Source organism: Halichoerus grypus, chromosome 14 (assembly GCF_964656455.1).
Source record: "Halichoerus grypus chromosome 14, mHalGry1.hap1.1, whole genome shotgun sequence".
NCBI classification, from domain to species: domain Eukaryota; kingdom Metazoa; phylum Chordata; class Mammalia; order Carnivora; family Phocidae; genus Halichoerus; species Halichoerus grypus.
The window spans coordinates 32,891,561-33,035,739 of NC_135725.1; the positions used below are offsets into that span (position 1 = coordinate 32,891,561).

The following is a 144,179-nucleotide window of genomic DNA, read 5'->3' on the forward strand; positions in this document are numbered from 1 at the left end:
TAGTTGGGTGATAGAGTGTATAAGCTCCTTTCTGGGAAGTCCCATCAACCTCTAGCAAGGCCAAGAGAGTGTGCAAGGATGGTATATCCCTGCTTATATTCCCCTTGAAACACTCCTTACTCTCTAGATGTGTGGGGTACTTTAAGCCTGTCCCTCAGGCTGAAGCTCCAAGCTAAATAAATAGGCCTTTTTCATAGGAAGACTGGAGTTGTGTTTTAGTCTCCTGTCTGTGCAATGCCTTGGGGTTGATAGCCTGCCAAAAACTGTCTTTCCAATTGTTACAGTCTTGGCCACCAGAGCCAGGCAATCAAGGAATGTCCCTTGTGTGGATTGTGCATACCCACTGGTTTGGGCAAGGAAGATTATATGGGTGGGCCACACTCACCAGCTTCAGAAATGCAGTGAGCAAATGTCTTCACTGCATGCCCCCACAGCCTTCAGTAATGCAGTGTGAGAGTACCTTGTCTGTGCACACACACCAGCTTTGAGCTGAAAGCTGGAATGTGGTAACTACTTGCTCTTGCCCACCCCAGCCAGAAAGTGGGGGAGCACTACTACTGCCCATGATCTCTGACCTCAGCACATGCTGTACCTGCTTTCTTGCTCCCCACCCCATCACAGCAAGGTGGTGAGAGGGTGCTGCATCTGAACTCATCTGCCTGTTCTTGTAGACTGTGTGTAGAGTGGAACAATTGTGTCCACCAGCATCTCCCTCTCCAGAAAGCACCTCAATCGTCCCATGCCCCTCCAGCCAATGCTTCCAGATCAGCAAATGAATGCCCCTCATATAGTATAGGTGCTTTTCAAACTGCTGTTTTTTCACTGGGTCTTGGGGCAAGTAAGACTATATGTGAGCTCTCCAAGAAGAGAATCTCAGTTTCTTATTGCATTCTGGGACCCCTACACATCAGATGCATTGGTTTTCCAAGCCAGATTTCTGGGAGCTTGTCTTTCCAGTGCAGATCTCACAGGCTGTGGCACCCAATATGGGATACTAACCCTCACTCCTCTGGGAAAAGCACCCATCTGGTGACATCCTTCCCTTTGTCTGTTGCCATGCCAGGGGTTGGATTTTTTGTGAGATTGTGTCTCTGCCTCTCCTACCCCATCTTGATGTGGTTCTTTTATCTTTGTTGTATCCTTTTGTTGTGGAGAGCAGTTCATCTAATTTTCAGATCTTTTTCAGAGGGAATTGGTTCTTATGTAGCTGTAGATTTGGAGTGTTCACGGGAGAAGGTAAATTCAGGAACTTCTCACTATTGCCTTAAAACTCCCTCCAAGAATTTCCATATGAACAGTGCTGAAGGTGAAGTTCAACTCTGAAGACAGCCAGGTTGTAATGTGTTGGGGCAGGGGCAGAGGAGGATTGTGAGTTGGAGATGGGAGTGGGGGTTGCATATAAGATAATTCTAATGTGAGTTGGAAATAAAAAAAACCATAAATCTATAATTGTTGAATTAAATTTTAAGATGGAGATGGGGAGAAGACAGAAAGTAGGAATCTTGAATGTTGACAGGATTTTAATTCTATTGGCTCTTTTCACGCAATTAAAATCCTGCCAAAATCTCACCCTCTCAGATTTCCTTCTTACGGCGATTTGGTTCTCTGCCAAACTTTGGGTAATAAATAGAATCTACAAGCTCTCTGAACACAGAGCTGCAGCTTTTCAGAGAAGAAATCAAAACAAGATTACACGGTAAGAATAAAACTAATATTCTTGTACATTTTTTGTCAGGTTTGGTAAAATAAGATCTTGGGAACCATGGAGAACTGGCTTTTATTTCTATAAAATAAAGGATTAGACTGATTTGTTATTTATTGTCAATACCAGTAAAAGTTGATAATAGCAGTTGCTACTAACTTATAATTCCACTTTGATTTCCTTTGGGTGATTTGGAAAACTATTAATAAATTTCTAAAATTGATTATAATAGTCTTTATAGTAAGTTTCCATCCCCCACCACAAAACTTTATAAAACAAGTTGATAATTCTACTCCATACTGCTAATGCTTATCCAAGACAGACCTACTCACAATTGTTTACCAGTGGCTTCAAAAAAGGGGGACAAATAAAAGAACTGAGAGGGGCCATCCTTTCAAAATCATCTGCTCAAAAAATAAACCATTTATGAAAAAATAAGGAATTGTCATCCTAAATGAGTAAGTTCAAAAGCTCATTAATTTTGCTACTATTCTTCATTTCGACACTTTCTTTAAAAGATTGTTTTATTCACTTTCTTTCTCGCCGTCTGCCTTGTGGCAATTTTTCCTCCTTGTTCTTTTCTCTGCCTTATCTTTCCACACATAAATACATGCCTCCAGACTATTTTAACAAAGAAAATGGTAAAAATCCAAACATATCATGGCTGCACAAAGTTGATTCCAGGTCTTTGGAAACTTGAGAGTTGAGGAGCAGGTGTGGTTGGATCTTCCTGACTCTCACTCCCTCCTCAGCAGAAGCTTGAATCATCCCTGTATGCCACTGTGGTCCAGTGCTGTTCCCAATATCCTTACCTATTGCTTGTCACATCTGTCTTTAGAATACTTTTTGCTCCTCTTTTAATTTTGTCCCCCAAAAGGCACAGTTCTGTGTTCAGAAAACTTCAGAATCCTCTATTTCCAAAGTTTGGAGTGCTTGAGAAGAATCATAGAGTTGAGTAGTATCCTTAAATAGTTAAGAACTCTCTGTACAAGCATCACTCCCTGCAGCTCAAATTTCACATTTTTTCTATTTTTCTCTGAAAGGATCCTAGATTTCCTACCAGTCCTTCACTGGCAGCAGCATAATTCATTTTCTTAACAATGATCTAGATATTTTTCTATTTCCCATCACTGTTTAGCTTACAATATCTACAGCCAGAATGTACCTCTTTCTCTTTCCCATTTATAGAGAAGGAAGAATTCTCAGAACTTTTATTTAGGGTTTGAAACAGGGCTGAAAGTAAGGCAGGAGACTGAGAAATGGGAGCTGCCTCTCCTGGTTAGGTTCAGCAGAGGGTTAAAGAAATAGAGCTTACAACTAACTTCTGGGAATGTGTTTGAGATTCAATTATAAAAAGTTCATCCATGGGGGAATTAAATCATTACAGGGAAATGCTGTGGGGTGTGTATAAGTGTGTGTAGCACTGAAGGGAGGAAAAAAAATAAACACCAAGGAATATTTATGCCAGTAAATATGATAGCACAAGGCCTTTTTTGGAGATATGCATGCAGAATTAACTCTTTACAGAGAAATTCTGCAGAGGGGACCGCATTGAGGGAAGAAAAAATATACCCTAGGGAATTTTTATGCCAGTAAATCTGACAGCATGAGGTCATTTTTGGAGATGTGAGTGTGACTGCCAAAATCAATGTATCTTTTACTCAACAAATTGAAATTCTGGCAAACACGGTGGAAATCAAAAGTGTCAGTCAGAATTTTTCTTCTTTATATCACAGCTTGTAGCAGGGACATTTGAAACATTAAGACCAAAAATAATTTCCTTGAATAGCAGAAAGAAAACTTAATTCCTTTAAACAAAATGATGGTTGGTTCAAGGATTTCAGGAAATCCTGGTAGAACCTCTAATCTTTTTTCAGTTTCCCTCAGGGTTCTCTGGTGCTGACATTTGCATGCAAAAGTAAGCTTTAAGAGAACACAGCCTTACAGGGCAGCCAAAGTTCATTGTTGCAGGATGGTAATGGGGAAGTAAGGAGTTTGGGCCACTTCCTCCCTATAACAGACTCCTGGCACATACTCACATGCTGGCCTTGTTATTGTCAGTAGATCATGCTATATTCTGTAAAAATGTTTGGTTTTGTTTTTGCTTTATGTGAAGAGTGCAATATAGCATAATAGTAAAAACACACAGATTTTTTTTATTCAGACAGGCCTTAAATCCATCATCTATCACTGACTACCTGTGTGATTTTGGATCTTACTTAATTTTCCTGACCCTGAATTTTTTTCCTCTGGTGCAAAATATAAAACAAACAAAACAGTAACAATAACACAACATCCTACCTTAGGTGTTCTGATACCTATGAAGATAAAGCAAGTCGGAAGCAGTCATTAAAGGTAACTATTATTAATCACTGATCACGTACTAAATATGAGATATTTTCCTCACATTATCCCATTTAATCCTCAGAGCATCTCTGTGAGATAACATTCTCCATTTATAAAGTTAAGCAAGAAAAATTTGTAAAGATTGTACTAACCCAAGGTAACTCAATCAGTAAATTTCAAATTAGAGGTTAAAACCCAGAGTTACGTCCCATGAAGGAAAAGAACCAAGAAGATGGATTCCAAACACTTCATTTAGTGAGACTTTAATCTTGTAAAGCCATTTACTATGCAAAGTGTCCATAATTTTCAAACGTAAAAATATTAGTGAGATGACATAAAACCTTCCACCTATTTTTTTAGGGTTACATTCATTGACATCTGAGGGAAAGTTTCCCTGCCAGCCACCATTTTCTTACATAACTTTCTTTCCCATTGGTACTGCCAGAACCAAGAGGGGTCCACCCACAAACTTGGCTTGGTGCTTTCACTTTTAATTAGCACAACAGTCTACATCTAATTCCTCTTCACTTTGAACATCTTATTAATTAGATGATTGCCACAATTTTCCCCAGCAACACTAGTGCATCCGAGACTTTTTGCAATCATAATAATGTTTTGCTCATTACTTCTCTTGAATTTCCTAGCAAAGATTCAATATTTTTTTAAAAGACTTTGACAGAACTTCATAGTTTTGCATGTCTGCTGTGTTCAAATATCAACCACTCTCACTTCTTAGCCTGTTGGCTCTATCAGTGGCAGTTGTTTCAGAAATGTTATTTAAGCAGTTAACATTTTTTTCCTTAGGAGATTGTGTGCTTTTTCTCTTGTGTTCTTTGGGGGCTTATTATATACAAACATGAATATTCCCTTAGCCTGAATTTATTAGTTCCAAAATTTTTCCTTCCTGAGGTTATATTTTTCCATTATCTTTTAGGTATTAATATATGTACATATATGTATTACTTGCCCACATTCTTTAGCAATCCTGTTTGAACAAAACTTCATCAATAATCAGCATGACCGCTTCATATTGGTAAATTAGTAGTAGCTGTAGTATTCAGCTTATTTGAGTAATTTTTCTTTCCAATCTTTTTAAAAAGTTTCAGCCTCAGGGGTGCCTAGGTATCTCAGTTGGTTAAGCGTCCAACTCTTGATCTCAGCTCAGGTCTTGATCTCAGGGTTGTGAGTTTGGGGCCCTCATTGAGCTCCACGTGGGTGTGGAGTCTGCTTAAAAAGAAAGTTTCAGCCACAGACATAGGTGCCAATATTCATTCTAATGTAATTTGGTGGATATATTCAGCTTCCTTTTTTTTTTTCTTCACTATGACCTATATAAGATCCATATTACCTGAATGTATATACAGCACTACTTTATCAAAGATGGTGCATATTTCATCTTCACTGACTTACTCAAGAATCATATTGTTTCTGACCATAATCATAATTGTCACAGTGTGGTGGTTAATAGAATAAATTGGATATTATTAACTCAAAGGAGTATAAGCTGTTTTACTAAGAAAGTTTGGAGGCTCCTATGCTTAAGACATGACATGTAATGCTTACATCTGGTTGTCTAATTATTATTACCTTTCATTATGTCAAGTAGAATGATTTCTCCTTGTTACTATGAGGTCCATGAGATCAGACTCAGCATTTAGAAGCATTAAAACAATTTGCATTGTGATGTGCCAGTTGGAAAAAAAACTGTTGTTTATAAATCCTTGTATTTCTAAATTCATAAAAGTATAAAAATTAGATAGAAGTCCATTTTTTAGCAGCATCCAATTTTTTTTCTGGTTATTTATGATATATGCTCCTAAATGAGCATCTGGGTTTATTTAGACTACTCTCTTGGCAGACCAATGCAATGACTCCTAACCTCTAGGGTTGTTGTTCACTGTTAGGTCCAGATAACTTCTGTACCTATTATATGCGAGTCCTCTTCTTGGCAAAGGAAGGAACACCAGTTATATTCTTTCACTCTGCATCATCGGGGTATACTCAGGAAGAGGTCATTATCTGTCCAGAGGAGAAGAACAATTAAGTCTTATCTTGAAGAAAAGAGGTGGTTAACACAGTCTTTCCATGTTAGTAGCTTTCACCACAAACCCAGCTACCAAGTAACCAAGGTTGAACCTACTTAGAATCCCACATAATGATGATGAAGTCAACAGTTTGGGGAATAGCTGGAGCAGCCCATGAAGTAGGCAAAGTGGGAGACAAAGGCTTGTCATACCATCACGGACAAGTTTCCAGCCCTCTGAGTTCTATCTTCTGATTGTTGCATGAGGAAGCTCTGTTTAAACTTGTACAGGAATTAAATATCCAGGGGGTGGATTGTAACTTAAGTTTTTTCAGGTCAACCGCCAGGAACCTCCACACCTGTGAATGGAAAGCTTCCATACTCTTGACATGGGTTGGGAAGCTGCCAGTAGCTTCTTCCTGCTGCATGGCCTGTGCATGGTGTGGGGCAGCACCCCCTAGTTGGTGGGCATGGGGGCTGTGCTGGCCATGGGCCTGCTCTGGGCTTCTGCCCTCAGTTGCTACATGGGTCAGCTGGAGCTGGATGTGAAATTGGTGCCCTAGGAAGATGGGACAGCCTCTGCTGAAAGCCCTGATGAAGCGAGCCAGCCACCACCAGCATGAGCAGCTAGGCCATGAGGAATGGCTGGGTGCTGGACAGCCCAGTGTCCAAGGACTGGGACATTAAAATGTGACCATTCCCTCACTCCAGAAAGAAAGAAGAAAAAGAAAGAAAGAAAGAAAGAAAGAAAGAAAGAAAGAAAGAAAGAAAGAAAGAAAGAAAGAAAGAAGAAAGAAAAGAAAGGAGGGCAGGCACTTCCATACTCTTAATTTTTAAATTTCTTCTAATAATCAAATTTAATATCATCTAATACATGACACAGTGTATTACTAGGTGGCTATTTGGTTGTGAAAAAATATCTCATGGTTTATCCAGGGGTGATATTCAACAGCTGGTATGGCATGAGCAGAGATAAATAGGAAAAGAACCAGCCACATGGAGAATGCCAGCTGAATACCAGCATTGGGAGGGACTCTCTTTCTGGCTTTGTACTATACCAACTAATCTGGGATAATGTAGCAGTAAGGGTAGGGTGGAATATCTAAAGTTTTACAGAACTTTTAACAACTTGACCAGTATTTCTGTTACTATTTGATAAGCATATCCCAAAATAAGGTGAAAATTCCTACAGAAGTTATGCAAGATGTAACTTCAGTCTTTGTACAAGGGAAAACTTTCACTTATTATGAAAGTATATTTACAATTAACTTCTGAATAAAGGTAAAATGAAATAATATTTTTAACAGAAAACAGTTTTTATTTTTAGTGTTTTTCTTCTTTGAGCATCATTATGGACTCATGATTTTTGTTGACATGGTTGTAACTAAATCGTTTTCAAACTTAACTTGTTTTGATTAGCTATATTTTTTATTGTTTTGACTCAAATGGTCAAATTTGGCACATAGAAGCCCTTTTATGCTGGCCCATTTGCTCTTTTATTAATCACCTCAGAACTTTGAAAAACGCATCACTGTTTTCAGGCAACAAGTTATTTTGGCTTATCTTTCATTTCTTCCACCCATAACATAAAACAAACTATTCTCCAAAGAACTCTGATTTCTTCAGTGGAGAACATTATTAGATTACAAACTATGGGCCCTGGGATATATACTGGATTATTTCATCTTAATACTGACATTAAATCAGTTCAGTTACAGAGATAGGAGAAGAAACATATATACATAAAATCATGAGTTCATATTGGCAATTTTATTTTGTTATAAATATATAAAGATTTTGTGTGTGTGTGATAAACACTGGGTGTTGCATGCAAGTGATAAATCACTAAATTCTACACCTGAAAAAATAAAATAAAATACAAATACTTTATTTTTTAAAAAAAGATTTTTTTATTACCCAATTGTTTGTTGCTTTCATCTTTGAAAATAATGCTTTATTAATTGAAAGTTGTTTTTTTCCCTTTATTAGCTACATTAGTTACTGGAGGATATGCAAACCTGTTTAACAGTTCACTTTATAAATGGAATGTTAACTGAGGTTTGATATTCAAAAATCTTTACAAGTCATTGCATTTTGTCACTATTTGTCCAACCAGTGACCCACTGAATATGTATCATATGTATATGATTTTCATAATCAACTTTATTTTATTTTATTCATAATCAATTTTACACAAAAATTTATACACATAAAAATTTTTGGGAAACAAATCCAATTGATGTTTTGCAAAAATAAAATAGTAATAATACTACTATATTGGTAATCTGTAAAATTAATAACATATAATCTATATATTATATATATAATAACAATAATCTGTAAAAATATTAATAATAGTACTGCTATTGGCCATCTGAATTTATTTATTTTTTAAAGATTTTATTTATTTATTTGAAAGAGACAGCAAGAGAGAGCAGAAGAAGGGGGAGGGGCATAGGGAGAAGGAGAAGCAGACTCCCCACTGAGCAGGAAGCCCAAAGCGGGGCTCAATCCCAGGGACCGAGCCCCAGGCCCCGGGATCATGACCTGAGAGAAAGACAGATATTTAACCAACTGAGCCACCCAGGCATGCCTGGCTATCTGAATTTATTTTTTTTCCTTTTTTTAAATTATTATTATGTTATATTAATCATCACACATTACATCATTAGTTTTAGATGTAGTGTTCCATGATTCATTGTTTGCGTATCACACCCAGTGCTCCATGTAGAACGTGCCCTCTTTTTTATTTTTTTTGGCTGACACCATGCGTTTATTTATTTATTTATTTTTGAAGATTTTTTTTTGTTATGTTAATCCCCATACATTACATCATTAGTTTTAGATGTAGTGTTCCATGATTCATTGTTTGTGCATAACACCCAGTGCTCCATGCAGAACGTGCCCTCCTCAATACCCATCACCAGGCTAACCCATCCTCCCACCCCCCTCCCCTCTAGAACCTTCAGTTTGTTTCTCAGAGTCCATAGTCTCTCATGGTTCGTCTCACCCTCCGATTCCCCCCCTTCATTCTTCCCCTCCTGCTATCCTCTTCTTTTTTTTTTAAACATATAATGTATTATTTGTTTCAGGGTACGGATCTGTGATTCAACAGTCTTACACAATTCACAGCGCTCACCATAGCACATACCCTCCCCAATGTCGATCACCCAGCCACCCCATTCTTCCCACCCCCCACCACTCCAGCAACCCTCAGTTTGTTTCCTGAGATTAAGAATTCCTCATATCAGTAAGGTCATATGATACATGTCTTTCTCTGATTGACTTATGTCACTCAGCATAATACCCTCCAGTTCCATCCACGTCATTGCAAATGGTAAGATCTCATTCCTTTTGATGGCTGCATAATATTTCATTGTATATATATATACACTTCTTTTTTACCCATTCATCTGTCGATGGACATCTTGGCTCTTTCCACAGTTTGGCTATTGTGGACATTGCTGCTATAAACATCGGGGTGCACATACCCTTTTGGATCCCTACATTTGTATCTTTGGGGTAAATACCCAGTAGTGCAATTGCTGGGTCATAGGGTAGCTCTATTTTCAACTTTTTGAGGAACCTCCATACTGTTTTCCAGAGTAGCTATACCAGCTTGCATTCCCACCAACAGTGTAGGAGGGCTCCCCTTTCTCCGCATCCCTGCCAACATCTGTCGTTTCCCGACGTTAATTTTAGCCATTCTGACTGGTGTGAAGTGATATCTCATTGAGGTTTCGATTTGGATTTCCCTGATGCCAAGCAATGTTGAGCACTTTTTCATGTGTCTCTTGGCCATTTGGATGTCTTCTTTGGAAAAATGTTCATGTCTTCTGCCCATATCTTGACTGGATCATTTGTTCCTTGGGTGTTGAGTTTAAGAAGTTCTTTATAGATTTTGGATACTAGCCCTTTATCAGATATGTCATTTGCAAATACCTTCTCCCATTCTGTTGGTTGTCTTTTTTTGGTTGACTGTTTTTTTTTTTTTGCTCTGCAAAAGCTTTATATCTTGATGAGGTCCCAATAGTTCATTTTTGCCCTTGCTTCCCTTGCCTTTGGCGATGTTTCTAGGAAGAAGTTGCTGTGGCTGAGGTCGAAGAGGTGGCTGCCTGTGTTTCCTTTAGGATGTTGATGGGCTCCTGTCTCACATTTAGGTCTTTCAACCATTTAAAGTTTTTTGTGTGTGTGCTGTAAGGAAATGGTCCAGTTTCATTCTTCTGCATGTGGCTGTCCAATTTTCCCAACACCATTTGTTGAAGAGACTGTCTTTTTTCCATTGGACATTCTTTCCTGCTTTGTCAAAGATTAGTTGACCATAGAGTTGAGGATCCATTTCTGGGCTCTCTATTCTGTTCCATTGATCTATGTGTCTGTTTTTGTGCCAGTACCATACTGTCTTGATGATGACAGCTTTGTAATAGAGCTTGAAGTCCGGAATTGTGATGCTGCCAGCTTTGCTTTTCTTTTTCAACACTCCTCTGGCTATTCGGGGTCTTTCCTGGTTCCATACCAATTTTAGGATTATTTGTTCCATTTCTTTGAAAAAAGTGGATGGTATTTTGATGGGGATTGCATTGAATGTGTAGATTGCTCTAGGTAGCATTGACATCTTCACAATATTTGTTCTTCCAACCCATGAGCATGGAATGTTTTTCCATTTCTTTGTGTCTTCCTCAATTTCTTTCATGAGTATTTTATAGTTTTCTGAGTAGACTCTTTGCCTCTTTGGTTAGATTTATTCCTAAGCATCTTATGGTTTTGGGTGCAATTGTAAATGGGATCAACTCCTTAATATCTCTTTCTTCTCTCTTGTTGTCGGTGTATAGGAATGCCACTGATTTCTATGCATTGATTTTATATCCTGCCACTTTACTGAATTCCTGTATGAGTTCTAGCAGTTTTGGGGTGGAGTCTTTTGGGTTTTCCACATAAAGTATCATATCATCTGCAAACAGTGAGAGTTTGACTTCTTTGCCGATTTGGATGCCTTCCATTTCTTTTTGTTGTCTGATTGCTGTGGCTAAGACTTCTAGTACTATGTTGAATAGCAGTGGTGATAGTGGACATCCCTTCCATGTTCCTGACCTTAGTGGGAAAACTCTCAGTTTTTCCCCATTGAGAATGATATTTGCTATGGGTTTTTCATAGATGGCTTTTATGATATTGAGGTATGGACCCTCTATCCCTATATTCTGAAAAGTTTTGATCAAGAAAGGATGCTCTACTTTGTCAAATGCTTTTTCTGCATCTATTGACAGGATCATATGGTTCTTGTTCTTTCTATGATTAATGTATTGTATCACATTGATTGATTTGGGGATGTTGAACCAAGCTCGCAGCCCAGGGATAAATCCCGCTTGGTCATGGTGGATCCTATTGGCTAGTATTTTGGTGAGAATTTTTGCATCCATGTTTACCAAGATATTGGTCTGTAATTCTCCTTTTTGATGGGGTCTTTGGTTTTGGGATCAAGGTAATGCTGGCCTCATAAAATGAGTTTGGAAGTTTTCCTTCCATTTCTTTTTTTTGGAACAGTTTCAGAAGAATAGGTATTAATTCTTCTTGAAATGTTTGGTAGAATTCCCCTGGGAAGCCATCTGGCCCTGGACTCTTGTTTGTTGGGAGATTTTTGATGATTGCTTCAATTTCCTTAGTGGTTATAGGTCTGTTCAGGTTTTGTATTTCTTCCTGGTTCAGTTTTGGTAGTTGATACGTCTCTAGGAATGCATCCATTTCTTCCAGATTATCTGATTTGCTGGCATATAGTTGATCATAATATGTTCTTATAATTGTTTGTATTTCCTTGGTGTTGGTTGCGATCTCTCCTCTTTCATTCATGATTTTGTTGATTTGGGTCATTTCTCTTTTCTTTTTGAGAAGTCTGCCCAGGGGTTTATAAATCTTGTTAATTCTTTCAAAGAATCAGCTCCTAGTTTTGTTGATCTGTTCTACTGTTCTTTTAGTTTCTATTTCATTGTTTTCTGCTCTGATCTTCATTATTTCTCTTCTCCTGCTGGGTTTAGGTTTTATTTGCTGTTCTTTCTCCAGCTCCTTTAAGTGTAGGGTTAGGTTGTCTATTTGAGACCTTTCTTATTACTTGAGAAAGGCTTGTATTGCTATATACTTTCCTCTTAGGACTGCCTTTGCTGCATCCCAAAGATTTTGAACAGTTGTGTTTTCTTTTTCATTGGTTTCCATGAATTCTTTTTAACTCTTCTTTAATTTCCTGGTTGACCCATTCACTCTTTAGTAGCATGCTCTTTAGCCTCCATGTATTTGAGTTCTTTCCGACTTTCCTCTTGTGATTGAGTTCTAGTTTCAAAGCATTTTGTGTCTGAATTTAATTTTAAAAGAGCATATCAAATGGTTACTTACAAGTTTTTAAAATCTTGTCCTGATACAAAAAAAATTTCAGTTTATCCTTCCTATTTCTGACATATCACGCTTTTTCTTTCATATATATTTTTATTGGTTTTAATGTATCATTTATATATTCATATTATTATGCTATAATTTTGTTTAAAATATAAAATTATTTAAATATTAAAGTGTTTAAACTAGCTGATATGGAAAAGAGTATGACAATTCCTCAAAAAATTAAAAATAGAACTACTATCTTGCAATCCACTTTTGAGTATATATCCAAAAGAATTAAAAGCAGGATCTTGAAGACATATTTGTACACCCATGTTTATTGCAGTATTATTCAAAATAGCCAAGAGGTAAAATCAACCCAAATGTCCATTCACTGATAAATGGATAAAGAAAATGTGGTATATACATACAATAGAATATTATTCTGTCTTTGAAAAGAAAGAAATCTTGTCACATGCTACAACATGGATGAACCTTGGGAACATTACGCTAAGTGAAGTAAGCCAGACACAAATACTCTATACTATATTATCTCACTTATATGAGGTGTCTACAGTAGTCAAACATATAGAAACAGAGAGTAGAACAGTGTCATCAGGAGTCTGGGAAAGGGAGAAACAGGGAGTTGTGCAATGAATATAGTTTCAGTTTTGCAAGATGAAAAAGTTCTAGATATCTGCTGCAGAACAGATCTAGTTAACACTACTGAATTTAATAAAATTTGATAAATTTAATTAAAAATTTAATTAAGGGGTCGCTTAAATGGCTCAGTTGGTTAAGTGTCTGCCTTCAGCTCAGGTCATGATCTTAGGGTCCTGGGATTGGCCTGCCTGAATAGTTGTAGGGCTCCCTACTCAGCAGGGAATCTGCTTCTCCCCCTCCCACTGCCCCTCCTTCCTCTCATGTTCTCTCTCTCTCTCAAATAAATCAATAAAATCTTTTTTAAAAATAAAAGAAAAAATAAAAATTAAATTAAAAGAAAAAAAAGAAGAGCTTTGAGCATGAGGGGCAGGGGAAATGTTTAAATAAACCAGCCGTATTTAAAGATATTATTAAATCAATGTCCAGAATACATTAGTTGTTTGCCATTTCATTTTAGGATTTAGAAAAAGCCAATGTGATGACATTTAGACAAAAAACAAAGAGAATTTGTATCACTTGATATGATTTAGCTGCAAAAATAGAATAATGAATTAAACATGGCTTAAAATATAAGACACTTGTTGCTCACTTAACAAGAAGTTCTAAAGTGGTCAGTCCCACAATTGATGCAAAGAATCAAGGACATCACCAAAGACCCAAGCTCTTCTCACCCTTCTGCTCTGCGGTCCTCAGACTGTCTATGATCTCTCCCTTTATGGGAGATGGTCGGTCCAGCTTTGAGCATCACATCCTCACAGAGGCCAAGTGAGTGCAAGTCAAAAAGTGCTTATTCTTAAGGAAAAAATTTTCCCAGAAGTCCCAGACACACCTCCCTTTTGTCTCATTGACAAGATCTGAGTCACATGCCTACTCCTAGATGCATTATTGGCAGACAGACAGGATTGCCACGAATGGCTTATGTTTCTGCATACCTAAATTTATTCTTTGGGGAAAGAAAAGAGATTTGTCCACTAAGAAACAGCATTCAACCCAGGTAATTCTCAACATCTTTTAATTCCCACAGAACTTCAGCCATTTTTGGTTTTTAAGAACTTATGGAAAAAAAAAAAACACCTTCTGAGAAGGGCAGCCAAACTCTTTTCAAAGTTACCATGAGGATTTCAAAATGCCTTATTTCAAAAACACCTAAAAAATCTCTTTTAATCTGAGCAACTTTCAATTCCTTCAGATCAGAAAACTAAGTCTTTAATCAGGCATATCAGAACCACTTGTTTTGTACTAAGGGAAGAAGAGAATGTGTGCATTTCCCATCTGACCATTTTCCTGACAGATCAATGCATTCTTAAACACAGATGCTGACACTTCTTTAATTTTTTCAACCATGATATAGAGTGCTTACTTAATTCTGTCAATGAGTCTCTTTGACCACCACACTTAAGAATGGGGAATCTGGGGGCACCTGGGTGGCTCAGTCTGTTAAGCGTCTGCCTTCCGCTCAGGTCGTGATCTCAGGTTGTGATCCCAGGGTCCTGGGATCAAGCCCCACATTGGGCTCCCTGCTCAGTGGGGAGTCTGCTTCTCCCTCTGCCTCTCCCCTTGTTTGTGCTCTCTCTCTCTCTCTGTCAAATAAATAAAATCTTTTTTAAAAATATGGAATCTGTATATTTTAGAATTCACTGACAGTCTTTCTTTTACTTAAAAAATTTTCATTCACATATAACACACACACACACACAACTGCATAAATCATAACTGTATAGCTTAATGAATTGTCACAAAGTGAACAAACGTAAGTAACCATTTAAAGAAATAGACGAGTATAGAACTCTAAGAACCTTCTAGTCACTACTCTGTACCTCAAGAATAGCGTTATGTTTTCTAATATAATACGTTCAATTTGTCTGTGGGGTTTTTGAACTATTTATAAACTAATTCATACAGTATATACCCCTTTGCATCTATCCTTTCACTCAACATTGTGTTTGTGAGATCCATCCCTGTAGCTGCACATAGATGTAGCTTGTTTATCTCATTACTGGTTAGAATTCCTCTAAATAAATGTGCAACAATTTATCTATTATAATGTAGATGGACATTTTCAATATTTCCAACTTAGCATTGTATGACTAAGACTGCTATGAACATTCCCTTATTATGTCTTTTGGCATTTTTATGCCTTTCATATATACCTTCAAGTAGAATTTTTGGGCCAAAAGTATGCTTTTGAATACTACCAAGTTTTTTCCCAAAGTCGGTGTAGCAATTTATACTCTAATCAGCCATGTAAAATAATTCCATTTGTCCCAAATCCTTGCAAATACTGATATTTTCTATCTTCCTCATTTTAGCCATTCTGATAGGTGGGCATTGTGGTTCTCCTTTAATGCATGTATTTTCTTTATCTTCCTTAGAAATACACTATTTCAGTCTGGGGCAGCTAGTAATTTTTCCCCAGACTTGAGTTAGCTAGGCAAACACAATTTAGAAAAAAACATGTCTTCCCTAAGATTGTAATTTTGGAGTTGAGGCATTTGTCTATTGTTTCCAAGTTACAAAGCAACATTAATTAGGGAACAAAACAAGTCATCATATTGTATTTGGGTTTCAGGAAAAAAAAGTCAGGAATCACTTTTTTTTAAAGTGTAATACCATAGTAGAAAAAAAAGGCGGGGATTATTCTCTTAACCCCATGGTCACAAATTTAATTTTTGTAGACTTTTTTTTTAAACAAATCTATACCTTTATTTATATACTTTTCAGTAAGTTTAAATCCTTGAGGGGTACAGCATCACATGGATTCTGTGGCTTTAGCAGGAAGGTTGCTTCAGAATTTGACATGAACCATGTCACTGTTTCCATGAGCACAAATTACTCTCCCCCAGATTACTCTGGTTTTGCTCAGTTTGCTACCAGGAGTTACTGTGTTGTTCTTTGCTGTGTACACATAAGCATATCTCTTGCCTAGATAGAATTCAATTTCATCTCGACCATAAACCTCTTCTATTTTAAGAGGAGTTGTGTGCTCCCTCCAGTTCCAGAGACCCCACTTATAGTCAGCAAAAATGGCCTTGGACCACAGACTTCGTTGTTTTAGGAGTCCTGTTCCCAGCCGGCTCCAAGATGGCAGAAAGAGCTAGTTTTTATATACTTTGAATACAACATCTTAAAAAAATTTAGTCGAGGTACTGTTGAATCATTATGAGTTAATAATAATCCACCCTGATTAATTTTCTTGATTAAAACATTGTTCAAATGACATATAATTTAACAAAGTATCCACTTTGTGTAATTTATCACAAGCATTTGGGGTTTTTTGGGTTTTGTTTTGTTTTTTTTTAGATTTTATTTATTTGAGAGAGAGAGAGAGTGAGCATGAGCAAGGGGGAGGGACAGAAGAAGAAGCAGACTCCTTGCTGAGCAGGGAGCCTGATGTGGGGCTCGATCCCAGGACCATGACCCAAGCTGAAGGCAGACACTTAACCAACTGAGCCACCCAGGCACCCCTATCACAACCATTGATAAAACAGATCATATCAAGGTTTTACATGTGACATCAAAATAAAGGCTGACTGGCTGACTGGTTTGTGTTTTTAGCACAAGGACAATTCTTACCTTCCGGTTGGGTGTCAGAAGCCTGAAACTTACCTTTTGAAACTTATCTTTTTATATCTATTTTTGAAATTTATCTTTAGTCTTCATAATATAATTAGCAAGCACTTGACTAACCAGTAGTTGATCTCCACTCTTAAAAACTTTTTTTTATAAGGTTTTTATTTTTAAAGGAGGTCTGCTACATTTATCTTCCACCAATACAAAGTTTTACCTCAGCTGCTGCTTCAGGCTGTCTTCTCTTGCTTCTAAATTTTAGAGACTAGAGCTCCTCTTTCCCCATTTCCATAAATATCTGACTCATCCTTTTAGAAATTCGTCTTGTTATTCCTTAGTTTTCCAAAGCCTACTAGCTCCCAGGATCAATTCTTGAAGTATCTAAGTGGCATCCTTGTGCACTGGAAATTGAAGTTAGGTATACTTTCACTGGCTTTAAATATATATTGGTGGTATCTGGAATAAATTTCTCCTCTTCAATGTTTTATGTGGTTGAAATATGTACCATACCCAAGCCTGCCTTTTTACAAGTGAGCCAATTTAAAGATATATATTACATTCTACTCTGAAGATGAGCTTCAAAATTTAAATCTTTGCTTGTCTAAAAATCTCATGTTTCTCTTAAAAAACAAACAGCAAGTTACCTGATAAAATTTAGGATACCTCCCAAAGAATTGTATCCTTTTTAGGATTTCAAATTATACAAATATTAAAGTACTTCAGGCTTTGGAGTCTGGGCACTATCCCCAGAGTCAAAACTAACAGTAATGTGCAAGTTTTCATTCTTGGTTAAGCAATCTATTTTGCTTGTATTGTTGCTAATTCCAGATGTTCTTACACATGTTGGTATATATTTGTAGAGAATTAGGCAAGACTCAGAAATAATTCTTGCATACATACATATACATAAATGCAATTATTATCTTTTCATGAACAGAGATGATAGATTTTGATATATATACAAATGATTTGTCTTGAGACAAAACCCTTGCAGATTGTCTTCCTTTGTGGATCTCAGTATAAATAAACTTTTTAGAAAGTAAAACAATCCAGGTCTAAGGCAGTGAACTGAAGCAAAACAGATTGTATTTCATCTCCAGTTTTGAGTACTGATTTATGACTTAGTGACTCAGGTATATAGTGGCTTGATACCTGCTTTCTCTATGTGTATTTCTCAGTAAAGCCTTTCTCCAGATTGAGATTTTGCATCTATCTCCCCTTGTTCTTCTGCCACCTTATACAGAATGCTGTGCCAGAACTATTTTCTGTGACTCTGCTTTAATTACATCTTCTAAAACCTTTCTCATTCTACCCTCACATTATTTTATAAGCTTAAAGGAAACAAGGCTATGTCTCCTTACCTCCACCTGGAAAACTGAGCAGCTTCATTGGTTCCTAGAGATGGGACACTGTACTGTGTAAGAATGTATTAAAATAGTTATTAAATTCCATATATGATACATAAGGACAGTGCCGAAAACTTCCCTGATAAACTGAAACTTGCCTGTGCTTTCTTCACACTTTGTTATTCTTTGCTATTGTTTAATATCTTAAAGAAACAGCAGCAGGGTAGAGAGGAAAGAGCAGTGACAGCTACCACTTTGTGAGTTGGGAGACCAGAGTTCTGGTCCTGACTCCACCATGTACCCACTCCCTATGTGACTTTGAGTGAAGATCTGCCCTTAATGGTTCCAAAGATACCTAATGTTAATTTCACAGGTTTGTGAAATTGGGGACTACTCTAAGACTAACAACCATCCATCCATAAACCCAATCAAAATTTTCTTTTTCCTTATCTCAATAGCTTCATTTTCCTCACCTTCTCTCTTTTTTCAATGTTCTGCAGTTTCATAATTAATATATCAAAATATGGATTTCTCTCATTTTTTTAACTTGCTTGGGATTCTTAGATCTGAAAATTGGAATCTTTGAATGATTTTGGAAGTTCTCGGTCTTTATACCTTCAAATATTTTCCCTTCCGTATTTTATCATTCCCTTCTAAAATTCCAAATAGATACACATTATCTGTCCTCCAAGTTTCTCACCCTCTTTTCCATATTTTCCATCTCTATGTATCTTTGAATTGTATTCCAAAGAATATCTTCAGATATATTTTCTAGTTCACTGACTCTTCATCTAGTTCACTATATATGATCTGCTATTTAATTTGCTGTTTAATGAAGTTTTAATTTCAATATTACATTTTTTATTTCTAGAGATTCTATTTGGATCTTCTCCAAATTTAATTTTTCCTTGTTCCTGTTTTCAATATTTTTAGAACTCTACCTAAAGATATTAAAATCAGGTGTTTTATATGTCATTCTTGATTATTCTAATACATACACCAACTCTGCAGGTTGGTTTCTGCTGTCTGTTCCTTCTGTGGTTCTCACCATGGTACCTAGTATTCCTGTTTGTTTTATAAATTTTGACGGCAAACTACTCATTTGCCCTGGAAATTTTTCTGTGTAAATGAATACTCTGTGGCTTGGGCTGCAGCTGAGTTCAAGATAAGACTTGTGTTTGCCTTTCCCATTTTTCTTGAGACATTACCAACCTAAAACCATTTTATATTTAATTCTCTATTTCAGACTTTTGGAAACACACAGGTAGTGTGATTTCAGACTGCAAACCCATACGAGGTCTGACTTTTCATGAGGAGAGAAATCCTCAGAAGAATGGTTTTCTTTCTATCCAGTGCCAGAGTTGAGTCAAACAAACTTCCTAGTGGTGCCCTTCTGCAAGTGAGGTTTATTTATCTCAATCACCCTTATTACACTGCAAGTGCAGCCCTTTGGGTGTTCAGGTTTAAGCCATGCATTATTAGAATCCCCATGTTAGGCATATCCTGGGCTTTATCTCCTGGGCCCTGTATTTCACGTAGTTGTCTACCCTGTCTCTAGCATTTGGCAGACAACTTTAGGAAAAAGCCAAGATTTCTTGCCTCCCAGTATTTTGAACACTAACTTTCCCTCTAGTTCAACAATGAGTTTTGAAAAGATTTCTTTCAAGATTTTAGTTCTTTTTGTCAGAAGGACTTGTCATGGTAACTAATCCACCATTATGCTGAAAACAAAGTCTCTGATTAATTAACTTTATAATGAGCAAATATTAAAATTTAAACAAAACCATATTTGTATTAATAAATTAATAAATTACTGATTTTTAAAAATCTCTTGGGGTTCTTTGCAATATTTCTTTCTCAGACAAGGTTTCTACTCCTGACAAAGTTTTGAAAATTCCCTCTTCCAACCTTAAACTGCAATGATTTCTTCTTATGATGCTGCTAAATCTACTCATCAACTAGATGACCAATGATGGCATATGAACTGGGCTTTAGTTTCACTTTCCCTTTACAGGGTTAAATAATCCAAATGGCAGGGATTTAGGCCATATTCTCAAAACTTTAATTTGTTTTCTTACAGCAAAACTTTTTTGACCAAGTAAACTTTAAGCAGAAACCAAGTATGGACAAGGAGTTTCTGCTCTGGATGTGGGGGATAGGCAGGAAGATCTGAAACCCAAGAGGTTTAGATTCCTCCACCTCTTTCTAGAGCACCTCATGAATTCTGAAAATATTTGCTTCAGGTTTTAGCCATGGATCCCTGGGCAAGTTACTTGATCTTTCTGTGCCCCAGTTTTCTCATATAAAATAGGGAAAATAATAGTACCTCCCTGACGAAATTGTTGTGATGATTGAAGGAGTTAAATATATAAAGCACTTAGTACAATACTTGGCACATGGTAAATACTATATAAAGGTAAATTTTTAAAAACACAGAAGAACTTTTATTTTAACTCTGCATAGTCCTACTGAATTTTTTATGCTCCACTGAATTTTTCCTTAATCCATAGTTTGTATATTACTTGTCCAGTTTTACTTAAAAAAAAATGTAAGTAAAAGAAAAAAATTATCTCAACTTTAAACTTCAGAATTAAACTAAAACCAAAGACCTGTTTGTTCCATGTTGTTTCTTTCCCATATATTGCTTTCCTCTAACACTTAAAAGTTTCCCAAATCCATATATATATATATATATACATATATATATATATATATATATATACTACAAACTCTATAGACTTTCTTTTTCTTTGTCATTTTGCCCTAAGACAGAATGTAGCCAAGTCCAGGGCTTACCTGGATTTCAGATCTGCCTTTGCCTAAGACATGACTCCAGGTTACTTAATTCCCCCCTTGTCAAACCTTGTCATCCTATCTGCTGTGAGGTAGTGAAAGGAGAGGAGGGGGCACAGGGCTGAGGCAGAGCTTGTGCATTTTTCTGAGAATGACATCTTTTGTGGGGCAAGGCTGGTGCAGCTGCTGGTATTGAAGTAGCAGGCCCAGGGAAAGGGGAAGGAAGGGGCTGAAGTGGGAGCCTGTATAGGAGCACAAGAAAGAGTCAAAGGGATAGGAAGACCCTGGCTTTCATGCAACCTCTTCATTTTTGAGATGAGGAAACTAAGACCTCAAGAGCTGAAGAGCTCTGCAGGGAGGAAGCAAACCCTGAGTCTAAGCTTGGGAATGGAGCTCATTCTACCTCTGCTTCTTCAAAAATCATTAAAAATTTGGTTCAACACATAGCTAGATCTCCAAAGTATGTGAGGCATGGGGAAGCGCACTGGAGGGGAATAAAACAACACACTGAACTGAACAGTTCGAGATGTTTGGTCACACTAAAACCATAGGGCCATAGGCCAAACAGAAAGTCAGCTTCTTTAAATGATTTAGAAAGAACATTGACCCAGGAACAAGAAGACCTGAGTTCTATTAGCTAAGTCATATAAAACTGTCATTTTGTAGTTATGCCAATTCCACAGTGCTCAATCCACAGTTTTAGCTTTACCACTCAGTAGGGGATTTGGACAGGGCCTCCACATCTGTTCAGTGGGTAATATCTGCCTTACCTAGTATGTAGGGATTTTGCAAGGACAGATCCAAAGTACACAATATTTACTGGGTGCCTGCTATCAATGATTGCTTGGGAAACAAAGATGACTAAGATACAACCCTTGTTCCCAAGGAGCTAGCAGTCCAGCAGAGGAGAGAGGAAATTGAGTATACTTGGATGTGATAAGCAAGTAAGAAAAGAAGCAATAAATTCTGCTTGATTGTGGGTAGTTAGGGAAACGAAGGCATTCAAATTGGGCTCTAAGGGTTAAATAGAAGTTTTCCAGACAAAGAGGAAAAGGCATCTCTAGTAAGAGGAAAAGCTTGAGCAAAAGCATGGAGGTGTGCAAGTGTGTGGTGAATTGAGTAACAGTAAGCAGTCCAGTGGGTACAAAATGAACAGTGGGGGGAGGCGGTGTTGTGTGACATTAGAAAGGTTGAAGGGGCAGGTAGTGCCAGTGAATAAAAATGATTGGGTAAGAATGAGTCCAGGAAAACTGTGGGAAAGCATAGATGTACTTTATAAATATTAAGTGAAGAACAAAAAAAAAGTTTTCCTAAAAACTCATAACATCCCTACCCTCCTCTCAGAGGGGTTTGGCTTGAGTCACACATTGATTTGCCAAATTTCTTTGCAGTGCTTCCTCTCTCTGGGAGAAATGTTCTCCCTGGGTCCAGGTAAGGCGCGTGTAGAAACTTTCAGAGTGTCAGAGACTCAGGGACAGGAAGTGATTCAGTTTGAGTAAGGACAATGCTATCTCATTGTTCCCCAAACTTCAACCTCCTTTTCTTCCACATCACTTTTTCTGATCTCCCCCAAGAAAGAAGTGAAACCAGTATACCCAAGGGAACAGAAGGTAATGTGATCACTCTCCCATCTCAGCCTCTCTGTTCTGCTCCCCTATAAAATCTCCCAGAATGAAGTCATATAGTGTTGCCGAGCTTAGTCATACTCCCCATTTCCTCTCCCTCCTACAGGCCAGGACAAGTTTGGGGACACTCTCTCCTTCCAGTAATTTTCTAGGACCCAACAATGGGTTTGTATAATTGCACCATACCTTCATAGATCCTCTGCCCATGCAAGAGCATGTAAGCTTGACAAGGTGAGGAATGGACCCTCAAGTCCAGGATTTTAATTACACCTCATTCTAACAATGGTTCCCATGGAATAAGAGAAAGAACCAGATGGATTTGAGTGCAGATCCTAGCTTTGCTACTTACTAAGACATTTATTTAATCTCTCAATCTCTATTTCCTTATTTCTAAAATGAAGGCAATCATACTCAAATACCATGGTCATGGTGACAGAGATAGTATATATAAAGCATCCGGCCCACAGAAGATTGGGCTCTAAGGGTTAAATAGAAGTTTTCCAGACAAAGAGGAAAAGGCATCTCTAGTAAGAGGAAAAGCTTGAGCAAAAGCATGCCAAGACACTGTAACTGCCATCACCGTTATCATCATCATCACCATCACCATTATTAAGAGCTTGAACTAATGCAGACTCCTTGATGATTTCATTCCTTCCCTCTTACTGCCCTCTATCTGTTCCTCATATGGCAGCCAGAGCACTCTTTTAAAAACAAAACTCAAATCACATCCCATATTATTTAAAACCTTTCCTTGGCTTCCCACTGCATTTTGAATAAAATCTAAGCTCTTTCCTCTGGCTTCCACGGCCCAGCCCTACCTGGCTTCTGTCCCCTTCCATCACCAACCCATTACATTATACTCTCCTCATTGCCCACTGTGTTCCAGCCACACTAGCCTGCTCAACTCCCTAAATACTACAAGTTCTGTCAGGGCCCTTGCCCTTAGGGTTTTCTCTGTCCAGAAGGCACCCTCTGTCCCCTCTCTTCCATAGATTCTTCACACCCTTGGTGTACAGCATAAATGCCATCTTCTGTGACCACACTACTTTAGTACTACTCTTTATCTTCTTTACCAGCCTAGTTCCTATTTATCATTGTTTCTAAATGAATTATTTGTGTGATTATTTGCTCAATATCTACCTCCCCAAAGAAAGTAAACTCCAGGAGGGCAGGAGAAAGTTTGTTTTGTTCACTACTATACCCCCCACACCTAGCCCAGCACTAGAGAAGTGTTAGTTATTACTGTTACCATTACTAGGCAGCACTCTGCTGTAGTACAGATAGGTGCAAATCCAGCATCATTTGGGACCTTGGGATCTTAGGAGGGCAGAATTTCCTTACAATGATTACTAGGTATTTTTCTTTTCAAAGCATTTAATTACTTTCTAGGGCATCAAATATTTTATATTCCAAGTTTTCCATAATTAACATGTATTTTAATAAAAATTTATTATAACCTCTGCATGTTAACAGCAAGCCTCCTCACAGGAAATCAATCTAATTAAGTGAATTTATTTTAAAAGTAAAATTCACAATAAGGAAAAAAAGACCAACAGGCTTAACATGATAAAGGGTATCAGTATTTTAAAAGAGGGAAATTGCTAATCAAAGGGCATTGCCTGACATATGAAAGGTGGTTAGTGATTCAATAGATGATTTTCCAGTTGATCAGATGTAGATAATAAGACAAAGTGAAATGAAAATTTTCATGCAGTGTCCCATGAACACTTTGATGCCCTAGAAAGTAATTAATGCTGTTGGAATACATTGTCCCTGACAAGTTATGGACACTTGATATTTGTTGAATATAAGTTTCTGGAAGCCTCCTCGGGGCAGAGAAAAACACACACATTGCAACTTTGGAAATGACTACGCTTCATACATTTTTTGTTGTTGTTGCTCAGATGTGAATCACCAACTAATGAATTTCTATGTAAGAAATTATTTCTTGATAGATTAAAATCTTCTTTCAAGTTGTTTGGTTTTTTTTGTTTTTTGTAATTTAAATGTGTAACATTTCATCTGGAATGTCCTCTCCCTCCTTTTTTCTTAAAAAGCTTCTTCTATTTCCTTTTATCATCTAAAATGTGGCTTTCCCCTGGTGACACCACTATTCTCAAAATCCACCCCTTTTCCTTGTGTGCCCATTTCCCAGGGCCAACAGAGAAGTGGCACATTTCTCATTTCTACATATGTTAATTTCTTTCCATTCAGGTTGACAGGGACCCTGATGTCCTTTTCTGGTTGATGTTGCCACTGCTGATGTCACCCTTGGTGACTCCAGTCCCTGTTTTCATGACTCTTTAATACTCTCCCACAGTTCACCCACAAAACCTCATCCTGACAACCATTATTATCAGAACTTTTCTACCTCCAAGATAGAGAACATTGGAATTTCTCGGTTTACAAACAACCTCATCTTTCTACTTCTCCTACTCCCATTTTTTTATCCTTTTTAAAATCATTTTTTAAATTGTGGTAAGATTTATCATTTTAACCATTTTATGTATGTAGTGCAGTGGTATGGAGTACATTCATATTATTGAGTAACCATTACCACAACCTATGTCCAAACATTTCTCATCTTCTAAAACTGAAACTCGATATCCACGAACAGTAGTTCCCCATCTCTTATAAATTCTTTTTTACATTCTCCAAGGAACTACTTATCCTCAAAAATTAAAACTCATACTTATTTCTCTTAATTTCTATAACTCTTCTCACAACCTACTTTATGAAGATTCAGGCCATTTTTACAAGACTATCAAGTTCATGTCCCTTAAAACTTCACGTCTCACCCATTCTCTTGCTCTTCCTCCTCTTCTAAAGAAGTATGCGTCCTCCTTTTCAAAGCCAACCCCTCCACTAGTATTCTTTTCCCTCTCTCTGTCTCCTCTGGGACTTTATTATATCAGTTTTCTCCATTTCATTTCTCTCTTTTCATTCTCCTTTTCTCTCTACATTGAAACAAGCCCAAGACTACCATATACCAATAAAAAAAAATCAATAATAATAATAAAAACATGTATTAAGTTCCCACTATGTGCCAGCTACTGTGCCAACGGTTTAAAATATACCTTCTCATATAATTCTTGCCATGAGCCACTGAGTTCAAATTATTATAAAGAAAATTATTATGAGGGAACTGAGAGCTTAGAAATATCAAGTAACTTGCCCAAGATTGTCTAACTGGTAAGCAGCATCTTTCCTTCTCCGTGGTACTGTCAAGATAGAATTTTCTCTTTGTTTCCCTTTCATTAATGTATTTCTTGAAAAAGTCTCAGTTCCTCCTCCACATTGTGCAATCCACTGCAGTTTCTTGGAGATTCCCATGCTTACTAGACTCTCTCCAAGTTCTTTAATCTCCAGCTGGGTCTACTAGTGCTCATCAACCAAATGTTCCTTTTTGAGATGGTTTTCTCTCTTGGACTTCATAATATATGAACTCTTCTTTTTTCTGGTTCTCTTTCTGGTCTTCTTTGCTAACTCCTTATCTTCTCCTACCCCTTAAATGTAAGATTCCCTATAGTTCCATTTAGACATAGCCTGTCTTCCTGTTCTACACTCAGCTGAGACAATCTCATTTGTTCCTACATCATCAATTCTCATGCTGAAATCTACATGTAGCAAATCCAGATTGCTAACTCTGGCCTCCCCCACCCACCCACAACCTAATTCCAGCTCAGTGCTGAAAGTTCCATATTTGCTCCTCATTTATCTCAAACTCCATCTGCCCCACATCAGACCATTATCTGTACCTGAAAATGGACTCTTCACCTGAGTTTCCTACCCTGAACACCTGACAGCCCCCTCAGTTCCCTTCACCTCCTCACTTCCCCAGTCCAGAGCTGATACAAACACATCCAAAAAGAGCTGTGGAGGCTCTGTGATGGACACAACCCTGAACCAAGAGTCAAACTTGGGTTCTAATCCTGATTCAGCCACTAAGGAGCTAAGTGACTTAGCGGAGCTGGAATAGGGATCTCTGGGGCCCTTTCTCACGCTAATATTCAAGGACTTTCTGAAATGCTTGCAGCACTCACCACCTTCATCCCCTCCTTACTGGCCTCACTAACATTGCCCTAGTCCCTGCCCTCACTGCTTTTTCCTGGACTATTTTAATTAGCCTCCTGACTGGGCTTTGTTTCCTATCTTTCTCTTCCTTCATTCCTTCAGATGTTCTTTCACACAACCATAAAATTACATTCACAAAACACATTTTTTATAATACTTCTCACTTGCTTAAAAAACTTTTAAAAGATTCCTGTTGGTTACAGGATAAAATTCCAACTCCTTGTTGCTGCATTCACAGCCCTTTGCATGCTAGTCCCAACATAACATGAAACTTCACTTTGTCTAAATTGGATTACATGTGTGGTTGAGATAAGCACTGGAGCGGAAAAAAATCCTATTCTTTATATACTAAATGTAATAGTGGATCAAAGATTTAGGTTTTAAGTAGTATACAATTTTAGAAAATGGTGTGATAAATTTATTTATAATTTTAGAGGAGGGGAGGTGTTTTGAAGCAGGACACAAAATCCAGAAATTCTAAAACAATAATTAAGTCTGACCACATGAGATTTGAAAATTTATGTATGGCCAAAAAAAATGCCATTAATAGTCTAAAGATAAATGGTACTGGGGAAAATTTTTCAACACATGTCACAGATAACACATGTTTCATTTCTTACTTTACAAAGAATTCATATAAATCAATAATTTATAGAAATTGACAACAAATACATTGTTTAAAAGATGCTTAATTTCACTAAATAAATAAAATTCAAAACCATGAGATATTTTCCACTCTTTAGAAAGGCAATTTTTAAAAAATTTTTATTTATTTAAAGTTCAGTTAGTTAACATACAGTATAATATTAGTTTCAGGTGTACAACACAGTGGTTCAACACTTCCATACATCACTCTGTTCTTATCATGACAAATGGCATCCTTAATCCCCATCATTTATTTCACCCATCCCCCCACCCACCTCCCCTCTGGTAGGTAACCATAGTTTGTTCTCTACAGTTAAGAGTATGTTTCTTGGTTTGCCCCTCTCTTTTTTTTCCTTTTGCTCATTTGTTTTGTTTCTTAAATTCCACTAGAAAGGCAAACGTTTTTGTTGTTTTTTTTTTAATTTTTTATTGTTATGTTAATCCCCATACATTACATCATTAGTTTTAGATATAGTGTTCCATGATTCATTGTTTGTGCATAACACCCAGTGCTCCATGCAGAACGTGCCCTCCTCAATACCCATCACCAGGCTAACCCATCCTCCCACCCCCTCCCCTCTAGAACCCTCAGTTTGTTTTTCAGAGTCCATCGTCTCTCATGGTTCTTCTCCCCCTCCGATTTCCCTCCCTTCATTCTTCCCCTCCTGCTACATTCTTCTTCTTTTTTTCTTTCTTAACATATATTGCATTATTTGTTTCAGAGGTACAGATCTGAGATTCAACAGTCTTGCACAATTCACAGCACTTACCAGAGCACATACCCTCCCCAGTGTCCATCACCCAGTCACCCCATCCCTCCCACCCCACCCCCCACTCCAGCAACCCTCAGTTTGTTTCCTGAGATTAAGAATTCCTCATATCAGTGAGGTCATATGATACATGTCTTTCTCTGAAGATGTGGTATATGTATACAATGGAATATTATGCAGCCATCAAAAGGAATGAGATCTTGCCATTTGCAACGACGTGGATGGAACTGGAGGGTATTATGCTGAGAGAAAGGCAAATGTTTTAAAGGTGATGACACCCATTGCTGCTAAGGCAATGGTGAAAAGAGCATTCACCTGGATCATTGAAAAAACTATAAACCAATACAAACTTTTAGAAATTCAATAGGGTAATATCTTATCAACATGTAAGATGCACAAACCCTTTGATTCAGCAATCTTGCTACTAGGAATTTGTGCTACCAATGAACATACAAAAGTTAACCAAGAATTACAATACACACACACACTCACATGTCAACTGCAACACTGGGGATATTAGAAAAGAAGAAAAGAAAGAAAAAAAACAGAAACAGCCAAAGTGTTAATCAATAAAAGATTTGTTATGGTATACTTACATGATTGAAAGTTATTTATAATGCTTCCTGTAAAAGAATATTTCTGACATTAACTGGAAAATCAAAAAAGTGGCTTACAAAATAATACTTGCAGTAGATTCTATTTTTTATGAAAAAATATATATGCATAGTATTTCTGTATTGGAAAAAGAATGTCAGGAAATATAGCTTATATATGCTTTCCTACCACTTATCCATTTTCTGAGTGCACATACATCATTTTTATAATCAGAAAAGAATTACCTAAAATTTTCAACTTCCCAATAGAAAAGAGAAAGGCAATGAAAGTCTGTGCCCTTGTATGCTCTACATTGAGCAATAAACAATACCTAGAGTCCATGTCATAGAGGTTTCATAAAAATTAATGATTAACTGAGTATAACTCATTGAAAGTGCTGCAGTTAAAATAATCTAAAAGCTCTGTTTAGGATTTGGCTGTGGGATAGTATATACTCCCACTCATTCTAACCCATTCAGCTAGTGCTATTTGCATTGCCTCATTCATCAAATGCTGCCACCCAATGTTGCTTAATCCAAGTGCATATATATAAGTAGAGTTGGACTATAGCATCAACCACTACCAAATGCTGACGACAAGAAACTTCATTATTTGAGACCAGCCCTTAACGTTTATAAGGTAAGGTATCATAACCAGTGTGCAAGAATATTTGCCTATATTATTGGGAAAAGCAGCATGAAAGAACCAGTGATTTTTATATTGCTATATATTCTGAAATATTTCTGACTTAAAAATATGAGAATAAAGAGTAAATTTTAATACTGAAAAGAGTGATTGTATTTTTTAAAGCAAAAGATTTGTAGACTGTTTAAAGAAAATGCTTTGTTTTTTAGAATAGGATTTAAAAATATTTCCTGACTATGCTTTTTTTCTATGTTTTTTTCTCTTTTTTTTCCTGACTATGCTTATCATTTGATTCTTAAAAAGCAGCTGACTTTCTCTGTGTCAATCACTCCATTGTAAATGTGGTATTTCAGTTTCTTATCATGTTGTTTAAATCAGAAAGCTAATTTTGGTTTAGAGCAGAGTTCCTCCAAGTGTGTTATCTCAGATTAGTCCATGATAATAGATGGTCCTTGTTAATAGGGGTATTAATAGAGGTAGTGGGGGAAGTTATAAGATCAAATAATTACCAAAAATAATTAAACAAAAGTACCCATGAATTTTCAATGAAGGACTGTCAACATCTTTACTATGCTAATGTGGTTCTGACTTCACAAGAGGTAGACTATAGATAGTAATATTTCCCAGATTTATTTGAAAAATGCAACAGTTTGTTGCGGGGCGGTGGGGGGGGTGGGGTAAATGTCCATCCAGGAGAACATTTTTTCTGGGACATAAGGATCTTTGGATAAAAAAGAAAACAAACAAACAAAAAACAATCCAGCATTACAATTTTCATATTATCAGTAAAGTGTTACCTGCATACCTACTGTGTGCAGGGTATTATTTGAACGATTTCCTGAAAATTTAAAATTTAATTACAGTAAGATTACCTAACTGCACATGTTATGATTACATATTAACCACCATATTTAGAAATTTATTATTTCTAAAGAAGTTGGACAACTGGCCAAATTCCCAGTTCTGATTATTTTCTTCCTACAACCGAGGAAGGAGAGAGGAGACACGGTGCAGAAGCTCTGTCATAAAGATGGAAATCAGGAGACTAGATTCTGGTCCCAGTTTTGCTTTTGTGATCCTGGGCAAGGCACTTTCTTTCAGTCTTAGCTTACTCATCCATAGATTTAGAAGTTCAGGAAAATGATATCTAAGGTTCTCTGCTTCTAAGTGTTCTTCTACCATTGAAGATTTTTGCTCATGAAGCCAGTTGTAAATAGGATGGCTGTTTGTAAGATTCTAGTTCTATCTAAACAAGAAAATTTGGAATTTCAGTCTATTCAAGGTTGTTCAGAAACAAAAAAAAGTTGCATGAAGTTTATCTTTCACGGAGTCCTCTAATGTAGTAACTCAATGCTCATCCCTTACCCTGCTAAAAGGGCTGATTCATATAAAGTTTGTAAGAGATTTAAATAGTAACCACCCCTGGGATACACTGAATTTTTTTTTAATCTAGGAAAAAGAGGGCAAGGCTTAATACAAGTAGAAGTAACTATTAGTAGAATTTCAAACAATGTAAGGGGAGAATTTAAGGCTGGAGAAGTCTTGCTCCCTCCACAGATCAAAGCACCACTACCTTACCTTGATGATGAAGCCAGGCTATGGTACCCTACTAAATGAATATGGGGCTTTCTGCAATTTATAAGAGAAAATGCATATTCTTTCAGTAAACTACTCTGACCCATCTTGACACTCAAGGCATAGCATCCATTGATGATCCTTGCTTGAATCAAGTATTACACTGGGGGCTACAAGATTGTTATTTTTCTAATTCTACCATTCCTTCTGTAATGAATAAATCTCTTGTTTATTCATTCTTGAGGAATGCTATGGACTGGTGGGTTTCTTTTTGCATGAAATGTTTTATAGTGAATTACCATCATTATTCTTTCTGATGCTCAAATTGTGCCAAATTTGGCCAGTGAGAAACCCTTTAAGGGGGACTCCTATGTCCTTTTGACACAAACTCACAAGTTTTTGAATGACTGCTTTCTGGCATAACTGAATATTTCATATTCACTTCTACATTCTCAGCCCAGACCTAGAGAGTCCTGGTTCTTTTTAGAGGAAAAAGTATTTAGAACCTAAGATATGGGCACACTGATACTGCTGACTCAGATTTAACATTACAGAGATTTTTCCCTTGGCTTCTTATATTTTATATTTGTATCTCCTTTCCACTGCAATAAAAATCCTATAATATCAATATATCTACTTATTCGCTCTATCCTATAATATAGTAAAAACATTTTAGAATCCTAATATCAATAATACTACCAACAATAAACCCACTAAGTAAAGTTTAAGACTTCCTTGTAGTTCTTTTGTCCTCTGACTATATTTCAATATGGATATATTTTCAGAAAACTATATTCAAATTTTACTGAAATAATTATTTTCTTTAGGTGGCTATGTTATTAATGCTATTTTGAGTTAGCCACAGTTATTTCTGTTTATTTTCAAGTTGAAACAATTGAACTAATATTACATTTTAATCCACAGAAGCCTGAAAAATGAAGACTAAAATGAAGTATTCAACCACCAAAATCTCCCCAGCAAAGATGAACAGTTCAGCAAGCAAGGCTTTGGTAAAATCTCCCAAGCTGAGAAGTAAGGACTTAAGAAATTCTGATTGTTTTGCACACTATTTTTATCTGTTATCAAATTCTTATTATTCTGATGTTCATACATGCTATCTTGCCAAAAGCTACTAAGACTATAAGAGCTGAAATTAAAAGGGATAGCTCAAAAGTTTGTAATAGAGCAGTGTTTGGTTTTAAACAGACTATATATAGCCAACTTTTGCTTATTTGATACCTCCCAGGACAAGAATGGCTTGAATAATTTAAACCTGCTAATAGTGATAAACATACATAGTCCTTCATATCAATCCCTTCTCCCTATCCACACCTCTTTCCAACTAATCCCACAATCTTTTTCCTAGACTAACAAAATTTTAATCTGATCTTCTTTCATTCAATATTTATTGCATATATAATATACACCTTTGATGTATCAAGCTGTGGTCTTGACTTGCAACTTCTGATAAAGGAAAGAATAATAAGTGAAGATATTTGAATAATCCATGCCCCAAGTAAAATAAAATTGATCAAATGATGTTCAAGTCTGTCCAGTTGCAAATTCAAAGAATCTGGCATAAATTGAAGGGTAAATAAAGTCAGGCAGTAGCCATAGCTCTAAGATGAAAGGGCTATATCTTTGATCCTGAAAATTATCCTAGGGGACACCTGGGTGGTTCATTCGGTTAAGTGTCTGACTCTTGGTTTCCACTCAGGTCATGATCTTAGGGTTGTGAGATTGAGCCCCACAACAGTCTCCATGCTCAGCAGGGAGTCTGCTTGAGATTCTCTCCCTCTGCCCCTTCTCCCACTGGAGAGCATGTATGTGCCCCTGTGCTCTCTTTCTCTCTCTTGTAAATAAATACATCTTTAAAAAAATTATCCTAGGAAAAAAATTATGCAAATTTATACTCACATTTTTTCCATACAAAAGAGGTAACACAGAAGAAAGTTAATAGAACCCTGGCCAGAATGGAGAGAAAATAGAAGATGAGGAATGATGGTAGGGACAGGTGTACCTTTGTCCTTTGTTCTCCTCTTTGTTTCCCTGAACATCTTTAAGGCTAGAAGATAAAGCAGTGTTAAAGAATATCATTTTCTCTCTTCCCTGGGGCTGTGGCCCACCCATGCTGGTTTTAGTAACCAGGGAAAACATTAATTTGACTGTGGTTTCTGAATGGCCAGAAAATCACTGTTAAGTTAGTCCTTTTATTTGTGTCTGAGTCAAAATACTCTGTGTAGAAACAATGACTCCTTGGAACTGACTCTGTGTCTTCAAATTCCCTCCTAATAAATTCCCTCTGCCCCTGCCCACCCCAGCTTGTGCATACCCACTCTCTCTCTTAAAAAAAAAAAAGACTGTGTTTTCTTTGTACCCCAGGAGTTGTGGCCCCTTCATAGTTACTGGAGTGAGGGAGCAGGCTGGAGTTTATGCCAGAATTGCTAGCATTGATGCAAAAATTAAAATGTAACCCCTCCTTTAAGGGTGCAGTGGCCCTAACAGCTCATTTATACCATTTAAAGAAACAGTGATAAAGATAATCCCCAAACCATTTATATGGCTTTGGAATATAGCACATTATTTTTATTGTCTCTTAGCAGCTCTTCTTTTCCAATGATATTGGCTCAGTTTAACATTAAGATTGTCATTATTTATACACTCTTGGCCAAAATTTCAACAGATACCTATAAAGTGTGTGGCAGGTATTTCTCAAAATTCAAGGTGCAAGCAAAGTCCTTTTTCTAAATAAACTGTTCTGAGCCACGAAGCAACAAAGCAAGAAAGTTTGTTTTAGTTCCTTCTCCTCCTTTGGGCTAGCAAGATCTGACACAGTCACAAAGCCACAAAACTCAATATCCACCCACTAGAGATATACATACAGTGAGGTTCCATATGAGTCACCACCAGAGTATTTCACCTCTAGCACGGACAAGATATAGGACTTAATGAGCTAGAGAAAAGCCCCTCCCCAAACTCATTCCCTTCCCAGTTTCCAGGAAGCTACTCCCAGAGTCAGGCCATTTTCCTCTGCTACTTCTTCTCCCCTACATCCATCAACCCTTTTCCTGCCCTGACAATCTAGTTTCCTTATGCATCTAGCCAGAAGTCACAATATGGGAGCCTTGGGGCAGATCCATGCAGCAGAAGCATTTTATTTGGCCTGAACCATATTATTGTGTTTTTTAATTGAGGAAACATTTAAAAATTAGAAGATTGTGTATAAAAATTTGAATCTCTTGAAATACCTGAAAATCTAGCAACATTGGGCATATATCCCCACATGGCAATAATTGGGCATGGAAATGAGGAGATATCACACCCCTTAATTTGAGTCTGTCCATGGAATATCTTCTAAAGTTAAAGTGAAGGAGCTTCAAGTTTATCCTATGAGCAGTAAGAAACCATTGAAAGCATTCAATTGGGGAATAACAAGATATTTTTATTTTAGAGAAATCACACTGATGGTGGTGTAAAGATAGAGTGAGGGAGCAAGAATAGAAAAAAAAAACTGGCTAGAGGTCTACTGCATTCATCTAGGGGACTGAGGATGAGGGGCCTGACCTAATACAACAGAATGGAAAGGAAGGACTAAATGTCAGATACATTCAGAAAGTGAAACCAATGAGATTTAATTACAGACCAAATAAATGGAGGGATGGACAGAGAGGGAAAAATAGATGATCTCAGCTTTCAAGGTGATTTAGGATTTGGGCAGACAATGGTAGAAAGTGGTACTGTTTTTCAAGATAGGAATTCAGAAGGAATATACTGTGGGTAGAGAAAGATAAAGATTTTTTTTTATTATGAGTATATTTGAATTTGGGGTAAGTAGAGGTCATCCAGGTAGAGATGTCCAGAATTCTGGAGGCTCTCCATAGATAGATACAGAGATGCTTTAAGCTAACTGAAGTCAAAATACCCCGTGAAGAAAGAGCAACCGACACAAAGCTCAGGAGAGAGACCAGAGTTACAATCTGAGGAGTCATCAGCATACAAAAAGATGATTGAAGTCATTGGAGCAGGCAAGATTGTCCAGAAAGAAAGTCTAGAGTGAGAGGAAAAGGCAAAGGACAAATCCTGCAGAACACCAACATTTTAGGAGCAGACAAGGAAAAACTAACAGAGAAACAGAGATGGATGATCAGAGAAAAAAAAAGAACCTAAGGAGACTGGTGACATGACAATAAGGGAAGAAGGGTTTTAGAGAAGGATGTGGTTCCCAAAGTCAAATGCCACAGATCAATCAAGGGTAATAAGCAGTGAGAAGAAAGCTTGGAGAAATAGGTGTTTAGGAAAGAAATGAAAGATGAGTGATTCACTTATGTAGTTCCCCTTAGGCTCAGCCATAGTCTGGCTCTCTCAGTGGCAGAACTACAGGAAGATTTCCAGGCCCCTTCCCATTTACCCACCAGAAATGCGTGAGGGGTTTCATCATGCTGTTGCTATGATGAAATTACTTATGAGAATTTCCTCACAAGCCATGCTAAGACACTGCTTTCAGACATCAGGCAAGATAGAGACATAGGAAGTGACAACAGTCCTTACATAAGCTTGAGATGGCCCTTTGACCCCAGTGAGCGCTCACTCCCACAGAGTCCCCAAGGCCATGACAGCTTTGTGTTTCCCATCCGAGAGCACAACCATTACACTATACTTTCAGCTGCCCCAAACACCAAAGTATACCTTCTTCCAAATTCTCCCAATGTGAAGTATCTTCAATACTTCAAATGTAGTCACCCCTTTATATATTATACCCAGTGTTTGTCCCACTAGATGCTAACACCTACATCACTGTCTTAAGCTCCTCTCTTCTTCTACATCCATAATCCTTCCTCAATATCATGACCCTTACTTCTAACTACACCCAAGACCCACATCCTGCTCCCCAGAGAGTCCACTCTCTGTATTAGACATGCCTGTCAGTCATGTCCCATGGGATTCTGAATACAACATAAAGATAAGCATGTAAGGAATGAGCATCCTTATAATATCATCTTATGCCCTTTAGGTCTGGAGAGACAATGTGATATAGTTAATAAAGTATTGTCTTAGATTACTTATTAGGAGACCAAGTTCAATGCTGGCTCTGGCATAGCTTTATAAATTTCTTTGCAATTGTAAAAGCGCTACATAAATATGCGATACTATAGCTCATATTTATAAGCTGTGATGCAATTTTGGGAAGTTCCAGGGTAGATGTGAATATAATTAAGTGGTCTTGCCCTGTTCAGACAGTTGAAGAGACTTAAAGGAAGATGTCCATCTGAATTGGAGGCAAGATATAGATAATTCAAAATGGTGGCTAACAAAACTTACTTAACTTTGAAAAACATATGAGGAAGGCAAATCTTTTAGAAAATTAAAAAAAAAAAAATCATAGAATGGATCCCAAAGTCACAAGTAACTATTTTCACTTTCTGAATTACTGTGAGTGAAAAATTGAAATTTGGCTGTATTATAGAAATTGCTTAATAATTCATTTACTGTAATGTTAAAAGTTGAGATGCCATGACTCAAGTGTCACAACTTTCTTTTCTGTTTGACCTGAAGGGCCTTTTATGAATTTCCAAGTAGCAAATTTAATTTTTTACTTGAGACCTTTTCTTTGACTAAATGAATAAAAATTACTAAATAGGTGATTAAATATTTTACTTTAACTGATTTAATTTGTATTTGTATTATGTTAGTTCCTAAAATTGCAGATAGCACACTAACATTTGATGAGGGAGCCAAGAATACTCAAAGAAGAAACAATAGTCTCTTCAATAAATGGTGCTAGGAAAACTGGATATTCACATGTAAAAGAACTCACAAAAACTAACCTGAAATGGATTAAAGACTTAAATGTAAGACCTGAAACCATGACACTCCTAAAAGAAAATATAGGGAAAAAAGCTCCTTAACATGAGTCAGTTATTTTTAGTATCAATAAACTCTAGAGACTATAGCTGTCCCTCTAAAATTATTAAAAGTACATTCTAGATAAGTAAAAAAGATTATAGACTTCATATGACCATAAAAGTTCCCCCTCAGGCAAAGACTGATATATGTTGGGTGTAGATCCACACTCCCTTATATAGAATTCTGAAAACCAAAATTTTTCTAAAGACCTAAAATTTTTCATAACTCATTTGGTAATAAAATATGATCTGAACTTACATGACAGTTAAATCCTGACCTGAACCAACATGAGGTGTTTATTTCACTTTATGTAAATTTTCCTATATTTCACTATAAAATAATGAATTAATTTTTGATTATGTGAGTACTGCCCTAGTCCCTGCTGGGAGTACTATATATATGTGTATATACTCTACATGACAATTCTAAAATCTAAAAAACTGTGAATTTTGAAACACACTGGCCCCAAGGTTTCTGATGAGGTACTATAGACCATTTTTTTTAGCAAATAGATGTATTTTTTTAAAAGATTTTATTTATTTACTTGTCAGAGAGAGCGCGCGCAAGCAGGGGCAGCAGCAGGCAGAGGGAGAGGGAGAAGCAGGCTCCCTGCTGAGCAGGGGGCCCAATGTGGGGCTCAATCCCAGGACCCTGAGATCATGACCTCAGCTGAAAGCAACCACTTAACTGACTGAGCCAACCAGGGGCCCCAATACTGTAGACCTTTAGTTGCTTTCTTAGTCTGCTACACTCAGGGTTTGTAAAAGGATAAAAATGGATGGAATGAAACAGTATCAAAATTTTTCAACTGTTTAGAATCCCAACAGAAAGCTGAAGAAGTTTGCCAGATGTATTTTATGCAGCTGCGCTCTGGCCTTATCATAGAAAAGACAGCCTGTTATTTTAGGAAAGAAATCACCAAAAAGCATTCACCAAGAACAGGTAAGGGGAAACTACATTTCCTGGTAATTCTTCATTATAGTAATGGGCTTCTATTTGCCTTTATTTACCACATCTTGGATATGTAATTTTTTCCCTTGAGCAAATTTTCCTTCTGAAAAAAAGTAAGGATGCTGAACTATTTTCTAGCCATTTTCAAAAGGACATATAAAGAGTTTTTATAGCATGGGAGAAATGGTTATGTTATAATATTAAGTGAAAATAGAGGATATAAAATTACAAATATATTTACAGTATTTTTAAGTGGTTTTTTTTTTTTCATTTAAAGGAATTAAACTAAAATGTTAATAGCAGTTGTTTTTGGGTGTTGAGACCATGGGTAACTAGTTTTCTTCCACCTGGGCTCCAATGGGTATGCCCTACTGGGGTATAAGTGTGCCAGGAGGTATTGATCCCTTCAGGCTATGGGGTGGCTAAAGCCCTGGGGTCAGTCCCAGCAAGAAGCTTTGACTGGGAATCCTCCAATGGGGGTAAAGAGGTTTGGGCAGAGTGGGTACTGACAGTCCACTCCTACTCTCTCCTTGTCCTACAGCTGAAAAGTACAAAGAGCAACATGTGGTATTCACTGCTTGTCATCAGCAGCTAAAGAAAGACTTTGCCTGTGAGGTACCTATGGTCCCCAAGTGTATTGGAGCAACTAATATTCCAAGTATCCAAGGTATGACTGGTGATGAGGGTGGTGTGGGTGTGAGGAGGGAGGTAAGACACAGGACCAATGCCACTCTAGTAAGAAGCTCAAAGTCTATGCCTTCTTGTATAAAAGAAACTTCCGTCCATTTGCTGTCCACATACCCATTCAGTGGTATTCAAACTAGGTACAGAGTAGCTACTCTAACAATGAATGTACATTTTATAGTTAGCCCTCCATCATTTTGAAATGCTTGTTATGGATTAGAATCCCATATACATTATTCCTGGGGAAAATATGTTATCCTTTGGGGGAAAAAAACCCCACATGTCCCCCCCATATTTCAACATTTTGACAATGAAAGAAAATTAAGAACTATTATATTTTTAAAATATAATTTCAACTCTTAAACATTTTAAATGGTTGTTCAAATGGCTTTAAGTTGCATTGCATCAGCTACTCATGCAAATAAAGTCCAAACTGATGGAGACCATCAAGAAGTGAAGAGATCATTAAGAAAATTTGAACAGGAATTGCATGCTGCCATTTCAAGCATAATCCTGATATAAATGTCTTAAGTTCCCAGAAGCAAACTGAAGTTTCTCATTAGGTATTTTTAAATCATTTTACTTTAGAAGTTCCACATACAGACTCAATATTTAACATTCTTCTGTTTTGTATGTTATTTTTCTTAGCACAATTCTATAAAATAAAGAAAACATAATCATTTTTTTCTTAAGGACCAACATAGGTAGTCCCTAATTCTACACCAGTTTACCCCAGCACGCGGTAGAAATATTCTCCTTTTCTATGTGTGCTGGAACATTTTTTTAAAAGTTGGGAATACTGCTCTAAGTGTCTCTGTTATTTAGCCAGAGGACAGAATGGTACTCACACTTACACTCTCCAGGATTGTTGGAAGTCTCTGAATAACTCCACACCTTACAGATGGGTATTCATTTAACCATGTCTATCAAAATACAGTCTCCTTATCCACAGTCCCCCTGACCATAAGAAGCAAGGAAACAGAGGTTTCCTCAGGCAAAGTCCGTCAGTTTTCCAGCTTCTTTCTCTCCACCAAATCCTCCCATAAACACACTAACGTGACCTCCTATGGTTTTCAAGCAAGAGACTAGCATCTCTCATCCCATTCAAATGGCACACCTTATCCTTTGAGCTACATTAAGCTTGCACCAAAGGCTTTTATCTATCCAACAGTGGTGGGCAAAGTGCAACTCAAATTGGAAAGAAAAAAACCAAAAACATTTAAGGAAGCATTTATTTTTAATTGCTGAAAGATTGTTCATGGGAACAAGTGTTTTTGATTTTTTAATGACAAGCTTTTCACTTGTTACAGAATATTCTGCTTCCCTGAGCACATACAATGATCAATCTATTACTTTCGTTTTTGAGGATGGAAGTTATGAGATCTATGTAGAAGACTTGGGAAAAGACCAAGAGAAAGGTAGAATATTTCCTTTTGTTTATAATGATATAATGATGACTAGTAAAGTAAAAAACAAATTTACCAAGGGCCGCCTGGGTGGCTCAGTCAGTTAAGTGTCCAACCCTTGATTTCTGCTCGGGTCATTGATCTCAGGCCTTGAGATCAAGCCCCATATCAGGCTCTTGCTGCGCGTGAAGCCTACTTAAGATTCTCTCTCCCCGTCTCCCTCTGCTCCTGCTCCTCTAGCTCCACCTCCCCCCTCTCTTAATAATAATAATAATAAATTTACCAAACCATAAACGGTAGATTACTTCAGACATGGCAAATAAATTTCATGCTGTGTGCTAACTCCAATGCATTGGCAGCAGATGCCTAAATACCACTAAGCTGAGGAGAATTCAAAAGCTTATTTAGGGTTTATCAGGGAAGAATGCTGATATTGAGAAGTGGTATCTGTTGTGAAAGATGGAAAGAGAGACCACACATAGTTTCTATTGTTAATTACCCACTACATCTTTCCAGCCTTATCAATATCACCAAAGTAAAACTTCAAGTAAAAGAATATACCAGTGCTATGAACAATATGTTAAATATTTTAATAGTGACTCAGAGAATTCATCAGAGCATATTCATACATTTTTGAGACATTTCTTAAAATCACAAAAGTTTTGCTTTTATTGATATATAATAAGAGGATATTTTCTGCTATTATGTATATGTTGAAATTGAAAACTTTTGATAAAATTGTAACTCACCAAAGGGATTTTATGCATTCTCTTTCAGATAAGGTGTTATTCCGTTATTATGATTCTCAATCCCCCTCTCATGAAACAGGTATTTTGGAGGGCTGGGCAGCTATAGTGCTTGAATTCTTGAATTTGGGGTAAGGACAAATCCAAAAATTCTCCATGAAAAAGGAAGGCAGTCTCAGAAGGTTCTCTCCAGCCCACACTGATGGTAAAATCTTAGATTCTTAGAGGATTTATTCCACCCATCCTTTGTACAGCTTAATAATTAGGATAAAGGTTTACATTTAAAAGAGATTCAGAATAATAGTGGCTTAAGCTACACAAAACTTTATTTTTATCTTAGCTAGGACTGGAATAGCAGTTCTGCTCAACAGGGTGTACAAGGACCCAGCTCCTTCTCTGTGACTCTGCCAACATCTACATGGTTCAAGATTACTTGCTACCATGACAATGCCCAATCAGCAGGACAAAGGAAAACAAACGCATGAATTCTTTTTCCCCGTAAGGACAAAACCTTGAAGTTGCACCTGACACTTCCATTCACCTAATATTGGTCAAAACTTAGTCACATTGCTACACTTAATTACAAGAAAACAGACTGGGAAATGTTCTATTACACAAGAAGGGGTAGTTGGATATTGGGAGACAACTATCAGTGGCTTTGCATGCAGACAGGGAAGCTGACACCCAGAGAAACACCCAATAGAGTCACAATTCTACAATTAGAAACCATATAAGAAAACTAAGGAGCTTAAAATTACCCCCAAATTGTCCAATGATTCATTTCATTTGGGTACAAATACTTCTAAAAGACATGTGGGTTAATGAAGCAATTATTTTACATCATATCTTGGACTCTTTTCCTAGGTGTTAAATTCATTTAAATTAAAATGAGTTAAATTCTTAACTTTATAATTTACATTTTTGAATTATTTATTTATTTTTTATTTACATTTTTTTAATCGCAAGGTGATGGTGTTGATGGCCAAACATTATTGGTAAACCTGAGTCCCACAAAAGACAAAGATTTTTTGCTGCATGCCAACAACAAGGAACACTCTGTGGAGGTAATAGAAATATGCACTTAACTGTCTTAACTGACTCCACTCATTTGTGCAGATTTGGGTGTCTGGCATATTTCAAAGAAGAATTTTTGTTTGTGCTATTGTACCTAAAACACAATCAGCTACTACTAACTTGCTTCTGGAGTAGGAAAGGGAGGGAAACAGCATGCATAGCCTTGCTACTGAAAGTCTGATCTCTGCCAGCAGTGCACCTGGGAGTTTGTTAGACATGCAGAATTTCAGGCTTCCTCACAATTGAATCAGAATCATAATTTTAATAAATCTCCAGGAGATTCATAAGCACATTAAAGTTTGAGAAGCACTGCTATATAGAATGATCTCAAATCCTTTCTACTCAACTTTAGGAACTACTTTGTTCTTCCAAGAAGTGTTTCTTGATAAAATATAGTTTTCTTAGGCAAATGCAAAAATGACTTTACACTCTGACCCTGCTGAAGGGAAAGTCATAAACATTTCCATATGCCAAGATTCACAATGTTACAGTGATGTTACAAAAAAATGTAAATGGCAGTATAATATTGGTCATGATGAAAATTTATAAACATCTTCAGGAACAAACAAGCTAAAGACAGAGACCAGGAAGAAAACATAAGAGAATAATATAGATGACAGATGACATAAATACAAAATTATAAATCTAACTAATACAGCCATGTAATGTATTAACATAAACACTGGATGGTAACCAGCATCTTTCTTAACAAACATTCCTAAATGTATATAACAGTGTTGGATATATATAACTACTCAGTAATATGAGCTGACCCCATACAGAGCTCTATTACATGCCAAATACTGTGCTAAATGTTTTACAAGCAGTCTCCTTTAATTCTTGCAGTAATGCCATAATAGAGTTGTTGTACTGGTCAAATATTACTGTAATACAAACCATCCCCCACACTTACTGGTCTAAAATAATAATCACTTATATAATTCACATACGTGCTGATAAGTTGCAGGTTGACTGATCTAGAAAGCTGATTAGACTAAAAAATTGAGGTTTGAGAAGTAAAGCAATGTGCACACGTCTCAGAGATAGTACATGGCAAAAGTTGGGCACAAATCCTGAGCTGCTGCCTCCAAATCCACTCACTCTAAGCTATAATGTCTCTCAACTGACTATCAATGAGTCAAATCAAATCACCCCCACACACACTTCAGTCCTCTACCCATTTCTTCCTACTCTGCCACTCCCATCCCCTACTTAGTAAGCAGTCTTGCTAGAAATATTAAGTTATACTTATTCCCTTTTAGTTTCTAATGCAGGAGGTAAGGTTGACTTTGGACTTCCCACTTACATGCTGGTTGTTTTCTTTCTTGTTTCCTCAGCTACAAAAATGTGAAAATCAGTTGCCAGACCAGGCCTTTTTCCGCCTCCATAGGAAGTCTTCTAAATGTGTTTCATTTGAATGTAAGAACAATCCTGGAGTGTTTATAGGAGTAAAGGATAATCACCTTGCTCTAATTAAAGTAGGGGACCAAACTGAGGATTCGAGTATAGAGAATACCATATTTAAGCTCTCTTAAACTTAATGTGATGAAAGCTGTGGGGCCTGGGCTGGGTAGCCCAAATAGCTACTGCTGGAGAAAGGAAGGATGAGAGATAAAGAAAGACAACATTTAAGGGAAATGGAGGGTACTTAGTATGCTCTAGAATATTTTCCTTATTATTTGTATAATATATTTTTATAATCCTTCAGTTCTGTTTTTTATTACCCTTTGTCTCCCTACATATTCAAAAGTGTGTTGTTAAAGAGCCCTCAGAAAATATACAACCTGACTTTTACTTTTTTCTACTTTCAGTCCAGAAAGCTTCATATTTAGAGCTGAGACCTCTGGGGGAAAGCAAGGGCCTTAATCCAAGTTTCATTTTAGACAGGGATCAATTTTAAAAAGCTACATAGAGACATAATTTTCCCTGGTTCAAAACAAGTTCAAACACTAGAGCTGTTGGTGAAAAGACAATCAGATTTACTTAGACTGACCATTTCACAAATGGAATAAAACACCAAATTTGTTTGAAGATGCCCAAAACTGGGACAACTGGGTGCCTTTGGCTCAGGTCATGATCCCAGGATCCTGGGATCAAGTTCCACACTGGGCTCCCTGCTCAGCCAGGAGCCTGCTTCTCCCTCTGCCTGCCACTCCCCCTGCTTCTGCACCCTCTCTCTCTCTCTCTCTCTCTCTCTCCCCCTCTCTGACAAATAAATAAATAAAATATTAAAAAAAAAAAGAAGATACCCAAAACTTAAGATACCTACAAAGGTAGGCAGATAATATGAGAAAAGACAAAGATAGTTGAAAAATTAAGAAAAATAAATCCAGTATTTGTAAAGTAAGTAATTTTACATCTAATTGTTTCATTTTTAAAATGCTGATTTTCACAGACTGAGTTAAATTTAGCAAGGCATTCCTACATTAAGAAGTGAAATAAATTTTAGTTCAGACATATAATTGAAATCTTTGGGAATATCTAACAAACTTAATACCATGGTGAAGCCACAAGTCCTCTAATCTACTAGAGCCTAGATGGGACACAGAATTAACGTTACAATATGAATAACTGGCTATCCCTTATGTTTGTGGTATACCATGTCCTTCTGACACTATGCTCCAGGGATCTATGACTTGATATACATGTCACCCTGGACAAAATTTCTTCTAATCCTTTCTTCCCAGGTGTACAAGTGTTTTCTTTGTCCAGTTTCCTGATTAGCCTGCTTACTATGGAATATTTATTTGACTTTTCTTCCTTCCTCATTTCTTTTGACCAGCTGTGCTCTTGATATACATTTTGTGTCCCCTGAGCTTCATTCCATATCACCTACCTCTAGATGCCAACATCTTTTTCTACTTTGTCTACCTGATGCAGAATTTCACATAAACCTACTGATGGCAATATTTTTTATTAAACATCTTTGTGTTTTACATTACTAAGGTAGTAAAATTTATACTCAACCATATAATAAAATGTTTCAACTACTAAAGGAATAATTTTTGCTTATTTTAAGGCCTTAAATTCTACTATAATTTTTTCATAGGTTTAATACTGACAATAAATGATAAAACTAATAACAGTACTTATGAAGTACAACTTTTTCTGAAAGTGTAGGCTTTTTAATTTCTAATTTGTTGAGATCTATTGGATATAATGCTGGTGGAACATAAGATTAAAAAGGCTAAGAATTACTGTGTGAGGGTAAACAACTGTAAAGAACAATATATCTTTCATTACATTGTCAATTTTATTAATGGAGACAAAAATAAAAGCAAAATATACATCATCTTTTCTGAAAAACACTAAATGTTGACCATATGCATCTGTATGTTATACTTAAAATGATTGTTTTAAAGTAACCAAATATATCGATTACATTGTTTAAGTTCTTGAATAAATTGCATTTTTTAAAAGTATGTGAGGTATTAATGATTTTATGATAAAATGACTGTTCTGAAATTTTTAAGTCAAAGTAAGCATATCTTAATCCACTGATGTTGATATCTGGAGTAGATCATTTGTCTGGTAATTCAAAACTAAGTAAGAGAAGGGATTGTGTCTTTTTCACTTTTGTACTCCCAGTGCCCATTATAGTGGCCAGCACAAAGGACCAATTCAGCGACTTTTACCTGAGATCAAACAGCCAACATACACCTACCAAAGGAACTTTAACCTGACTTCTGACTCAATTACGTATCTTTCAACCTGATTATCTTATTTCTGATGTTCAATTTTCCTTTTTAAAAACACTTTCCACCATCACTATGGTGAGTATTGTTTGATTAAAATATACAAATGTGTGGTGGCCTTTTGCTACTTATTTTCATGTGTTTTGATGGTCCATAACACACACATTACTGGAAAGAATGTGTTCATTTCATTGTATTAGAAATAACAATTATGTCAAAACTTGCTTTTTCCTCATTTTATTTATATTTGTTAGATTTTTATGTATTTATTGGATACCTTGAAATACTGTTAAGAAAATTTTATTTGAATGAGTAATGTGGCTTAGAATTGGAAAAGAAAAGTAAGAGTTGAGATTCAGGGGATTTGGAAAGAAAATCGCTAATTAGAATGCAACAGCTTAATTAAAGTCTAAAAAGATTGACTTATAACCCCCACATCAGCAAAACAAGTCAAAAAACAAAAACAATTTCAACTTTTGTGCCTCATACCAAAAAACTGCATGATAGATAGAGAAATCTTAAGCTAGAATACTCACATGGGGATTGAACCAGGCTTGTCCCAAAATTCCTTTCCCCCATCCATCATACAATGACCTGTACAGCCCAGAAATCTTGTCCTCTAGCATTTGCTCCTTAAACACATGCCATGTATATTGGACTTTGCTAAGTACCATGAAGGCACCAAACAAAACAAAACAAAAACCTAAACTATGCTCCTTGTCCACATGGAACTTAAAACATGTACAATTTATGTATTAAAACTCCAACTCTGCAGTACACAGTTACACAAAGGTAAGAGACATCAATGTGAGTTTTTCATTAAAGAAAGAAATAGGACTGAAGACTCTATCCCCATACCCTAGTACCCACCCACCCTGATTGATTCATATATCCATTCTCAAGGTCATGTTAAATAGGTTCCCTCTGCAGATCCCAGGCAAAAGGAGGTCAATTCAGTTGCTCCAAATTCCTTAATAGTTAGGGTTGGGATTAGGGGGCTTAGGTATCTGAGAAACAGATGCAAGAGATAGAAGTTAAAGTCAATTGGTAGAGTTAGAATCAATGAACTCCTTCCTGTTGAGATATCAAGATGATGAGATATTTGTCCAATTATAGTCCCTAGCCCATAGGATACTCCCATAAGAGAATACATGAATCACTACATGAATACATGAATCACTACCCAGCATATTAAAAACATAGGTTTGCCTCTTGCACTGTTAGTGGGAATGCAGACTGGTATAGCCACTCTGGAGAACAGTATGGAAGTTCGTCAAAAAGCAAAAAATAGAACTACCCTATGATCCAGCAATTGCACTACTAGGTATTTACCCAAACAATACAAAAATACAGATTCAAAGGGGTACATGCACCCCAATGTTTATAGCAGCATTATCAACAATAGCCAAACTATAGAGATAGCCTAAATGTCCATCAACTGATGAATGGATAAAGAAGGGTATATATATATATAGACACACACAATGGAATATTACTCACCCAGCAAGAAAATGAAATCTTACAATTTGCAATGATGTGGATGGAACTGAAGTGTATTATGCCAAGTGAAATAAGTCAGAAAGACAAATACCATATGATCTCACTCATATGTGGAATTTAAAGAAGAGAACAGATGAATATATGGGGGGGGGGAAAGAAAAAAAAAGAGAGAGGGGAAAAAACCATAAGAGACTCTTAAAAATAGAGAACAAACTGAGAGTTGATGGAGGGAGATGTATGTGGGATGGGCTAGATGGGTGATGGCTATTAAAGAGGGCACTCGGTGTTATATGTAAATGATGAACCACTGAATTCTACCCTTGAAACCAATATTGCACTGTATGTTAACTAACTAAAATTTAAATAAAAATTAAAAATAAATAAAGACATTATCTTGGCTTATCAGAGTGGAGTGAATGTAATCACAAAGATCCTTTAAATGTGGGAATAGAAGGCAGAAGAGTCAGTCACATTATGGTGTGAGAAAGACTTGAGTAGCCATTACTGGCTTGGAAGATGGAAAGGCACCATGAGACCGAAACTGGGGACAACCTCTAGCAGTTGGAAAAAGCAAAAAATGAAAAAGAAAAAAGTCTTCTCTAGAAAAATATTAAAATATCTGGAACATATTCAATTATGTTTTAAAATCTCTGTAATGTGGTACTGATGAAGGAATGGACAGATAGATGAATAGAAAAACATTTTGTGGTCTCAAATGCATGTGCAAATTTAATATATGATAAAGGTGACATCTCAGTTAAGTATGGAAAGAGAAATCTTTGTAATGGAGGTATTGGGTTAATTGGATATCCATAAGGGCAAAAATAAATTGTATTCATGAATCATACTGATACTAAGAGAAATCCCAAATGGGTTAGAGATCTAAATATAAAAAGTGAAATGATGGAAGGAATCATGGTAAAATCTTCTAACATCTGTTAGTAGTAGAAGTCCTTTGCTAACTATGACTCAAATTCCAGACGCAGTTAATCAAAGTATTGTTAAATTGACTATATGTTTTTTAACTCAAGAGGAGTAAAATGTTATATGAGAAAAATAATTGCAGTTATACCATGAATAGTTAATATGTTTAACATATAGTTTCTAAAAATAGAGAAACAGTCAATAACCCTATAGAAAAAAATAGGACAAGATATAGGCAAGTCACAGAAAAAAAGTGCAAATGGCCTTTACTCCAATCCTACTTCTAGAAATCACTTGTAAAGACACAATTTTATGTGTATACTACCCAAAGCAATCAACACATTTAATGCAATTCCTATTAAAATACCAATAGCATTTTTCACAAACTAGAACAAAAATCCTAAAATTTGTATGGAGCCATGAAAGACCCCAAATTGTCAAAGCAATCTTGAAAAAGAAAAGCAAAGCTGGAGGCATCACAATTCCAGACTTCAGGTTATATTACAAAACTGTCGTAATCAAAACAGTATGGTAATGATACAAAAATAGGTAGATCAACAGAACAGAAAAGAAAATCCAGAAATAAGAAGGGCGGAGCAAGATGGCGGAGGAGTAGGAGACCTGGATTTCGTCTAGACTCAGGAATTCAGCTGGATAGGGATCAAACCATTCTGAACACCTACAAACTCAACAAGAGATCGAAGAAAAGAACAGCAACAACTCTCTGAACAGAAAAGCGACGACTTTCTGGAAGGTAGGACGTGCAGAGAAGTGAATCCAAGGCAATATTCGGGAGGATAGACGGCGGGGGAGGGGCCTCCATCGGCCGCTTCTGGCAAGTGATAGAGCCGCAGAGCACAAAATCAGAACTTTTAGAAGTCTGCTCCGCTGAGGGACGTTGCTCTGGTGGCTAAGTGGGGGGTAGAACCCTCGTGGGACAGTGTGCTCTCAGGACCCTCGGGGTCACAGAAAGACCGGGGGTCCCTGAGTGCAGCAGAGCTCCCAGGTATCGGAGCAGGGAAGCCGGCTGCAGAGACGGAGCCGAGGTGCAGGCTCTCAGCTCGGGGTTGCCATAAACCATGATACGGGGCACAGTCAGGTCTCTGCTCCTCCAGCAGGGACCCAACAAGTGGCAGATCCAGGGAGACTCCCCTTCCTCCCCCGGGAGGAGCGGCGCGGGAGCGCACCACAGGGATCTGCTGGGTTTGGAGACTCCACACGGGGTCGGGTGCCAGAGATAGAAATGCTCGGTCACAGGCCGGGTGAGCACGGAGTGCGGCCAGAGACCGGGGAGACAGGAGTGACAACCTGCTTTTTCCTGGGGGCGCACTGAGAGGCGGGGCCCCGAGTTCTCGGCTCCTCCAGCGCGGAGATTGGGAGGCCACCACTTTCACTCTCGGCCTCCAAAGCTGTACAGAAAGCTTGCAGGGAACAAAAGCTCCCGAGAGCAAACCTGAGAAGATTACTTAGCCCAAACCGGGCAAGGGCGGGGCAATTCTGCCTCTGGCAAAGACATTTGGGAACCATGACAACAGGCGCCTCCTCCAGAAGATCAGCAAGAACAGCCAGCCAAGACCAAGTTTACCCATCAATGAGAACGGCAGAACTCCAGCGCTAGGGGAATACTGCACATAGAATGCATGGCTTTTTTACCATGATTCTTTAGTCTTTCAAAGTTAATTTTTTTTAACTGTCTTTTTTTTTTTAATTTTTCTTTTTCCCTTTTTCAACCAACATCTTATCAATCCCTTTTTTAAAAAAAAATTTTTATTTTTCATTTTTAGAGTCATATTCTATCCCTTCATAGTAGTTACCCGTATTTTTGGCATATATATATAAGTTGTTCTCTCTTTAAAATTTTGAGATAGTTTCTTCTAACAGATCAAAATATACCCTAAATCTATAGTGTATGGTTTTTTTCTACTCCCCTGCCTGATCACATTCTCTCCCTTTTTTTTTCTTTTTTTTTAATTCTCTTCTTTCTATTTTCAAACAACTTCTTATCAATTCCTTTTATAAAATTTTTTATAATTTTCATCTTTACAGTCATATTCCATCCCTTCATCATATCAACCCTTATTTTTGTACATATATAGATTTTTCTTTCTTTAAAATTTTGGGAGGCACTTTCTTCTAACAGACCAAAATACACCCAAAATCTAGTGTGTGGCACTGATCTATGCACAAGCCTGATCATATTTGATCATATTATGGTTTTTTTTTTTGTTTTGTTCTGTTTTTGTTCGTTTTTATCTTTATCTTTATCTTTTTATTTTTATTTTCTTTTTCTTTTTTCTCTCTTTCCCTTTCTTTTCCCCCTACTTCAGGTCTTTTCTGATTTGTTTAGAGTATATTTTCTGGGAACGTTGTTACCCTGTTAGCATTTTGTTCTCTCATTCATCTATTCTCCTCTGCACAAAATGACAAGATGGAAAAAATCACCTCAACAAAAAGAACAAGAGGCAGTACCGACTGCCAGGGACCTACTCAATACGCACATTAGTACGATGTCGGATCTAGAGTTCAGAAACATCACTTTGAAGATACTAGCTGGGTTTGAAAAAAGAATGGAAGTTATTAGAGAAACCCTTTCTGGAGAAATAAAAGAACTAAAATCTAACCAAGTTGAAATCAAAAAGGCTATTAATGAGGTGCAATAAAAAATGGGGGCGCTAACTGCTAGGATAAATGAGGCAGAGGAGAGAATCAGTGATATAGAAGACCAAATGATGGAAAATAAAGAAGCTGAGAAAAAGAGAGAGAAACAACTACTGGATCATGAGGGCAGAATTCGAGAGATAAGCGATACCATAAGACGAAACAATATTAGAATAATTGGGATCCCAGAAGAAGAAGAAAAAGAGACAGGGGCAGAAGGTATATTGGAGCAAATTATAGCAGAGAACTTCCCTAATTTGGGGAAGGAAACAGGCATCAAAATCCAGGAAGCACAGAGAACCGCTCTCAAAATCAATAAAAATAGGTCAACACCCCGACATCTAATAGTAAAACTTACGAGTCTCAGAGACAAAGAGAAAATCCTGAAAGCAGCTCGGGAGAAGAGATATGTAACCTACAAAGGTAGAAATATTAGATTGGCAGCAGACTTATCCACAGAGACCTGGCAGGCCAGAAAGGACTGGCAGGATATATTCAGAGCACTAAATGAGAAAAATATGCAGCCAAGAATACTATATCCAGGTAGGCTGTCATTGAAAATAGAAGGAGAGATAAAAAGCTTCCAGGACAAACAAAAACTAAAGGAATTTGCAAACACAAAACCAGCCTTACAAGAAATCTTGAAAGGGTCCTCTAAGCCAAGAGAGAGCCTAAAAGCAACATAGACCAGAAAGGAACACAGACAATATACAGTAACAGTCACCTTACAGGCAAGACAATGGCACTAAATTCCTATCTTTCAATAGTTACCCTGAATGTAAATGGGCTAAATACCCCAATCAAAAGACACAGGCTATCAGATTGGATTAAAAAAGAAGACCCATCAAAATGCTGTCGGCAAGAGACTCATTTTAGACCCAAAGACACCCCCAGATTGAAAGTGAGGGGGTGGAAAACCATTTAGCATGCTAATGGACACCAAAAGAAAGCTGGGGTGGCAATCCTTATATAAAATTAGATTTTAACCCAAAGACTGTAATAAAAGATGAGGAAGGACACTATATCCTACTTGAAGGGTCTATCCAAAAGAAGATCTAACAATTGTAAATATCTATGCCCCTAACATGGAAGCAGCCAATTATATAAGGCAATTAATAACAAAAGCAAAGAAACACAATGACAACAATACAATAATAGTGGGGGACTTTAACACCTCCCTCACTGAAATGGAAAGATCATCTAAGCAAAAGATCAACAAGGAAATAAAGACTTTAAATGACACACTGGACCAAATGGACTTCACAGATATATTCAGAACATTCCATCCCAAAGCAACGGAATACACATTCTTCTCTAGTGCCCATGGAACATTCTCCAGAATCGATCACATCCTAGGTCATAAATCAGGTCTCAACCATTACCAAATGATTGGGATCATTCCCTGCCTATTGTCAGACCACAATGCTTTGAAACTAGAACTCAATCACAAGACGAAAGTCGGAAAGAACTCAAATACATGGAGGCTAAAGAGCATCCTACTAAAGAATGAATGGGTCAACCAGGAAATTAAAGAAGAATTTAAAAAATTCATGGAAACAAATGAAAATGAAAACACAACTATTCAAAATCTTTGGGATGCAGCAAAGGCAGTCCTAAGAGGAAAGTATATAGCAATACAAGCCTTTCTCAAGAAACAAGAAAGGTCTCAAGTACACAACCTAACCCTACACTTAAAGGAGCTGGAGAAAGAACAGCAAATAAAACCTAAACCCAGCAGGAGAAGAGAAATAATAAAGATCAGAGCAGAAAGCAATGAAATAGAAACTAAAAGAACAGTAGAACAGATCAACAAAACTAGGAGCTGGTTCTTTGAAAGAATTAACAAGATTGATAAACCCCTGGGCAGACTTCTCAAAAAGAAAAGAGAAATGACCCAAATCAACAAAATCATGAATGAAAGAGGAGAGATCACAACCAACACCAAAGAAATACAAACAATGATAAGAACATATTATGAGCAACTCTATGCCAGCAAATTAGATAACTTGGAAGAAATGGATGCATTCCTAGAGATGTATCAACTACCAAACTGAACCAGGAAGAAATACAAAACCTGAACAGACCTATAACCACTAAGGAAATTGAAGCAGTCATCAAAAATCTCCCAACAAACAAGAGCCCAGGGCCAGATGACTTCCCAGGGGAATTCTACCAAACATTTCAAGAAGAATTAATACCTATTCTTCTGAAACTGTTCCAAAAAATAGAAATGGAAGGAAAACTTCCAAACTCGTTTCATGAGGGCACCATTTCCTTAATCCCAAAACCAAAGACCCCATCAAAAAGGAGAATTACAGACCAATGTCCTTGATGAACATGGATGCAAAAATTCTCCCCAAAATACTAGCCAATAGGATCCAACAATACATTAAAAGGATTATTCACCATGACCAAGTGGGATTTATCCCTGGGCTGCAAGGTTGGTTCAACATCCGCAAATCAATCAACGTGATACAATACATTAACAAAAGAAAGAACAAGAATCATATGATCCTCTCAATAGATGCAGAAAAAGCATTTGACAAAGTACAGCATCCTTTCTTGATCAAAACTCTTCAGAGTATAGGGATAGAGGGTACATACCTCAATATCATAAAACCCATCTATGAAAAACCTACAACGAATATCATTCTCAATGGGGAAAAACTGAGAGCTTTCCCCCTAAGGTCAGGAACACGGCAGGGATGTCCAATATCACCACTGCTATTCAACATAGTATTAGAAGTCCTAGCCACAGCAATCAGACAACAAAAAGAAATAAAAGGCATCCAAATTGGCAAAGAAGAAGTCAAACTCTCACTATTTGCAGATGGTATGATACTTTATGTGGAAAACCCAAAAGACTCCACCCCAAAACTGCTAGAACTCATACAGGAATTCAGTTAAGTGGCAGGATATAAAATCAATGCACAGAAATCAGTGGCATTCCTATACACCAACAACAAGACAGAAGAAAGAGAAATAAAGGAGTCGATCCCATTTACAATTGCACCCAAAATCATAAGATACCTAGGAATAAATCTAAACAAGAGGCAAAGGATCTGTACTCAGAAAACTATAAAATACTCATGAAAGAAATTGGGGAAGACACAAAGAAATGGAAAAATGTTCCATGCTCATGGATTGGAAGAACAAATATTGTGAAGATGTCAATGCTACCTAGAGCAATCTACACATTCAATGCAATCCCCATCAAAATACCATCCACTTTTTTCAAAGAAATGGAACAAATAATCCTAAAATTTGTATGGAACCAGAAAAGACCCCAAAGAGCCAGAGGAATGTTGAAAAAGAAAAGCAAAGCTGGCGGCATCACAATTCCGGACTTCCAGCTCTATTACAAAGCTGTCATCATCAAGACAGTATGGTACTGGCACAAAAACAGACACATAGATCCATGGAAGAGAATAGAGAGCCCAGAAATGGACCCTCAACTCTATGGTCAACTAATCTTCAACAGAGCAGGAAAGAATGTCCAATGGAAAAAAGACAGTCTCGGGGCGCCTGGGTGGCTCAGTCGTTAAGCGTCTGCCTTCGGCTCAGGTCATGATCCCAGGGTCCTGGGATCGAGCCCCGCATCGGGCTCCCTGCTCCGCGGGAAGCCTGCTTCTCCCTCCCCCACTCCCCCTGCTTGTGTTCCCTCTCTCGCTGTGTCTTTCTCTGTCAAATAAATAAATAAAATCTTAAAAAAAAAAAAAAAGGAAAAAAGACAGTCTCTTCAACAAATGGTGTTGGGAAAATTGGACAGCCACATGCAGAAGAATGAAACTGGACCATTTCCTTACACCACACACAAAAATAGACTCCAAATGTTTGAAAGACCTCAATGTGAGACAGGAGTCCATCAAAATCCTAAACAGAACACAGGCAGCAACCTCTTCGACCTCAGCCGCAGCAACTTCTTCCTAGAAACATCGCCAAAGGCAAGGGAAGCAAGGGCAAAAATGAATTATTGGGACTTCATCAAGATGAAAAGCTTTTGCACAGCAAAAGAAACAGTCAACAAAACCAAAAGACAACCAACAGAATGGGAGAAGATATTTGCAAATGACATATCAGATAAAGGGCAAGTATCCAAAATCTATAAAGAACTTACCAAACTCAACACCCAAAGAACAAATGATCCAATCAAGAAATGGGCAGAAGACATGAACAGACATTTTTCCAAAGAAGACATCCAAATGGCCAAGTGACACATGAAAAAGTGCTCAACATTGCTTGGCATCAGGGAAATCCAAATCAAATCCTCAATGAGATACCACCTCACACCAGTCAGAATGGCTAAAATTAACAAGTCAGGAAATGACAGATGTTGGTGGGGATGCGGAGAAAGGGGAACCCTCCTACGCTGTTGGTGGGAATGCAAGCTGGTGCAGCCACTCTGGAAAACAGTATGGACGTTCCTCAAAAAGTTGAAAATAGAGCTACTATTCGATCCAGCAATTGCACTACTGGGTATTTACCCCAAAGATACAAATGTAAGGATCTGAAGGGGTACGTGCACCCTGAGGTTTCTAGCAGCAATGTTCACAATAGCCAAATTGTGGAAAGAGCCAAGATGTCCATCGACAAATGAGTGGATAAAGAAGATGTCATAAACATATACAATGGAATATTATGCAGCCATCAAAAGGAATGAGATCTTGCCATTTGCAATGAAGTGGATGAAACTGGCGGGTGTTATGCTGAGCGAAATAAGTCAATCAGAGAAAGACATGTATCATATGACTTCACTGATATGAGGAATTCTTAATCTCAGGAAACAAACAGGGTTGCTGGAGTGGGGGGTGGGGTGGGAGGGATGGGGTGGCTGGGGGATAGACATTGGGGAGGGTATCTGCTATGGTGAATGCTGTGAATTGTGCAAGAGTGTTGAATCACAGATCTGTACCTCTGAAACAAATCATGCAAAATATGTGAAGAAAAAAAAAAAGAAGATAGCAGGAGGGGAAGAATGAAGGGGGGGAATCAGAGGGGGAGGTGAACCATGAGAGACGGTGGACTCTGAAAAACAAACTGAGGGTTCTAGAGGGGAGGGAGGTGGGAGGATGGGTTAGCCTGGTGATGGGTATTAAAGAGGGCACGTTCTGCATGGAGCACTGGGTGTTATGCACAAACAATGAATCATGGAACACTACATCAAAAACTAATGATGTAATGTATGGTGATTAACATAACAATAAAAAATTTAAAAAAAAACACAAGGAGGAGGGGCAAAGATGGCAGAGTAGTAGGGGACTCTATTTCAACCAGTCCCCTGAATTGAGCTGGATATCTACCAGACCACTCTGAACACTCAGAAAATCAGCCTGAGATGTAAAAAGATATATGTGGATCTCTACCAACAGAGTATCTCCAGTGGTTGATTTCAAGGTATGAAGCGGGGAGACATGTTTCCATGGGCAGATATCAGAAGATAAACAGAAGGGGTTGGGAGCCTCCAGGATTCTGCACTGATGGAGCTCGAAAGACTCCTGTGCTGGGGACCAGGCACAGACTCGCAGACCAGTAGCGGCAGGAAAAGGACTTTAGGGCAGCCCCCTGAAATCAAACCTGGAGGTGCAGGGGTGCACATGCAAACTGGGGTTGGCTGGTGGTTTTAGAAGCACAAAGGGCAGAGACATGCCTTGACCTCAGAACGAGGGCTGGGAGTGTTGCTGTGGGATGAACAACCCAGGACACTGTGGTTTTAGCAGCACAGACAGAAACAGAGACAGTGTGGCCTGGAGAGCGAACTGAAGAACAGACTGCAACCTCTCTTGTGCCTTGAAAATATGTGTATTTTGCTGTTGTTTGGTAAAATGAGGCAGATGGTTGGAAATTGTCTCTTCTGCTCTGACTCTTGGAAGAGATGTGGAAAGTCACCAGGGAAAGCCAACAGAGAAGAAAAGTCTCCCAAAACCGGTTTTCACTGAACCCAACCCCCAACACAGAGGACAGGGCAACTCTGTACAAACAGGGTTGCCAGAGGAACAGCATGGCAGGCCCTTCCCCCAGAAGACAGGCTGATAGAACAAGAGGCTGACAATCCTAAGGTCCCTATAAAACAGGTGCATCTTGCTTGGATTGTGATCAATAATTTGGACTCTGTACATTCCCTCAACCACCCCTCAACAGAATGACTAAGAGGAGGAACCCCCCAAACAGGAAAGACTCAAAGAATGTCACTTCTGCCACAGATTTACAAATGGACATAGATATAAGCAAAATGTCGGAAATAGACTTCAGGGTAACAGTTATGAAGACGATAGCTAGAATGGAGAAATGATTAATGGCAACATAGAGTCTTTAAGGGCAGAAATGAGAGCTGAATTGGCAGAACTTAAAAATGCTATCAATGAGATACAATCTAATGTAGATATTCTAACAGCTAGGGTAAACAAGGCAGAAGAACGAATTAGTGACCTAGAAGACAAACTGATAGAAAAGAAGGAAACCAAGGCGGCCTGGGAAAAACAACTTAAAATCCATGAAATCAGAAACAGAGAAATAAGTGACACCATGAAACTTTCCAATGTCAGAATTATTGGGATCCCTGAGGGGGTGGAGAGAGAGGACTAGAAGATATATATGAGCAAACTGTAGCTGAGAAGTTCCCTAATCTGGCGAATGAAACAAGCATTCCTGTTCTAGAGGCAGAAAAGACCCCTCCCAAGATCAAGGAAAGCAGGCCAACACCCCAGCATGTAATAGTAAAACTTACAAATCTTACAACCAAGGAAACCATCTTAAGGGCAGTTAGGGAGAAGAGGTTCCTTATGTACAGAAGGAGGAACATCAGAATAAAGTCAGACCTATCCAGAGAGACCTGGCAAGCCAGAAAGGCCTGGCAAGACATATTCAGGGTACTAATTGAGAAGAACATGCAGCCAGGAATACTTTATCTGGCAAGGCTGTCATTTAGAATGGATGGAGAGATACAGAGCTTCCAACACTGGCAGAAACTGAAAGAATATGTGACCACAAAGCCAGCCCTGCAAGAAATATTAAGGGGGGGTTCTATAACTTCAGAGAAGTGTCTTTTCATATCTTCTGCCCACTTTTTGACTTGATTATTTGTTTTTTGGGTGTTGAGTTTGAGAAGTTCTTTATAGATCTTGGATACCAGCCCTTTATCTGTAGTGTCATTTGCAAATATCTTCTCCCATTCTGTGGGTTGCCTCTTTGTTTTGTTGACTGTTTCCTTTGCTGTGCAGAAGCTTGATGATCTTGATGAAGTCCCCAAAGTTCATTTTCACTTTTGTTTCTCTTGTCTTTGGAAAAGTGTCTTGAAAGAAGTTGCTGTGGGTGGTGTCAAAGAGGTTACTGCCTATGTTCTCTAGGATTTTGATGGACTCCTGTCTCACATTGAGGTCTTTCATCCACTTTGAGTTTATCTTTGTGAATGGTGTTAGAGAATGGTCGAGTTTCATTCTTCTGCATGTGGCTGTCCAATTTTCCCAGCACCATTTATTAAAGAGACTGTCTTTTTTCCATTGCATACCTTTTCCTGCTTTGTCAAAGATTATTTGACCACAGCGTTGAGGGTCCATATCTGGGTTCTCTATTCTGTTCCATTGGTCTATATGTCTGTTTTTGTGCCAGTACCATGCTGTCTTGGTGATCACAGCTTTGGAATATAGCTTGAAATCGGGCAACGTGATGCCCCCAGCTTTGTTTTTCTTTTTCAACATTTCCTTGGCCATTTGGGGTCTTTTCTGATTCCATACAAATTTTAGGATTGTTTGTTCCAGCACTTTGAAAAATATCATTGGAATTTTGATTGGGATGGCATTGAAGGTATAGATTGCTCTGGGTAGCATAGACATTTTAACAATGTTTATTCTTCCAATTCATGAGCATGGAATATTTTTCCATCTTTTTGTGTCTTCTTCAATTTCTTTCATGAGTGTTTTGTAGTTCCTAGAGTATAGATCCTTTACCTCTTTGGTTAGGTTTATTCCGAGGTATCTTATGGTTTTTGGTGCTATTATAAATGGAATCGTTTCTCTAATTTCTTTTTCTACAGTTGCATTGTTAGTGTATAAGAAAGCAACTGATTTCTGTGCATTGATTTTGTATCCTGCCACATTACTGAATTGCTGTATGAGTTCTAATAATTTGGGGGTGGAGTCTTTTGGGTTTTCCACATAAAGTATCACATCATCTGCAAAAAGAGAGAGGTTGACTTCTTCTTTGCCAATTTGAATACCTGTTATTTCTTTTTGTTGTCTGATTAGTGTTGCTAGGACTTCTAGTACTATGTTGAACACTAGTGGCGAGAGTGGGCATCCTTGACGTGTTCCTGATCTTAAGGGAAAGGCTCTCAGCTTTTCCCATTGAGGATGATATTCGCTGTGGGGTTTTCATAGATGGATTTTATGAACTTGAGGAATGTTCCCTATAGTCTGAAGATTTTAATCAGGAAAGGATGTTGTATTTTGTCGAATGCTTTTTCTGCATCAATTGAGAGGACCATATGGTTCTTCTTCCTCCTCTTATTAATGTGTTTTATCACATTGATTGATTTGCGAATGTTGAACCACCCTTGCATCCCGGGGATAAATCCCACTTGGTCGTGGTGGATGATCCTTTTAATGTATTGTTGGATCCTATTAGCTAGGATTTTGTTGAGGATTTTGGAATCCATATTCATCAGGGATATGGGTCTGAAATTCTCCTTTTTGATGGGGTCTTTGCCTGGTTTGGGGATTAAGGTAATGCTGGCCTCATAGAATGAGTTTGGAAGTTTTCCTTCTGTTTCAATTTTTTGAAACAGCTTCAGCAGAATAGGTATTAGTTCTTCTTTGAATGTTTGGTAGAATTTCTCAGGGAATCCATCAGGCCCTGGACTCTTGTTTTTTGGGAGGTTTTTGATAACTGCTTCAATCTCGTTACTGGTTATTGTCCTCTGCAGGTTGTCAATTTCTTCCTGTTTCAGTCTTGGCAGGTCTCCAGGAAGGACTCCATTTCATCTAGATTGCTCAGTTTATTGGCATATAGTTGTTGATAATAATTTCTTTTGTTTTTTTTATACTGGTATCAAGAGCAGAGGTGTTTATTAGCAAATTTCTCTCTGCTCTCTGTCCCCTGAAGTCTCACCTTTAAGATTGTTCATAGAAGCCTGTGCTTTATATTTATGGAATTTATCACAGTTTGGAATGTTCTATTTCTTTTTTTTTTTATTTTTTTTATTGTTATGTTAATCCCCATACATTACATCATTAGTTTTAGATATAGTGTTCCATGATTCATTGTTTGTGCATAACACCCAGTGTTCCATGCAGAATGTGCCCTCCTCAATACCCATCACCAGGCTAACCCATCCTCCCACCCCCCTCCTCTCTAGAACCCTCAGTTTGTTTTTCAGAGTCCATCGTCTCTCATGGTTCTTCTCCCCCTCCGATTTCCCCCCCTTCATTCTTCCGCTCCTGATACATTCTTCTTCTTCTTTTTTTTTTTCTTAACATGTATTGCATTATTTGTTTCAGAGGTACAGATCTGAGATTCAACAGTCTTGCACAATTCACAGTGCTTACCAGAGCACACACCCTCCCCAGTGTCCATCACCCAGTCACCCCATCCCTCCCACCCCACCCCTCACTCCAGCAACCCTCAGTTTGTTTCCTGCGATTAAGAATTCCTCATATCATTGAGGTCATATGATACATGTCTTTCTCTGTTTGACTTATTTCGCTCAGCATAATACCCTCCAGTTCCATCCACGTCGTTGCAAATGGCAAGATCTCATTCCTTTTGATGGCTGCATAATATTCCATTGTATATATATACCACATCTTCTTTACCAATTCATCTGTCGATAGACATCTTGGCTCTTTCCACAATTTGGCTATTGTGGACATTGCTGCTATAAACATTGGGGTGCACGTACCCTTTCGAGTCCCTACTTTTGTATCTTTGGGGTAAATACCCAGTAGTGCAATTGCTGGATCATATGGTAGCTCTATTTTCAACTTTTTGAGAAACCTCCATAGTGTTTTCCAGAGTGGCTGCACCAGCTTGCATTCCCAGCAACAGTGTAGGAGGGTTCCCCTTTTTCCACATCCCCGCCAACATCTGTCATTTCCTGACTTGTTAATTTTAGCCATTCTGACTGGTGTGAGGTGGTATCTCATTGAGGTTTTGATTTGGATTTCCCTGATGCCGAGCGATGTTGAGCACTTTTTCATGTGTCTGTTGGCCATTTGGATATCTTCTTTGGAAAAATGTCTGTTCATGTCTTCTGCCCATTTCTTGATTGGATTCTTTGTTCTTTTGGTGTTGAGTTTGATGAGTTCTTTATAGATTTTAGATACTAGCCCTTTATCTGATATGTCATTTGCAAATATCTTCTCCCATTCTGTCAGTTGTCTTTTGGTTTTGTTGACTGTTTCCTTTGCTTTGCAAAAGCTTTTTATCTTGATGAAGTCCCAATAGTTCATTTTTCCCCTTGCTTCCCTTGCCTTTGGCGATGTTTCTAAGAAAAAGTTGCTGCGGCTGAGGTCGAAGAGGTTGCTGCCTGTGTTCTCCTTTAGGATTTTGATGGACTCCTGTCTCACATTGAGGTCTTTCAAACATTTGGAGTCTATTTTTGTGTGTGGTGTAAGGAAATGGTCCAGTTTCATTCTTCTGCATGTGGCTGTCCAATTTTCCCAACACCATTTGTTGAAGAGACGGTCTTTTTTCCATTGGACATTCTTTCCTGCTTTGTCAAAGATTAGTTGACCATACAGTTAAGGGTCCATTTCTGGGCTCTCTATTCTGTTCCATTGATCTATGTGTCTGTTTTTGTGCCAGTACCATACTGTCTTGATGATGACAGCTTTGTAGTAGAGCTGGAAGTCCGGAATTGTGATGCCGCCAGCTTTGCTTTTCTTTTTCAACATTCCTCTGGGTATTTGGGGTCTTTTCTGGTTCCATACAAATTTTAGGATTATTTGTTCCATTTCTTTGAAAAAAGTGGATAGTATTTTGATGGGGATTGCATTGAATGTGTAGATTGCTCTAGGTAGCATTGACATCTTCACAATATTTGTTCTTCCAATCCATGAGCATGGAACGTTTTTCCATTTCTTTGTGTCTTCCTCACTTTCTTTCATGAGTATTTTATAGTTCTCTGAGTACAGATCCTTTGCCTCTTTGGTTTGATTTATTCCTAGGTATCTTATGGTTTTGGGTGCAATTGTAAATGGGATCAACTCCTTAATTTCCCTTTCTTCTGACTTGTTGTTGGTGTATAGGAATGCCACTGATTTCTGTGCATTGATTTTATATCCTGCCACTTGACTGAATTCCTGTATGAGTTCTAGCAGTTTTGGGGTGGAGTTTTTGGGATTTTACACATAAAGTATCATATCATCTGCAAAGAGTGAGAGTTTGACTTCTTCTTTGCCGATTTGGATGCCTTTTATTTCTTTTTGTTGTCTGATTGCTGTGGCTAGGACTTCTAATACTATGTTGAATAGCAGTGGTGATAGTGGACATCCCTGCCGCGTTCCTGACCTTAGGGGGAAAGCTCTCAGTTTTTCCCCATTGAGAATGATATTCGCTGTAGGTTTTTCATAGATGGCTTTTATGATATTGAGGTATGTACCCTCTATCCCTATACTCTGAAGAGTTTTGATCAAGAAAGGATGCTGCACTTTGTCAGATGCTTTTTCTGCATCTATTGAGAGGATCATATGATTCTTTTTCTTTCTTTTGTTAATGTATTGTATCACGTTGATTGATTTGCGGATGTTGAACCAACCTTGCAGCCCAGGGATAAATCCGACTTGGTCGTGGTGAATAATCCTTTTAATGTACTGTTGGATCCTATTGGCTAGTATTTTGGGGAGAATTTTTGCATCCATATTCATCAGGGATATTGGTCTGTAATTCTCCTTTTTGATGGGGTCTTTCTCTGGTTTGGGATCAAGGTAATGCTGCCCTCATAAAATGAGTTTGGAAGTTTTCCTTCCATTTCTATTTTTTGGAACAGTTTCAGAAGGATAGGTATTAATTCTTCTTGAAATGTTTGGTAGAATTCCCCTGGGAAGCCAACTGGCCCTGGGCTTTTGTGTTTTGGGAGATTTTTGATGACTGCTTCTATTTCCTTAGTGGTTATAGGTCTGTTCAGGTTTTCTATTTCTTCCTGGTTCAGTTTTGGTAGTTGATACATCTCTACGAATGCATCCATTTCTTCCAGGTTATCTAATTTGCTGGCATAGAGTTGCTCATAATATGTTCTTATAATTGTTTGTATTTCTTTGGTGTTGGTTGTGATTTCTCCTCTTTCATTCATGATTTTGTTGATTTGGGTCATTTCTCTTTTCTTTTTGAGAAGTCTGGCCAGAGGCTTATCAATCTTGTTAATTCTTTCAAAGAACCAGCTCCTAGTTTAGTTGATCTGTTCTACTGCTCTTTTGGTTTCTATTTCATTGATTTCTGCTCTGATCTTTATTATTTCTCTTCTCCTGCTGGGTTTAGGTTTTATTTGCTGTTCTTTCTCCAGCTCCTTTAGGTGTAGGGTTAGGTTGTGTACTTGAGACCTTTCTTGTTTCTTGAGAAAGGCCTGTATTGCTATATACTTTCCTCTTAGGACTGCCTTTGCTGTATCCCAAAGATTTTGAATAGTTGTGTTTTCATTTTCATTGGTTTCCATGAATTTTTTTTAATTCTTCTTTAATTTCCTGGTTGACCCATTCATTCTTCAGTAGGATGCTCTTTAGCCTCCATGTATTTGAGTTCATTCTGACTTTCCTCTTGTGATTGAGTTCTAGTTTCAAAGCATTGTGGTCTGAAAATATGCAGGGAATGATCCCTATCTTTTGGTACCGGTTGAGACCTGGTTTATCACCTAGGATGTGATCTATTCTGGAGAATGTTCCATGGGCACTGGAGAAGAATGTGTATTCCGTTGCTTTGGGATGGAATGTTCTGAATATGTCTGTGAAGTCCATTTGGTCCAGTGTGTCATTTAAAGTCTTTATTTCCTTGTTGATCTTTTGCTAAGACGATCTGTCCATTTCAGTGAGGGGGGTGTTAAAGTCCCCCACTATTATTGTATTGTTCTCAATGTGTTTCTTTGCTTTTGTTATTAATTGCCTTATATAATTGGCTGCTCCAATTAGGGGCATAGATATTTACAATTGTTAGATCTTCTTGTTGGAGAGACCCTTTAAGTAGGATATAGTGTCCTTCCTCATCTCTTATTACAGTCTTTGGTTTAAAATCTAATTTGTCTGATATAAGGATTGCCACCCCAGCTTTCTTCTGGTGTCCATTAGCATGGTAAATGGTTTTCCACCCCCTCACTTTCAATCTGGGGGTGTCTTTGGGTCTAAAATGAGTCTCTTGCAGAGAGCATTTTGATGGGTCTTGTTTTTTAATCCAATCTGATAGCCTGTGTCTTTTGATTGGGGCATTTAGCCCATTTACATTCAGGGTAACTTGAAAGATAGGAATTTAGTGGCATTGTATTGCCTGTAAAGTGACTGTTACTCTATATTGTTTGTGTTTCTTTCTGGTCTATGTTGCTTTTAGGCTCTCTCTTTGCTTAGAGGACCCCTTTCAAGATTTCTTGGAGGGCTGGTTTCGTGTTTGCAAATTCCTTTAGTTTTTGTTTGTCCTGGAAGCTTTTTATCTCTCCTTCTATTTTCAATGACAGCCTAGCTGGATATAGTATTCTTGGCTGCATATTTTTCTCATTTAGTGCTCTGAATATGTCCTGCCAGTCCTTTTTGGCCTGCCAGGTCTCTGTGGATAAGTCTGTTGCCAATCTAATGTTTCAACCATTGTAGGTTACATATCTCTTCTCCTGAGCCGCTTTCAGGATTTTCTCTTTGTCTCTGAGACTCGTAAGTTTTACTATTACATGTTGGGGTGTTGACCTATTTTTATTGATTTTGAGAGGGGTTCTCTGTGCTTCCTGGATTTTGATGCCTGTTTCCTTCCCCAAACTAGGGAAGTTCTCTGTTATAATTTGCTCCATTATACCTTCCGCCCCTCTCTCTCTTTCTTCTTCTTCTGGGATCCCAATTATTCTAATGTTGTTTCGTCTTATGGTATCGTTTATCTCTCGAATTCTGCCCTCGTGATCCAGTAGTTGTTTCTCTCTCTTTTTCTCAGCTTCTTTATTTTCCATCATTTGGTCTTCTATATCACTGATTCTCTCCTCTGCCTCATTTATCCTAGCAGTTAGTGCCCCCATATTTGATTGCACCTCATTAATAGCCTTTTTGATTTCTACTTGGTTAGATTTTAGTTCTTTTACTTCTCCAGAAAGGGTTTCTCTAATAACTTCCATGCTTTTTTCAAGCTCAGCTAGTATCTTTAAAGTGATGATTCTGAACTCTAGATCTGACATCGTACTAATGTCCGTATTGAGTAGGTCCCTGGCAGTCGGTACTACCTCTTGTTCTTTTTGTTGAGGTGATTTTTTCCGTCTTGTCATTTTGTCCAGAGGAGAATAGATTAATGAGAGAACAAAATGCTAGCAGGGTAACAACGTCCCCAGAAAATATACTCTAAACAAATCAGTAAAGACCTGAAGCAGTGGGAAAAGAAAGGGAAGGAGAGAAAAGAAAAAGAAAGAAAAAAAGAAAAAAGAAAAAGTTAAAAGATAAAAACAAACAAAAACAGAACAAAACAAAACAAGACAAAAACAGAATGTGATCAAATATGATCAGGCTGGTATATAGATCAGTGCCACACACTAGATTTTGGGTGTATTTTGGTCTGTTAAAAAAAAGTGCCTTCCAAAATTTTAAAGAAAGAAAAACTTATATATGTACAAAAATAACGGTTGATATGATGAAGGGATGGAATATGACTGTAAAGATGGAAATTATAAAAAATTTTATAAAAGGAATTGATAAGTTGTTTGAAAAAAGAAAGAAGAGGATTTAAAAAAAAAAAAAGAAAAAAGGGAGAGAATATGATCAGGCAGGGGAGTAGAAAAAAACCATACACTAGAGATTTAGAGTATAGTTTGATCTGTTAGAAGAAACTATCTCAAAATTTTAAAGAGAGAACAACTTATATATATATGCCAAAAATACGGGTAACTACTATGAAGGGATAGAATATGACTCTAAAAATGAAAAATAAAAATTTTTTTTAAAAAAAGGATTGATAAGATGTTGGTTGAAAAAGGGAAAAACAAAAATTCAAAAAAAAGAAAAAAAAAGAAAAAAGAAAAAAAGACAGTTAAAAAAAATAATTTACTTTGAAAGACTACAGAATCATGGTAAAAAAGCCATGAATTCTATGTGCAGTATTCCCCTAGCGCTGGAGTTCTGCCGTTCTCATTGATCGGTAAACTTGGTCTTGGCTGGTTGTTCTCGCTGATCTTCTGGGGGAGGGGCCTGTTGTCGTGGTTCCCAAATGTCTTTGCCGGAGGCGGAATTGCCCCGCCCTTGCCCAGTCCGGGCTAAGTAATCCGCTCAGGTTTGCTCTCGGGAGCTTGTGTTCCCTGCAAGCTTTCCGTACAACTTTGGAGGCAGAGAGTGAAAATGGCGGCCTCCCAGTCTCCGCCCCAGAGGAGCCGAAAACTCAGGGTCCCGCTCCTCAGTGAGCCCCCAGAGAAAAGCAGTCAGTCACTCCCGTCTCCCCGGTCTCCGGCCGCAATCCGTGCTCACCCGACCTGTGACCACGCGTTTCTTTCTCTGGCACCCGACCCCGGGTGGAGTCTCCAAACCCAGCAGATCCCCGCGGTGCGCTCCCACACCTCTCCTCCCGGGGGAGGAAGGGGAGTCTCCCCAGATCTGCCGCTTGTTGGGTCCCTGCTGGAGGAGCAGTGGCCCGACTGTGTCGCAGATCACGGTTTATGGCAACCCCGAGCTGAGAGCCCGTGCCTGGGCTCCGTCTCTGCAGCCGGCTTCCCTGCTCCAATACCTGGGAGCTCTGCCGCACTCAGGCACCCCCGGTCTTTCTGTGACCCCGAGGGTCCTGAGACCACACTGTCCCGCGAGGGTTCCACCCCCCACTTAGCCACCAGAGTGACGTCCCTCAGCGGAGCTGACTTATAAAAGTTCCGATTTTGTGCTCCGTGGCTCTATCACTTGCCAGAAGCGGCCGATGGAGGCCCCTCCCCCGCCATCTATCCTCCCGAATATCACCTCGGATTCACTTCTCCGCACGTCCTACCTTCCAGAAAGTGGTCGCTTTTCTGTTCAGAGAGTTGTTGCTATTCTTTTCTTCGATCTCCTGTTGCGTTTGTAGGTGTTCAGAATGGTTTGATCCCTATCCAGTTGAATTCCTGAGAGGAGACCTGTTGATAATAATTTCTAATAATTGTTTCTATTTCCTTGGTGTTAGTCATGATGTCTCCCCTTTCATTCATAATTTTATTAATTTGGGTCCTTTCTCTTTTCTTTTGGAAAAGTCTGGTTTATCAATCTTATTAATTCTTTCAAAGAACCAACTTCTAGTTTCATTGATCTGATCTACTGTGTTTCTGGTTTCTAATTCATTGATTTTTGCTCTAATTTTAATTATTTCTCTTCTAATGCGTGGCTTAGGCATCGTTTGTTGCTTTTTCTCTAGTTCTTTAAGGTGTAGAGTTAGTTGGTAAATTCGGGATTTTTCTATCTTTTTGAGTGAGGCTTGGGTGGCTATGTATTTCCCCTTTAGGACCGCCTTTGCCGGATCCTGTAGGTGTTGGACCGATGTGTTTTCATTCTCATTGATTTCCATGAGTTATTTAAGTTCTTCTTTGATTTCCTGGTTTACCCAAACATTCTTGAGCAGAGTGGTCTTTAGCTTCCAAGTGTTTGAATTTCTGTCAGATTTTCTTCTTGTGATTGAGTTCCAGTTTTAGAGCATTGTGGTCTGAGAATATGCAGAGAATAATCTCAATCTTTTGGTATCCATTGAGACCTGATTTGTGACCCAGTATATGGTCTATTCTGGAGAAATTTCCATGAGCGCTTGAGAAGAATGACTATTCTGTTGTTTTAGGTGGAATGTTCTGTAAATATCTATGAGGTCCATCTGGTCCAATGTATCATTCAAAGCTCTTGTTTCCTTGTTGATTTTCTGCTTAGGTGATCTGTCCATTGCTGAGAGTGGAGTATTGAGGTCTCCTACAATTAACGTATTGTTATCAATATGACTCTTTATTTTGGTTAACAGTTGGCTTATGTAGATGGCTGCTCCCATGTTGGGGGCATAGATATTTACAATTGTTAGATCTTCTTGTTGGATAGACCCTTTAAGAATGATATAGTGTCCTTCTGTGTCTCTTATTACAGACTTTAGTTTAAAATCTAATTTATCTGATATAAGAATTGCTGCCCCAGCTTTCTTTGGAGGTCCGCTGGCATGGAAGATGGATCTCCATCCCTTCACTTTCAGTCTGGATGTATCTTTAGGTTCAAAATGAGTCTCTTGTAGACAGCATATGGATGGGTCCTGTCTTTTTATCCAATCTGCAACCCTGTGCTGTTTTATGGGAGTGTTTAGGCCATTCACGTTGAGAGTGATTATTGAAAGATATGAATTAATTATCATCACGTTGCCTGTGAAGACATTGTTTTTATAGATTGTCCCTGTAAATTTGTGTTGTATATCACTGTTGGGGTCTTTCTCCTTTTATAGAACCCCCATTGATATTTCTTGCAGGGCCGGCTTAGTGGTCACATATTCTTTCAGTTTCTGCCAGTCGTGGAAGCTCTGCATCTCTCCATCCATTCTAAATGAAAGCCTTACTAGATAAAGTATTCTTGGCTGCATGTTCTTCTCATTTAGTACCCTGAATATGTCTTGCCAGCCCTTTCTGGCTTGCCAGGTCTCTGTGGATAGGTCTGACTTTATTCTGATGATCCTCCCTCTGTACATAAGGAATCTCTTCCCCCTAACTGCCCTTAAGATGGTTTCCTTGGTTCTAAGATTTGCAAGTTTTACTATCACATGCTGGGGTGTTGGCCTGTTTTCCTTGATCTTAGGAGGGGTCCTCTCTGCTTCTAAGATTCGAATGTTTGTTGCATTCCCCAAATTAGGGAAGTTCTCAGCTACGATTTGCTCAAATACATCTTCTAGTCCTCTCTCTTTCTCCACTCACTCCGGGATTCCAATTATTCTGACATTGGAATGCTTCATGGTGTTACTTATTTCTCTAATTCTATTTTCATGTATTCTGAGTTGTTTTTTCCTGGCCTCCTCTTTTCCCTTTTTATCTATGATATTGTCTTCCAGGTCGCTTATTCGCTCTTCTGCCTCAGTTACCCTAGCTGTTAAATTATCAAGATTGGATTAGATCTCATTGATAGCATTTTTAAGTTCTGCTAATTCAGCTTTCATTTCTGCCCTTAGAGACTCTATGTTGCCATTAATTGATTTCTCCATTCTAGCCATTGTCTTCACAATTGCTAGCCTGAATTCCATCTCTAACATCTTGGTTATATCTGCATCCATTTGTAAATCTGCAGCATAAGTCATAATCTCTGAGTCTTTTCTATTTTGGGGGTTCCTCCTCCTAGTCATTCTGTTAATGGGTGTTTGAGGGAATGTATAGAGTCCAAATTATTGACCAGAACCCAAGCAAGATGCACCTGTTTTCTTGGGACCTTAGGGTTGTTGGCCTCTTGTTTTCCCAGCCTGTCTTCTGTGGAAGAGGCCTACCACACTGTTACTCAGACAACCCTATTTGGGCAGTGTTGCCCTGCTCCCCTGTGGCGCGGGATGGGCTCAGCGGGAATCAGTCTTTGGGGCTTTTGTTCTCTGGCAGCTTTCCCTGGCGGTTTTCCGCGTCTCTTCTGCGAGTCAGAGCAGAAGACCATTTCCAACCCTCTCCCTCAGAGCAGAGAGACCACAGTCTGTTCTTCAGTGAGCTCTCCAGGCCACACCGTCTCCGTTTCTGTCCGTGCTGCTATAAACTGCAGTGTCCTGGGTTGTGTGCCCTTCCACAGTGCTCCCAGTCCTGCCTCCAGGTCAGGGCACATCTCTGCCCTTTGTGCTTCTAAAACTGCCAGCCGCTCCCAGTTTGTGCATGTGTAACCCCTCAGCTCTGGGTTTCTGTCCCAGGGGCTGCAGTTTGCAGGCACGACCCCGCCACTCCGGGTTTCCGCCCCAGGGGCTGCCCTAAAGTCCTTTCCCCACCGCTACCGGTCTGCGAGTCTGTCCCCCCGTCCGCAGCACGCGAGGCTGTTGCTCACCGGTGGTGTAGGATCCCCTCAGGCAGGCACCCTCCCGCTGCCATTTATCCTCTGATATCTGCCCGCGGAATCACGGCTCCCCGCTCTGTACCTCAAAACCAACCGCCTGTGATATTCTGTTTGTAGAGATCCAGATCTTCTTACATCTCCGGCTTGTTTCGTGGGTGCTCATAGTGGTCTGGTAGATATCCAGCTCTATTCCGGGGACCAGTTGAAATAGGTCCCCTACTCCTCTGCCATCTTTCCAAGGGGGGTTCTATAAAAGGAGAAAGGCCCCAAGAGTGATATACAACAGAAATTTACAGGGACAATCTAGAAAAACATGGTCTTTACAGGCAACATGATGACAATAAATTCATATCGTTCAGTAATCACTCTCAACGTGAACGGCCTAAATACTCCCATAAAATGGCACAGGGTTGTAGATTGGATAAAAAGATAAGACCCATCCATATGCTGTCTACAAGAGACTCATTTTGAACCTAAAGATACATCCAGACTGAAAGTGAAGGAATGGAGATCCATCTTCCATGCCAATGGACCTCAGAAGAAAGCTGGAGTGGCAATTCTTATATTAGACAAATTAGATTTTAAGCTAAAGACTGTAGTTAGAGACACAGAAGGACACTATATCATTCTTAAAGGGTCTAGCCAACAAGAACTAACAATTGTAAATATCTATGCCCCCAACATGGGAGCAGCCAACTACATAAGCAAAATGTTAACCAATATAAAGAGTCATGTTGATTATAATACATTAATTGTAGGAGTGCTCAACACTCCACTTTCAGCAATAGATCATCTAAGCAGAAAATCAACAAAGAAACAAGAGCTTTGAATGACACATTGGACCAAATGAACCTCATAGATATATACAGAGCATTCCACCCTAAAACAACAGAATACTCATTGTTCTTGAGCGCACATGGAACTTTCTCCAGAATAGACCATATACTGCGTCACAAATCAGGTCTCAACCGATACCAAAAGATTGAGATTATTCCCTGCATCTTCTCATACCATAATGTTTAAAACTGGAACTCAATCACAAGAAAAAATTTGGAAGAAATTCAAACACTTGGAAGCTAAAGACCACTCTGCTAAAGAATGTTTGTGTCAACAAGGGAATCAAAGAAGAACTTAAACAATTCATGGAAATCAACGAGAATGAAAACACATTAGTCCAACACCTACAGGATACTGCAAAGGCTGTCCTAAGGGGGAAATACATAGCCATCCAAACCTCACTCAAAAAAAAGAAAAAAAAGAAAGAAAGAAAGAAAGAAAGAAAGAAAGAAAAGAAAAGAAAAGAAAAGAAAAATCCCTAATTCACCAATCAGCTTTACACCTTACAGAACTGGAGAAAAAACAACAAATGATGCCTAAGCCACTCATTAGAAGAGAAATAATTAAGATTAAGCAGAGATCAATGAAATAGAAACCAGTCCAGTAGAGCAGATCAATGAAGCTAGAAGCTGATTCTTTGAAAGAAATAATAAGATCGATAAACCACTGGCCAGACTTATCCAAAACAAAAGAGAAAGGACCCAAATTAATAAAATTATGAATGAAAGGGGAGAGATCACGACTAACTCCAAGGAAATAGAAACAAGTATCAGAAATTATTATCAACAACTATATGCCAATAAATTAAGCAACCTGGAAGAAATGGATGCCTTCCTGGAAACCTGTAAACTCCCAAAACTGAGACAGGAAGAAATTCACAACCTGAATACGTCAATAACCAGTAAAGAGATTGAAGCAGTAATCAAAAACCTCCCAAAAAACAAGAGTCCAGGGCTTGATGGATTCCCTGGCGAATTCTACCAAGCATTCAAAGAAGAAATAATACCTATTCTACTGAAGCTGTTTCAAAAAATAGAAACAGAAGGAAAACTTCCAAACTCATTCTATGAGGCCAGCATTACTTTAATCCCCAAACCAGGCAAGGACCCCATCAAAAAGGATAATTTCAGACCGATATACCTGATGAATATGAATTCCAAAATTCTCAACAAAATCCTACCTAATGGGATTCAACAGTACATTAAAAGGATCATCCACCACGATCAAGTGGGATTTATCCCCAGGATGCAAGGGTGGTTCAACATTCCCAAATCAATCAATGTGATAGAACACATTAATAAGAGGAGAGTGAAGAACCATATGGTCCTCTCAATTGATGCAGAAAAAGCATTTGACAAAATAAAGCATCACTTCCTGATTAAAACTCTTCAGAGTTAAGGATAGAGGGAACATTCCTCAATTTCATAAAATCCATCTATGAAAAACACACAGCAAATATCATTCTCAATGGGGAGAAGCTGAGAGCATTTCCCTTAAGATCAGGAACGCGTCAAGGATGCCCACTCTCACCACTAGTGTTCAACATAGTACTAGAAGTCCTAGCAACAGCAATCAGACAACAAAAAGAAAGAAAAGGTATTCAAATTGGCAAAGAAGTCAAACATTCTCTTTTCGCAGATGACATGATACTTTATGTGGAAAACCCAAAAGACTCCACCCCCAAATTATTAGAACTCATACAGCAATTCAGTAATGTGGCAGGATACAAAATCAATGCACAGAAATCAGTTGCTTTCTTATACACTAACAATGTAACTGTAGAAAGAGTAATTTCTCTTTCTAATTTGAGAATCTCTTTCTAATTTCTCTCTAATTTGAGAATCGATTCCATTTACAATAGCACCAAAAACCATAAGATACCTTGGAATAAACCTAACCAAAGAGGTAAAGGATCTATACTCTAGGAACTACAGAACACTCATGAAGGAAATTGATGAAGACATAAAAAGATGGAAAACATTCCATGCTCACGGATCGGAAGAATAAATATTGTTAAATGTCTGTGCTGCCCAGAGCAATCTATACCTTCAACAACATCCGTATCAAAATACCACTGGCATTTTTTTAAAGTGCTGGAACAAACAATCCTAAAATTTTTATGGAACCAGAAAAGACCCCAAATCGCTAAGGTAATATTGAAAAAGAAAAAGCGCGGGGCATCATGTTGCCTGATTTCATACTATATTACAGAGCTGTGATCACCAAGACAGCATGGTATTGGCACAAAAATAGACACAAGACCAGTGGAACAGAATAGAGAGCCCAGAAATGGACCCTCAACTCTATGGTCAACTTATCTTCAACAAATCAGGAAGACATATCCAATGGAAAAAAGACAGTCCCTTCAATAAGTGGTGCTGAGAAAATTGGACAGCTACATACAGAAGAATGAAACTAGACCATTCTTTTACACCATACACAAAGATAAACTCAAAGTGGATGAAAGACCTCAATGTGAGACAGTAATCCTTCAAAATCCTAGAGGAGAACATAGGCAGTAACCTCTTCAACATCGGCCAAAGTAGGTTCTTTCAAAATACATCTCCAAATGAAAGTGAACCAAAAACAAAAATGAACTTTGGGGACTTCATCAAGATAAAAAGGTTTTGCACAGCAAAGGAAACAGTCAACAAAACTAAGAGGCAACCCACAGAATGGGAGAAGATATTTGCAAATGACACTACAGACAAAGCACTGATATCCAAGATCTATAAAGAACTTCTCAACCTCAACACACAAAAAACAAATAATCAAGCCAAAAAATGGGCAGAAGACATGAACAGACACTTCTCCAAAGAAGACATACAAATGGCTAACAGACACATGAAAAAATGTTCATCATCATTAGCCACCAGGGAAATTCAAATCAAAACCACATTGAGATACCACCTTACACCAGTTAGAATGGCAAAAACGGACAGGGAAAGAAACAACAAATGTTGGAGAGGTTATGGAAAAAGGGGAACCCTCTTACACTGTTGGTGGGAACACAAGTTTGTACAGCCACTTTGGAAAACAGTGTGGAGCTTCCTCAAAAAATTAAAAATAAAGCTACCCTATCATCCAGCATTGTGTAACTGGGTATTTACCCCAAAGACACAGATGTAGTGAAAAGAAGGTCCATATGCACCCCAATGTTCATGGCAGCAATGTCTGCAATAGCCAAACTGTGGAAAGAGCCAAGATGCCCTTCAACAGATGAATGGATAAAGAAGATGTGGTCCATATATACAATGGAATATTAGCCATCAGAAATGATGAATACCCAACTTTTGCATCAACATGGATGAGACTGGAGGAGATTATGCTAAGTGAAATAAGTCAAATAGAGAAAGTCAATTATCATATGGTTTCACTTATTTGTGGAACATAAGGAATAGCATGGAGGACATTAGGAGAAGGAAGGGAAAAATGAAGGGGGGGGAATCGGAGGGGGAGATGAACCATGAGAGACTATGGACTCTGGAAACAAACTGAGCGTTTTAGAGGGGAGGTGGGTGGGGTGATGGGTTATCCCAGTGGTGGGTATTAAGGAGCGCACATATTGCATGGAGCACTGGGTGTTATACGCAAACAATGAATCATGGAACACTACATCAAAAACTAATGATGTACTATATAGTGACTAACATAACATAATAGAATAAAAGAAAAGAAAACCACTATATATAAAAATTAATGGGACATGGGCAAAGCAGTTCTTAGAGGGAAATTCGCAATATAAAATATTTATATAATATATTCATATAAAAGTCTCAAATCAATGCTCTAAACCTCCACCTTAAAAATCAACAAAACAAGAGAAAGTTAACCCAAAGCCAGCAGAAGAAAAAATAAAAGGGGAGAAATCAGTGAAATAAAAAACAGAGAGAGAGAGAAAGAGAGAGGGAAAAATCAATGATACTAAAAAATGTTTCCTTGAATAGCTCAGTTAAACTGAAAAACCTGTCACCAGACTGATCAAACAAAAAAAGAAAATACAAATTATCAATATTGGAAATGAAAGAAGGGACATCATTATAGATTCTGTAAAATAACAGAATATTTTGAACATCTTATTGCCGATACATTTGATAAGTTAAATAAAAAGGACATGTTTCTTGAAATAATTACCAAAGATAACATGAATATTTATTCAAGAATTATATTCATAGTCAAAAATATTGTCACAAAAAAATCTCCAGGCCTAGATGTCTTCACTTGCGAATTCTACCATGCAATTAAGGAAAAAATAATACCAATTTTACACAAAACCTTCCAGGAAATAGAAGATAACACTTACTCACTTTATGATGACAGCACTATTCCCAGTAACAAAACCAAATAAAGATATTTCAAGAAAAGAAAATATACTAACCAATATGCCTCCTGAACCTAACTCAAAATTCTTTAATATAGCATTGGTAAATTAAAATCAATAATATATAAAATTATAATACATCATAATACATACTTCATAATACATCATGAAGTGGGTATACAATGTTAGTTCCACATTTGAAAATCAAACATTGTAACTTAGCATATGAACAGGATAAAAAAGGAAATCATATCATAATCTCAATATATACAGAAAAGCATTTGCAAAATTCAATATCCATTCAAGATTAAGAACTTTCAGCAAACTAGAAATAGAAGGAAACATCCTCAACCTGATAAAAACTATCTACACAAAACACAGATTTAATCTCATCTTTAATTCTAAAACACTTAACGCTTCCCCTCTAAGATCAGGAATAATATGCAAGGATGACTATTCTCACTACTTCTATTTAACATTGTATTGGTATACTAACCTGCACAATAAGGCAAGAAAAAGAAATAAAAGGCATAAAGATTGGAAAACAAGAAGTAAAACTATCTTTGTTTAAAGATGACATGAGAATCTATCAAAAAAGCTATTAGAACTTATAAATAAATTTAGTAAGGTCACAAGATACAGGGCCAATATACAAAAAGTTGTCTTATTTCTAGTAAAAAAATAATTATAAATTGAAATGTGAAAAACAATGGCATATACTATAGAATCAAAACGTAAAATACTCAAGAATACATTTAACAATATATGTCAAGGCCTATACACCAAAAACTATAGAATATTGCTCTGAGAACCGTTTTAAAAAGATCTACATAAAGGAAGAGATATGCCCTGTTTATGCACAGGGAGAATCAATATTGTTAAGAAGTCAGTTCTTGCCAAATATAGCTATTTCTAGACTTTCTACTCTGTTCCATTGACCTATATGTCTATCTTTTAACCAATACCAACTTGTCTTGATGACTATAGCTTTATAGTTAATCTTAAAATCAGGTGGTGTGAGACTTCCAATGCTCTTTTGAACTTTTTTTGGCTCCTCTAGGCCTTTGGAATTTCTTTACACATTTTAGGACCATCTTGTCAATTTTAGAACCAGCTTCTCAAAACTGGTTATAGTTGTAGTAGAGATTTTAATAAAACTATAGATAACCTATATATAATAACTTAGATCAACTGCCTTCAACAAAGATGTAAATCAACAGAAAAAAGGTTGCTTTTTCAATTGATGGTGCTTGAACAATTGAATGTCCATATGTGGAAGGAAGGAAGGAAGGAAGGAAGGAAGGAAGGAAGGAAGGAAGGAAGGAAGGAAGGAAGGAAGGAAAGAAGAAAGGAAGAATAAACCTCTGCCCTATCTCACACCATACACAAAAATTAATTTGTGAAGATCACAGACCTAAATGTAAGAGCTAAAAATACAAAACTCTAAGAAATCGCAGGAAAAAAAATCTTTATGATCTTGAGTCAACCAAAGATTGCTTATATAGAACACAAAAAGCATAAACCATAAAGAAAAACTGTTATTGAATGTCATAAATATGAAAAACCTCCGCTCCTCAAAAGACACCAAGAAAATGAAAAGATAAGCCTTAGGCTGGAGAATATAGTTCCAAAACATTTATCTGATAAAGGACTTGTATTTGGAATAAAATATAAAGAATTCTTACAACACAACAAATAGCCCATTAAAAATGGACAAAAGATTTGGACAGACACTGAAGAAGGTATATGGATGGCAAATAAGCACATGAAAAAATGCCCAATATCATTAATCACCAGGGAAATACAAATTAAAACCACAATGACATAGCAACTACTACTATTCAACTACTATAATAGATAAAAACTAAAAGACTAACAATATCAAGTGCTATCAAGAATGAAGAATAACTAGAACACTATCATATTGCCAGAAGAAATGCAAAATTGTTCAGCCATTTTGGAAAACAATTTGTCAGTTTCTTATAAAATGAATACACACTTACACAGCCCAGAAACTCTACTCCTAAGTATTTACCTAAGAGAAAAGAAAACATATTCCCACATAAAGACCTGTATGTAAATGCTTATAGTAGTAGCTTTATTCATAATAGCCAAAAACTGGAAACAACCAAAAAGACTTACCTCCTCCTCCAGGAGGAACACTGAGGGTCCGTGCCACAGGAATCCATAAAATGTGGAGTTTTGAAACTCAGGCATATGCCTGAAATAAAAATGCTCAGCCACAAGCCAGGTGAACAGAGTTCTAAAGGAAACCCAGGAGACAACAGTGATTGATTGCTTTTCTGTGAGGGCTCACTGAAGAGTGGGGGTGCAAACTTTCAGCTCCACAGCTAGAGAATGGGGCCCAGCCATATTCATCCTGCCCATGGTTGTTGAAAGCCTTCAGAGAGCAAAACAGCACCACATAATGGAATCCAGAGCCACTTACACTGAGCCCTACCTCTGCCAAGGGAGGCACATTTGCAATAGGGCAAGTCCACCTGAGAATCAGCACATCAGGCCCCTACCCCAGAAGACCAGCACAAACAACTCCATCTCACCGTTTACTGATCATACAAGGCTGCAAATCTTCAGCTCTTGGGGAAACAGTATACAGCATTCTTTGTATTTTTATCCTTTAGTCTTTTAGTATTATTTTTTTCAGTTATTTTCTTTTTTTATTCTTTTTTAACTTTTAATTTTATATATACATTATATATATTTTTGTTTCCTTTCATTGTATTTTATCTTATTTTACACATATATAAAAGTTTACATATATATATGTTTTCTTTCTTTCTTTCTTTCTTATTTTGGGATCTAGTTTCTTTTAACAAGAAGACCAAAAAACACCCAGAATTGTGTTTTTTGCTTTGGTTTGGTTTGGTTTCCTTTGTTTTTGTTTATGTATTGTTCAGTTTCTGTTATTATTATTGCTGTTTTTTTTTTTTCTCTTTCTTCTTTTCTTTTCTGGACAAAATGACCAGATGGAGAAATTCACCCCAAAAGAAACAACAGAAGGTAGTAGTCACTAACAGGGATTTAATCAATTTAGAGAAAATAAGATGTCTGAACTAGAATTTAAAACAATGAATATAAAGATACTAACTAGGCTTGAAAAAAGTATAGAAGACAATAGGAAACCCCTTACTGTAGAAATAAAAGAACTAAACTCTAGTCAGGCCAAAATTAAAAATGTTATTATTAAGATGTGCTCCCAAGTGGAGGCCATAAAATAGAGAATGAATGAATCAGAAGAGTGAAAAAGTGATATAGAAGATAAAATGATGGAAAATAAGGAAGCTGAAAAGAAGGGAAAAATTATTAGATCACAAATTTAGACATAGGAAACTCTGTGATTCCATAAAGTGAAATAATACCCATATTCTAGGAGTCCCAGAAGATAAGGAGCAGGAAAAAGAGGCAGAAGGTTTGTTTGAACAAATTATAGCTGAGAACTTCCCTAATCTGGGGAAGGAAACAGGCATTTAAGTCCAGGAGGCACAGAGAACCCTACTCAAAATCAACAAAAATAAGTCAACATTTCAACATATTATAGTGAAGCTTGCAAATTTCAAAATTAAGAGAAAATCCTGAAAGCAGCTCGGGACAAGAGGTCCTTAACCTAAAAGGGTAGTCACATAAGGCTGGCAGTAGACCTGTCCACAGAGAGAAGGCAGGCCAGAAAGGACTGGCATGATATATTCAATGTGCTAAATAGGAAAAATATGCAGTCAAGAATACTTTATCCAGCAAGACTGTCATTCAGCATAGAAGGAGAGATAAAGAAGATTCCAGGACAAACAAAACTGAAGGAATTTGTAAACACTATACCAGCACTGCAAGAAATATTAAAGGGGATCCTTTGAGTGGAGAGAGAGACCAAAAGTAACAAAGACCAGAAAGGAACAGAGACAATCTACAGAAACAGGGACTTTACAGGTAATACATGGATATTAAATTCGTGTCTTTCAATAGTTACTCTGAATGTAATTGGACTAAATGCTACAATCAAACAACACAGGCTATCAGATTGGATTTAAAAGAAAGACTCATGGATATGCTGCTTACAAGAGACTCATTTTAGACACAAAGACACCTCAGATTCAAAGTGAGAGGGTGGAGAATGATTTGTCATGTTAATGGACATAAAAAGAAAGATGGGGTAGCCATCCTTATATAAGATAAATTAGATTTTAAACCAAAGACTGTAGTAAGGGATGAAGCAGGACACTATATATTACTTAAGGGGTCTTACTCAAAAAGATCTAACAATTATATTTATGCTCCTAACCAGGGAGCAGTCAATTACATAAACCAATTAATAAAAAATTTAAAGAAACACAGTGATAATAATACAATCATAGTAGGGGACTTTAACACCCCACTCACAGCAATGGATAGATCATTTAAGCAGATCAACAAGGAGACAAGGACTTTGACTAACACATGGGACCAGATGGACTTCACAGATAATATACAACATTCCAACCTAAAGCAACAGAATACACATTCTTCTGAGTGCACATCAAACATTCTCCAGAATAGATCACATACTGGGTCACAAACCAGGTCTCAACTGGTACCAAAAGACTGGAATTATTCTTTGCATATTTTCAGACCACAATGTCTTGAAACTTGAACTCAATCACAAGAGGAAATTTGGAAGAACTCAAACACTTGGCGGTTAAAGAGCACCCTACTAAAGAATGAATGGGTCAACCAGAAAATTAAAGAAGAATTTTAAAAAATTCATGGAAACAACTGGAAATGAAAACACAACTGTGCAAAACTTTGGGATACAGCAAAGGCCATCCTAAGAGGGAAGTACAAAGCAATACAAGCCTTTCTCAAGAAACAAGAAAGGTCTCGAAGCAGGGCTTTTTCCCGACGTGCCTCTCTCCTGGTTTCCTGGAGTTTCCTCACAGCATGGCCCCCAAATGCCAGTCTTCACTCCCGCCTCAAATGAAGAAACAAAGACTACCTCCTGCCCCCAAGCCACAGGAGATGTCGATATCTCAGCACTTGCCTAAGGGAGAGAAAGAACAGCAAGAAACAATTGAACATATTGGTGAAGTACAAAATGAAATAGACAGACTTAATGAACAAGCCAGTGAGGAGATTTTGAAAGTAGAACAGAAATATAACAAACTCCGCCAACCATTTTTTCAGAAAAGGTCAGAATTGATCGCCAAAATCCCCAATTTTTGGGTAACAACATTTGTCAACCATCCACAAGTGTCTGCACTGCTTGGGGAGGAGGATGAAGAGGTGCTGCATTATTTGACAAGAGTTGAAGTGACAGAATTTGAAGATATTAAATCAGGTTACAGAATAGATTTTTATTTTGATGAAAACCCTTACTTCGAAAATAAAGTTCTCTCCAAAGAATTTCATCTGAATGAGAGTGGTGATCCATCTTCAAAGTCCACCAAAATCAAATGGAAATCTGGAAAGGATTTGATGAAACATTCAAGTCAAACACAGAATAAAGCCAGCAGGAAGAGACAACATGAGGAACGAGAGAGCTTCTTCACCTGGTTTACTGACCATTCTAATGCAGGTGCAGATGAGTTAGGAGAGGTCATCAAAGATGATATTTGGCCAAATCCATTATAGTACTACTTGGTTCCCGATATGGATGATGAAGAAGGGGAAGGACAAGAAGATGATGATGATGAAGAAGAAGAAGGATTGGAAGATATCGAAGAAGAAGGAGATGAGGATGAAGGTGAAGAAGATGAAGATGATGATGAGGGGGAGGAAGAAGAGGAGGATGAAGGAGAAGATGCTAATGGAACACTGATGGATTCCAACCTTCCTTTTTTAATTTTCTTCTGTCCCTGGGAGCAAGTTACAGTCTTTTTTTTTTTTTTTTCCTCCTCTTGTGCTCATTCGCCCTGTTTTTTGAAGTCTCTTTTCTCTCCCTTTATACCATGGTTCTCAACTTATTCTGGGGGGAAACACCTTGAGCAGAATACAGTGGGAAAAGAATCTCTATCCCTTTCTGTTCGAAATTCATTTTTATCCCTTCCTGTCTCAACAAAAACTTTATGGAATCAACACCACCGTGCTCTGTGGGAAAAAAGAAAAACCTTCTGCTCCCTTAGCCCTGCTGGAAGCTGGAGGGTGCTAGGCCCCTGTGTAGTAATGCATAGAATTCTAGCTTTTTTCCTCCTTTCTCTGTATATTGGGCTCAGAGATTACACTGTGTCTCTATGTGAATATGGACAGTTAGCATTTACCAACATGTACCTGTCTACTTTCTCTTGTTTAAAAAAAAAAAAAAAACTTTAAAAAATGGGGTTATAGAAGGTCAGCAAAGGGTGGGTTTGAGATGTTTGGGTGGGTTAAGTGGGCATTTTGACAACATGACTTCTCCTTTGACATGTTTAATTGTGATGTTTAATGGACATCCTTGCAGTTTAAGATGACACTTTTAAAATAAAACTCTCTCCTAATGATGACTTGAGCCCTGCCACTCAATGGGAGAATCAGCACAACCTATAGGATCTTATTTGGAATTGACATTCTCTATTGTAATTCTGTTCCTGTTTATTTTTCAATTTTCTTTTTGTTTCACTGGAAAGGAAAGATGATGCTCAGTTTTAAACGTTAAAAGTGTACAAGTTGCTTTGTTACAATAAAACTAAATGTGTACACACACACACACACACAAAGAAACAAGAAAGGTCTCAAATACGCAACATAACCCTACACCTAAAGGAGCTGGAGAAAGAACAGCAAATAAAGCCTAAACCAAGCAGGAGAAGAGAAATAATAAAGATTAGAGCAGAAATCAATGAAATAGAAACCAAAAGAACAGTAGAACAGATCAATGAAACTAGAAGCTGGTTCTATGAAAAAATTAATAAGCCAATAAACCCCTAGCCAGACTTATCAAAAGAAAAGAGAAAGGACGCAAATTAATAAAATCATGAATGAAAGAGGAGAGATCATGACCAACACCAAGGAAATACAAACAATTTAAGGACATATTATGTGTAACTATATGTCAGCAAATTAGCTGGAAGAAATGGATGCATTCCCAGAAATTTATAAACTACCAAAACTGAAACAAGAAGAAATAAAAAACCTGAACAGACCATAACCAGCAAGGAAATTGAAACAGTAATCAAAAATCTCCCAACAAACAAGAGTCCAGGGCCAGATGGCTTCCCAGGAGAATTCCACCAAACATTTAAGAAGAACTAATACCTACTCTTCTGAAACTGTTTCAAAAAATAGAAAGGGAAGGACAAATTCCAAACTTGTTCTATGATGCCAGCATTACTTTGATTCCAAAACCAGACAAAGACCCCATCAAAAAGGAGAACTACAGACCAATTGCCCTGATGAACATGGATACTAAAATACTCACCAAGATTCTAGCCAATAGGATCCAACAGTACATTAAGAGGATTATTCACCACAACCAAGTGGGATTTAGTCCTGGACTGCAAGGGTGGTTCAACATCTGCCAATCAATCAAGAAGACACATCACATTAATAAAAGAAAGAACAAGAACCACATGATCCTCTCAAAAGATGCAGAAAAAACATTTGACAAAGTACAGCATCCTTTCTTGATTAAAACTCTTCATGGTATAGGAACAAAGGGTACATACTTCAGTATCATAAAAGCCATATACAAAAAGCCCACAGCAAATATCATTCTCAATGGGGAAAAACTGAGAACCTTCTCCCAAAGGTCAGGAACACAACAGGGATGTCCACTCTTACCACTGTTGTTAAACATAGTACTAGAAGTCCTAGCCTCAGCAATCAGGCCACAAAAAGAAATAAAAGGCATCTGAATCGGCAAAGAAGAAGTCAAACTCTCACTCTTTGCAGATGATATGATACTTTATATGGAAAACCCAAAAGACTGCACCCCAAAAGTGCTAGAACTGATACAGGATTCAGCAAGGTGGCAGGATATAAAATCAATGCATAGAAACCAGTTGCATTTCTATACACTAACAAAGAGACAGAAGTAAGAGAAATAAAGGAGTTGATCCCATTTACAATTGCACCCAAAACGGTAAGATACCTAGGAATAAACCTAACCAGAGAGGCAAAGGAACTATACTCTGAAAACTATAGAACATTCATGAAAGAAATTGAGGAAGACACAAAGAAATGGAAAAATGTTCCATGCTCATGGATTGGAAGAATAAATACTGTTAAAATGTCTATGCTACCTAGAGCAATTTATACATTCAGTGCAATCCCTATTAAAATACCATCGACATTTTTCAATGAGCTGGAACAAACAATCCTAAAATTTGTATGGAACCAGAAAAGACCCTGAATAGCCAGAGGAATGTTGAAAAAGAAAACCAGGGACTCCTGGGTGGCTCAGTTGGTTAAGTGTCTACCTTCGGCTCAGGTCATGCTCCCAGGGTCCTGGGATTGAGCCCCATATAGAGCCCCACATCAGGCTCCTTGCTCAGTGGAGAGCCTTCTTCTCCCTCTCTGCCTGCTGCTCCTCCTCTTTGTGCTCTCTCTGTGTCAAATGAATAAATAAAATCTTTTAAAAAATTAAAAATTAAAAAAAAGAAAATTTAAAAAAAGAAAAAAAAAACCAAAGCTAGTGGCATCACAATGTTGGACTCAAGCTATATTACAAAGCTGTATCATCAACACAATATGGTATTGGCAAAAAAAAAAAAAAAATAGACACATAGATCAATGGAACAGAAATGGACCCTCAACTCTGTGGTCAACTAATCTTCCACAAAGCAGGAAATAATATCCAGTGGAAAAAGGACAGTGTCTTCAACAAATGGTGCTCGGAAAATGTGACAGCCACATGTAGAAGAATGAAACTGGACCATTTCCTTACATCATACACAAAAATAGACTCAAAATGGATGTAAGGCCTAAATGTGAGACAGGTATCCTTCAAAATCCTAGAGGAGATCGCAGGTAGCAACCTCTCCAACCTTGGCCACAGCAACTTTTTGCTAAACACGTCTCCAAAGGCAAGGGAAACAAAAGCAAAAATGAACTATTGGGACTTCATCAAGATAAAAACTTCTGTACAGCAAAGGAAAGAGTCAACATAATTAAAAGGCAACCTATGGAATGGGAGAAGATATTTGCAAATGACATATCAGAAAGGATAGTATCCAAGATCTATAAAGAATGTAGCCCAGTGATCTGTATTAAGGAGGGCATGTACTGCATGGAACACTGGGTGTTATACGAAAACAATGGATCGTGGATCACCACATTAAAAGCTAATGATATATTGTATGGTGACTAACATAACATAATAAAATTAAATTTAAAAAAACCTAAAACATATCAAACTCAACACCCAAAAAACAAATAACCCACTCAAGAAATGGGCAGAAGACATGAACAGACATTTCTGCAAAGAAGACATCCAAATGGCCAACAGACACACGAAAAAAATGCTTCACATCACTTGTCATCAGGAAATACAAATCAAAACCACAATGAGATACCTCCTCACACCAGTCAGAATGGCTACAATTAACAAGTCAGGCAACAACAGATGTTGGTGAGGATGCAGAGAAAGGGGAACCCTCTTACACTGTTGGTGGGAATGCAAGCTGGTATAGCCACTCTGGAAAACAGGATGGAAGTTCCTCAAGAAGTTAAATATAGAGCTACCCTAGGACCCAGCAATTGCACTAGTAGGTATTTACCCCAAGGGTACAAATGTAGTGATCTGAAGGGTCACTTGCACCCCAATGTTTATAGTAGCAATGTCCACAATAGCCAAACTATGGAAAGAACTGAGATGTCCATGGACAGATGAATGGATAAAGAAGATGTGGTATATATTTAGAATGGAATATTACTCAGCCATCAGAAACGATGAATACTTATCATTTACATCAACATGGATGGAACTGGAGGGAATTATGCTAAGCAAAATAAGTCAATCAGAGAAAGGTAATTATCATATGGTTTCACTCATATGTGGAATATAAGAAACAGCACAGAGGATCATAGTGGAAGGGAGGGAAAACTGAATGGAAAGAAATCAGCGAGGGAGACAAACCATGAGAGACTCTTACATATAGGAAACAAACTTCAGGTTGCTGGAGGGGAGATAGGGGGGATGGGATAATTGGGTGATGGGCATTAAGGAGAGCATATGATGTGATGAACACTGGGTGTTATATGCAACTGATGAATTATTGAACTCTACTTCTAATGAATTATTGAACTCTGAAACTAATGATGTACTATATGTTCGCTAATTGAATTTAATTTTAAAAAACAAAGGAGAGATAATGCCTATTCTTCTCAAACTATTCACAAAAACAGAAGAGGAAGGAAAATTTCCAAATTCATTCTATGAGGACAGCATTACTTTGATACCAAAACCAAATAATGACACCACAAAAAAAAGAGAACTACAGGCCAATATCTCTGATGAACATAAATGCAAAAATCCTCAGCAGAATACTAGCAAACAGACACCAACAATACATTTAAAAAAAATTCACCACGATAAAGTGGGATTTATTCCTGGGATTCAAAGGTGGTTCAATATTCACAAATCCATCAATGTGATACATCACATCAATAAGAGAAAAAATAAAAATCATATAATCATTTCAGTAGAACAGAAAAAGCATTTGACAAAGTACAACATCCATTCATGATACTCAGCCATCAGAAATGATGAATACCCAACTTTTACATCAACATGGATGAGACTGGAGGAGATTATGCTAAGTGAAATAAGTCAAGCAGAGAAAGTCAATTATCATATGGTTTCACTTATTTGTGGAACATAAGGAATATCATGGAGGACATTAAGAGAAGGAAGGGAAAAATGAAGGGAGGGAAATCGGAGGGAGCGATGAACCATGAGAGACTATGGACTCTGAGAAACAAACAGTGTTTTAGAGGGGAGGGGGGAGGGGGGATTGGTTAGCCCATGATGGATATTAAGGAGGAGGTTAGCCCAGTGATGGATATTAAAGTGCATGGGGCACTGGGTGTTATATGAAAACAACGGATCGTGGATCACCACATCAAAAACTAATGATGTATTGTATGGTGACTAACATAACATAATAAAATTTTAAAAAAAAGATTTCTAATTAAATATTTTTTTAAAAGCCCTCAAAAAGTAGGTTTAGAGATAACATATCTCAACATTATAAAGGCCATCTATGAAAAACCCACACCTAACACCATACTAAATGGGTAAAAACCGAGAACTTTACCTCTAAGGTCAGGAACAAGACAAGGATGTCCACTCTTACCACTGTTATTTAACTTAGTACTGGAAGTCCTAGTCACAGCACTTGGAGAGAAAAAAGAAATGAAAGGCATCCAAATCAGCAAAAAAGAAGTCAAACTTTCACTATTTACAGACAATATGATACAAAGCCCAAAAGACTCTACCAAAAACTTGCTAGAACTGATACATGAATTCAGTAGAGTTGCAAGATATAAAATCAATGTGCAGAAATCTGTTGTATTTCTATACACTAATAATGAAGCAGCAGAAAGAAAAATTAAGGAATAAATTCCATATACAATTGCACCAAAAAACAAGATACCTAGGAATAAACCTAACCAAAGAGATCTGTACTCTGAAAACTATAGAACACTGATGAAAGAAATTGAAGATGACACAAAGAAATGGAAAAATTGTCCATGCTCATTGATTGGAAGAATATTGTTAAAATGTCTATACTACCTAAAGCAACTTACACATTTAATGCAATCCTTATAAAAATACAAAGAGTATTTTTCACAGAACTAGAACAAAAAATCCTAACATTTGTATGGAACCACAAAAGACCCCAAATAGCAAAAGCAATTTTTAAAAAGAAAAACAAAGCTGGAGGTATCACAATTCCAGACTTCAAGTTATATTACAAAGCTGTAGTGATCAAAAGAGTATGATACTAACACAAAAATGGACACATAGGTCAATGGAACAGAACAGAAAAGCCAGAAATGAACCCACATCTATATGGTCAATTAATCTTCCACAAAGCAGGAAAGAACATGCAATGGGAAAAAGTCTCTTCAACAAATGCTGTTGGGAAAAGTGGACAGCAACCTGCCAAAGAATGAAACTGGACCACTTTCTTACACCATAAACAAAAATAAATTTGAAATGGATTAAAGACCTAAATGTGAGACTTAAAACCATAAATATCCTAGAGGAGAACACAGGCAATAACCTCTTTGACATCAGTCACAGCAACTTCTTTCTAGACACATCGCCAGAGGCAAGGAAACAAAAACAAGAATAAACTATTGGTACTTCATCAAGATAAAAAGCTTCTGCACAGCAAAGGAAATAGTCAACAAAACTAAAAGGCAGCTGATGGAATGAAAGAAGACATTTGCAAATGACATATCAGATAAAGAGATAGTATCCAAAATCTATAAAGAACTTATCAAACTCAACACTCAAAAAATGAATAATCCAGTTAAGAAATGGGCAGAAGACATGAATAGACATGTCTCTAGAGAAGACATCTGGATGGCATAAAAAGATGTTCAACATCACTGATAATCAGGGAAATACAAATCAGAACTACAATAAGGTATCACCTCACACCTGTCAGAATAGCTAAAATCAACAACACAAGAAACAACAGGTGATGGAGAGGTTGTGGAGAAAAAGGAAGCCTAGTGCATTGTTGTTGGGAAGGCAAACTGGTGCAGCCACTCTGGAAAACAGTATGGAGGTTCCCCAAAAAGTAAAAATAGAACTACCCCATTTTCCAGCAATTGCACAACTAGTTATTTACCAAAGAATATGAAAATACTAATTTAAAGGGATGTATGCACTCCTATGTTTATTGCAGCATTATTTACAATAGCCAAACCACGGAAGCAGTCTAAGTGTCCATTGACAGATGAATGAATAAAGATATATATATATATATATATATATATATATATATATATATATATCACACACAGTGGAATATTATTCAGCTATAAAAGAAATGAAATCTTGCCATTTTCAACAGCATGGATGGAACTAAAGAGTATAATGCTAAGTGAAATAAACCAGTCAGAGAAAGACAAATACCACGTGATTTCACTCATATGTGTATTTTAAGAAACAAAACAGTGACTAAGGAGAAAAAAAAGACACAAATCAAAAAACAGACTCTTGACTCTAAAGAACAAACAGATGGTTACCAGAGGGGAGGTGGGTGGCTGGATGCGTGAAATAGGTGATGGGGACTAAGAGTACACTCACCTTGATGAGCACTGAGTAATATATGGAACTGCTGAATCATTATACTGTACACCTGAAACTAATATAATACTCTATGTTAACTACACTGGAATTAAAATAAATAAAAATAATTTTAAATAAATAATTTAAAAATAAGTCATGTCAACATCATAAATCCCTTTTATGATGCAATAAGAAGGGGACAATAGCCCTTCTGTAACATTCTTGCCAAAACACAAAACTTCTATATAATTATGAGAATATATCAAGCAATCTCAAATCAAGGGACATTATACAAAATAACAAACCAATACTATTAAAATTGTTAAGGTCAGGAAAGACAAGGAAAGACCTAGGAACTGTCACAGATTGTTGGAGACTAAGGAAACATGGTAACTAAATGCAACACTGGATTGGATGCCAGACCAGGAAAAGGACATTAATGGAAAAGTTGGTAACTAATCTGTAGATTAGTTAATAGCATTGTATTAATGTTAATTTTTTTGGTTTCAATTATTTACCTGGTTATGTAAGATGTTAACACTAAAGTAAAGTGGCTGAAAAATATACAGGTATTCTTATACTCTCTTTGCAACTTCTATGTGAGTCTAAAATGTTTACAAAATAAAGAGTTAAAAAAAAGAAACTGTGTTAACACAAAGAAATATGTGTCTATTATTACTAGAGTTCCAGAAAAACTTACCCTGAGTTTTAATCTTTTATTGTAAACTAAGCTGCTTTTCCAATTGTTGGAAACCAACCCAGCCTTAATTTGCTCCCTTCCTTAATGAGGACATTTCCTAAGGCCTCCCATTTCCTATGAGGTGGGCATACAGATCTAGGAAGGAAGTTTGGCCTTCAGGAAGCTTTCAATATTTACCAAGAAATAATGGATAATAGACCCAGCCCTTAAGACAAGGTTTTTTTATTAGCATATCAGTGGTTCTGCAGAATCTATAATCTGTTACTCAAATCACCCTCTACTTCCTTTACTTCTGGAGAAAATAACCAAGAAATCTTACCCAAACCACAAATAGTAAAACCCAATTTTGAGAAACAGATTAGTCACTGATATTTTTTTGAAGTGTGTGTGTGTGTGTGTGTGTGTGTGGCATCTCTTCTTTAAGGAGAGTTCCTAAAAAAGGCCAAATATTCTGACCATCTTCACCACTCTCTAGTTTAGATACTACTCTCATGCACTGCCATGGCACTATTCTTCCTTCACTCTTATTAGATGGTATCATAATTGTCTATTTCTCTGTGTGAGCAGGCATCACGCCAATCTTGTTTATCATTTTATCCCTAAGCACATAGCAGAATGCAAGAATATAACACATGTTCAACCAAGTATTTGTTGGCAGCCACATGGGGTTCAGGGGAGCGCCAAAACCAAAGTGAAGAAGCTGAGGCCCAGAAAGGTGCTAGCAGCAATAGTGAATGACAGGAAGGCATCCACTTCAGTCTGTGATTGAGCATCTATAGCTGTGTGAGGAATACGACTGTCTGAAGAAAATGAAAACATTCTCCAGCATGTGGTGATGTGTAAGTATAACTACATGTCTAGGTGGATGACTGCCAAAATATCTCATAACATACCCAAAAAGTGACATGGAGATTGACATCATCAACATGGCCAAATAAGACGTCCTTTACTCATATTCCACGCTAACAACAATAATTTAGCATCTATTGATGGACAAAAGTGCCTTTGTGGGAGCTTTGGGATTCAAGTAGGAAACTGTGACTCCGCAGTTCAGTCCAGACTGAGAAGAAAAATTTTGAGAAGACAGGTCCATACACAGGCAGCTAACTCACCAGCTGTCATCCTGGCTACAGACCTGGAAACAGCTCTGTACCCATGAGAACCTGTCCAAAGCACCATTTGTCTTTGGTTCTGCCACCAGTACCATTTGCCAAGACTCTGGAAGGACATGCACACTCACTTGTGCAGAGTCAGTTCTGCAAACCTCAGTTTTGGCTGTGGAACCTGAAACAGCCCTGGGGCTCAGTTCCAGCCCCTCTCAGCCACAGTCCAGAGTGAGTTTTACCTATCCAGGGACCCATCTAATGACACCTGTCTACACTCTTGGTAATTGGCTCACTGTCTGAGGACCCAACTGTGGACCCTGAAGCAGACCCTCCTCCAGCACCACTCTACTGGAGGCAATCCCATACACCCATGGCCTAGACAGGATGCACACCCACTCAAGCCCCTGGTAACAAGCCCACCAACCACAGTCACCACTCTAGACCTAGTAACAGCCTCATCATCAGCTCCAACCCAGTACAACTGTAATTCCAGAGAATCCCATCAGCCTGGGGAACTGACAAGAGAAGGTCTTTTTACCTGCTAAAGCCAGTTGTTTTTTACAGAAACAGAAAAGGCAATGTGTGTGAAACTACATATAGCTAAAGCAATCTTGAGGACAAAGCTGGATGCTTCATACTTCTTGATTTCAAACTATATAGTCACCAAAGCAATATACTATTGGCACAAAAACAGACACATAGATCAATGGAATAAAAATGACAGCCCAAAAATAAACCCATATATATGGTTAATGAATATTTGACACAGGAGCCAAGAATACTCAGTGGGAAAAGGATAATCTTTTCAATAAATATTGCTGGGAAAACTGAACATTCACATGCAAAAGAATGAAATTGGATCTCTGTCTTATACCACTCACAAAAATTAACTCTAAATGGATTAAGAACTTAATATCTAAAACCAAGTAACTCCTGGAAAAAAAACATAAGGGAAAAGCTCCTTGACATTGGTCTTGACAAGGCTTTTTGGATATGACATCAAAAGCATAAACCACAAAAGCAAAAATAGACAAATGGGACTACATCAAACTAAAAAGTTTCTGCACAGCAATAGAAACAACAACAAATGAAGGACAACTTATGGAATGGGAGAAAATATTTGTAAACTATATATGTTAAAGAAGTGATTAATATCCAAAATATATAAGGAATTCATACAACTCAATAGCATACATACACATAATCCAATTAAACATGGGCAGAGGAACTGGAATAAACATTTCTCCCATGAAAACTTACCAAAAACCCACAGATACTGCCACAGATGAAAAGGTGCTCAGTATCAGTAATCAGTGAAATGCAAATCAAAAACACAATGGGATATTACCTCACACTTGTTAGAATGGCTATCTTAAAAAAGACAAGAGATAAGTATTACATGGATATGGAGAAAGAGTACCCTTGTGCACTATTAGTGGTAATGTAAATTGGTTCAGCCACTATGGAAAACAGTATGGAGGTCCCTCAAAATATTAAAAATAGAACTACAGTATGATTCAGCAATCCTACTTCTGGGTATATATCTGAAGGAAACAAAATCACTGTCTTGAAAAGACATTTGCACTCCCATATCCACTGCAGCATTGTTCACTAGAGCCAAGACTTGGAAACAACTTAACTGTCCACCAACAGACGAATGGATGAAAAAGATATTGGTCAAAGGGTACAAACTTCCAGTTGTAAGATGAATAAGTTCTGGGGATCTAATATGCATGATAGTAAATAGTTAACAATAATATATCCTTGAAAGTTGCTAAAGAGATCTTAAACGTTCTCACCACAAAAAGGAAAAAAAAGGTATAATTACATGAGGTGAAGGATGTGTTAACTAATCTTATTGTGGTAATCATTTAACAAATCAAATCATCACAGTGTATACCTTAAATTTACATGTTATATGTCAATTATATCTCAATAGCCTGGGGAGAACATTTGTTGACTGAATATAATAATATATGAAGAAATATATCTATTCTCACTATAGCTGGTGACTAAATAGCAACAATTCCTAAATCATTCTTTTCTGTAAGAATCAGATTTAAGTCTGTGTTCAAAAAACATATCCAAGTGGCACCTGGGTGGCTCAGTCAGTTAAGCATCTGCCTTCAGCTCAGGTCATTATCCCAGAGTCCTGGGATTGAGTCCCGCATCAGGCTCCTTGCTCAGTGGGGAGCCTGCTTCTCCCTATGCCTGCCGCTCCCCCTGCTTGTGCTCTCTCTCTCTCTCTCTGTCTCTCTGACAAATAAATAAAATCTTTAAAAAAAAAAGCATATCCAAGTTTCAATTAGAAAAGTTTCCCCCAAAATTAGATTGTCCCCAGAGTATACAGCCTATTTTCTAGTAGCCTGAGGGATAAACTATACTTTTATTACTTTGCAAAGTATATGAGTAAAGCATTAACAATTTGGTTGAATTTCATCTGTGAGAATGCTCCAGCTCTGACCCAAGCAATAAAGCATATCAGAACCTTAGTTTGACATTCAGATCACTATTGACATTTTCTTTCTTTACCTTTAGGGTTTCTGAGTCCTACAAACCCTGAAGAGGGACCTTTGTACCATAACTATAGTTGGAACATTCTTTTGAGTGTCTCAGCAGGCTTCTCTCCTGGAGAGGAATCCATTTGAGACACCTTAAAGGAAGCCTCCCACTCAGGTTGAGAGCAGAGATATGCACATGTGCCCAAGGTAGACAACTAATACTTGTGGATGATCCCTAGGTTAGTCTCTAGCCCATCTCATCTTCCTAAGAGTCCTTGTGCATTTTCTTCTATCCTTTCCTTCTATGAGTAGTGTCCCTGTAATTAATATCCTAATCAGTCCTCTGAGGCACCAGCTCACGTATTGTTAGCATGTTAGGCTAATAAGTAAAGTGTCTGAGTATAACTATTTTTCAATATTTTCATTAAAAGAAAGCAGTGCTCCGTAACAAACTCAACTGAAAGAAGATAAATGCTTAGTTCATCTTTTGGACTCTCTTTTTTCAGCATATGACACTTTAACATCCCAGATCACTTCATGATTTTCTATAATTGTTAAGGTCTCTTTATCTTGCAGGGAGACTGTCAGACAGCTCTATGGGCACTAATGAGGCCAAGGTCCAGGTGCAAAGCCCAGGCACACCACATAACCTCTCTACCCCATGGGCACAAACTGCACCTGAACTGTTCTAAGACTTATGACACCAAATGTGTGGGTTTTTTCAAACACTAACCAATTCTCCAACTCTCCAGACACCCATATCCAGAGTTAGTCTCAGACTCCACAGGTTTAAGGGTTCAGTCATATAAGACTGTCCCCACTTCAGATGCTAGCCACAAGTCCAGGTTGTTACTGTCCCCACTTCAGATGCTAGTCACAAGTCAAAAGTCCAGTTTCTGAATGACTGGCCATAAATTTGGAAGTTCCCACAACCCCCTCCTCAGATCCGATAATTCATGAAAACAACTCACAGAACTCAGGAAAATACTTTACTTGCTATTGCCAGTTTATTATTAAGAATACCACTCAGGAAGAGCCAAATAGAAGAGATGCATAGGGCAAGGCATGGGGGAAGGGGCAAGAAGCTTTCATGTCTCCAGTTTCACTACCATCCCAGCACCTCAATTTATTCACCAACCCAGAAACTCTCCAAACCCCATCATTTAGCAATTTTTATGGAAGTTTCATTACATAGGCATAATTGGGCAAATCATTGGCCACTGGTAATTAACTCAATCTCCAATCCCTCTCCACTCCACGGAGGTGGGGGATGAGGGATGAGGCTGAAAATTCTAACCCTCTAATAATGCCTTTCATAGTGTTTCTGGCTATCTGAAGCTATTTAGGGGCACCAGCTATGTCATCTCATTGGCCTGCAAAGGACACTCTTATTGTTCCAGAGATTCCAAGGGTTTTAGGAGCTATGTACCAGGAACTGGAAATAAGGACCAAAGATTTATTTTTTATTATATGATAGTGCCTTAATTCTTACCTCAGTTACGCCATCCATGCAAACTCTTGGCCTCAGGTACTGATCTAACAATATAGAGTGGATTAAATTTTAGAAATTCATCATTAAAATTTGAAAAAACATATAAAGGCATGTTACTGAAAGGTTCAGCAGCAGCATCTTTATTTACAAAAAGTACTGTAACAGTATAAAAGCAGTCGTAGGATCTGAAAAATAGGGTTCACTACTGGACCTACTAAGTCCCAGGAGCAAATCACTCTGAGCTTTGTTTTTCTTACCTGGTTTGTAAAATGAGAGATAATCCATTTTACCTTATACATTTTCTTTATGTCCCAAATTAGATAATATATATATTGTGCTTGGATAACTGAATAAAGTGTTTTTTGAAAATATTCTGCAATGGATAGGATTTCATATTTGGTTTCCAGAAAATTGTTCAATTTGACCAAACAACTAACTCTATTAGCAAGAAACTCTTCTATTATATTTCCTGCTATTTATACCACTCTGATATTGCCATTTTGAAATTTAACCGTTAGCCTATTTATTCCACTTCAGTTTTGAAAATAGAGTCACTAGTTAGTTCTACCTAGCTATAAATGTTTTCTGGAAACCACTGTGCTTTGAAGTGCTGAGCAGCAGATTCATGTTATTAAAATTTTATAAACATGATTTTATTTCAGAATGGTATTTTATATATTTATTTGTATAAATATGTATATAAATATAAATTTATATAAACAAGTAACAGGAGATTTGGCTGACCTTTGTCCCTGGTTCCTGAAAGTTACCCTCCAAATCCTTGGAATTTCCTCAGTGATAGGAGTGTCTCTGTTTTTCAAGGTAGGTCCTTCAAACCAAACTTGATAGTTTATACTGATGAGGTAACTTATGGTGGGCCCCTAGATAGTTTATGATAATGAGATGATTCAGAATCGGGGCTGGCCACAACGGAGAGACCAGTCATGTGATTAGATGACTGGGGCTTTGAGCCACATGACACTAGCATGAATTCCAGGAAAGGTAGTAAACTAGAGATTAAGTTCAATCTCTTGGCCAATGATTCAATCAATCATGCCTATGTAATGAAACCCCAATAAATTTTTGACACCAAAGTTCAAGTAAATTTCCCTAATTAACAGTACTCAGTGCAAACTGTTACACATCAATGAGCTGGGAGGGCAATGTGTCCTGACTCTGCCAAGAAAGTACATGAAAGCTTTTTATTTTAAACCCTCCCAGACTTCTCCCTACATGCTTCTTCTTTTGGGTTTCCTGATTTGTGTCTCATTTTTTTGTTTGGTTTTTGCTATAATAAAACTTTTATAAAAAATATAGCACTTTCCTGAGTTTTGTGAGTTGTTCTAGTGAATTACTGAAACTGAGGAAGTAGTGGAAATCCCCAAATTTGCAGCCAGTTGGTCAGAAGTGTGGATGTCCTGGGAACCCTCACTTCCTCACTGTTCTTCTAACTAAAACATTGATTACTATCAGTCAATTTTTTAACATACTTGAAATATCCTTTTGCTTCTTTTCCATCAATGTCATTCCTGTGTTTCCTTCAAAGTTCAGCTATCTCTATTATTTTTTCAAGGCTAATTTTGGTTACAATGCTGATGGCATTCTGTCTAGCACTGTAGGCATACATGATTTATCTCCCATATAGAGTATACAAACCATGAAGGCATGTGTTCTACTTGGTTTTTTATCTTCCTGCTGGGACACACAATAATCTAGAACTAGGACAAATTAACTTTAATTTGTTATTTGTAGCTTCATTCCATGATTATGACAAAATTTTGTCAAAATACATCTTTCAGAGAATATGCTAAACTTCAATTCTTGGTCTTGTTATTCTACCCTCCAACAGCTATTAATGACTTCATACACATATATGTGTATGTATGTGTACAGAGGGAAAGAAAGAAAGAGGGGGAAATTTATTTTAAGGAATTGTACATGATTGTGTAGGCTTGGAAAGTCCAAAATACAATGGGTAGGCCAGCATGCTGGAGACTTAGGGAAGAGTTGCAGATTGAGCTTAAAGACAGACTACTGGCAAAATTTCTTCTTACTTGGGGAAGGGTTGGGGAGAGGGATCAGTCTTTGTTCTGTTAAGGCTTTCAACTAATTAGATGAGGCATGCCCACTCATATTATAGAGGGCAATCTGCTTTACTCAAAATCTACCAATTTAAATGTTAATCTCATCCAAAATTTAAATGTTAATCTCAAAAAACATCCAGAATAAGGTTTGACCAAATATCTGTGCACCATGGCCCAACCAAATTGACATATAAAGTTAACTATCACATTTCTTATCTTTCTTTTCTTTGCTACATCCTTGAATTCATTTTTTTAAGGAGAACTGAGTAGGAGGAAGAAAAGAGGGATAAAAGAAATGTGCCCACAGGCAGAGTTAAAATATCAGAGTAGTAGGGTGACCTGAGTTTGCCTTGTCCCTTGAACACAGCTAGATCAACATCCAACTATTTTGAACAACTAGGAATATGATCTGAGGATTAAGAAAACAATCTGCATAGTTGGAGAGAGAGAGTGTGGCAGATGCAAGGTTTGGAGCCATGAATGGGGGGAGGAGAAAACTGCTGGGCCACGAAGGGGAGGGAACCCTTTTTGCGGAGCAAAGTCAGGGAGAGGGAGAGAGTGGGAGAGAACGCAGTGCGTAAGAATCACACAATAACCAGCACTGAGGAGATCCTTGGGTCACAATGAGAGAGATCGCTCCCCTTCCCGGAGTACATTAGGAAGAGTGTATTTTGCCTCCCTAAGGACAAAAGGTCAGCTAGGAGCCATTGAGTGGTGCTCAACAGCAGGGACAGAGGTGTGAGCCACAATAGGGTTAAACCTCTGTGTTTGCCCCAAGTGGCTGCTTTTCTGGGAAGAACTGAGCAAAGAGCAAAGACACAGGCAGACTGAAGAGAACCTGGCCACTGCTTTTTGCTGTCTGCCACAATAGAGTCAAGCCTCTGAGCAACTGCTTTTCTGGGACAGAACAGAATAGGGGACTGAGTCATGTGCAGACAGCCAATAAATTGGTTCCAGCTTTTCACTGAGCCTTACAATAAACTCCAGCCTCCAAGCAAAACTATGCAACTGCTTTTCTGGGACAGGACAGTGCTGAGCATGCTGCGAGGCTCTCCTCTGGGGGAGGGGAGTGGGTCTTTACCTTGCCAGGCGCTTTAAAACTTCAAGTTTTGAATCCTAGCCACCAGCCAGAGATAAAATAAAGGAGATCTGTGGCGCCAGGTGCGGGGATGGCCCAGGAACAGACAGGTTAAGGGCAGGGAACTTAAGAAAGCCTGGGACACAAGAGATTGTTTACTTTTCTGTGAGGACCTCCTGAGCAGCTATGGCCAAGAGCTCTCCTCCCGGGGACAAGAGGGCAAGGTGATGCCACATTCTTCCTCCTCCACCATCTCTCCCATCCCCACCACTCCCACCCCCCACCACAGCCCACCAGGACAGTCAGACTTCAGAGAGAAAGGCAATATGTCCAGTGGAGGCTGCAGTCCCCTACACTAAACCCCGCCCCCTGCACCTGGGGAAGTCAGGTTGTGAGCCAGCCCAGCAGGCCTCTCCCTCAGAAGACCAACACAGGTCCCCAAATTGTATCAAGTCTACTGATTAAAGAGTGCTCCAAAACATCAGCTTCTGTTGGATATAGGACCAGGCTTCCTTCTATTTTTTTTCTTTTCTTAATTTTTAAAAATTTTTGACTTTTATTTTTCTATTTCTTATTTTTAGTTTTTGTCTTGTATATATTTTTTCTTTTTTTCTTTTCTCTTTCTCTTTTTTTCTTGTTATCAGGCTTATAATTTTTTGTTCATTTGTTGGTTTGTTTGTTCCTTCTATTATTTTTCATATTAGGCTCCTTTTTTTTCTCTTTTCTTCTTTGCTTGCTCTTTTCCCTTTTTTTTCCCTTTTTCTTTGAAATGACACTTAAAGTTTTTTGTTTGTTGGCATTTTTTTCCTTTTCCTTTTCTCTTGTCTTGGATCAGGCATTTTTTTTCTTTTCTTTGTTTTTTTTTTTTTTTCTTTTCCAAGCTTATCTGAACAAACAAATCAAAGCACACCTAGTTAAAGTTCCAAACACCACCCCCTACAAACAAGAAGGAACTCTGTAGAGGATGGACCAGTGGGAAAGAGCAACCAAAACCAACAGCAAAGTGTATAAAGCACACAAGAGAAATATTTCCTGAAGTTTTTGTTGTTGTTGGTGGTGGTGGTGTGGTGGTGGTGGTGGGTTTTTCCTTTTTCTTTCTTCCTTACTTTTTGATCAAAATGACATGATGGAGAAATTCACCACAAAAGAAAGAATAGGAGGTAGTACTCACTGCCAGGGATTTCATCAGTACGGATATAAGTAAGATGTCTGAACAAGAATTTAAAACAATGATTACAAAGATACTAGCTGGGCTTGAAAAAAAAACGTAAAAGACATTAGAGAATCCTTTACTGTAGAAATAAAAGAACTAAAATCTAGTCAGGCCAAAATTAAAAATGGTATTACTGAGATGCACTCCTAAGTAGAGGCCATAAAAATGAGAATGAACAAAGCAGAAGAGCAAATAAGTGATGTAGAAGATAAAATGATGGAAAATAAGGAAGCTGAAAAGAAGAGGGAAAGAAACCTTTTAGATCATAAAGGGAGACTTAAAGAACTCAGTGATTCCATAAAGCAAAATAATATCCATATTATAGGAGTCCCAGAAGATGAGGAGCAGGAAAAATGGCAGAAGGTTTAACTGAACAAATAGCTGAGAACTTCCCTAATCTGGGGAAGGAAACAGACATTCAAGTCCAGGAGACACAGAGAACACCCCTCAAAATAAACAAAAATAGATCAACACCCCAACATATTATACTGATGCTTGCAAATTACAATGATAAAGAGAAAATCCTGAAAACAGCTCCAGACAAGAGTTCCTTAATCTAAAAGGGTAGACACATAAGGCTAGCAGCAGACCTGTCCACAGAGACCTAGCAGGTCAGAAAGGGCTGGCATGATATATTCAATAAGCTAAGGGGGAAAAATATGCAGCCAAGAATACTTTATCCAGCAAGGCTGTCATTCAGAATGGAAGGAGAGATAAAGAGTTTCCAGGACAAACAAAAACTAAAGGAATTTGTGGACACTATACCAAAACCAGCAAGAAATATTAAAGGGGATCTTTTGAGCAAAGAAAGATGGTCTTCAGCAGATTTCTACTAAACATTTAATGAATTAATACCTATTTGGGAAGGGAGGTAAGATGGAAGAAGATCAGGTGACCTCCTTTCATCTGGTCCCTTGAATTTAGCTAGATAACTCTCAAATCATTCTGAACACTTATGAATTCAATCTGAAATGTAAGAAAAGAATTGCTGGAATTCTACAAATAGAAAAGTAAGAATTTTATGCAAGGTATGAGATGCAGAGAAGTGAATCTGAGGGGAAATATCAGAAGATCAACCGTGGAGGGAGGGAAGCTCTGTAAGCTAGCCACTGGAAAGTTATATAGCCCCGGAGTGCAAAATTGGAATTTTTAAAAGTCTACTCCAATGAAAGACATCCCTGACTGAAAGGTGCTCAAATGGTGAAGTGGGACAGAATCCTAGGTGTCACAGTGTGACCTCAGGATCCCCAGGGTCACAGAAAGAATAGAGGTGCCTGAGCCAGGAGAGCTGCCAAGCATTGGAGTGGGGAAACTGGCTATGGTCAGCAAGCGTAGGAGGGGGCTCTCAGCTGGGTTTGCCATAAACCATGAACCCTCGCACAACTGGGCAACTGTTTTCCATGCAGGGCCCTGCAAAGCGCAGAACTGCAGTGACCCTCTGCTTTCCCCCAGGAGAATTGGTGCAGGCACATTCGGCAGGAGTCTGCAGATTTTCTGCACACAAGAGTGCAGACTGCTTTTACCTGAGAGTTTACTGAAGAGAAGGGGTTGCAATCTTTCACCTCCAGGGCTGGAGATCAGAGTGTGGCCATTTTTATTTTCACCCTCTAAAGCAGTGTGGAAAGCCTTCAGGGAACAAAAGCCACATAGAGCAACCAGAAGGAGCTTACAATGACCCCAGCCCCCTGGCAAGGGATGGTACAGCCCTGCCCAGGCAAAGACACCTGAGTATCAGTGCAGCAGGCCCAACCCCGAGAAGACCAGCTGGAACGGCAGGCAAATACCAAGTTTACCAAGCACACAGACCTGCAAAACTCCAGCAGTACGGGAAAATTGCATATAGAATTTGAGGTGTTTTTCTCAGGATTCTTTCATCTGTCAGTATAAAGTTTTTCCTTTTCTTCTTTACTTTTTTCCCATTTCAACTAGTTTCTTATTTTATCAACTCTTTTTAAGTCTTTTTTGAACATTCATTTTTTTACATGTACATTTTATAGATATATTCTTCATTTTTGGCTTCCTTTCACTGTATTCAAATTTATTTTTGTATATATATAAGTTTTGCTTTCTTTACAACTTCGGGATTTAATGTCTTCTAACAAACAGACCAAAATACACCCAGGAACAAGTGGATCACTCTCCACCTGTGAGATTATATTCTCTCTTTTTCCCCTTTTCTTTTTTTTTTTCTTTTCTTTTTTTGTTTTGTTATCTTTTCTTTTGTTTTTGATGTAGTGTTACATGATTCATTATTTGGGTATAACACCCAGTGCTCATTACAACATGGGCCCTCCTTAATACCCATCACCGGGCTAACCCATCCTCTCATCCCTCTCCCCTGTAAAACCCTCAGATTGTTTCCCGGAGTCCATAGTCTCTCATGGTTCATCTCGCCCTCTGATTCACCTCCCTTCAGTTTTCCCTTCCCTTTCCCTAACAACTTCCGTGTATTCCTTATGTTCCACATATGAGTGAAACCATATGATAATTGTCTTTCTCTGTTTGACTTATTTCACTTAACATAATCCCCTCCAGTTCCATCCATGTTGATGCAAATTGTGGGTATTCATCCCTTCTGATGGCTGAGTAATATTCCATTGTATATATGGACCACATCTTCTTTATCCATTCATCTGTTGAAGGGCATCTCAGCTCTTTCCACAGCTGGGCTATTGTGGACATTGCTGCTATGAACATCAGGATGCATATGACCCTTTTTTCACTACATCTGTGTCTTTGGGGTAAATACCCAGTAGTGCAATTGCTGGGTCATAGGGTAGCTCTATTTTTATTTTTTTGAGGCACCTCCATACTGTTTTCCAAAGTGGATGTACCAACTTACATTCCCACCAACAGTGTAAGAGGGTTCCCTTTCTTCACATCATCTCCAACATTTATTCTTTCCTGCCTTGTTAATTTTTGCCATTCTAACTGGTGTAAGGTGGTATCTCAGTGTGGCTTTGATTTGAATTTACCTGATGGCTAATGATGATAAACATTTTTTCATGTGTCTGTTAACCATTTGTATGTCTTCTTTTTGTGTTTGTTTGTTGTGTTTTTTAAATTTTATTTTATTTTATTATGTTATGTTAGTCACCATACAGTACATCATTAGTTTTTTTTAATTTTTTTATTATTATTTATTATGTTATGTTAATCACCATACATTACATCATTAGTTTTTGATATAGTGTTCCATGATTCATTGTTTGCATGTAACACCCAGTGCTCCATGCAGAACATGCCCTCTTTAATACCCATCACCAGGCTAACCCATCACCCTACCACCCTCCCCTCTAGAACCCTCAGTTTGTTTTTCAGAGTCCATCGTCTCTCATGGTTTATCTCCCCCTCCGATTTCCCTCCTTTCATTCTTCCCCTCCTGCTATCCTCTTCTTCTTCTTCTTTTTTTAACATATAATGTATTATTTGTTTCAGAGGTGCATACCTGTGATTCAACAGTTTTACACAATTCACAGAGCTCACCAAAGCACATACACTCCCCAATGTCTATCACCCAGCCACCCCATCCCTCCCACCCCCCCACCACTCCAGCAACCCTCAGTTTGTTTCCTGAGATTAAGAATTCTTCATATCAGTGAGGTCATGTGATACATGTCTTTCACTGATTGACTTATTTCGCTCAGCGTAACACCCTCCAGTTCCATCCATGTCATTGCAAATGGCAAGATTTCATTCCTTTTGATGGCTGCATAATATTCCATTGTATATATATACCACTTTGCCTTTAACATTCATCTGTTGATGGACATCTTGGCTCTTGCCACTGTCTGGCTATTGTGGACATTGCTGCTATAAACATCAGGGTGCATGTACCCTTTCGGGTCCCTACTTTTGTATCTTTGGGGTAAATACCCAGTAGTGCAATTCCTGGATCGTATGGTAGCTCTATTTTCAACTTTTTGAGTAACCTCCATAGTGTTTTCCAGAGTGGCTATACCAGCTTGCATTCCCACCAACAGTGTAGGAGGGTTCCCCTTTCTCCACATCCCCGCCAACATCTGTCCTTTCCTGACTTGTTAATTTTAGCCATTCTGACGGTGTGAGGTGGTATCTCATTGAGGTTTTGATTTGGATTTCCCTGATGCCAAGCGATGTTGAGCATGTTGTCATGTGTCTGTTGGCCATTTGGATGTCTTCTTTGGAAAAATGTCTGTTCATGTCTTCTGCCCATTTCTTGATTAGATCATTTGTTCTTTGGAATGTTGAGTTTGATAAGTTCTTTACAGATTTTGGATACTAGCCCTTTATCTGATATGTCATTTGCAAATATCTTCTCCATTTTGTCGGTTGTCTTTTGGTTTTGTTGACTGTTTCCTTTGCTGTGCAAAAGCTTTTCATCTTGATGAAGTCCCAATAGTTCATTTTTGCCCTTATTCCCTTGCCTTTGGCGATGTTTCTAGGAAGAAGTTGCTGCGGCTGAGGTCGAAGAGGTTGCTGCCTGTGTTCTCCTTTAGGATGTTGATGGACTCCTGTCTCACATTTAGGTCTTTCAACAATTCGGAGTCTATTTTTGTGTGTGGTGTAAGAAAATGGTCCAGTTTCATTCTTCTGCATGTGGCTGTCCAATTTTCCCAACACCATTTGTTGAAGAGACTGTCTTTTTTCCATTGGACATTCTTTCCTGCTTTGTCAAAGATTAGTTGACCATAGAGTTGAGGGTCCATTTCTGGGCTCTCTGTTCTGTTCCATTGATCGTTGTGTCTGTTTTTGTGCCAGTACCATACGGTCTTGATGATGACAGCTTTGTAATAGAACTTGAAATCCAGAATTGTGATGCCAAGAGCTTTGCTTTTCTTTTTCAACGATCTTCTGGCTATTTGGGGTCTTTTCTGGTTCCATACACATTTTAGGATTATTTGTCCATTTCTTTGAAAAAAGTTGATGGTATTTTGATGGGGATTGCATTGAATGTGTAGATTGCTCTAGGTAGCATTGATATCTTCACAATATTTTTTCTTCCAATCCATGAGCATGGAACGTTTTTCCATTTCTTTGTGTCTTCCTCATTTCTTCCATGAGTATTTTATAGTTTTCTGAGTACAGATTCTTTGCCTCTTTGGTTAGATTTATTTCTAGGTATCTTATGGTTTTGGGTGCAAGTGTAAAAAGGATCGACTCCTTAATTTCTCTTTCTTCTGTCTTGTTGTTGGTGTATAGGAATGCCACTGATTTCTGTGCATTGATTTTATATCCTGCCACTTTACTGAATTCCTGTATGAGTTCTAGCAGTTTTGGGGTGGAGTCTTTTGGGTTTTCCACATACAGTATCATATCATCTGCAAATAGTGAGAGTTTGACTTCTTCTTTGCTGATTTGGATGCCTTTGATTTCTTTTTTTTGTCTGATTGCTGTGGCTATGGCTTCTAATACTATGTTGAATAGCAGTGGTGATAGTGGACATCTCTGCTGTGTTCCTGACATTTGGGGAAAGCTCTCAGTTTTTCCCCATTGAGAATGATATTCGCTGTAGGTTTTTCATAGACGGCTTTTATGATATTGAGGTATGTACCCTCTATCCCTATACTCTAAAGAGTTTTGATCAAGAAAGGATGCTGTACTTTGTCAAATGCTTTTTCTGCATCTATTGAGAGGATTATATGGTTCTTGTTCTTTCTTTGATTAATGTATTGTATCACATTGATTGATTTGCAGATGTTGAACCAACCTTGCAGCCCAGGGATAAATCCCACTTGGTTGTGGTGAATAATCCTTTTAATGTACTGGTGGATCATATTGACTAGTATTTTGGTGAGAATTTTTGCATCCATGTTCATCAAGGATATTGGTCTGTAGTTCTCCTTTTTGATGGGGTTTTTGCCTGGTTTGGGGATCAAGGTAATGCTGGCCTCATAAAACGAGTTTGGAAGTTGTCCTTCCATTTCTATTTTTGGAACAGATTCAGAAGAATAGGTATTAATTCTTCTTTAAATGTTTGGTAGAATTCCCCTGGGAAGCCATCTGGCCCTGGGCTTTTGTTTCTTGGGAGATTTTTGATGACTGCTTCAATTTCCTTAGTGGTTATAGGTCTGTTCAGGTTTTGTATTTCTTCCTGGTTCAGTTTTGGTAGTTGATACATCTCTAGGAATGCATCCATTTCTTCCAGGTTATCTAATTTACTGGCACATAGTTGCTCAAAATATGTTCTTATAATTGTTTGTATTGCTTTGGTGTTGGTTGCGATCTCTCCTCTTTCATTCATGATTTTGTTGATTTGGGTCATTTCTCTTTTCTTTTTGAGAAGTCTGGCCAGGGGTTTATCAATTTGTTCATTCTTTCAAAGAACCAGCTCCTAGTTTCCTTGATCTGTTCTACTGTTTTTTGTTTGTTTGTTTGTTTCTTTGTTTCTTTGTTTCTATTTCATTGATTTCTGCTCTAATCTTCATTATTTCTCTTCTCCTGGTGGTTTTAAGTTTTATTTGATATTCTTTCTCCAGGTCCTTTAGGTGTAGGGTTAGGTTGTGTATTTGAGATCTTTCTTGTTTCTTGAGAAAGGCTTGTATTGCTATATACTTTCCTCTTAGGACTGCTTCTGCTGTATCCCAAAGATTTTGAACAGTTGTGTTTTCATTTTCATTGGTTTCCATGAATTTTTTTAATCCCTCTTTTTTAATTTGCTGGTTGACCCATTCATTCTTTAGTAGGATGCTCTTTAGCCTCCATGTATTTGAGTTCTTTCCAACTTCCCTCTTGTGATTGAGTTCTAGTTTCAAAGCATTGTGGTCTGAAAATAGGCAGGGAATGATCCCCATCTTTTGGTACTGGTTGAGACCTGATTTGTGACCTAGGATGTGATGTATTCTGGAGAATGTTCCATGGGCACTAGAGAAGAATGTGTATTCTGTTGCTTTGGGATGGAATGTTCTGAATATATCTGTGAAGTCCATTTGGTCCAGTGTGTCATTTAAAGTCTTTATTTCCTTGTTGATCTTTTGCTTAGATGATCTGTCCATTTCAGTGAAGGGGGTGTTAAAGTCCCCCACTATTATTGTATTGTTGTCAATGTATTTCTTTGCTTTTGTTATTAATTGGCTTATATAATTGGCTGCTCCCATATTAGGGGCATAGATATTTACAATTGTTAGATCTTCTTGTTGGATAGACCCTTTAAGTAGGATATAGTGTCCTTCCTCATCTCTTATTACAGTCTTTAGTTTAAAATCTAATTTGTCTGATATAAGATTTGCCACCCCAGCTTTCTTTTAGTGTTCATTAGCATGGTAAATAGTTTTCCACCCCCTCACTTTCAAACTGGGGGTGTCTTTGGATCTAAAATGAGTCTCTTGCAGACAGCATATCGATGGGTCTTGTCTTTTTATCCAATCTGATAGCCTGTGTCTTTTGAATGGGGCATTTAGCCCATTTACATTCAGGGTAACTATTGAAAGATAGGAATTTAGTGCCATTGTATTGTCTGTAAGGTGACTGTTACTGTATATTGTCTGTGTTCCTTTCTGGTCTATGTTTCTTTTAGGCTCTCTCTTGGCTTAGAGGACCCCTTTCAAGATTTCTTGTAGAGCTGGTTTCATGTTTGCAAATTCCTTTAGTTTTTGTTTGTCCTGGAAGCTCTTTATTTTTCCTTCTATTTTCAATGATAGCCTAGCTGGATATAGTATTCTTGGCTGCATATTTTTCTCATTTAGTGCTCTGAAGATATCATGCCAGTCCTTTCTGGCCTGCCAGGTCTCTGTGGATAGGTCTGTTGCCAATCTAATGCTTCTATCATTGTAGGTTACATATCTCTTCTCCCGAGCTGCTTTCAGGATTTTCTCTTTGTCTCTGAGACTCATAAGTTTTACTATTAGATGTTGGGGTGTTGACCTATATGTATTGATTTTGAGAGGGGTTCTCTGTGCCTCCTGGATTTTGATGCCTGTTTCCTTCCCCAAATTAGGGAAGTTCTCTGCTACAATTGGCTCCAATATACCTTCTGCCCCTCTCTCTCTTTCTTCTTCTTCTGGGATCCCAATTATTCTAATATTGTTTCATCTTACGGTATCACTTATATGTGGAATTCCGCCCTCGTGATCCAGTAGTTGTTTATCTCTCTTTTTCTCAGCTTCTTTATTTTCCATCATTTGGTCTTCTATATCACTAATTCTCTCTTTTGCCTCATTTATCCTAGCAGTTAGAGCCTCCATTTTTTATTGCACCTCATTAATAGCCTTTTTGATTTCGACTTGGTTTGATTTTAGCTCTTTTATTTCTTCAGAAAGGGTTTCTCTGATACTTTCCATGCTTTTTTCAAGCCCAGCTAGTATCTTTAAAATCATCATTCTGAACTCTAGTTCCGACATCGTACTAATGTCCATATTGAGTAGGTCCCTGGCAGTCGGTACTGCCTCTTGTTCTTTTTGTTGAGGTGATATTTTCCGTCTTGTCATTTTGTCCAGAGGAGAATAGATGAATGAGAGAACAAAATGCTAACAGGGTCACCATGAACGCAGAAAAATATACACTAAACAAATCAGAAAAGACCTGAAACTGGGGGAAAAGAAAGGGAAAGAAAGAAAAAAGAAAAAAAGATGAAAAAAGATAAAAACAAACAAAAACAAAACAAAAAAAACAGAATATGATCAAATATGATCAGGCTGGTGCATAGATCAGTGCCACACACTAGATTTTGGGTGTATTTTGGTCTGTTAGAAGAAAGTGCCTCCCAAAATTTTAAAGAAAGAAAAACTTATGTATGTACAAAAATAAGGGTTAATATGATGAAGGGATGGAATATGACTGTAAAGATGAAAATTATAAAAGATTGTATAAAAGGAATTGAGAAGAAGTTGGTTGAAAAAAGAAAGAAGAGGATTTAAAAAAAAAATGCAGGAGGGAATGTGATCAAGCAGGAGACTAGAACAAAGCCATACACTAGAGATTTAGGGTATATTTTGATCTGTTAGAAGCAATTATCTCAAAATTTTAAAGAGAGAATAACATATATATAGAGATATAGATATATAGATATATATACCAAAAAAAGAGTAACTACTATGAAGAGAGGGAATATGACTCTAAAAATGAAAAATAAAAAGGTTTTTTTAAAAAAGGGATTGATAAGATGTTGGTTGAAAAAGGGAAAAAGGAAAATTCAAAAAAAACAGACAGTTAAAAAAATTAACTTTGAAAGACTAAAGAATCATGGTTAAAAAGCCATGAATTCTATGTGCAGTATCCCCTAGCGCTGGAGTTCTGCCATTCTCATTTATCGGTAAACTTGGTCTTGGCTGGCTGTTCTTGATAATCTTCTGGGGGAGGGGCCTGTTGCTGTGGTTCCCAAATGTCTTTGCTGGAGGCAGAATTGTCCCCCTCTTGCCAAGTCTGGGCTAAGTAATTTGCTCGGGTTTGCTCTCGAGAGCTTTCATTCACTGCAAGCTTTCCATACAGCTTTGGAGGAGGAGAGTGAAAATGGCAGCCTCCCAATCTCCAGCCTGGAGGAGCCGAGAACTCGGGGCCCCACTCCTCAGTGAGCCCCCAGAGAAAAGCAGTCAATCAGTCCCGTCTTCCTGGTCTCCTGCTGCAGTCCGTGCTCACCCGGCCTGTGACGGAGCATTTCTATCTCTGGCACACAACCCGGTGTGGAGTCTCCAAACCCAGCAGATCCCTATGGTGCGCTCCCATGCCCTCCTCCCGGGGGAGGAAGGGGAGTCTCCCCGGATCTGCCACTTGTTGGGTCCCTGCTGGAAGAGCAAAGACCGGACTGTGCCGCGGGTCACGGTTTATGGCAACCCCGAGCTGAGAGCCCACTTCTCAGCTCTGTCTCTGCAGCCGGCTTCGCCGCTCCAATACCTGAGAGCTCTGCAGCACTCAGGCACCCCTGGTCTTTCTGTGACCCCAAGGGTCCTGAGACCACACTGTCCCAGCGAGGGTTCCACCCCCCGCTTAGCCACTGGAGCAACTTCCCTCAGCAGAGCCGACTTCTAAAAGTTCTGATTTTGTGCTCTGCTGCTCTATCACTTGCCCGAAGCGGCAGATGGAGGCCCCCGCCCCCACCGTCTATCTTCCTGAATATTGCCTCGGATTCACTTCTCCGCCCATCCTACCTTCCAGAAAGTCGTCGCTTTTATGTTCAGAGAGTTGTTGCTATTCTTTTCTTTGATCTCCCATTGATTTCGTAGGTGTTCAGAATGGTTTGATCCCTGTCCAGCTGAATTCCTGGGACCAGATGAAATCCAGGTTTCCTACTCCTCTGCCATTTTTCTCCTCCCCCACATCATTAGTTTTTGATGTAGTGTTCCATGATTAATTGTTTTCGTATAACACCCAGTGCTCCATGCAATACGTGCCCTCCTTAATACCCATCATCAGGCTAACCCATCCCCCCACCGACCTCCCCTCTAAAACGCTCAGTTTTTTCTCAGACTCCATAGTCTCTCATGGTTCATCTCCCCCTCCAATTTCCCCTCTTCATTTTTCACTTCATTCTCCTAATGTCCTCCATGATATTCCTTATGTTACACAAATAAGTGAAACCCTATGATAATTGACTTTCTCTGCTTGACTTATTTCACTTCTTTTGAGAAGTGTCTGTTCATGTCTTCTGCCCATTTTTTGGCTTGATTATTTGTTTTTTGGATGTCAAGTTTGAGAAGGCTTTATAGATCTTGGATACCAACGCTTTATCTGTAATGTCATTTGCAAATGTCTTCTCCCATTCATTGGGCTGTCTTTTAGTTTTGTTGACTGTTTCCTTTGCTGTGCAGAGGCTTTTTATCTTGATGAAATCCCAAAAGTTCATTTTTCCTTTTTGTTCACTTGCCTTTGGAGATGTATCTTGAAAGGCTTTACTTTGGCCGATGTCGAAGAGGTTACCTGCCTATGTTCTCCTCTAGGATTTTGAAGGTTTCCAGTCTCACGTTGACGGCTTTCATCCATATTGAGTTTAATCTTTGTGTATTGTGTAAGAGAATGGTCTAGTTTCATTCTTCTGCCTGTTGTTATCCAATTTTCTCAGCACCATTTATTGAAGAGACTGTCTTTTTTCCATTGGATATGTTTTTCCATATAATGGAATCGACAATGTGATTTATCAATTATTAGTTGACCATAGAGTTGAGGATCCATTTCTGGGCTCTCTATTCTGTTCCATGCTTCTTGGTGATCACAGCTCTGTAATATACCATGAAATCAGGCAACATGATGCCTCCAGCTTTGTTTTTCTTTTTCAACATTTCCTTGGTGATTCAGGGTCTTTTATGATTCCATAAAATTTTAGGATTGTTTGTTCCAGCTCTTTAAGAAATGCCAATGGTATTTTGATAGGGATGTCATTGAAGGTATAGATTGCTCTGTGCAGCATAGGCATTTTAACAATGTTTATTCTCCCGATCCATGAGCATGGAATGTTCTTCCATCTTTTTGTGTCTTCTTCAATTTCTTTCTGTAGTTCCTAGAACATAGATCCTTTACCTCTTTGGTTAGGTTTATTCCTAGATATCTTATGATTTTTGGTGCTATTGTAAATGGAATCAATTTTCAAATTTCTCTTTCTGCCGTTACACTGTTAGTGTATAAGAAAGCAACTGATTTCTGTGCATTGATTTTGTATCCGGCCACATTACTGAATTGCTGTATGAGTTCTACTAATTTGGAGGTGGAGTCTTTTAGATTTTCCACATAAAATACGTCATCTGTGAAAAGAGAGAGTTTGACTTCTTTGCCAATTTGAATACCTTTTATTTCTTTTTGTTGTCTGATTGCTGTTGCTAGGACTTCTAGTACTATGTTGAACAATAGTGGGGAGAGTGGGCATCCTAGTTGTGTTCTTGATCTTAAGGGAAACGCTCTCAGCTTTTCCCCATTGAGAATGATATTCACTATGGGTTTTTCATAGATGGATTTTATGAACTTGAGGAAAGTTAACTCTATCCCTATAACTCTGAAGAGTTTTAATCAGGAAAAGATGCTGTATTTTGTCAAATGCTTTTTCTGCATCAATTGAGAGGACCATATGGTTCTTCTATCTCCTCTTATTAATGTGTTCTATCACATTGATTGATTTGGGAATGTTGAACCACGCTTGCATCCCAGGGATAAATCCCACTTGGTCATGGTGGATGATCCTTTTAATGTATTGTTGGAATCCAAAAATCCAAAATATGGATTTTGGAATACATATTCATCAGGGATATTGGTCTGAAATTCTCCTTTTTGGTGGAGTCTTTGCCTGGTTTGGCAATCAAGGTAATGCTGGCCTCATAGAATGAGTCTGGAAGCTCTCCTTCTGTTTCTATTTCTTGAAACAGCTTCGGAAGAATAGGTATTATTTCTTCTTTGAATGTTTGGTAGAATTTCTCAGGGAATCCATCAGACCAAGGACTCTTGTTTTTTGGGAGGTTTTTGATCACTGCTTCAATCTCTTTACTGGTTATTGGCCTCTTCACGTTGTCAATTTCTTCCTGTTTCAGTCTTAGGAGTTTATAGGTTTCTAGGAAAGCATCCATTTCTTCCAGGCTGCTTAATTTATTGGCATATAGTTGTTGATAATAATTTCTAATAATTGTTTCTATTTCCTTGGTGTTAGTCATGATCTCTCCCCTTTCATTCATAATTTTATTAATTTGGGACCTTTCTCTTTTGTTTTGGATAAGTCTGGTCAGTGGTTTATCAGTCTTGTTAATTCTTTCAAAGAACAAGCTTCTAGTTTCATTGATCTGCTTTACTGTACTTCTGGTTTCTAATTCATTGATCTCTGCTCTAATCTTAATTATTTCTCTTCTAATGCATGGCTTAGGCATCATTTGTTGTTTTTTCTCCAGTTCTTTAAGGTGTAAAGTTAGTTGATGAATTCGGGATTTTTCTATTTTTTTTTTTTTTTGAGTGAGGCTTGGATGGCTATGTATTTCCCTCTTAGGTTCACCTTTGCAGTATCCCATAGGTGTTGGACCAATGTGTTTTTGTTTTCATTGGTTTCCATGAATTGTTTAAGTTCTTCTTTGATTTCCTGCTTGACCCAAACATTCTTGAGCAGAGTGGTCTTTAGCTTCCAAGTAAGTAGTTGAATTTCTTCCAAATTTATTCTTGTGATTGAGTTCCAGTTTTAAAGCATTATGGTCTGAGAAGATGCAGGGAATGATCTCAATCTTTTGGTATCAGTTGAGACCTGATTTGTGACCCAGTATGTGGTCTGGTGGTCTGATGGATTCCCTGAGAAATTCTACCAAACATTCAAAGAAGAAATAAAAGCTATTCTTCTGAAGCTCTTTCAAGAAATAGAAACAGAAGGAGAGCTTCCAGACTCATTCTATGAGGCCAGATTACCTTGATCTCCAAACCAGGCAGAGACTCCATCAAAAAGGAGAATTTCAGACTGATATCCCTGATGAATATGGATTCCAAAATCCTCAACAAAAAACCTTCTGGAGAAGGTTCCATGTGTGCTCGAAAAGAATGAATATTCTCTTGTTTTAGGGTGGAATGTTCTGTATATATCTATGAGGTCCATCTGGTCCAGTATGTCATTCAATGTTCTTGTTTCTTTGTTGACTTTCTGCTTAGATGATCTGTCTATTGCTGAGAGTGGAGTGTTGAGGGCTCCTACAATTAATGTATTGTTATCAATATGACCCTTTATTTTGGTTAACAGTTGGCTTATGTAGATTGCTGCTCCCATGTTGGGGGCATAGATATTTACAATTGTTAGATCTCTTTGTTGGATAGACCCTTTAAGAATGATATAGTGTCCTTCTCTGTCTCTAACTACAGTCTTTAGTTTAATTTGTCTTATATGAGAATTGTTACCCCAGCTTTCTTTTGAGGTCCGTTGGCATGGAAGATGGATCTCCATTCCTTCACTTTCAGTCTGGTTGTATCTTTAGGTTCAGAATGAGTCTCTTGTAGACAGCACATGGATGGGTCCTGTCTTTTTATCCAATCTGCAGCCCTGTGTCATTCTATGGGAGCATTTAGGCCATTCATGTTGAGAGTGATTATTGAAAGATATGAATTTATTGTCATCATGTTGCCTGTGAAGACCTTGTTTTTATAGATTGTCTCTGTAAATTTCTGTTCGATATCACTGTTGGGGTCTTTCTCCCCCCTTACTATTTCTTGCAGGGCCAGCTTAGTGGCCACATATTCTTTCAGTTTCTGCTGGTCTTGGAAGTTCTGCATCTCTCCATCCATTCTAAATGACCACCTTGCTGGATAAAGTATTCTTGGCTGCATGTTCTTCTCATTTAGTACCCTGAATATGTCTTGCCAGGCCTTTCTGGCTTGCCAGGTCTCTGTGGACAGGTCTGACTTTATTCTGCTATTCCTCCCTCTGTACATAAGGAATCTCTTCCCCCTAACTGCCCTTAAGGTGGTTTCCTTGGTTCTAAGATTTGCGAGTTTTACTATTACAATCTAGAGCGTTGGTTTGTTCTCCTTGATCTTGGTAGGGGTCCTCTTTGCCCCTAGGACACAAATGTTTGTTTCATTCCCCAGGTTAGGAAAGTTCTCAGCTACAATTTGCTCAAATATATCTTCTAGTCCTCTCTCTCTCTCCACCCCCTCAGGGATCCCAATAATTCTGACATTGGAACATTTCATGGTGTCACTTATTCCTCTGATTCTATTTTCATGGATTTTGCATTGTTTTTCCCTGGCCTCCTCTTTTTCCTTCTTGTCTATTAATTGGTCTTCTAGATCACTAATTCGTTCTTCTGCATCGCTTACCCTAGCTGTTACATTATCTAGATTAGATTGGATCTCATTGATAGCAGTTTTAAGTTCTGCCAATTCAGCTTTCATTTCTGCCCTTAGAGACTCTATGTTGCCATTAATCGATTTCTCCATTCTAGCTATTGTCTTCACAACTGCTAGCCGGAATTCCATCTCCGACATCTTGGTTATATCTGTATCCATTTGTAAATCTGTGGCAGAAGTCACAGTCTCTGAGTCTTTCCTATTTTGGGGGTTCCTCCTCCTAGTCATTCTGTTGAGCAGTGGTTGAGGGAATGTACAGAGTCCAAATTATTGACCAGAACCCAAGCAAGATGCACATGTTTTCTTGGGACCTTAGGGTTGTTGGCCTCTTCTTTTCCCAGCCTGTCTTCTGGGGGAGGGACCTGCCGCACTGTTACTCAGGCAACGCTGTTTGGGCAGAGTTGCACTGCCTCCTGTGACGGGGGATGGGCTCAGTGAAAACTGATATTTTGGGGCTTTTGTTCTCTGGTGGCTTTCCCTGGTGGCTTTCCGCATCTCTTCCAAGAGTCAGAGCAGAAAAAATCGTTTCCAACCCTCTTCCTCAAGCAGAGAGGTCGCAGTCTGTTCTTCAGTGAGCTCTCCGGAGCACAATATCTCCGTTTCTATCTGTGCTGCTATAAACTGTAGTATCCTGGGTTGTGTGCCCCTCAGCAGCACTCCCAGTCCTCGCCTCCAGGTTGGGGCACGTCTCTGCCCTTTGTGCTCCTAAAACTGCCAGCCACCCCCGGTTTGCATGCGTGGCCCCACTGCTCCAGTTTCAGTCTGGGCGGCTGCCCTAAAGTCCTTTCCGCATCGCTACTGGTCTGTGAGTTTGTGCCCAGTCCCCAGTGCAGGAGGCTATCACTCACCAGCAGTTTAGGATCCTGATGGCTTGGCTCCCTCCCCCTTCCGTTTATCCTCTGATATCTGCCCGCGGAATCACGGGTCCCCGCTTTGTACCTCGAAACCAACCGCCTGCGATATTCTGTTTGTAGAGATCCAGGTCTATCTTCTTACATCTCAGGCTGATTTCATGGGTATTCAGTGTGGTCTGATAGATATACAGCTCAATTCTGGGAACCAGTTGGAATACAGTACCTTACTCCTCCACCATCTTTTCCAGGTCTCCTCTGAAATTTTCCTTTTTGATGAGGTCCTTGCTTGGTTTGGGAATCAAGGTAATGCTGGCCTCATAGAACAAGTTTGGAAGTTTTCTTTCTGTTTCTATTTTTTGAAACAACTTCAGTAGAATAAGTATTATTTCTTCTTTGAATGTTTGGTAGAATTCCCCTGGGTATCCATCTAGCCCTGGACTCGTGTTTTGGGAGGTTTTTGATCACTGCTTCAATCTCGTTACTGATTATTGGTCTATTCAGATTGTCAATGTCTTCCTGTTTCAGTCTTGGTAGTTTATAGGTTTCTACAAAGGCATCCATTTCTTCCAGGTTGCTTGATTTATTGGCATATAGTTGCTGTAATAATGTCTAATAATTGTTTCTATTTCCTTGGAGTTAGTCGTGATCTCTCCCCTTTCATTCATAATTTTATTAATTTGGGACATTTCTCTTTTCTTTTAGGTAAGTCTGGCCAGTGGTTTATCAATCTTATTAATTCTTTCAAAGAACCAGCTTCTAGTTCATTGATCCACTCTACTGTTTTTCTGGTTTCTATTTCATTGATCTCTGCTCTAATCTTTATTATTTTTCTTCTCCTGCTTGGCTTAGGTTTTATATGCTGTTCTTTCTCCAGTTCCTTTAGGTGTAAGGTTAGCTTGTGCATTCGGAATTTTTCTACTTTTTTGAGTGAGGCTTCGATGGCTATGTATGTCTGCCTTAGGACCACCTTTGCAGTATCCCATGGGTTTTGGACCAATGTGTTTTGTTCTCATTGGTTTTCGTGAATTGTTTAAGTTCTTCTTTAATTTCCTGGTTGACCCAAACATTCTTGAGCAGGATGGTCTTTAGCTTCCTAGTGTTTGAATTCCTTCTAAACTTTTTCCTGTGATTGAGTTCCAGTTTCAAAGCACTGTGGTCTGAAAATATGCAGGGAATAATCTCAGTCTTTTGGTATTGGTTGAGATCTGATTTGTGACCCAGTCTGTGGTCTGTTCTGGAGAAAGTTCCATGTGCATTCGAGAAGAATGAGTACCCTGTTGTTTTAGGGTGGAATGTTCTATATATATCTATGAAGTCCATCTGGTCCAGTGTGTCATTCAAAGTTCTTGTCTCTTTGTTGGTCTTCTGCTTAGTTGATGCGTCTACTGCTGAGAGTGGAGTGTTGTGACACCTACTATTAAAGTATTATTATCAATATGATTTTTTATTTTGGTTAACAATTGTCTTTTGTAGTTCACTGTTCCCATGTTAGGGAATTTTTCTTTTTTATTTACAACTGTTAGTTCTTCTTGTTGGATAGACCCTTTAAGATTGATATAATGTCCCTCTGTATCTCTTACTACAGTCCTTAGCTTAAAATCTAATTTGTTTGATATGAGAATTGCTACTCCAGCTTTCTTTTGATATTTGTTGGCATGAAAAAATGGTTCTCCATCCCCTCACTTTCAGTCTGGATGTTTCTATAAGTTCAAAATGAGTCTCTTGTAGAAGCATATGGATGGGTCCTGTCTTTTTATCCAATCTGCAACCCTGTGCCTTTTCATGGGAACATTTAGGGCGCTCATGTTGAGAGTTATTATTGAAAGATAGGATTTTAGTGCCATCATGTTGCCTGTGAAGTCCTTGCTTCTATAGATTGTCTCTGAAAATTTCCGTTCTATATCACTCTTGGGTTATTTCTCCTCTTATAGAACCCCCCCTTACTATTTCTTGCAGGGCTTGTTTAGTGGTCACATATTCTTTCATTTTCTGCCAGTCCTGGAAGCTCTGTATCTATCCATCCATTCTAAATGACAGCCTTGCTGGATAAAGTATTCTTGGCTGCATATTCTTTTCATTTAGTACCCTGAATATGTCTTGTCAGCCCTTTCTGGCTTGCCAGGTCTTTGTGAACCTGTCTGTTATTCTAATGTTCCTCCCTCTGTATGTAAGAAATCTCTTAGCTCTGGCTGCTTTCAGATTGTTTCCTTGGATCTAAGATTTGCTACTTTTACTATTATATGTCGAGGCATTGATCTTTTCTCTTTGACCTTAGGAAGGGTCCTCTCTGCCACTTGAACATGAATACTTGTTTCATTCCCCAGCTTAGCTAAGTTCTCAGCTACAATTTTCTCTACTATATCTTCTAGACCTCTCTCTCCACCCCCTCAAGGATCCCAATAATTCTGACACTGGAACGTTTCATGGCGTCATTAATCTCTTTCAGTCTGATTTCTTGGGCCTTAAGCTGTTTTTCCCAGGCCTCCTCAGTTTCCTTCTTTTCTATCAGCTTATCTTCTAGCTCAAGAATTCGTTCTTCTGCCTCATTTACCCTGGCAGCCAGAGTATCCAGTTTAGACTGCATTTTATTCATAGCATTTTTAAGTTCGACCTGATTATATCTCATCTCTGCCCTTAGAGAGTGTGTATTTTCACTAATATTTTCTCAAGCCTAGATATTCACTTCATAATTGTTACTCTGAAGTCTATCTCAGACATCTTTTTCTTTATTATGTTATGTTAGTCACCATACAGTACACCATTAGTTTTGATATAGTGTTCCATAATTTATTCTTTGCTTATAACACCCAGTGCTCCACGCAATACGTGCCCTCCTTAATACCCCTCACCAGGTTAACCCATCCCCTCACCCACAACCCCTCTAAAACCCTCAGTTTGTCCATAGTCTCTCATGGTTCATCTCCCCCTCCGATTTCCTGCCCTTTATTTTTCCCTTCTTTCTCCTCATGTCCTCCATGCTATTCCTTATGTTCCACAAATGAGTGAAACCATATGATAATTGACTTTCTCTGCTTCACTTATTTCACTTAACATAATCCCCTCCAGTTCCATCGCTGTTGATGCAAATGGTGGGTATTCATCCTTTCTGATGGCTGAGTAATATTCTATTGTATATATGGACCACATCTTCTTTATCCATTTGTCTGTTGAAGGGCAATTTGGCTCCTTCCACAGTTGGGCTATTGTGGGCATTGCTGCTATGAACACTGGGGTGCATATGGCCCTTCTTTTCACTACATTTGTGTCTTTGGGGTCAATACCCAATAGTGCAATTGCTGGGTCATAGGGTAGCTGTATTTTTAATTTTTTGAGGCACCTCCACACTGTTTTCCAAAGTGGCTGTACCAACTTGCATTCCCACCAACAGTGTAAGAGGGTTCCCCTTTCTCCACAACCTCTCCAACATTTGTTGTTTCTTTCCCTATCCATTTTTGCCATTCTAACTGGTGTAAGGTGGTATCTCAATGTGTTTTGATTTGAATTTCCCTGATGGCTAATGATGATGAACATTTTTTCATGTGTCTGTTAGCCATTTGTAGGTCTTCTTTGGAGAAGAGTCTGTTCATGTCTTCTGCCCATTTTTTGGCTTACTTGTTTTATGGGTGTTGAGTTTGACAAGTTCTTTATAGATCTTGGATATCAGCCCTTTGTCTGTAGTGTCATTTGCAAAATTCCGTGGGTTGCCTCTTTGTTTTGTTGACTGTTTCCTTTGTTGTGCAGAAGCTTTTTATCTTGATGAAGTCCCAAAAGTTCTTTTTCTCTTTTGTTTCCTTTGTCTTTGGAGACATGTCTTGAAAGAAGTTGCTGTGGCCGATGTCAAAGAGGTTACTGCCTATGTTCTCCTCTAGGATTTTGATGCAATACTGTCTCACATTGAGGTCTTTCATCCATTTTGAGTTTACTTTGTGTATGGTGTAAGAGAATGGTTAAGTTTCATTCTTCTGTATATAGCTGTCCAATTTTCCCAGCACCATTTATTGAAGAGACTTTTTTCCATTGTATATTTTTTCCTGCTTTGTCAAAGATTATTTGACCATAGAGTTGAGGGCCCATATCTGGGTTCTCTATTCTGTTCCATTGGTCTATGTGTCTGTTTTTGTGCCAGTACCATGCTTCTTGGTGATCACGACTTTGTAATATAGCTTGAAATCATGCAATGTGATGCCCCTAGCTTTTTCTTCTTCAACATTTCCTTGGTGATTCAGTTTCTTTTCTGGTTCCATAAAAATTTTAGGATTGTTTGTTCCAGCTCTTTAAAAAATGCCAACGGTATTTTGATTGGGATAATGTTGAAGGTATAGATTGCTCTGGGCACCATAGACATTTTAACAATGTTTATTCTTCCGATCCATGAGCATGGAATGTTTTTCCATCTTTTTGTGTCTTCTTCAATTTCTTTCATGAGTGTTCTCTAGTTCCTAGAGTATAGTTCCTTTATCTCTTTGGTTAGGTTTATTCTTGGTGTCTATGGTTTATGCTGCTATTGTAAAAGGAATCAATTCTCTAATTTCTCTTCCTATAGTTACATTGTTAGTGTATAAGAAAGCAACTGATTTCTGTGCATTGATTTTGTATCCTGCCACATTACTGAATTGCTGTATGAGTTCTAATAATTTGGGGGTGGAGTCTTTTGGGTTTTCCACATAAAGTATCATGTCATCTGCAAAGAGAGAGAGTTTGACTTCTTCTTTGCCAATTTGAATACCTTTTATTTCTTTTTGTTGTCTGATTGCTGTTGCTAGGACTTCTAGTATTATGATGAACAATAGTGGTGAGAGTGGGCATCCTAGTCATGTTCCTGATCTTAAGGGAAACGCTCTCAGCTTCTCCCCATTGAGAATGATATTTGCTGTGGGCTTTTCATAGATGGATTTTATGAAATTAAGGAATGTTCCCTCTATCCTTAACTCTGAAGAGTTTTAATCAGGAAAAGATGCTGTATTTTGTCAAATGCTTTTTCTGCATAAATTGAGAGGACCATATGGTTCTTCCATCTCCTCTTATTAATGTGTTCTACCACACTGATTGATTTGCACATGTTCAACCACCCTTGTATCCCAGGAATAAATCCCACTTGGTCATGTTGGATGATCCTTTTAATTACTGTTGGAGCCTATCAGCTAGGATTTTGTTGAGGACTTTGGAATCCATATTCATCAGGGATATGGGTCTGAAATTCTCTTTTTTGATGGGGTCCTTGCCTGGTCTGGGGATCAAGGTAATGCTGACCTCATAGAATGAGTCTGGAAGCTCTCCTGTTTCTATTTTTTGAAACAGCTTCAGAAGAGTAGGTATTATTTCTTCTTTGAATGTTTGGTAGAATTCCCCAGGGAATCCATCAAGCCCTGGACTCTTGTTTTTTGGGAGGTTTTTGATCACTGCTTCAATCTCTTTACTAGTTATTGGCCTCTTCAGGTTGTTAATTTCTTCCTGTTTCACTCTTGGGAGTTTATAGGTTTCCAGGAAGGCATCCATTTCTTCCAGGTTGCTTAATTTATTGGCATATAGTTGTTGATAATTTCTTGTAATTGTTTCTATTTCCTTGGTGTTAGTCGTGATCTCTCACCTTTCATTCATAATTTTATTAATTTGGGTCCTTTCTCTTTTGTTTTGGATAAGTCTGGCCAGTGGTTTATCAATCTTATTAGTTCTTTCAAAGAACGAGCTTCTAGCTTTGTTGTTCTGCACTACTGTATTTACTTTTGGTTTCTATTTCATTGAACTCTGCTCTAATCTTAATTATGTCTCTTCTAATACATAGCTTAAGCATAATTTGTTGTATTTTTTTCCAGTTCTTTAAGGTGTAAATATACTTGGTGAATTCAGGACTTTTCCATTTTTTTGAGTGAGGCTTGGATGGCTATGTTTTTCCCCCTTAGGACTGCCTTTGCAGTATCCCATAGGTTTTGGACCAATGTGTTTTCATTATCATTGGTTTCCACGAATTGTTTAAGTCTTCTTTGATTCCCTTGTTGACCCAAACATTCTTTAGCAGGATGGTCTTTAGCTTCCAAGTGTTTGAATTTCTTCCAAAATTTTTCTTGTGATTGAGTTCCAGTTTTAAAGCATTATGGTCTCAGAAGATGCAGGGAAGGGGCGCCTGGGTGGCTCAGTTGGTTAAGCGACTGCCTTCGGCTCAGGTCATGATCCTGGAGTCCATGGATTGAGTCCCGCATCGGGCTCCCTGCTTGGCAGGGAGTCTGCTTCTCCCTCTGACCCTCACCCCTCTCATGTGCTTGCTCTCTCTCATTCTCTCTCTCTCAAATAAATAAATAAATAATCTTTAAAAAAAAAAAAAAAAGAAGATGCAGGGAATAATCTCAATCTTCTGGTATCAGTTGAGACCTGATTTGTGACCCAGCATGGGGTCTATTTTGGAGAAAGTTCCATGTGTGCTCGAAAAGAATGAGTATTCTCTTGTTTTAGGGTGGAATGTTCTGTATATATCTATGAGGTCCATCTGGTCCAGTGTGTCATTCAAAGCTCTTGTTTCTTTGTTGATTTTCTGCTTAGATGATCTATTGCTGAGAGTGGAGTGTTGAGGGTTCCTACAATTAATGTATTATTATCAACATGCCTCTTTGTTTTTGTTAACAGTTTGCTTATGTAGTTGGCTGCTCCCATGTTGGGGGCATAGATATTTACAATTGTTAGATCTTCTTGTTGGATAGACCCTTTAAGAATGATATAGTGTCCTTCTCTGTCTATAACTACAGTCTTTAGCTTAAAATCTAATTTGTCTGATATGAGAATTGCTACTCCAGCTTTCTTTTGAGGTCCGTTGGCATGGAAGATGGATCTCCATTCCTTCACTTTCAGTCTGGTTGTATCTTTAGGTTCAAAATGAGTCTCTTGAAGACAGCATATGGATGGGTCCTATCTTTTTATCCAATCTGCAACCCTGTGCTGTTTTATGAAAACATTTATGCTTTTCACATTGAGAGTGATTATTGAAAGATATGAATTTATTGTCATCATGTTGCCTGTGAAGTCCTTGTTTCTATAGATTTTGTCTGTAAATTTCTGTTCTATATCACTCTTGGGGTCTTTCTCCTTTTATAAAAACCCCTCACCCTTACTATTTCTTGCAGGGCCGGCTTAGTGGTCACATATTCTTTCATTTTCTGCCAGTCCTGGAAGCTCTGTATCTCTCCATCCATTCTAAATGACAGCCTTACCAGATAAAGTATTCTTGGCTGCATATTCTTCTCATTTAGTACCCTGAATATGTTTTGCCAGCCCTTTCTGGCTTGCCAGGTCTCTGTGGATAGGTCTGATGTTTTTCTGATGTCCCTCCCTCTGTACGTAAGAACTCTCTTCCCTTTAACTGCCCTTAAGATGGTTTCCTTGGTTCTAAGATTTGGGGATTTTACTATTACATGCCGGGGTGTTGGTCTGTTCTCCTCAATCTTGGGAAGGGTCCTCTCTGCCTCTAGGACATGAATGCTTGTTTCATTCCCCAGATTAGGGAAGTTCTCAGCTACAATTTGCTCAAATATATCTTCTAGTCCTCTCCACCCCCTCAAGGATCCCAATAATTCTGACATTGGAAGATTTCATGGTGTAACTTATTTCTCTAATTCTGTTTTCATGGATTTTAAACTGTTTGTTCCAGGCCCCCTCCTGTTCCTTCTTTTCTATCAGTTTGTCTTCTAGATTATTAATTCATTCTTCTGCCTCATTTACCCTAGCTGTTAGAGTATCTAGTTTAGATTGGATCTCATTGATAGTATTTTTAAGTTCTGCCAGATCAACTCTCATTTCTGCCCTAGAAACTCCATGTTGCCATTAATCATTTTCTGCATCCTAGCTATTGTCTTCATAATTGTTACCCTGAAGTGTATTTCCGACATCTTGCTTATATCTATATCCCTTTGTTCTGTGGCCAAAGTCACAGTCTTTGAGTCTTTCCTATTTTGGGGGTTCCTCCTCTTAGTCATTCTGTTGAGGGGTGGTTGAGGGAATGTACAGAGTCCAAATTACTGACCACAACCCAAGCAAGATGCACCTGTTTTATAGGGACCTTAGGGTTGCTGACCTCTTGTTCTCCCAGCCCGTCTTCTGGGGGAGGGGCCTGCCACGCTGTTACTCAGGCAACCCTGTTTGGGCAGAATTACCCTGCCCCCTGTGGGGGGGGTGGGCTCAATGAAAACCAGTTTTGGGGGGTTTTTCTTCTCTGGCGGATTTCCCTGGCAGCTTTTCACATCTCTTCCAAGAGTCAGAGCAGAAGTGACTGTTTCTAAACCTCTGCCTCAGAACAGAGAGATTGCAGTCTTTTCCTCTGTGAGCTCTCCAGGCCACACTGTCTCCATTTCTGTGTGTGCTGCTAAAACTGAAGCATCCTGTTGTGTGCCGCACAGCCCTCGCTTCCAGATCGGGGCATGTCTCTGCCCTTTGTGCTTCTAAAACCGCCAGCCACCCCCAGTTTGCATGCATGCCCCCGCAGCTCCAGGTTTCACTCCAGGGGGCTGCCCTAAAGTCCTTTTCCTGCCACTACCAGTGTGCAAGTCTGTGCCTGGTCCGCAGCATGGGAGGTTTTTGTGCTCCTTTGTTATTTCACCTTCCTAGCTCAAGCGCTTATGGCAGCTCCCTCTCCCTTCTGTTTATCTTCTGATATCTGCCCATGGCATCACAGCTCCCCACTTCATACTTCAAAACCAACTGCCGGGGATATTCTGTTTGGGAGCTCCAGATGCTCCCCCTGCTTGTGCTCTGTATTTCTCTCTCTCTCTCTCTCTCTCTGACAAATAAAATCTTTTAAAAAAAAAGAAAAAAATTAAGCAAGGGGATGAGAACTATTTATCATACTAATGGACATCAAAAGAAAGATGGAGTAGCAATCCTTGTATCAGACAAATTAGATTTTAAACCAAAGACTATAGTAAGGAATGAAGAGGGACACTATACCATACATAAAGGGCCTATCCAACAAGAAGATCTAACAATTATAAATATTTATGCTCCTAACTTGGGAGTAGCCAATTATATAAAACAATTAATAAAAAAATTAAAGAAACACATTGATAATAATAGAATCATAGTAAGGGACTTTAACACTCCACTCACAGCAATGGACAGATCATTTAAGCAGAAGATCAACAAGGAAACAAGGACTTTGAATGACACACTGAACTAGATGAACTTCACAGATATATTCAGAACACTGAACCCTAAAACAAGGAATACACATTCTTCTTGCATGCACATGGAACATTCTCCAGAATAGATCACATCCTGGGTCACAAATAGGTCTCAACTGGTACCAAAAGACTGGAATTATTCTTTGCATATTTTCAAACCACATGCTTTGAAACTTGAACTCAATCACAAGGGGAAATTTGGAAGGAACTCAAACACTTAGAGCTTAAAGAGGATCCTACTAAAGAATGAATGGGTCAACCAGGAAACTAAAAAAGGATTTTAAAAATTCATAGAAAGAACTGGGAATGAAAACACAACTGTTCAAAACTTTGGAATACATCAAAGGAAGTCCCAAGAGGAAGTACATAGCAATACAAACCTCTCTCAAGAAACAAGAAACGTCTCAAAGCTAACCTTATACCTCAAGGAGCTGGAGAAAGAACAGCAGGTAAAGCCTAAACCAAGCAGGAGAAGAGAAATAATAAAGGTTAGAGCAGAAATCAATGAAATAGAAACCAGAAGAACAGTAGAACAGATCAATGAAACTAGAAGCTGTTCTATGAAAGAATTAATAAGATCGATAAACCCCTAGCCAAACTTATCAAAAGAAAAGAGAAAGGACCTAAATTAATAAAATCATGAATGAAAGAAGAGAGATTACAACCATCAAGGAAATATAAAGAATTTTAAGAACATATTATCAGCAACTACAGGCCAACAAATTAGGCAATCTGGAAGAAATGGATGCATTCCTGGAAACATAAACTACCAAACTGTTGGCTAATTGAATTTAAATTAAAATGTCCATTTTGCAACCTTAAAAAAAACAAAACTACCAAAACTGAAACAGAAAGAAATAAAAAACCTGAACAGACCCATAACCAGACAGGAAATTGAAGCAGTAATCAAAAATCTCCCAAAAAACAAGAGTCCAGGGCCAGATGGCTTCCCAGGAGAATTCCACCAAATATTTAAGAAGAACTAATACCTACTCTTCTGAAACTGTTTCAAAAAATAGAAATGGAAGGAAAACTTCCAAACTCATTCTATGAATCCAGCATTACCTTGATCCCAAAACCATACAAAGACTCCACCAAAAAGGAGAATTATAGACCAATATCCCTGATGAACATGGATGCCAAAATTCTCCCCAAGATACTAGCCAATAGGATCCAACAGTACATTAAAAGGATTATTCACCACAATCAAGTGGGATTTATTCTCGGACTCCATGGGTGGTTCAAGATTCACAAATCAATCAACGTGATAGATCACATAAATAAAAGAAAGGACAAGAACCATATTATCCTCTCAATTGATGCAGAAAAAGCATTTGACAAAGTACAGCATCCTTTCTTGATTAAAACTCTCCACAAGGTAGGGATAGAGGGAACATACCTCAATATCATAAAAGCCATATACAAAAGACCCACACCGAATATCATCCTCAATGGGGAAAAACTGAGAACTTTTCCCCTAAGGTCAGGGACATGACAAGGATGCCCATTCTCACCACTGTTGTTCAACATAGTACTACAAGTCCTAGCCTCAGCAATCAGGCAATAAGAAGAAATAAAATGCATCCAAATCGACAAAGAAGCAGTCAAAGTCTCACTCTTCCCAGATGACATGATACTCTATGTAGAAAACTCAAAAGACCCCACCCCAAAAGTGCTAGAACTGATACAGGAATTCAGCAAAGTGGCAGGATATAAAATAAATGCACAGAAACCAGTTGCATTTCTATACACTAACAATGAGACAGAAGTAAGAGAAATTAAGGAGTTGATCCCATTTACAATTGCACCAAAAACCATAAGATACATAGGAATAAACCTAACCAGAGAGGCAAAGGATCTGTACTCTGAAAACTATAGAACATTCATGAAAGAAATTGAGGAAGACACAAAGAAATGGAAAAACATTCCATGCTCATGGATTGGAAGAACAAATACTGTTAAAATGTCTATGCTATCTAGAGCTATCTACACACTCAATGCAATCTCTATCACCATCAACTTTTTTCACTTAGCTGGAGCAAATAATCCTAAAACTTATAGGGAACCAGAAAAGACCCCGAATAGCCAAAGGAATGTTGAAAAAGAAAACCAAAGCTGGAGACATCACAATCTTGGACTTCAAGCTCTATTACAAAGCTGTAATCATCAAGACAGTATGGTACTGACACAAAAACAGACACATAGATCAATGGAACAGAATAGAGAACCCAGAAATGGATCCTCAACTCTATGGTCAACTAATCTTTGACAAAGCAGGAAAGAATATCCAATGGAAAAAAAGGCAGTCTCTTCAATAAATGGTGCTGGGAAAACTGGACAGCCACATGCAGAAAAATGAAACCGGACCGTTTTCTTACACCATTCACAAAAATAGACTCAAAATGGATGGAAGACAGAAATGTGAGACAGGAATCTATAAAAATCCTACAGGAGATCGCAGGCAGCAACCTTTATGACCTCAGCCACAGCAACTTCTTGCTAGACACATCTCCAAAGGCAAGGGAAGCAAGGGCAAAAATGAACTATTGGGACTTCATCAAGATAAAAAGCTTTTGCACAGCAAAGGAAACAGTCAAGAAAACGAAAAGGCAACCTATGAAATGGGAGAATATGTTCACGAATGTCTTACCAGATAAAGGGCTAGTACCCAAGATCTATAAAGAACTTATCAAACTCAACACCAAAAAACCAAATAATCCAACCAAGAAATGGGCAGAAGACATGAACAGACATTTCTCCAAAGAAGGCATCCAAATGGCCAACAGACACATGAAAAATGCTCCACACCACTTGTCATCAGGGAAATACAAATCAAAATTACAATGAGATACCACCTCACACCTGTGAGAATGGCTAAAATTAATGTCAGGAAACAAGAGATTCTGGTGAGGATGCAGAGAAAGGGGAACCCTCTTACACTGCTGGTGGGAATGCAAGCTGATACAGCCACTCTGGAAAACAGTATGGAGGTTCCTCAAAAAGTTGAAAATAGAGCTACCCTACAACTTAGCAATTGCACTACTAGGTATTTATCTATAGGATACAAACATAGTATTCAAAGGGGCACCTGCATCCCATTGTTTATAGGAGCAATGTCTGCAATAGCCAAACTACGTAAAGAGCCCAGGTGTCCATCAACAGATGAATGGAGAAAGAACATGTGGTATATATATGCAATAGAATATTACTCAGCCATCAAAAAGAATGAAATGTTGCCATTGGCAATGACATGGATGGAACTACAGGGAATTATGCTATATGAAATAAGTCAGTCAGAGAAAGACAAATATTATTTCAGTCATATATGGAATTTAAGAAACAAAACAGGTGAACATAGGAGAAGGGAGGGAAAAATAATATAAGACAAAATCAAAGAGGAAGACAAACCATAAGAGACTCAACTATAGGAAACAAACTGAGGGTTACTGGAGGAGAGGTGGGTAGGGGGAATGAAGTAATTGGGTGATGGACATTAAGAAGGGCACTTAATGAAATGAACACTGGGTGTTATATGAAATTGATGAATCACTAAATTCTACCCCTGAAACTAATAATGTGGTATATGTTAACTAAATTGAATTTAAATAAAATAAATTAAAATTTAAGGGAAAAAAAGAAGGAATAAGTGTCAAGGATAGCCATCTCATTCTCTTTTTCTTCTAGTTTTAACCTGTGAGGACGGCGTATTTAAGGAAAGGCTTGATTGTATAGTCTGTTTAACCCTGAAACCCCAACAAACAGCAATGTCTTTATGATCACCTTCCTCAGAAGCTCCTAGTATATGCAGAGATCACTCCGACAACCTTGCTGCAGGTAAGGAAAAAATCTTATAAAGCAGGGTATTAATTTTCTTTATTAAGAGATAATAAATATAGGGTGCCTGGGTGGCTCAGTCGTTAAGCTTCTACCTTTGGCTCAGGTCATGGTCCCAGGGTCCTGGGATTGAGTCCCACATTGGGCTCCCTGCTCAGTGGGAAGCCTGCTTCTCCCTCTCCCACTCCCTCTGCTTGTGTTCCCTCTCTCGCTGTGTCTCTCTCTGTCAAATAAATAAATAAAATATTTAAAAAAGAGAGATAATAAATATAAAATCGTTTGGGGTTTTTATTCTTTTATGGTAGACCCAGAAGTGTTTGAGTTCCCACACTAGAAGAAATCTGGAATATCAGAAATAACAGAAAATCGTTCTTTAAAGTCCTATAAAATAAAAGTATGGAGAAAATAAAATATATTAAATATAAAACAAGAGGGTCCTTTGGGGAAGTACATATGTGTTTGTTTTTCTAAATCTCTCTTCCAGACAGATAAAAAAAGAAAAGAAAAGAAAAGAAATACCAAGTAACAGAATGTATTCCACTTGTAAAGTCATATAAAATAGTTTCTTCAGGCTGGGCATAAAGCTCAGCTTATCCACAGAGAAATACCAATCTATAAAACATTTTAAAATAAGGATGCAAATATACAAATGTGAATCCACCTTGGTTCAATTGAATTGTCCACCATCAGAAGAATTTATACCACCATCTAGTGGTTCCTTTAGGAAAAAGACATTTGTGCTCTTCAAAATGTTTCAACTAAATAGACAATCTAATAGATATTAATAGACCATTTTTTCCTGAGAGAAAGCTGGGTAAAAGCAATAAAACAAACACTGAGATATACAGTAGGCCATGATAGACAGGTTATTTAGTTAAAATCTGAGACCTATTACATTGAGTGAAATAATTCAATCAGAGAAAGACAATTGTCATATGGTTTCACTCATATGTGGAACATAAGAAACAGGGCAGAGGAACATAGTGGGGCGGTGGGGGGAAGGAAAACAGAATGGGAAGTCATCAGAGAGGGAGAAAAACCGTGAGAGACTCTTAACTCTAGGAAACCAACTGAGGGTTGCTGGAGGGGAGGTGGGTGGGGGGATGGGGTAATTGGGTTATGGGCATTAAGGAAGGCATGCGATGTGATGAGCACTGGGTGTTATATGAAACTGATAAATTATTGAACACTACATCTGAAACTAATGATGTACTATATGTTGGCCAATTGAATTTAAATTAAAAAAAATTTTCTGAGAACTGAGTTCTAGTTCTGAGCTCTACTATTCACAGCTGTGTGATTTTGGACAAGTTTTACCTCTCCAAGTTGGTTTCTCATTCATAAAATAAAGTGACCACACTAGATTGGTGTTTCTCAAATGACAAGTTATAACACAGTGATCATACAATCAATTTAATGAATCATGACCTGGATTTTTTTTATTTAAATATAACCCCCCACCCAAAAACAAAACAAAAAAAACCTATGAGAGTACACCACAGATCGTAAGAGTATTGTTTGATGAAGTGAATAAATGTACACATTATATGTTGTGTCAGTGTTTCTGTGCATGTGTATGTTTCCTGGAACACAATATAAAGTGTATCTGTTACTATGGGTCACAACCAAAAAAGGTGCAAAGCCTCTAAGATTCCTAGCAGCTATAAATTCCATGTTCCTATGAATTGTGGCCATGAGTCCTACATCAGAGTACTGATACAGGGTTTGAGCCTGTATAATTTACAGTTGGATGTCTGATAGACCTGTCTGCTGACAGTGGGATGTCTTTTGTTTCTCTCCTACAGTAACTCAAAAAGACTCCAACTAAAATAGAAATATTTTCCTGGCTTTGTTTAGGTGTTTTGCTTTATTTTATTTTCCCCAAGACTACTACTCATCTTTCTAACACATGCTTTTCAAAATAATGGTCCAGGGACGAACTGCCTTGGATTTATGTCAGGTGCTTATTTGAAATATACATTTTGCCTCCCCTGTCCCACTCCCTGCCAGACCTATTGCATCAGAACCTCAAGGCATAGAACTCAGTAATCTGCACTGCCTTCAAGGACCCCAGGTGATTCTTATGTGCCTAAAGTTTGAGAAATATTAGTTTAATTTTCAATGACATTTTCAGGGAGAGCTTTTAGCAAGTAATTTTGTTGATACTTGTCTATCCTATCATCCTCTGTGCTTTCTCTGTCCTTCCTTCCATTTATCCCTCCCAAAAGGAAATGATCCTTCCTCATTCCCATCTCAAGAGGACAGATCTCTAATATCTACAGAAAATTAGGCCAATGGAAGCACTGGTAATTTCCAGGTATAAGACCTATAGTATCTAACATACTACCTGAGAACAAATACGATTTTAATATATGCTGAACACACATTATATATAATTATATTATATATAATACTATGTATAATCTATACTGAACACATATTAGCAATTGTTTGTACATACTTGATACATTTTAAACAAAGCCCCAATCCTTTCTTTCCAAATTTTCCAAATAAATACTTCTGAGTAAGTGTGGTTATGTATATTCTTACTACTCAAAGTGTTGTCCCTGTTCCAGCAACATCAGCACTACCTGAGAGATTGTTAGAAATAGATAAACTCTACCCCAGAATCTGAATTATCTGCATTTTAACAAAATTCCCCAAGGTTAACTGTATTTACACTGACGTTTTTTTTTTGTTTTTTTTGTTTTTTTTTTTTTAAAGATTTTATTTATTTATTTGAGACAGAGAGAATGAGAGAGAGAGAGCACATGAGAGGGGAGGGTCAGAGGGAGAAGCAGGCTCCTTGCTGAGCAGGGAGCCCGATGCGGGACTCGATCCAGGGACTCCAGGATCATGACCTGAGCCGAAGGCAGTCGCTTAACCAACTGAGCCACCCAGGCGCCCCCTGTATTTACACTGACGTTTAACAAGCACATATATAGTGGACGTGAAATAGTCAATCAGTACATGCACAAATGACTGCAGCCAGAATTTTTGATGGTGCTCATAGGAAGAAAAAAAAAGTAAGGCTTCTATGCATTGTTATGGACTGAATGTTTGTGTCCACTCCAAATTTATATATTAAAGCCCTAACCCCCAGTGTGATGGTATTTGGAGGTAGGGGTCTTTGGGAAGTAATTAGGTTTAATGAGGTCATGCGTGTGGGTTCCTATGATAGGATTATCATCCTTATAAGAGGAGACACCAGAGCTTTCTCTCCATCATGTGAGGATACAATGAGAAAGCAGTCATCTGCCCACCAGGAAGACAGCTCTCACCAAGAATCAAATCTGCTGGCACTTTGATCTGGACTTCTCAGCCTCCAGGACTTCAGCTATTTAAGCTACCTAGACTATGGTATTTTGTTATAGTAGCCTGAGCTAAGACAATGTACTAAACCATCTTTTTAAACCTGGAATCTGATCTTTTTTTCAAAAAGTAAGGACCCTAACACCCTCCTGCTTCTGTAGGAAAGCTCAGAGTAAAGCACAAGAGAGAGACAGAGACAGAATTTTTTAGAGAGAACCACAAATCTCCATGTGGTTATTGAAGGTTCTGCACTAAATGAAGTGGTTGCAGATGGAGAGATGGAGAAGTAGCTAATATCAATATGAAGTCCTTGATACAAGGATATGAGCAAATCAATCCAGGAAAATCAGACACAGAAAAAAATCAAGGCCAACATAAACCAGTAAGATGCCAGAACTAGACTATAGTAGCATTGCTCTAATTGCCAATTGCAGTAGAGATTCCATTATTTAGAGTCACCAAAGCAGATATTATTGTTGTCTGGATGTTCACATGTTACATAAACCCCACAGTTGCTGCCAAAATATTTTTTAAATTTTTTTATTGTTATGTTAATCACCATACATTACATCATTAGTTTTTGATATAGTGTTCCATGATTCATTGTTTGTGCATAACACCCAGTGCTCCATGCAGAACGTGCCCTCTTTAATACCCATCACCAGGCTAATCCATCCTCCCACCCCCCTCCCCTCTAGAACCCTCAGTTTGTTTTTCAGAGTCCATCGTCTCTCGTGGTTCGTCTCCCCCTCTGATTCCCCCCCCTTCATTCTTCCCCTCAAAATATTTTTTTAAAGTTGAGTCTGTTTGGGGGAACTATCTAGACAGAATGGACACAATTTTAAGACTTAAGGTTTAAGGGTTCAATGTTTTTGGTCCAAATGTAAAGTGATAATAAAACCATAAGTATAATATCCTTGACATCAAAGGCCATTTGTTCTTTTTTTTCTTTCCTTTTTTTTATTATTATGTTATGTCAATCACCATACATTACATCATTAGTTTTTGATGTAGTGTTCCATGATTCATTGTTTGTGCATAACACCCAGTGCTCCATGCAGAACGTGCCCTCTTTAATACCCATCACCAGGCTAATCCATCCTCCCACCCCTCTCCCCTCTAGAACCCTCAGTTTGTTTATCAGAGTCCATAGTCTCTCGTGGTTCGTCTCCCCCTCTGATTCCCCCCCCTTCATTCTCTGAAACAAATAATACATTAGATGTTAAAAAAAGGGGGGGGCATTTGTTCTTAAGAAGTGAGGTAGAAAAGAGCTGTATAGGAATCAAATATCAATAAATAACCCTCCTACTTTGAATCCAGTTTTAACTTTCTTTCTGGTTTGATTTTGTTTCCTTAGTTTGAATTCATCTCTAACTCTTTGCCAGTAGTGTGAATCAGGACTTGAAACATTCATATGTATCAGGTAATCCAGAGCCTTTTGAAATGCTCCATTCTGGACTAGTTGCCTTCAATGTCTTGGTGCATAACTCTCATCCTGGGATATTTCTTCATCATCAATCTCAGGAATTCCCTTGACCTCATCTGTATCACCTATTTCATGTGCCCTATGTCTTCCTCTTCCTTCTTTTGGTGGAGCATATCCTCCAGTAACTTCTGGAGAAGGATGCATCTAGATTAAATATATTAAAATGTTTTTATTCTACCTTCACAGTTGCTTAATAGTTTGGGACAGAATTCTATGCTAAATCTTGAAGGCATTGCTCCATTGCCTTCTAGACTCCAGTATTCTTTTGAAAAATCTGAAGCCACTATGATTCCGAGCCTATTGTACTTGACATTCCTCTGCCTCAACCCCTCCATGTTTATAGAATCTTCTCCTCTCTGAGTACTGAAATTTCACAATGATGTGCCTTATAAAATGGGATTGAAACTGATTCCGAAAGGGGGAAAAGATGGCAGAGGAGTAAGGGACCCTATTCGAACTGGTCCCCAGAATTGAGCTGTATATCTACCAGACCACACTGAATACACATGAAATCAGCCTGAGATGTAAGAAGATAGACCTGGATCTCTACAAACAGAATATCGCGGGTGGTTGGTTTCAAGGTACGAAGCGGGGAGCCGTGATTCCGTGGGCAGATATCAGAGGATAAACGGAAGGGGGAGGGAGCCAAGCCATCAGGATCCTACACTGCCGGTGAGTGATAGCCTCCCGCACTGGGGACTGGGCACAGACTCACAGACCAGTAGCAATGGGGAAAGGACTTTAGGGCAGCCCCCAGACTGAAACTGGAGCAGTGGGGCCATGCATGCACACTGGGGGTGGCTGGCGGTTTTAGAAGCAAAAAGGGCAGAGACGTGCTCCAACCTGGAGGCAGGACTGGGAGCGCAACAGAGGGGCACACAACCCAGGATACTACAGTTTATAGCAGCACAGACAGAAACGGACATAGTGTGGCCTGGAGAGCTCACTGAAGAACAGACTGCAATCTCTCTGCTCTGAGGCAGAAGGTTGGAAACTATCACTTTTGCTCTAACTCTCAGAAGAGACGCAGAAAGCCACGAGGGAAAGCCACCAGAGAACAAAAGCCCCAAAAAACTGGTTCCCACCGAGCCCATCCCCCGCCACAGGGGAGCAGGGCAACTCTGCCCAAACAGGGTTGCCTGAGTAACAGCGCGGCAGGCCCCTCCCCCAGAAAACAGGCTGGGAAAACAAGAGGCCAGCAACCCTAAGGTTCCTATAAAACAGGTGCATCTTGCTTGGGTTCTGGTCAATAATTTGGACTCTATACATTCCCTCAACCACGCATCAACAGAATGACTAGGAGGAGGAACCCCCAAAATAGGAAAGATGCAGAGATTATGACTTATGCTGCAGATTTACAAATGGATGCAGATATAACCAAGATGTCGGAGATGGAATTCAGGGTAGCAATTGTGAAGACAATAGCTAGAATGGAGAAATCAATTAAAGGCAACATAGAGTCTCTAAGGGCAGAAATGAAAGCTGAATTGGCAGAACTTAAAAATGCTATCAATGAGATCCAATCTAATCTGGATAATCTAACAGCTAGGGTAAGCAAGGCAGAAGAACGAATAAGTGACCTGGAAAACAATTTAATAGATAAAAAGGGAAAAGAGGAGGCCAGGGAAAAACAACTCAGAATCCATGAAAATAGAATCAGAAAAATAAGTGACACCATGAAACATTCCATTGTCAGAATTATTGGAATCCCGGAGGGAGTGGAGAGAGAGAGCACTAGAAGATAAATTTGAGCAAATCATAGCTGAAAACTTCCCTAATCTGGGGAATGAAACAAACATTCATGTCCGAGAGGCAGAGAGGACCCCTCCTAAGATCAAGGAAAACAGGCCAACACCCCGGTATGTAATAGTAAAACTCACAAATCTTAGAACCAAGGAAACCATCTTAAGGGCAGTTAGAGGGGAAGAGATTCCTTATGTATAGAGGGAGGAACATAGAATAACGTCAGACCTACCCACAGAGACCTGGCAAGACAGAAAGGGCTGGCAAGACATATTCAGGGTACTGAACGAGAAGAACATGCAGCCAAGAATACTTTACCCAGCAAGGCTGTCATTTAGAATGGATGGAGAGATGCAGAGCTTCCCAGACAGGCAGAAACGGAAAGAATATGTGACCACTAAGCCGGCCCTGCAAGAAATATTAAGGGGGGTTCTATAAAAGGAGAAAGACCCCAACAGTGATATACAACAGAAATTTACAGGGACAATCTATAAAAACAACGTCTTCACAGGCAACATGATGACAATTAATTCATATCTTTCAATAATCACTCTCAACGTGAATGGCCTAAATGCTCCCATAAAACAGCACAGGGTTGCAGATTGGATAAAAAGACAGGACCCATCCATATACTGTCTACAAGAGACTCATTTTGAACCTAAAGGCACATCCAGACTGAAAATGAAGGGATGGAGATCCATCTTCAATGCCAGCAGACCTCAAAAGAAAGCTGGGGTAGCAATTCTTATATCAGACAAATTAGATTTTAAACTAAAGTCTGTAGTTAGAGACACAGAAGGACACTATATCATTCTTAAATGGTCTATCCAACAAGAAGATCTAACAATTGTAAATATCTATGCCCCAAATATGGGAGCAGCCATCTACATAAGCCAACTGTTAACCAAAATAAAGAGTCATATTGATAACAATACGTTAATTGTAGGAGACCTCAGTACTCCACTCTCAACAATAGACAGATCACCTAAGCAGAAAATCAACAAAGAAACAAGAGCTTTGAATGACACACCGGACCAGATGGACCTCATAGATATATACAGAACATTCCACCCTAAAACAACAGAACACTCATTCTTCTTGAGTGCACATAGAACTTTCTCCAGAATAGAGCACATACTTGGTCACAAATCAGGTCTCAACTGATACCAAAAGATTGAGATTATTCTCTGCATATTCTCAGACCACAATGCTTTAAAACTGGAACTCAATCACAAGAAAAAAATTGGCAGAAATTCAAACACTTGGAAGCTAAAGACCATTCTGCTAAAGAATGTTTGGGTCAACCAGGAAATCAAAAAAGAACTTAAACAATTCATGGAGATCAATGAGAATGAAAACACATCAGTCCAAAACCTATGGGATACACTGCAAAGGCGGTCCTAAGAGGGAAATACATAGCCATCCAAGCCTCATTCAAAAAAACAGAAAAATCCCGAATTTACCAACTAACTCTACACCTTAAAGAACTAGAGAAAAAGCAACAAACGATGCCTAAGCCACGCATTAGAAGAGAAATAATTAAGATTAGAGCAGAGATCAATGAATTAGAAACCAGAAACACAGTAGATCAGATCAACAAAACTAGAAGTTGGTTCTTTGAAAGAATTAATAAGATCAATAAACCATTGGCCAGACTTATCCAAAAGAAAAGAGAAAGGACCCAAATTAATAAAATTATGAATGAAAGGGGAGAGATCACGACTAACACCAAGGAAATAGAAACAATTATTAGAAGTTATTATCAACAACTATATGCCAATAAACTGAGCAATCTGGATGAAATGGAGGCCTTCCTGGAAACCTATAATCTGCCAAGACTGAAACAGGAAGAAATTGACAACCTGAATAGGCCAATAACCAGTAACGAGATTGAAGCAGTGATCAAAAACCACCCAAAAAACAAGAGTCCAGAGCCTGATGGATTCCCTGAGAAATTCTACCAAACATTCAAAGAAGAAATAATACCTATTCTACGGAAGCTTTTTCAAAAATAGAAACAGAAGGAAAACTTCCAAACTCATTCTATGAGGCCAACATTACCTTAATCCCCAAACCACGCTAAGACCCCACCAAAAAGGAGAATTTCAGACCCATATCCCTGATGAATATGGATTCCAAAATCCTCAACAAAATCCTAGCTAAGAGGATCCAACAATACATTAAAAGGATCATCCACCACGACAAAGTGGGATTTATCCCCGGGATGCAAGGGTAGTACAACATTCGCAAATCAATCAATGTGATAGAACACATTAATAAGAGGAGAGAGAAGAACCATATGGTCCTCTCAATTGATGCAGAAAAAGCATTTGACAAAATACAACATCCTTTCCTGATTAAAACTCTCCAGAGTATAGGGATAGAGGGAACATTCCTCAAGTTCATAAAATCCATCTATGAAAAACCCACAGCGAATATCATCCTCAATGGGGAAAAGCTGAGAGTGTTTCCCTTAAGATCAGGAATGCGTCAAGGATGCCCACTCTCGCCACTATTGTTCAACATAGTACTAGAAGTCCTAGCAACAGCAATCAGACAACAAAAAGAAATAAAATGTATTCAAATTGGCAAAGAAGTCAAACTCTCTCTTTTCACAGATGACATAATACTTTATGTGGAAAACCCAAAAGACTCCACCCCCAAATTAGTAGAACTCATCCAGCAATTCAGTAATGTGGCAGGATACAAAATCAATGCACAGAAATCAGTTGCTTTCTATACACTAACAACGCAACTGTAGAAAGAGAAATTAGAGAAATGATTCCATTTACAATAGCACCAAAAACCATAAGATACCTCGGCATTAAACCTAACCGAAGAGGTAAAGGATCTATACTCTAGGAACTATGGAACACTCATGAAAGAAATTGAAGAAGACACAGAAAGATGGGAAAATATTCCATGCTCATGGATCAGAAGAATAAACATTGTTAAAATGTCTATGCTACCCAAAGCAATCTATACCTTCAATGACATCCTGATCAAAATTCCAATGACATTTTTCAAAGTGCTGGAACAAACACTCCTAAAATTTTTATGGAATCAGAAAAGACCCCGAATCGCCAAGGAAATGTTGAAAAAGAGAAACAAAGCTGGGGGCATCACGTTGCCCGATTTCAAGCTATATTACAAAGCTGTGATCACCAAGACAGCGTGTTGCTGGCACAAAAACAGACATATAGACCAAAGGAACAGAATAGAGAACCCAGATATGGACCCTCAACTCTGTGGTCAAATAATCTTCGACAAAGCAGGAAAAAACATGCAATGGAGAAAAGACAGTCTCTTCAATAAATGGTGCTGAGAAAATTGGACAGCCACATGCAGAAGAATGAAACTCGACCATTTTCTAACACCATACACAAAGATAAACTCAAAGTGGATGAAAGACCTCAATGTGAGACAGAAATCCTTCAAAACCCTAGAGGAGAACATAAGCAGTAACCTCTTTGACATTGCCCACAGCAACTTCTTTCAAGATACATCTCCAAAAGCTAGCGAAACAAAAGCAAAAATGAACTTTTGGGACTTCGTCAAGATAAAAAACTTCTGCACAGCAAAGGAAACAGTCAACAAAACACAGAGGCAACCCACAGAATGGGAGAAGATATTTGCAAATGACACTACAGATAAAGGGCTGGTATCCAAGATCTATAAAGAACTTTTCAAACTCAACACCCAAAAAACAAATAATCAAGTCATAGAATGGGCAGAAGATATGAAAAGACACTTCTCTCAAGAAGACATACAAATGGCTAACAGACACATGAAAAAATGTTCATCATCATTAGCCATCAGGGAAATTCAAATCAAAACCACACTGAGATACCACCTTACACCAGTTAGAATGGCAAAAATGGACAGGGAAAGAAACAACAAATGTTGGAGAGGTTGTGGAGAAAGGGGAACCTTCTTACACTCTTGGTGGGAATGCAAGTTGGTACAGCCACTTTGGAAAACAGTGTGGAGGTTCCTCAAAAAATTAAAAATAAAGCTACCCTATCACCCAGCAATTGCACTACTGGGTATTTACCCCAAAGACACAGATGTAGTGAAAAGAAGGGCCATATGCACCCCAGTGTTCATAGCAGCAATGTCCACAATAGCTAAAGTTGGAAAGAGCCGAGATGCCCTTCAACAGATGAATGGATAAAGAAGATGTGGTCCATATATACAATGGAATATTACTCAGCCATCAGAAAAGATGAATACCAAATTTTTACATCAACATGGATGGGACTGGAGGAGATTATGCTAAGTGAAATAAGTCAAGCAGAGAAAGTCAATTATCATATGGTTTCACTTATTTGTGGAACATAAGTAATAGCATGGAGGACATTAGGAGAAGGAAGGGAAAAATGAAGGAGGGGGAATCGGAGGGAGCAATGAACCATGAGAGACTATGGACTCTGAGAAACAAGCAGGGTTTTAGAGGGGAGGGGGGAAGGGGGATTGGTTAGCCCGGTGATGGGTATTAAGGAGAGCACGTACTGCATGGAGCACTGGGTGTTATACGAAAACAATGGATCATGGATCACCACATCAAAAACTAATGATGTATTGTATGGTGACTAACATAACATAATAAAATTTTAAAAATTTAAGAAATAAAATTAATTAATTAAAAAAAAGAAACTGATTCCTTCAGTTCTGGAGAATTTTCTTGACATGTCACTGACAAATTTCTCCCCTCAACTTTCTCAGTTCTCTTTTTTTGAAATTTCTAACATTCAGGTATTAGATCTGCTAGAATGACACTCTAATGTTCTTTTATCTTCTCTCTTATTTTTCATTTCCTTTATTTTTTGCTCTATATTCAATATGTCTTCAATTTCATTGCCTAACCCTTCTATTGAGTTTATCATTTTTGTGAGATTTTTAGTTTCTAGGAGTTCTTTTTTATTCTTTAAATACTCTTTTTATAGTGTTCTCTTCTTGTTTCATGATTATAATATTCTCTTTTTTAAAAAGATTTTATTTATTTATTTATTTGTCAGAGAGAGAGCACATGCAGGGAAAGTGGCAGGCAGAGGGAGAAGCAAGCTCCCCACTGAGCAAGGAGCCCAATGCAGAACTCGATCATAGGACCCTAGGATCATGACCTGAGCCAAAGGCAGTCACTTAACCAGCTGAGCCACCCAGGTGTCTCCCATGATTATAATATTCTCTTATCTCTCTCTGAGAATATTGATAATTTTAAAACTTTTTTCTTCTCCCTACATTGTCTCTGTTTTCTCCAAGTTATTTTTTATGTTTACATGCTTTGGTATCTTTCTTTTGTGTGTAGAGTTTTCCTCAAATGTATAATTGTTGGTTGTCTTCTCATAGTTAAGAGAGGAGGACTAAAAAGCCAATTGGAAGCTCTGAGTATCTGGGTGGCCCACTATAAGCTTCATCATTGGATATTTTGGAGGGCCTGTTGAGTTGGGAAACTCCCATGCCAGTACATGATATGGTGTGCCAAAAGCTATTTGATGGCTAACCACTCTTCCCTCCATCCTTGCTAACGGAACACCAATTTTTTATGGTGATAAATTTGCTCAATCCGACATATAAAACATAGTCCTGTGGGAGCAGCTAGACAGCCTATATGACAGCATCCAGAGTTCACAGAAATACTTGGCTGTGGGTTGGACAGATATCAATGTAATCCAAGAGTAAAGAACAGCACAGAGGTGGCAGGTGTGCTCAAAGTTCCATAGGAGTTCTATCATGATTCCAAGCTATATCTGTCTATTTGCAGCAAGAGTACAGAAAGTGACTGGGGAAAGGGGAATCAAAGAAGTAGGATGTACCAAAAATTATCAGGTACCAAGAATACTGGGGAGGGAAACTGAGACAGAATTCCACCCTACAAATAAAACCAAGATTGGGGGTGGAAGGGAAAGCTACAACTCAGGGATTACCTAGATAGCCAGGGCTCTTGTTGGAAAGAAAGCACTAGATTGCTGATGTTATTGATTAGACTGCCACCATCTTCAGGTTTGGCTCAGAACTGGTGAGGGCCTGAATCTAATAGATAGGATCCATCATGTGTAGAAAGCTGGGAAAGATATTGAGTAGAGGAAATACGGAGTGACAGACAACATAGGTAAAACATAGGTTAAAGTAACATCTATAGCATCCTTAAAGGATAAATAATTCACATTAGGGCACGATGGTTGGAAGAAAAGCTCAAAGTTGATAATTATATATACCATTGTGGCCTACCTACCATATAATATGAAAATACTTCCACACTAGTTGGCAAATAGCAGCTGCACTCAGCCCTCAAAATGTCCCCCTCTCCTTAGCCTGCCCCCTCCTAGGGCTTCTCCAGTGGCCCAGATCATCTTATGATCCAGCATATAAATGGCCCAGCAGAAGGCCTCCTAGACCCTATTCCAGGCACTGAGCATTCTGATTGTCAATGCTCATGTGTCATCAGTTATTAAATATTTTTCGATGTTCCTAAGAGTCTTAACCTGAATTGTGAATATAATAAATGTGTAGCTGTCTGATAAAGTAGACTGCATGCAAATAAACAACTTCACAAGTTTTTTGCATGAGCAACCCAACTCTTTGGTACCTTTATAAATGTGAGTGCAGAGATATTCTAACAGGTCATGAATAGAATTTTCATCAGTTGAGGAGCCTTCCTTATACTGATCTGGGGCAACTACAAGGCTCTGTGGTCTAAACAGCTATCCTTAATATCCCTTCTGAATCTATGAGACATCTGTAGTATTTACCAACCTTACAAGGCCCAGCAAAACACTTTCAACTTCAAGATACAAATTCAACTCAGGACTTTCCTTTAAAACTCCACGTCCTCCAATAAACTCACTAAAATAAGAGTAGAGTGAAGTATATACTTTTAAGACATAATCTATAAGGACAAAAAGATCAGGAGATGAGATAACCACCACAAAAATGAGGAAGATGGGAAGCACAAGGGAGAACAGTAACTTACTAGTAAGACCTGAGAAATTTGAGTCTCAAGCTGGCATTGAAGAAAGTCAAGAAACAAAGCAAATTACACTGTATAACCACCAAAAGGCTTGGGAATTGGCAGCACCAGGTATCTGTGGAAGTAGGAAGAGGAGGGTGGTGGTGTGAAATGAAAACATTAAGATCGGTGGAAATCCAGTTAAGGAGTTAAACACCCTTATAGCTCTCCCCAAAATCTAATCAAGCAACTGTGGCAAAGATCATCACAAAATATTGAAAGTTTACTCTCTGGAGAGGGTAAAACAGAGGATCTATGGATTGAAGGGCACTCAGTACAAATGAGAACATAGAATTTAACAAAACAAAACAGCACAGCCACAGATGCACTCAGTTGAATGAAGATCTTTTTTATTATTTTTTTTTTTTAAGATTTTTTTATTTATTTGACAGAGAGAGACACAGCAAGAGAGGGAACACAAGCAGGGGGAGTGGGAGAGGGAGAAGCAGGCTTCCCATGGAGCAGGGAGCCCGATGCGGGGCTTGATCCCAGGCCCCTAGGATCATGACCTGAGCCGAAGGCAGATGCTTAACAACTGAGCCACCCAGGCACCCCAGATCTTTTTTATTTTTAAGATCAACTAGTAATCAAGAAATATAAATCAAAATAGTCAGATGCAATTTTTTCTATTAAATTGGCAAAGACTTATGATAATACCTTGTGTTAATGAGAATGCAGGGAAACAACCTCTCTCATATTCTCCTGGTGGAGGGTAAATTGTCCAAGATGTCAATGTAGGAAGATTCTGAACTCATGTCCTCCAAGTGCACACCAAATCTACCCCTATTTATAAGAGCAATTCCTCCTGAGGAAGAACTGAGGGCTGTCTGAACAGCTTCTGCACAATAAAAGAGAACGGCAAGAAAGACAGACATGGTAACAAAGGGAACCTCCACCCCTGAGGCTGCAAACTGCAGTGGGTAGGAATAGTACTGAGAGATAAGGTGGCAGATTCCTATGCCCTGAGGCACAGAAAAAAAAAAAAAAGCCCCCTTGGTTTAAAAGAACATCTAGAATATAAAGGAACTAATCCCTGAACTAGAGCCCTAGAGCCCTGCCAAACAGTGAAGGAGCTACTGAAACTCTCTCCAGGTCAGAAAGGCTGGCAAGTGCCACAGTTTATGCTCCCCTTCCACCTTGATAGCATGAATGAGAGCAAGGTCTGGGCATCCTCACTGACCTACTGCCTCAGTGAACCCTGAGCCCCTAGCCCACATCAGCCCCAGCCATCCTACTAAGGCAGTTGCAGGGCAGTGCCCACTGGAACACCCCTGGTCAGCACTGACTATAGCTCCAGCCATCGCCTCAAGGTAATACAGTCATACAGCACCCTGGACACTCCAGGCCCCACTTTGGCTTCAGATAGCTTGCTAGGACACCACTGGGGCAGAGCACTCTGGGTCCTTCCAGCTGACACCTGCTTCAGTTCCAGCTGCCCCAGCTTGCACCCACTTCAGCTTCTGTTGTCTTGCCAGGGCACCCTCTACACAAAGAGCCCTAGGACCACCTCAGCCTGCACCCACTTCAGCTACAGCTGTCGTGCCAAGGCACTCCTTGTGCAGAGCACCATGAGATCCCCTGGCCTATGCCCCATTTAACTCCAGTTGCCCCACCAGGGCACCCTCCACACACAGGGTCCTGGAACATCCAGCTTAAACACACTTCAGCTTCAGCTATCCTCCCAAGGTGCCCTCTGTACATAGTGCCTTAGGATCTCCCAGCTTGCACCCACTTCCACTTCAGCTGTCTTGCCAGGGTACCCTCCATGCAGAGAGCCTCTGAACTGCCTCCAGCCCATACCCACTTCAGCTCTGGCCATCCCACCAGGTCAGCCCCAGGACAAAGTGTCCTGCAACATGCACTGCATACCAGCCACAACTCCAGCCATAAAAGTCACCAGGCAAACACAGTCTACATAGGGGATGACCATACACAAGACCATTCCTTCAAGTTTAGGAGAAATAGCTGTTCCACCTAATTCATAGAAACAACACAGAAAATCAAACAAAATGGGGAGACAGAGAAATATGCTACAAATGAAAGAACACGACAAAACTTCAGAAAAAAGAACTAAATGAAATGGAGATAAGCAATACGCCTATAGAATTAAAGCACTAATCATAAAGATGTTCACCAGACTAGAGAGAAGAGTAGTAGAATTCAGTGAGAATTTCAATAAAGAGATAGAAAATATAAAGAAAAAACTATCAGAGTTAAAGAATACAATAACTGGAATAAAAAAATACACTAGAGGTAATCAACAGTAGATTAGCAGATGCAGAAGAACAGATCAGTGACCCGGAAGACAGGGTAGTGGAAAGCACCCAAGCTACACAACAAAAAGAAAAAAGAATTTTTAAAAAATGAAGATAGGTTAAAGAATCTCTCAGGCAACATTAAGCAGACAAACATTCATATTACAAGGGTTGTAGAAGGAAAAGAGAGAGAAAAAGTGGCAGAAAACTTTTTAAGATTTATATATTTATTTTATAGAGAGAGCATGAGTGGAGGGAGGGGCAGAGGGAGAAGGGAGAGAATCTCAAGCTGACTCCCCACTGAGCATGGAGCGCAATGCAAGGCTTGATCCCACAACCCTGAGATCATGACCTGAGCCAAAATCAAGAGTTAGATGCTTAACTGACTGAGCCACACAAGCACCCCCAGAAAATTTATTGGAAGAAATAATACCTGAAAACTTCTCTAACCTAGGGAAGGAAATAGTCATCAGGGTTCAGGAAGCACAAAGACTTCCAAACCAGATGAATCCAAGGAGATCCACACCATGACACATAATAATTAAAATGTAAACATTTAAAGATAAAGAATTTTAAAAGTAGCAAGAGAGAAGCAAAAAGTCATGTACAAGGGAAACTCCATAAAGCTATTGGCTGATTTCTCAGCAGAAACATATTCAAAGGAAAGAAAAATTAAAAACAAAAACTTATGACCAAGAATACTGTATTCAATAAGATTATCATTCAGAATTGAAGGACAGATAGAGTTTTCCAGACAAACAAAAGCTAAAGCAGTTAATCACCACCAAACCAGCTTTACAAGAAATATTAAAGAGACTTCTTTAAGTGGAAAAAAAGGCCATAATTAGACATAAAAAAATGAACATTTCTCTAATTTCTCTTTCTACATTTGCAATGTTAGTGTATAAGAAAGCAACAGAGTTCTGTGCATTGATTTTGTATCTAGACACATTACTGAATTGCTGTATGAGTTCTACTAATTTGGGGGTGGAGGCTTTTGGGTTTTCCACATAAAGTATCATGTCATCTGCGAAAAGAGAATGTTTGACTTCTTCTTTGCCAATTTGAATACCTTTTATTTCTTTTTGTTGTCTGATTGCTGTTGCTAGGACTTCTAGTACTATGTTGAACAGCAGTGGCGAGAGTGGGCATCCTTGACGCGTTCCTGATCTTGAGGGAAAGGCTCTCAGCTTTTCTTCATTGAGGATGATATTCGCTGTGGGTTTTTCATAGATGGATTTTATGAAATTGAGGAATGTTCCCTCTATCCCTATACTCTGAAAAGTTTTAATCAGGAAAGGATGCTATATTTTGTCAAATGCTTTTTCTGCATCAATTGAGAGGACCATATGGTTCTTCTCACCCCTCTTATTAATGTGTTCTATCACACTGATTGATTTGAAATGTTGAACCACCCTTGCATTCCGGGGATAACTCCCACTTGGTCACGGTGGATAATCCTTTTATTGCATTGTTGGAGCTTATCAGCTAGGATTTTGTTGAGGATTTTGGAATCCATATTCATCAGGGATATGGGTCTGAAATTCTCCTTCTTGATGGGGTGTTTGCATGGTTTGGGGATCAAGGTAATGCTGGCCTCATAGAATGCGTCTGGAGGCTCTCCTTCTGTTTCTATTTTTTGAAACAGCTTCAGTAGAATAGGTATTATTTCTTCTTTGAATGTTTGGTAAAATTCCCCAAGGAATCTATCAGGCCATGGACTCTTGTTTCTTGGGAGGTTTTTTTTTCTTATGTTATGTTAATCACGATACATTACATCATTAGTTTTTGATGTAGTGTTCCATGATTCATTGTTTGCATATAACACACGGTGCTCCATGCAGTACGTGCCTCTTTAATAC

General features: G+C 38.4%; 1 protein-coding gene and 1 pseudogene across 4 annotated transcripts; both read left to right on the forward strand.

Annotated features, from left to right (window-relative positions):
• Window positions 1-1,612: 1,612 nt before the first annotated feature.
• IL33 (interleukin 33) lies at window positions 1,613-44,915 on the forward strand. 4 transcript variants are annotated; one of them, XM_036065808.2, is made up of 9 exons: window positions 1,641-1,696; window positions 4,009-4,057; window positions 31,653-31,760; window positions 37,449-37,574; window positions 38,125-38,250; window positions 39,578-39,685; window positions 40,451-40,501; window positions 41,386-41,483; window positions 42,831-44,915. In XM_036065808.2, the coding sequence occupies exons 3-9, from the start codon at window positions 31,664-31,666 to the stop codon at window positions 43,026-43,028; spliced, it is 804 nt and encodes a 267-aa protein (XP_035921701.1). In that variant the 5' UTR covers window positions 1,641-1,696; window positions 4,009-4,057; window positions 31,653-31,663; the 3' UTR covers window positions 43,029-44,915. The 4 variants fall into 4 exon arrangements, with proteins under 4 accessions (XP_035921703.1, XP_077918291.1, XP_035921707.1 ...); XM_036065810.2 differs by lacking the exon at window positions 4,009-4,057 and having other exon boundaries at window positions 1,613-1,696; XM_078062165.1 differs by lacking the exons at window positions 4,009-4,057; window positions 40,451-40,501 and having other exon boundaries at window positions 1,613-1,696.
• Window positions 44,916-79,502: 34,587 nt separating this feature from the next.
• Window positions 79,503-81,237, forward strand: LOC118518811 (protein SET-like; annotated as a pseudogene).
• The last annotated feature ends 62,942 nt before the right edge of the window (window positions 81,238-144,179 follow it).

What these genes read in the sequence shown, in the direction of transcription:
- IL33 (XM_036065810.2), top strand. Translation starts at nt 31,664, where the DNA reads ATGAAGACTAAAATGAAGTATTCAACCACCAAAATCTCCCCAGCAAAG. An exon ending in GGGAAAAGACCAAGAGAAAG is followed by an intron (nt 39,686 to 40,450) that starts GTAGAATATTTC and finishes ATTCTCTTTCAG; the next exon opens with ATAAGGTGTTATTCCGTTAT. An exon ending in ATCCCCCTCTCATGAAACAG is followed by an intron (nt 40,502 to 41,385) that starts GTATTTTGGAGG and finishes TTTAATCGCAAG; the next exon opens with GTGATGGTGTTGATGGCCAA.